At 42.9% G+C, this 139,583-nt stretch overlaps 3 protein-coding genes across 4 annotated transcripts; 2 read left to right on the top strand and 1 right to left on the bottom strand.

The window, feature by feature from the left end:
* Nucleotides 1-15,845: 15,845 nt before the first annotated feature.
* Nucleotides 15,846-18,818, top strand: TCF21 (transcription factor 21). The gene is made up of 2 exons (XM_073335211.1): nucleotides 15,846-16,442; nucleotides 18,353-18,818. The coding sequence occupies exons 1-2, from the start codon at nucleotides 15,993-15,995 to the stop codon at nucleotides 18,440-18,442; spliced, it is 540 nt and encodes a 179-aa protein (XP_073191312.1). The 5' UTR covers nucleotides 15,846-15,992; the 3' UTR covers nucleotides 18,443-18,818.
* Nucleotides 18,819-31,596: 12,778 nt separating this feature from the next.
* TBPL1 (TATA-box binding protein like 1) lies at nucleotides 31,597-54,982 on the top strand. 2 transcript variants are annotated; one of them, XM_073337351.1, is made up of 8 exons: nucleotides 31,597-31,795; nucleotides 34,645-34,752; nucleotides 41,113-41,299; nucleotides 42,714-42,796; nucleotides 48,306-48,369; nucleotides 50,412-50,515; nucleotides 50,616-50,710; nucleotides 54,462-54,982. In XM_073337351.1, the coding sequence occupies exons 3-8, from the start codon at nucleotides 41,165-41,167 to the stop codon at nucleotides 54,539-54,541; spliced, it is 561 nt and encodes a 186-aa protein (XP_073193452.1). In that variant the 5' UTR covers nucleotides 31,597-31,795; nucleotides 34,645-34,752; nucleotides 41,113-41,164; the 3' UTR covers nucleotides 54,542-54,982. The 2 variants fall into 2 exon arrangements, with proteins under 2 accessions (XP_073193452.1, XP_073193451.1); XM_073337350.1 differs by lacking the exon at nucleotides 34,645-34,752.
* A 5,534-nt stretch (nucleotides 54,983-60,516) lies between these two features.
* SLC2A12 (solute carrier family 2 member 12) lies at nucleotides 60,517-103,763 on the bottom strand. The gene is made up of 5 exons (XM_073337352.1): nucleotides 103,496-103,763; nucleotides 93,316-94,653; nucleotides 70,065-70,187; nucleotides 66,325-66,457; nucleotides 60,517-63,149 (listed from the first exon to the last, which is right to left on the bottom strand). The coding sequence occupies exons 1-5, from the start codon at nucleotides 103,620-103,622 to the stop codon at nucleotides 63,050-63,052; spliced, it is 1,821 nt and encodes a 606-aa protein (XP_073193453.1). The 5' UTR covers nucleotides 103,623-103,763; the 3' UTR covers nucleotides 60,517-63,049.
* Between the last annotated feature and the right edge of the window lie 35,820 nt (nucleotides 103,764-139,583).

A 139,583-nucleotide genomic window follows, 5' to 3' on the forward strand; every position in this document is an offset into this window, starting at 1 on the left:
CCCTCTCCCTCCACCTCCTGTCTCCTTCAGCTAACCACATTAACTCCTGTGCCCACACTGAGAAAAGCAGGGTTTGAATCTGCTGCTACTTTCTTAATTCATCACTTATATAAATCTCATTAAAATCTCTAGTTTTGATACCTCCCTCTTATTATCACCTAGCCCACTAGCAGAACATTTGTCTGAGCACTTGGCCACTGCTGGTGTGTTACAGATACTGTACTGAGCCTCTCTTTTTCTAGCACACTCGTTTGTCTGATCTGCCCTCTGCTCACCTCCACTGGATTTCATTAAACAAATAAATAATACTCAATTTGAGTCCAAAAGTGCTGATTCCAGTGAGAAGGAATAAAGATGAAAACTTTGTTAATAAGGATAAATAGAAAGATACTCCAAATGAATAATAGCCCTTCTAGGAATTAGGTTGCCATTTTGTGAGGTTTTTAGCTTTATATGGCCCCATTCTTCTCTCACACACACCAGTATAAACCAGGAGTAGTTGACAGATTTCAGTGGAATAAGTTTGGCATAAAACTGATGCAATTGAGAGAAGAACCAGGATCAGTGATATCTAAAGCAGAGCTGTGCAAAGAACTGATTTCTCAGATTGGGGGCCAAACCGAAAAATCAAAAACCAAATTTAGTTGGGGTCTACCTGAAATGGATGTTCTTGGGCAGGGGGATGTTTGGGTTTTTTTGTGGGGGCGGGGGGCATTGACAAACTGAAAAAGTTGAAAAAAATCATTCCAGGTCAGACAAAATGTTTTGTCTGAGCCAAAATGAAATGTATCGTTTTGCTTTCAATGTGGTTTTTTTTACCATTATAACAAATTAATAAAATTAAAGCGAAATTTGAAACATAAAGGCATTTTGACTTCAATTTGCAAAATATTTCAGTTGACCCAAATCTGCAATATTGAGTGAAAAAAGTTTAGTCTGAAAAACTTCACCCAGCTCTAATCTAAAGTAATATGCCAAGCGGCACATTACTTATGGGCCCCAGCCTACCTCCTTTATTCAGGGTGAGTAATAATTTACCCTTCAAGTAGTCTTGCTCTTACTTGTGGATTAACGTACTAAGTGTGAGTAAGGATAGCAGAATCTGGCCCTAAATGAATCACTTCATCTTACCTTTAATTTAGCAAACCCAGGATTTTAAATGCCGTGCTAATGTTTTCAGAGTCAGTGGGAAAAAAAACAGAATCTTAACGGGAGCTGGAGCTAGTGTGAGCTATGAGAGTGCAACTGCGATGGTCTTTTCACCCTGCTTGGTGGTTGGATGATTTCAGCCTGGGGGTTTTGCATGGCAATCTGTCTTGCTAAATGTCAGGGTAAGATAAACTGTACTCTGTCTCTGATTTCTTCAAGAAAGAAAACAATTGAACGACTGATCATTCATCACTGCACTTCCCCTCCCCCTCCCGAACACCTCCTTGTATCCCAACATGTATTCCAGAGCTGTTTTGCTTTCCTTATCCATTTTTTAAAGTGAAAACAAAGAGTTTAGAGTAGTTTGTGTGTCTTTTACCATTTATCTTTAACAAAAACTGTTGGAGAGAATTAATAATGCATTTTGGTGAGAATAATACTTCATAAAGCACTTTGAGATTCACTAAAGAAGAGCACCAGATAAATAACATTATTATTGTTGTTGTATTTGCCATCTGTACTTACATGTCCACTACATAAAAGTAACATTAATATTAAAGAGCTACATTTGCAAAATCAGCCTCTCAAATTGTGCCCACAGGTATTCACAGCTACATATGAATACCTACATGCACAAATGCAGTTTATGGACATGCAAATTTCAGTTTTTCACATTTAATTGTGAAAAGTTGTGAGTATAATTTTACAGCTCATGTAGGAACCCCTTTGAAAATGTGGACTCATATCAGTTGTTAACATCACTAAGAAAACCACTGGAAGACAGATTAGAAAGCTCAGAAAGGCAGATCTGTTAAGACATGCTGCAGATTGAGAAGAAAAAGATAGGATGGAAGCAAAGAAGGATGAAGAAGAATGGAAGAATGTGGAATTTATGTGGAGAAGAAAGGAAGCGTAGATGGAGCTATCCAAACTAGAAAACAGAAATAACTAGGTTTCCCTTGATGAGTTAAAGTTGTTTATACTTATTCTATTATCACTTCTGCTGTAAAAGCCAATAAAGCTACAGCTGTCATTATATCGAACTCATACTTGTCCTGTGTCTTGATCATTCCTATTTGATTATCTGCAATGGACAAATGTCCTTCTATGATGTACAAAGTACTTCACTTGTGGGGCTGATCCTGCTACTGCAGGTACTGAATGCCTCCTGTGAGATGCTGAGCATGCTCATTTCCCACAGTAGCATTGTACTATAAGAGCTGAAGGTGTGCTGAGGAGCTCAAAGACCAGGCCCACAAGCAAAATCTTTCTGGGTCAGAGTCTCAAAAGAGCTCAGCTCCCCTATGGGAGAGGCTGCATGTTCAAAAGGGCTAGTCATCCAACAGCTCCTGTCGGAGCTGCTGAGCACTGAACTCATTGGAAAGGCGGGGTATTCATTTTCATGTGTGTGTAAAACCCACTGGTGTCGGTGTGTGTGTGTTATGTGTATCCCTCTGGGTTTGTGTGTTACAGTTCTCAAATCCAAGTTCTGGCTCTTTAATGCAAGCTGTAGCAATTCATGCTTTTAGCTCTGTCAGTCTCTGGTTCAATCCCTAATGGGTCAGCCAAATCTGGTGGTGAAAATATGGCCCTTATGATCATCACAATTGTTCGGCTCATGGATTGTTTAAACCAGGATGTCTTAATATGTATTTGGGAATGTAACTGTTCATTATTTTCTTTTTAATATAAGCTGTTGGCCTCAGATGGACCCATTAAATGAAACTTTTTTTAAATGTAAAACAATAAAAAGGTTCCTATTTATTATGCGTGAAACTGATGGGTTTTGAAAACAGACTGAGGCAAACAAGGTTTGATTCTCTGCACACCTCTAGCATGTCATGTGTCAGCATCAACTGTTCGATGTTAAAATACTGTGTAGATGCTTTTAAAAATTGCTCAGAAAATAAATCATTTTGGAGGATAATTGGTTAATAAAGGTAATCTTTAAACAATGAGGGTTGAAATCCTCACCCACTGAAGTCAATGGGAATTTTGCCATTGATTTCAATAGGGCCATCATTTCACCCTGAGCAGATGAATTAGTTATTTATTCAACAGAAGTGGCCTGGAGTAAGACTCTTTATATAAGGGAATTAGGGCTACAAGGGGTGTAAGGAACGTTTATAAATGTCTTTAGATCTCCCAAGGGAATCCTGTGTCATCAATGAGAGAGAATTACAGGAAACTTTGAGCAACACTTTATTTTCTTTTTCTGGAGAGCTTGGGGACTTTTGAGTAATTTAGGCTAAGGTCACTTGCTACTTGTGCTATAATGTTACCAACAATGGCCTTCTTGGTTTTACTGTTAAATCCTGAGGTCATCACTAAAATGATCAAAGTTAGCATTTTTCTTCCTACAGAATCTGTTTTTCCACCTTGATGGGATACCCGTGCTATTATCAAAAATAATATAAATTGACAAATCAAAATGTCTTAAAGACAGTAAAGCATCCTGCTTGTGAGCAAGACACATGGGTATAAAAATGCACCATCTTAATTGGGGTTTCAAGAAATAAGATGAGAACAAAGATTCAAAACTTTCATTATATTTCTATTGTTCTGACATTAATCATTACCTTCCAATTATCTATCAGTCTATTTATCCTAGGCATTGATACGGTCCCTGTTGCTATAGGGACTGAGCTCCAAACAATAGGCCTGTGATGTAGAGAAATACTATTATCCTTGTTTTACAGAGGGGGAACTGAGGCACTGAGACACTTGCCCAAGGTCAGAGCAAGGAATTGTATGTGGATATCCAAAATTCCAGGCTAGCACCTTAACCACTGGGCTATTCTTCCTCATTTGCCTTAGCCTACTTTGTACTATATTATCTTCACACTGTAGACTTTATAGACTAGAATGTGTAACTTTTACTCATGGGGAGGGTCCCTTACATACATGAATAGTCCCATTGTCTTCAGTGACTTAAGGGACCGCACTTGGCTAGTACCCAAAAAGGGGCACCAATCACCTCAAAAGGACAAGGAGAGGTACAGAAAAGACTGTGTGATCCCTCCCACATGACAGCCAGAAGAGGAAGAAAGCAGAAGAAGGGAGAACACACTGCATGCTGCTGAGGGAGCGGGGGAGGTATACTAGGGAGATCTGGGGAGCTTTGCCTGGGGTATTTCCACACCAGTTCTTATATAGGCTGATACCTTAAAGGTAGACTATGGCTGTAGGGTTGGAATTTTCAAAGGGGCCTCTCCTGGGGTCTGCTATTTACTCTTTGGCAGCACCTCCTCATGGCTCATCTGGGGAATTAACTCATCACTGTCCACACCCCATCCTGTAGTTACTCGGATCGTTACCTCAGTCACCTGCTCTGCAGCTCCTATCTTTCTATCTTCCTATCTCCCCAGAGTTGCAGCACCTCACCTTTGTAGCTTAGCCCTCCAGCCAAGTCACAGTCACCCTCCCCTTCCAGGATCCCATCAGACTCTCTCAGGCAGTCTCCCTGCCACTACACTGACTGTGCCACTCCCACAGCAGCTGGTAGGAGAACCTGGGCCCAGTCTCTACTCCAGGTTCCAGTTCAGGGACCCTCAAACCAGTAGTTCAGGTCTATATGGTTTCAGACTTTACTGCTTCAGACTTTACTGGGCCAAAAGAAATCTGATGAGGTTCAATAAGGATAAGTGCAGGGTCCTGCACTTAGGATGGAAGAATCCAATGCACCGCTACAGATTAGGGACCGAATGGCTAGGCAGCAGTTCTGCGGAAAAGGACCTAGGGGTGACAGTGGACGAGAAGCTGGATATGAGTCAGCAGTGTGCCCTTGTTGCCAAGAAGGCCAATGGCATTTTGGGATGTGTAAGTAGGGGCATAGCGAGCAGATCGAGGGACGTGATCGTTCCCCTCTATTCGACATTGGTGAGGCCTCATCTGGAGTACTGTGTCCAGTTTTGGGCCCCACACTACAAGAAGGATGTGGATAAATTGGAGAGAGTCCAGCGAAGGGCAACAAAATGATTAGGGGTCTAGAACACATGACTTATGAGGAGAGGCTGAGGGAGCTGGGATTGTTTAGCCTGCAGAAGAGAAGAATGAGGGGGGATTTGATAGCTGCTTTCAACTACCTGAAAGGGGGTTCCAAAGAGGATGGCTCTAGACTGTTCTCAATGGTAGCAGATGACAGAACGAGGAGTAATGGTCTCAAGTTGCAGTGGGGGAGGTTTAGATTGGATATTAGGAAAAACTTTTTCACTAAGAGGGTGGTGAAACACTGGAATGCGTTACCTAGGGAGGTGGTAGAATCTCCTTCCTTAGAGGTTTTTAAGGTCAGGCTTGACAAAGCCCTGGCTGGGATGATTTAACTGGGAATTGGTCCTGCTTCGAGCAGGGGGTTGGACTAGATGACCTTCTGGTGTCCCTTCCAACCCTGATATTCTATGATTCTATGATTCTATGCTCCTTCCCTGGACTGCTTCCTATGTTCCTATTATAGGCTCCCCCTTGTAACAGGACGTGTGACTGGAGGTTTCCTCACTACTCTGTTGCCAGCTCCCGACTTTATAGAAGCCCTGCCTGTTTCTGCCCACATGAGCTTCATCCCCAATTAAGCCTCATTGCATCCTAGTTCCCCTCCAGGTGCAGCTTATGGCTAATTGGCCTCTCTTTCCTCCAAGGCTAGTTTGGGTCAAACACCCCATCACAGGGCCTAGGAGATTAAGATGTCCAATGGAAGTCCAAAGAAATTGATCGCTTAACTCCCTTTGAAAATCCTGTCCTAGAAGGGTAGCTGTACAGTACCACGTAAGTCTTGGTGTTACCTGTACAAATCTGAAGTATGAATTCACTTACAGTGGTGAATAGAAAGGGCTTGGATGCAGAGCTACATGTTTGTTAATTTTATGTTCACCTTCCGACTTTGGGGTGAATCTCTGCAATAGGGTTTGTCAACAGTGTGGGTGTGTTGTTGTCACAGTTTCAAGGTAACTGCACCTTTGTCTCCCTCTTCATGGTCCACTCTAGGAGTGCCTAGTCAGGTCTCAAGTCTCTAGCCATCCCCTGTCTTTGGGCAGGGACCCTTATCCCACTCCCTTCTGACCAGAGGGCTTAAGGGTGGTCGGCTCCCAACTTTACACTATGATCTCCAGCAAGCCAGTCTGCCTAAAGGTGAGCACCTGTGTGTTGCTTTCTCTCCAAGGGCAATGAACTGTGTACTGCCAGCAGTTTCCATTTACCACACAGTTCTTTCTGAGCAAGCACATTTATTCTTAAGGTATGAGCATTACAGAGAAAACATATAAAACCAATAAAAGTTCCTATATGCATACTAAAAGCTCACCAGATGTCACCCATCAGTCTTATGGCCCTAGTAGGCCATGTGGCCCTAGTAGGCCAGTCTTTCTAACCCTTCTGCAAGAATTGGGCCCCCTTTGGATAGAAGATCCTGTCCAATTGCTGGACCAGAAAGGAGGACCTGAGGCAGTTTAACTGCAGCTTTTTTATGCCAAATGCCGTTTCTTTGTCCGTTGGTCTCCAAAAATCCCAGTTTGAACAAGTCTATGCAAGCCCTCTTGGGGGTGCTACCTCTCTGAATGAACTCACACAGAAAAATTATAAAAGACAAAAACACCATAACACCCATGGGTGAACACTTTTCACCTCTCAGTCCTCGTCCTCAAATAAAACCTGTACAACGCCTTCAAAAGATGAGTCTGGGAGTTTAAATTCGTTACTTTACTAGACACTAAAAATCATGTTCTTAATAAAGACACTGGATTTTTGGCTTATTACAACAATCCGTAACCCTCTAGCCTCACTTTTTTGTCCTAAGCCTTTTAACAGGCAACTTCACTTACGATATGTGTGAACTATTTATGCTAAACAACCTGTTCCACCTTGTATTTAGCAGTGACACTCTGAATACCTTTCCCAGACCTGGAGAAAAGCTCTGTGTCGCTCAAAAGCTTGTCTCTTTCATCAACAGAAGTTGATCCAATGAAAGATATTACCTCACCCACCTTGTCTCTTTACAACCTATATGATTCACCTTAATCATCTCCCACTATATTTGGTTCCTGAAGGAGTTGTGGTAACCCTTCCAATGGAGTTGCATACAATCTCTGCCCCACAGAGATATATGAACTTAATGCAATATGGTCCCCAAAGATATTGCATGGGATTGCAATATGTGCCACAATGATCACATTTATCTCTTTGTTCAGTTCAACAACAGTTGGATCAGGATTTTCCCCCTAACAAACCATGATGTACATTTGCAGCATAGTACAATTTGCCTCAATGTCATATGATTTCAAGCTTTACCAAAATGGCCCTTGATTATGGGCGCTATTCCATATCCTATCTAAATTCTCCTCATAAATTACAATCAAAGAAGTTCAGATGTAAATGTAAGATTTACCATTAGCTTGTCTTAGAGATGACAGAACAAATTAAAATACGTTAAACCCATATGCATTTATGGGATAAAAATATACAGCAAGAATTAAAACTTTTAAAAGGCATCATTTGAAATACATAAATAAAATGCATCTCAAATAAAATAAAATGCATCTCAACTCATACCACCTTGGGCTGTGATCTCTGCAGATCTTCCCAAGATAAGCAAGTCCAGGTCTGGGACCTAATCCTTCCTCGGGATATGCTAGCAAAGACCACTCTGTTAAACCATATGTCCTGGACAAATTCCTATAGTTTGGGGATAACCTAGGATGAAAGGCAACCTAACTATAAGATAATATTATTTAAGATGCAATGGTGTGCCCCCAAATAATCCCCAGAAGAGTAGGGAAGTATTTCTTCTACTCTACCCAGTGAGAGACTTCTGAGGGAAAAGGATTATTATTTGTAGAAGATAGCAGCCTCAAAGAGTACGACTCACATGAGGAAAGGGCAAGAACAACAGCTGCAGAGGACAATAAATGGAAATTGGTAGCAGGATGCTTGTGAGTATTATTTTCCATACTAGCCACCTAGAAAATAGTTGTAAAAAAATCTGTGGCCCAGCTCTTTTGAAGTGACTAGTGATTTTGCATTCCTCAGTTCTGGGGCACCCAACTTGATACACCTTAAAGGGGCCTGATTTTCAGAAAGGGGGTGCACATTCTGAAAATTAGGCCTCTTTAAGGGGTCTCAAGTTGGACACCTAAAGCAGAGGCATTCAGATCTCTAGTTCATTTGGAAAATCTTGGCTTCGATATCTGTACCATCTGTACCTAGCTATACCTACGGAGTAGTAATACGGGGGAAGAAAGAGATTTCCTTTCCACTCTGTGGTTTTTGTCATCTTTTCCTCTCACTTCTCCTGTAATTTTAGTTCTTCAGTCCTTTCCCAACCATGCTAAATTCCCCTTCAGTGTGCACGTGCGCACACACATAACCCCCCCCCCCCCCACACACACACACGTGTTTCTGGTCTTCTTTTTATTCTCTTCCCCATTTTGTTTTTAAAAACTGTTTTTCTCTAAATTATATACATTGAGTTTTATTATGTGCTTTTGCAACACTGCTTTCTAAAACAACCATGCTTTCTATATGTATTACAGCTCTCCATCTATTAATCGCATCATAAAACCAAAGGGCTGGATTGTGGCAAACAGCCATGACCCCACTTTGGGGGTGTGCCAGGAGCTAGGAGAGTCATTGTTTGTGAGACATGTACAAGGCCTGTCAGAGCTTAAAGGAGTACAGGGTGACTGTGGTCTCTGCACCCCCTAGGAGCTGCATCATTTCTTTCCTCTGTGTACCCCCAGCCCCAGCTCCATTTGTTCTGGCTAATTGTTCCCAGCTCAGAGCCATGCACACACATACACATCTCCAAGAAACTATTGAGTTGAGCAAATCTATATCCCTGCATGCAATCACATATGTGTGTGTATGTATGTGACTAGTTTTCTGGTTTGTTGTAGTACCATTTTCAGCCAAATACTGGCTTTGATGGGCATGGAGCTCCCATTGATTTCAGCCTCTGAAGGCTTAATGTGGCCCCATATCAGGGGCGGAAAAGTGGCACCCCACATGCCCAATGGAACCAATGGAGCCCGTGCAATTTGTGGTCAACTCTGCCTGTAAGAGAGAAATGCAGCCCATGGAGACAATGGGTCCCAGCATGTGATGCTTAATTTGGATGTAGGTGGAGGACATAGAATGACCCACTCTATTAAGGGTGAGGGCAGTAGCTGCTATTTGTTACATTTTATACCACATACCTGTGTCCCTTGACATCTTGGAAAGTTGCCACTGCAGCCCCTATCTTGGCAAAAGATTAATATTCTTGGGGCCTGATTTTAGGAAGTTCAAGTCAATAGGAGCTTCAGATGCTCAACCTCTCTGAAAATCAGCGTTTGTGTGTGTGTGTGTGTCTTGCCAAAGAAACAAAAACCACCTAAATTGTTGTGATTCCTCCTCTCACACGCACCCCAGCAGTGACAACAAGTTCTGGGCATTTGCACCCTGCTTTTCCATTTTTTCAGGAGGCTGAAACCATCTGTCCAAGGTACTAACTATTGGAAGACAAAAGAGGGAAATTATTTCTTATCAACAAACTTCATCGTGTTTTAAAACCACAAAAATGCAAAGAATTAGCCAACTTAGAAACAGTATGAAAAGAGATATTCAAAATAAAAACAGTTATGTCTGCTCTTTAATCCTTCCGTGATAATTTTTCATGAAATATATTGCTTCTTGCATACTTCTCTTTTGAGTATTTGGTAGAGGGACCTGTGACTTATAATGTCAACTATGTGGCAATGTTTCCGAGATGCATCCTATAAGCATTAGATAATATACTGTGTAGCACAGTTGGGCGGATACCACACATCATTGTCTGTGAGTTCTTGCTTGCATTTTAAAATACATGTGCATCAGCCGTGCTCGTACCCTTTTTGTGTTTGGTTTCTACAAACGTTGGAGAGATCAAGTCTTATTTGCATGCATGGTTGTGAAAAGCAAATTGTAAGCGTGTTCATTTGCTCATGGACGACGGCACAAATGGTAACTTATGATGATAAACTTATGTTGGTGATAATATTGGGACTACTTGTTTGTGTGTGCTTATAACTGTAATGTGTCTCTTGAAGGAAAAATGTATCTGTCTTCTGCTGTTATAAATATGCCTCTACATTTTGTGCTGTTCACCAGTAAGGTAATTAATAGATCCCATACAAACTTAACACCTAGCAAGGCAAGAGGATTCCCAGTATTCCTTATCTGAGACCTGCCACAGAGGCAGGAAATGAGTCACACGGGGAGTTGACTGCAGCCTTCATAACTAGGGCCACAAATGCACACACACTTGCTTTGTTTCCAGCTTCTGTCTTGAAAGTTAATATCACCTGAAGTCAACACTGTTCACACTGAGCCAGATTCTGCCGCTCTTATTCATGTAGTATCACTTTGTGGGCAGTTTTGTTGATTTCAATGGGACTGCATAACTAGTAAGATACTACTCCACATGAGTAAGAGTGGCAGAATCTAGACAATTATAGATGATGACCTATAGATAAGGTTGCATGACAGTTACCATTATAAAACCCTGTTTTCAGTTGCTTATAATTTTGGCAAATTTTAACAATTCTGGCTGAAATTTTCCAGGGTGGCTTGAGCTGTTTTTCTTTCTTTTTGTTTGCTTGTTTGTTGTTTTTTAATTCAGCATAAATGGTTCAGCTATTTTATAGGATGAGGTTAGGGAAAAAATATGTTGCATGGTCCATGATAAACAGTTCTTGCAGCCATTTTGTTGAAAAGCCCTACCATCTCCATGCTTTAGAGCAGGAGCTTAAAATTTGGCAGGGGAATCACTCTTGTGTCATGTATGTGCTTTTTGCACCAATTCTCCAGGGCATCATTCGGCTGCCTTAAAAACAAGAGCATCCTTTTTCTTCCTGCAGTTTCCTGTCTCATTCACTAGACACCTTCCAACTTCTACAGCAAATGTGGCAGAGTCCTACGGACAACAGCCTCCTTCACTACACAACTCTGGTTCAGATCCTGTGCACTGAATGAGGCAGGGGTCCTGTAGAAAAAATAGCATGTGACTATGTAATTAAAGACTGTATCATAAGGCGTAAGCACAAAAGGAGTCAAATTAGTGTTGCAAGGACAACCTTAATTCCAGCATTTCGTAACTTTTGATTGATTGACTTTGTAAACCTAATGTTCTTTGAATGTAGCTTTTTGTATGTAATTATTATCATGATGATAGCTATTTAAAATTAGCATTGTACGGGGGGGGGGGGTCATTCTACTCTCTCAGATTTAGCTTTCAGCTGAGACCAAACACACCTGTGTGCTATGTCAGCCCAAAAAGATTTTTTTGTGAAAATTATAAAATGAAAATAGGAACTGCACAAGGTAACTAGAACCGTGGGGTCCTGTCTCACCTGCGCTCTCAATGATTCCCTTCTGAGGCCCAGGCAGTGTTGAGGAGAAAGCTGCCTGATGCACATGCAGAGTGGACAAGAGGCATACGGAGTGGTGGGGAGAAGGAGTACATTGGGATAAGGAACCTAATGGAAGCGGGGAGGCAGCAACTGGAGGCTGATGCGGGGGATAGAGAGAGAGAAACTGGGACTGAGAGCTAGGGCAGAGCGACAGAGGGGCTGGGCAAGAAGATGGGGATAGGAATGGAGGAGACAAAGACTGGGAGCTGAGGGACACTGGATTGGTTGCATAAGGAGACTGGGACTGAGTGGCCAGGAGGGAGATGCTTGGAGTGTCTGGGTAAGGAGACTGGGACAGAGAGCTGGGGAGAGACGAGGGGTGAGAGCAGGGTGAGGAGAAAGGGGAAGCTGGGATTGATTGGACAAGGAGACTGGGAGCCAGGAAGGGAAACAAGGAGGGAAGACTGGGAGTCTGTTGGGGGCAAAGAGCTGAGACTGGGTATTGGGGGCAACTGGGGATGGCTGGACAAGGAGACTGGGACTGAGAACGAACAGGGGTGAACAGAGCTATGGAAAGACAAGGCATATCTGGCAGGGAGCCAGGGTGCAAGGGGAGAACTGTGACTGGCTGGGCAAACAGACTGAAACAAGGAGCTAGGGAAGGTGTGGGGAGAGACTGAGATGGGATGAGGGGCAGTGCAGAATACTTGGACCGGCTGGGCAAAGAGACTGGGATGGGGGTGAGAAGCTGAGGGTGGATGGGGAGCTGAGCCACAGCGGCCCAGATCCTCAAAGGTATTTCGGTATTTTATTTCAATGGAAGTTGGGATCCTATATACCTCTGAGGATCTCGGCCAGAGAGATTAAAGTCAAACGTGACCACTAATTTGGGATGCCCAATCTGAGACTTTTAAGACCTGCTTCTTCACAGTATTTAACTTTCTCTAGCACTTGATACGTGCAAAGCATAGCCCCCACTGACTTCAGTTGCAGCTGCGAGTGTTCAGCTCTTCTGCAAAACAGATCTCAGGGTCTCAAGTTGGGTACCCAGAAAATACGGAACAGACAATTAGTGACCACCTTTGAAAAGTTTGGTCTCATGACTTGCCCAGCGTTCCATGAGAACTCTGTGGCAGAAATAAGGATAGAATACAATTCTGCAGGGCAGCATTCATCTGTCATAAGCCTGAGGACCCCCACCACTACCATCACCACTACCGCCACCGCTCTAATATGTTATGTCAATGAAGTATTGTCTGCTTTTCTAGAGTCTGGCCTTCTGGCTTTGATCAGTTGTAAAACAGCATAATTGCCTAATTCTATTGGATATCCTGTGAAATGTTTGAGATTTGGGAACATATACAAGCTGTAAATTAACTTTTTGTACTTTTCTTTGTCTATTTCTCAATGAAGACTATTACAAAATTGATCACACACACAAAAAAGCATGTATATATATACACTCCATATGTATCTAGATTAAAAATATGATCTAGATTATTCTGATTTTCAGAGTATATGTGCATGTGTATGCACGTATACACACACATCCTCTGTATCTATTTTTATTAAAAAAAAATACAATCTATATTAGTTTGATTTTCAGAAGTGCCGAGGACTCAAAACGCTATTTGAAGTCAATGAAAGCCAAAGATGCACACTGCCTCTAAAATTCAGATGCATACTGTATGTATGTGAAGTTGCATTTTATAATGTATTTATTAGCATGTGTTTTAGATGTTTTCATAAAATCTGAAAATTATTTTTGCTTTCCCATCTAGTCAAGACTTTGAGAAATTTATAGGATGCAGTTAAAAGTCACTTAACTGAAAGCCTATGTAGACATGCTGCTTGATATCCTTTTACTATTTTCTGGGCTTTTTCTTGTGCTTTGCATATTGCACTCTGTGGTCACTTGTGCTCAAAGAAACAAGCACCTTCAACTTGATATTTCTGTCATCCCTGTTCTGGGAAGAATCCTGTTGCTGGTTAATAACATCAATCACTTGGGCCATAAATCTTTGCAGTGGATATGGTCATTTAAATCTCCACCTGCACAAACAACAAGCAGGCACAGAAAATAAGAAAGCTCATAAATCTACATGCTGGTGATTAGTAATTTTTGGATCTTTAACAAGGATGTTATAAAGAAAGAAATCCTAATTCATTAATTAGAGTTATATGCTGACAATTTGTTTAGTTTATAGCACAGAGAAAACACAAACAGGGCACAGTTAACATAACATGACGTTAGAGGTTAGTGAATTCCCAACAGATCCCAGAGCTTGAAGATATGATATCTTAATGTACTTATCCTATTCTGAGGAGGGGGTGTTATCTTGCAGCCAAATGGCAAGGACTAGTTTAAAGTTTAGATCCGCACTTCTTTTTCTGGCTTATACAACTAAGGGAAAACATAAATGGATGAAAAGGTAAGAGATACTTTAATTGCTTATTAAAATCTATATTGAATAATATTTTGTTCATCTATAAAAACTCTCATCTGAAGATCTCATACCACTATACCACCATTTACTAATTTAGCATCACCATATCCCCTAAATATTATGTTGGTTTGGGGGAGGGGGGGGTTAGAAGTGTGGACAAAGAGCCTGATGCAGTGCCCACAAAAGCTAATGGAAGTCTTTCTCTTGGTTTCAAGGAGCTTTCAATCAGGCCTGGAGCAATTAAGTTACACATTGTGATTAAGTCTCCTAAGTAATTGTTTTCCCTGGGGTCCAGATTGTACCTTCCACATACTCACAGAGGGCTCCACCCATATGTGGATCTGCTTCCCTGTAGTCTTGTTCTCTCCTCCCACACATATGTACAACCCAATCTCCAGAGAGATTTATTTTTGGTCCAAGATCTATGGGTGGGGAGGGGACAAGATAGGGAAGAAAATACAACATGCTGCATTTACTTTTCTATGGACCTCCCTCTACACTTGGTTCCAGGGGCAGAGGCATTTAACCATTGACTTCAGTGGAAGCAGAGTTAGGCCAAGGATGGGTACTTTTGAAAACTCTACTATATATATTTCAGAAAAAGCTTTACATGGGTCTTAATAACCTACCAAATTACATTTACACATTATGGGTGGGATTATGAAAACACTCAGTATTGACCTAACTCTGCACTCATTAAAAACAGTGGTAAAATTCCTATTGACTTCAGTGGCAGCAGAATTAGGCCAAAGCTGAGTTCTTTTGAAATTCCTACTCTATGGGCCACCTCATGCTGTATTTACTCAGACAAACCTCCCAGCCGGTCTTTGGTAATGGATCATGCAGTAACCTGAATATAGACAACTAGACATATTTTTAGAATATAAATGAACAAAATAAATATTAACATAAGTACCAAAATCTTTGAAAGAAATATATTTATTTAAACTGATGTTTTATTTAAAGGCAACTTTTTATGCAAACTTTGCAACATTTGGTAAATATTTTTCCTGATTTCATTTCAATTTGTAGGTATATATTTTTATTCTATTTGTTATTAAAAGAAAATAGTCTAACATTAAATTATAATATCACTTTGCACTTATATAAGGCCTTCCATTGGAAGAATTTCTAAGTGCTTTGCAGATACTGATGAAATAAGTTGCACAGCATACCTGAGAATTAGAGAAGAATTAATTATTAATTATATTTGTTATTGTTGTTGTTATTAGTATTACTATTATTGTTGTTGTTATTATTCCCATTTTACAGATGGGTAAACTCAAACAGAGAAATGAAGGTGCTTAGCCAAAGGTCACACAGGAAGCCTATAACTGAATTCAGATCTCCTGGGTTCAATCTCTGTGCTTTCACTAGGGGACCCAGCTTCTGTGTTTCAGAGTATATCCTAATAGGATGCATTCTCAAACAATCATCCACAAATTTCTTTCAGATGAGTTTACAGAACACAGTTTGGAAGCTATGTGTTAACAATCCATGGCCAAGTCAGCTGCCTGGTAGACCGGCTGGGCACCCTGATCAGGAGGCATTTTAGCTTTCATCAGGAGTCATGGACAAGGATGACACCAGACGCCTGGGTCATCTAGCAGGCAGGAGGGAGGGCCATGCAGAGTTCCAAGGGGCAGAGGAGGGGGGAGTTGCCTTGCTCCAGTTGGGAAGATTTGAATTACAACGTTGAGTTCACTGGAACTCTTCTTTGGTGCCTGTTTTCCCCTCCTGCTCTTGAGCAGAGGTTTGTGAATGTGGTGAGCAGCAACAGGCAGTGGCCGGACAGGGCCCCTCCCCTGGGCTGCAGCCGGATCCGCCTCTCTATTCCCCAGATAAATTACTAGTGTCCTCAACAAATTCCTCAGCTTTTTCTCTCACTCAAACACGGGCAACAAGCGGGGGTGGGGCGGGGATCCTCTCTTGACTGCAAACCTATCACACCCCAGGGCGAGGGGAAGCGTCTTCTCAAGCTGAGCTATTCCCCCAACGCCTGCCCCTGTGGGAGTTTTGATCCCTGTGCATCTCTCAGACCATGTCCACTGGCTCGCTCAGCGATGTGGAAGACCTTCAGGAGGTGGAAATGCTGGAATGCGATGGCCTGAAAATGGATTCTAACAAAGAGTTTGGGACGTCGAACGAGAGCAACGAAGAGGGCTCCAATTGCGAGAACGCGTCCCCCCAAAAGGGGAGAGGCGCCTCAGGCAAGAGGAAAAAGGCTCCCACCAAAAAGAACCCTTTAAATGGAGTGAGCCAGGAGGGGAAGCAAGTCCAGAGAAACGCTGCCAATGCCCGGGAGAGAGCTAGGATGAGGGTACTCAGCAAAGCTTTCTCGAGGCTTAAGACCACTTTGCCCTGGGTACCTCCAGACACCAAGCTTTCCAAACTGGACACCTTGAGGCTGGCATCCAGCTACATTGCTCACCTGAGACAGATCCTGGCCAATGACAAGTACGAAAATGGTTACATTCACCCAGTCAATCTGGTAAGTTCCAGCCTGGGCGCGTTTAATAGTTCATCAATACACTTGATGGCTGAGGTGAAGGGCGGGGGAAATCAACATGTGTTGTACCCTTCAGATAGGACTGCTGGCAGATTTGGGGCGTTGAGATGTTGCGTTTTATTAGAATAAAACAGACGCCTTCCAAGTCACCTCCCTCCCCAAACGCTGTTTGCTGAAACCTTAAAAGATCTTAACGTTATAATGGCACTCCTTTTTCTGTGTTCATCTGCTCAAAAGGGGGTGACAGATCAGAAGCGCTGCAACTGTGCAGATCGATTCAGTAACGTCTTTTACACACACACTGTTGGGAGAGAGACGACATCCCTAAAAAACCTATGTAACAAGTTCATTATACACGCAGTATTTATACACACAGGGTTTCTTGTTCAATTAAGTACTTTAACATTGTTCAGTATATAGGAACAGGTCCGATTTCTTAACGCAGGAGTCAGTCTTCATGTCTTCTTTATTTTCTGGTGTTTATTGATGTAAAATAGCACACACACACACACACACAAACCCCCTTGCTTTTTAAAAACATCACCATAGATCTATTCTTTCAATACCTCAGATTTACTGGTCTCGGGATGTTTCTTTTATAAATGAGAACTTTAGAGTAGGAAAAAAAAAACCCTCTAAATCCTAGGCGAGAGTCTTCTAATTTCACCAAGGATTTAAAAGATGTATTAGGTAATTGTAGCTATTACTGTAGAGTTGGAAGTACAGTAAAGATAAATGAAACACAAGTTCTCCCTCATATATATGTTGATGTAATTCATTCTTGCTGTACTGCCAACCGTATGCATAATAGTAATAATTCAAACCACTGCAAGAACTGAATACATTTTCTAAAATCGGTGGTTAAAACAGATCATTCTTACTCTTCATTTAGCGTTTAAATTTTGATACATGTTTGGACATTGCATGATAAATGAATTTCATAAAACACTGGGGCCGTTCAGTGGGGTGATCTTCTTTTGAGCTGCTTTTCAAACGTTTGGGACTCCGCGGGAAAATAGCCGGCAGTTTGCTATCCAGGAGGTGATTTGATAAGGACTTGAGCTATTTATTTTTAAAATAATTGCATCTTAACTCGTGGGTAGACACAGCAATCTAACAAGCGGGCAGACTGCAGTCTGAGGGCAACCCTTTTGTACTCCTTGCAAAATGTTTTCGGGGGTGCAGCTGTTAGTGCTAAGGCTATTAAAGGAGGCTGCTCTTCCTGCAGCGGTAAAGCGAGGGGAAAATAATAATATAATTTAAATTATGGGTCTAACCCGGCACTCTTTACTTAGCTAAACCTCCCCTTAACCTCAGTGAGACTTTTACCTGAGTAAGAACAGCAGGAGTTGGCCTTCTAATAGTAGAATTACAGTAATCGGTACAGTGTAGAATGCTGAGACTTTTGGTAAGACAGCAAATGGATTTCATTTTAAAAACAAAGGAGCAACATACGAGAGCGGTGCCTTGACATTACCCAGTTTAGGAAGAACGGTGTTGATCTGTCTTTACTCGTACTAATTATGTGCTCATGAAAACGCTATCAGTTATCTAAAAAGCAACAGAGAGCGATTTCTGGGATGGCTAGACCACGATTCATCACTCGGAGGACTATATATAATCACAAGGGAGAGAGACGAATGGCTTTGGGAGGCTAAGCGTTTTTATGTGCGTTGCCCCTGAGTACAATCCAGCGGAGTCATCGCTAGAAATGACTAACCCAGCACCTGGTTGCCTAGCTCAACAGCTTTTTATTGCTGGTAAAAATGTGGAGAGGCTATTCTGCTCGTGTGTTCTGGTGTATCACAGTCGCACTAGACACTTGTAATATCACAGTGATAACCCCATTTTTTTTTATCCCCTTGCCCATCCCATGTCATTTCCTGCTACAGACTTGGCCTTTTATGGTGGCTGGCAAACCAGAGAGTGACCTGAAAGAAGTGGTGAACACAAATCGCCTGTGTGGACCTACAGCATCCTGACCAACCTCAAGCCTAGGAGACCATCTTCAGTCTGTGTGTAAGGCGGGGGAGATGGAGAGGGAAGCTGGAGACACCCCGCTAAGGAACACTTTATAGAGACGAGGAGATTCAGCCTCACTAAAGAGGAGACCAAATGTACATTAGCAAAGACTCCATCCCAAAGATCCCATATATTTAACTTTATTAACGCGTGTACAGTTGGTTGTCCTGCAAAGCAGCCTTGCTGGTTCAAGCGCTAATAGCGAGGAAGATCAAACACAACGTACCAAAATGTGTATCTTTTGTATGATACAATGTGACATATGTAGATTCATAGAATAATTGACTTTGATAGTCACATCTATAAAGTAATTCACGTTAAAGATATATAGATATATTTTCTTCAAACAGGTTTTGCTATATTTCTGTGAATAAATCTTGCTTTCTATAGAAAATAAATACAGAGCGGTCTAATTTTCATTTCAGCGCTGGAGCGTTTTGCGGAATGACACCGCGTTCTCGGTTCTCCTGAAAGCAATCACATTTATGTGGGATGATAGATCCGGGAACAAAACTCTTTGACGCCAGATTATAAGGTGTTTATTTTCCTAATTAAGAAGATTTAGACCCTATCCTTTGGGGGTCGGGGGATGATGGTGTTTGGAGCCTGATTGCCAGTTCGCGCTTCTTTTTTAATATTTTGTGGAGAAAGAGAATTACTTCTGAAGTGTGATAATAACCCCTGGCAGATTGGGGATTCCAGCATTTCTAAAGCAGCCTCCTGCCATTTGAAACTGACCAGCAACAAAGTTCGTAGCCTGCTGATCCACGGGTAGTGCTAGAGTTTTCATAGCACAGCCGTGTTGCGAAGTACACATTAATATCGATTGTCAAGGCTAACTCCTTACTCTAATTTTAAAAAGACTGACTTTTAGTAACTGCGGGGGAGGCGAATCCAAGGCCTGATCAATGCTGGAAGCGGTTTTCCTCCCCTACAATTTAATTTCGGGGGGAAGGGGTGTTACTTAATGAGTTACTTATTGATGAAGTGAAGCTAGAGAAAGGATTCCCCCTGGGCCCAGGTTCGTGGTGCCTAGAATTTTTAATTTAAACATCTTCCTCTCTATTGATCAGATAGTCTGTGGGAGATTAAAGTTGAGATAAACAGAGCGCGCCGGGCTCTTTCCCTGCGCCAGCGGAGTGCACAGGCAGCTGATGCGCCAGATCCCACCGAGCTGTTTAATGTTTCAGGGTTATGACCGCACTGTTTACAAGATGTCTTCGGTTATTTATACTGTTATTATTAGCAGAGGGGCTTTAAATTTCCGCTTCACTTGCTATTTCAATATTTTTTTCAGTTCAATTTGATACCTGGGTATTTTCTTTTTCTTTACGAAAACAGACAACATTGGCTTTCTGGTCGCTGCCTTACACTGTCTCTGTCTCCGCCTGGAAGAGTTTACCAGGAAACGGGAAATGCACAAGAACAAAAATCAAATCAAAACAAAACAACAACCGTTGTAATGCAAGTTAACGGTCTCATGGGAACCTTAAGGGTTTGCTTTGGGGGAGTCAGGGGAAGACAAGACCGCGCAGACAATATAGCTGATTTACACTAGGGGCTAGGTGGTGATCCGATTCGATATCACTGGGAAGACGGCGAGAAAAATCCAGGGCCAGAACTCTCAAAGTTAGTGGTTTAAAATTAGGCACCTACATTCATATTTCTGGCCTGATCTTGCAAGCACGTTTGCACCTGAGTAACTTTGTGCATTCCAAAGCCAGTGAGATCCCTGGGCTGAGTCAAGGTAGGTGCAAAAGTTTTTGTGGGGCCGGGTTCTCAGCTATCTAATGACCTGATTTTCATCTCCAAGCCCACTGAAGTCAATGGGCGCTGCGGATGCTCCGAACCTGAGGGAAACAGACTACTTCTTTCAGTGCCAAACATTAGTTACCTAAGGTTCAATCCTGAACCCTTTAAGTCAACGGCAAAACTCCCCTTGACATCAGACATCTACAGCTGATCATTTTGGTCAAGATAAATAAATCAGATAGTAGCCAATAGAAGTTTTGCTCCAGTGAGGACTGCGAGATTGGGGCCCAGGTATATATTTCTGATTTTGTATCTCCAAAGCCTGCGCACTTTCTTCTTTTTCCAGTGATGTTTTGTTAACGTTTCTTCTCTTTGCTCTAGGCTCCATCACACTGTCATTTCCTCCATTTCATTTCTGACGTCTCCGTGTAAGTCTGATCTACGGTCCTTTATTCAGGCAAAATCCCTCTTGAAGGATCCTGCCCTGTTTTACATAAACAGAGTCCGGACTCAAATAGGAAGGAGTGGTGAGGTCACAGACTCTGTATTATTAGATTAATGCTAATAATAGCTTAGGATAATAGCTTTTTGCAGATCGGTTTCCTGATTTGTCCAGTATATCAGTGTAGTGAGTTACTGATTATATTTTTATTTTACTAACCTCTAATTTAATTTTACATTTAGATTCACAAATTATTTAGTCCCTCAAGTGACCCAAATCCACAAATCCAGATTACAAGAGAACTATGATCTAGTAAATTCATGTAACTAACACTAAACTGATAAACACATTATGGTCCCATAAATACAGCTAAAGAAAATAACTACCTATAACACATGTGTGTGTGTGTGTATAATATATATAAACATGTTTGTGTAGGAGATATATATATATATATATATATATAATCCGTGTGTGTGTGTGTGAATTTGAAGTAATTGTTCTAATACTTTTTAATAATAGTGCTATGTCATTTAACTTTCTTCACATCTTTAACTTAACACTTGGTGAAATTAAAAACCCAGAGACACATCCCTATCTGGGGCAAATTAACATAATCTCCTTGTCTTTAGTGGAGCTATGCCACTTTAAAACACCTGAAGATCTGGTTCTGAATATTTTACTTATTATAGGGTAAATATAAATGGATCAATCCTGAATTTTTTGCACACCTAAAGATGATGGGAACGTTGCCTGAATAAAAATTGCAGGACCAGAGGCATGCTCTTACTTCCACAGAATCAACTGGAGTTTTACCATTCCCTTCAAGAGGAACAGAATCAGGTCCCATGACCTTAAACTAGGTGTACATTATAATAAAGGATCCCTTGAGAGTCACATTTTTATGTTACCTAATGAAACAGAAAAAATAATTGTATTGATACTTAAAATCATTAATTGGGTCAATATTAACTACTGCTTACTAAAGAACTGAAACCAAATGCTGTTCTCTTTTCACACCTTGAAGTCAATGGGAGTTTTGGGGGTACAAAAAATGCAGGATTGGACCCCATATTTCCTACATAAACAGGTTCCATCTTTTCACCACTCCAGTTCTCAACAATGACTAAATTCAGTCAACACTTTCCTGCTCCTTTTTTAATCTGGTGATATTAATAGTTCATTAGAGGCTAGGATTTCATGGGATATTTGCCACTTTAAATGTACAAGAATAGGGTGGTGAAAAAGGAAATCATCTAAAATGGAAATATGAGAAATGTAATTGCAATCATGGATAAAAGCCTGCACTGAAAACAATGTAGAGACAACAGGTTCATAGACACATAGTAGATACAAGGAGACAGATTCTGCCACCTTTACTTGCTTTGGGTAACACCTTATCTGCAAGTAATCCCATTCAAGACTACTTGTGAAGTAAGGTACTTCTCAAAATGAGTAAAGGCACTGGAATGTGGCCCAGTGAGACCAATTGTGCAGCAAACAAAAAAGCAAATGGTTTTACTTAGATTGAAAAAAATGAACCAAATGTTTTTCTTTACATGTATTTAAGAGAGAATGGGTGACATTTTCAAAAACTTCTAAGTGACTTGCAAGTCTGAGTCCCATTTTCAAAAGTGACTCAGGCACTTAGGAGTCTAATTCCCATTAACTCTCACTGAATTGTGGAGTCCTGAGTGCCAAAGTCTCTTCTGAAAATGGGATTTAGGATCCTAAATCTAGTCTTAAACTATTCAACCAGTCCTCACACAGGCTGCAGGGCTTCGTGTTCAGAGTGTATTTGCCAGCAGCAATCCTCATGAAGCAAGGAGGACTGGACAGCAAATGCTTGTCTTCATTTAAGCCTATGCTATCATCTCTGTTACTCTGTATGATGGAACCACCAGCCCATAAAACACCAGTGGTATTGTTGCTAGCATATCAGGGGCAGGGAAGCCACAAAGGGTGGCTGCCTTACTTCTCCTATGGAAAGAAAGACAGATGGCCTATTGCAGCACAGTCGGTTATTCCAGGTTAGAGCCTGAACTAAGTTTTCTTCAGTGGGACACCTGCGGTTCACAGCTGCAGAGCAAGGAGGTAGAAAGGTGTGGGGTTTGAGATGGAAAACATCTCTCCACCCAAGGTCAGTCCATTTTTCCTTCTGCAGTCAGGTGCACTTGGTTGCTGTATAGTGCAATCCACAGATGTGTAATGAACATGGAGTTGTGTTTATTCAGTGTAAACCCATTGACTTGGAAGCACTGCCTTCTTTTGGGAATTGCACAGCAGCCATTGCCGTACATCTCAGGAACAAAGTGGGATAATTTGAACCATTAAACATCACAGAAATTATGTATCTCAATCCTCCAAACCCCTAATACTATTAAAGTATTGTATTTTTCTGCTATAAAAATATTTCCCCTCACCCTCCTGCCCTACCTGATTTCCCTTTCATCATTCAGATCCCTCATGAAAACATACTTCTTCTGTGGAGCCTTTGTACAGTAGTCTAGACTCAATAATCCAGATGTTTATTAAAACATACGCAGCAGTCTTTTAAGACTGTACCCTCAACCTGTGCATCACGTGTGTGAACTTTGCTATCTGTATCTGAATTAGACCGAGAATTGAGGATAGGGACTGTGTTTTTACAGCACTGATAATCAATAACACCAATGAGATCTAAGGACCAGGTTTTTTTCTTTTTGGAATATAGGTATTATGAAGAATATGACAGCAATGGCATTGGTGAAGTCACATGCAAGCACGTTTTCCTAGGCAGTCAGTCACAAGTGTGGGGTCAAAAATGTTCATGCTTCAACCAAATAAAATATTTTGCAGTGTCTGATCATAGTATATTGGTTTCACATGGTTCTTTCCCACAGATGAAAAACCTTAGGTCTGGTCTGCACAGATTTTTTTACTGATTTAGTTATGGCATTCAGAGGTGTGATTTTTCAGTGAAATAGCTCAATCAATGCAACCCCTCTGTGGATGCAGTTATACCCAAATGAAGGTGCCCATACATTTACAAGAGCAAGCTATATCTGCATAACTATGACCACACAAGGGGTGTACCACTTTAACTATACAGGTTTCAAATGGATATAGCTAAAGCAATCCAAAAACTCCTTGCGTCCAAGCCCTTACTGTCAGAACAGTCTTGAAATTAGGCGTTCTTGTGACTTATAGTTTTGTCCTGAAATTTGAACTTCTAAACTTACTAAAGAAACATTAATATGTGTGTGATGTGTGTACAAATAGGCACAGGCATCAACTGAAGAATTTGAAGTATCCCTGGTGAGAAAGACATCTGAAAAATATCCCTCCTGATTCCTTAAAATACGTGAGGTAATTTTCACAGAAAGAGTGACAAAGACAAGCAGATCTATAGGACACTGCACTCTTTGCATAAACCGTAACCAAGTCCATTTCCCAGCTATAAATATGGATTAACTGTTTACTAGATTCATCGGTTCCTAGGCCAGAATGGACCACTCTGATCATCTAAACTGACTTTCTGGATAACACACGCTATAGAAGTCCCCCAAAATAATTCCTAAGGCAAAGTTTTAGAAAAGTCCTTTTTGGGTTATTTAGCTGTTGTTCAGAACAATGTGGGTGAGGTAATATCTTTTATTGGACTAACAGACATTGTTCCAATAAAAAAAATATTACCCCATTCACCTTGTCTCTCTAGAATCCTGGGACCAACATGGTTACAACAACACTGCAAACAACGTCATTCCAGATCAGAGAGGCCAGGAGAGGTAGTAAGTTAGCTCCCAGAAGGAGCCTCTGATTGTGTAGCTACCCAAAGAGGAGTCAAGAGTAAAGGTGAATGAACAGCCACAGAATGATCTCTCTTCCTCCGGCTACTGCTCAGTCCTTCAAAAGGCAGGGGGAGGAACCATCAGCATCTAGATCACAAAAGGGCGGAGTCAGACCACCAAAGAGAAAGGAAACATAGCTGAGTGAGCCTGAGAGCTGCAGCTGCCTTTGTCTACCCCGGGAAGAACATCTGTGAAATTCTGGACTACAGCAGCAAGGAGGAGGAGGAGGCAGAGACAATGCACGTTCCCAGGGATGGAGCACACACACAGAGATAACTGTTCAACTGGACGGCAGCCCAAATCGCTACAGCTATATACCTCTCACCCTTCAAACATATATGAGACAAAAGCCAGTGTATGACAAATGACCAGAATGACTGTGTTACCCCTGGCTTTTGGGTTTGTGCCTATTGTGACATATTTAATCATCAAGGCAATATTTTTCTTCTTTGAAACAATAACAATAATATGCAGTGTCTTTTATACAAACAAAACAAGAGACTGCAGAATAACACCACCACCACTTACATATAGAGCTTTTCACGTTTCTTTTATACTTAATGTTCTCCCAGAGGCAAGAGAAAAGATTAGTTAATAATGCTTCTTGGGTGAAAATTAATGTAGAAATAGAAAAACATAGTCAGCAACCCATCTACACTAGGGCTCCCAACATTGCTAACACTGGTGGAAAGGAACCGGTAATAGCAACTAAAACATTTGTACAATTTCCTTAGTGAGGACAAGGCTTTTGTATTTTCAGAGGAGCACAGCCATTGGGAGTTGAGAGTATTCAGCACCTCTGTGCAAAGAGAATTCAGCACTTTGCAGGATCAGGCCCTGGAGAAACTGATGATAGAAATACAGAATCTGAAACTGAGTGATTCTGAAGAATATAGGAAGAAACTAGAAACAAACAGAAACATAATCATTTCCCCTTTTCTCCATTTTATCCCACACCACAATCCAGCCACTTTATCAGTGGAAAGCAGAAGCCAAATCTGTGACAATTTAATGTGCTCAGCATCTCACAAGAGTTATTCAACACCTCTTATGTTCTAGGCCCTGGTTAATACTCTGTTGCTCTTTTAATTTTATTATTCCTCTCTATATTTCCTTGGTATTGCCAACAGAGTCTTTTTGTGCTAAGGATATGATCTGAATGTTTGATTCAATCCCAGCTGCTGAAATTAGATATAGTTAAGCAGGAAAGATGGTACCATTCTGCCTGCTGTAAAGTTACTAAAGGACAATCTTGTCGGTTGCTCTGTATCTTTTCCTTTTTGGTATAGCACTTCTCTACATTTTTTTTCATGCATAAGGTTGTAAAATAACCTTTTGTTTGCTTGAGTATAAATGGCACTGTTGAGCTGTTTTTACTATTTACACCAGATATATAATCATATGATTGAATATACCGAATGCGAGTTATCATACGGCACATAAAGGCATATCTATCTCAGAAGCATATGAGTATACTGAAGACAAGGGCAGCAGATAAGCCAGAGTGCTTATACTATTTTCTATAGCTATACTCAACAACCAGTGGGTGCCTTCCCTTACAAGCCTCTTCCCATGTGTATCTTTCTCCCTAGTGACTGCTGCCTTCTGAGAGCTCTTCAACGATCCCTGAGACACTCAGTATAAGCTCTCCCTTGATGATGGTCTCCCCAGTAAGACGTTGTTGCCTCCACTTTAAGATTTGGTGCAGGATCTGATTGTCTCTAGATAACTATTATTAAAACAGAGTGCACACTAGCTCTTTCAGTATAGCCTGGGATACTTCATTAATTAGCAAGTCCATTACAAAACAAACAATTACTGGAGGTGCTTAAGGCTCAATTGTAATTATTTTCATTATCATAGCCCCTAGGGGCCAAATTTGAGAACAGGGCCCTATTGTGCTAGGCACTGTACAAACATAATAAGAGACTGCCCCACCCCCCAAAAGCTTACAATCTAATAGACAACGCAAATGTTGGAAGAGGAAACAGAGGCAGAGAGAGTGAAGTGACTTGCTCAAAATCACACAGCTGATCAATGACAGAGGCAGGACTAGAAACCAGGTCTCTCAAGTCGCAATTCAGGGCACTATCCACTGGATCAAAAAGATAGCAATAGCTAGCCCATGCACTAGATCTTCAAAGGAACGTGAGAGGGAGCATACAACCTATAGAGAATTACAGGGAGGCAGGAAAGAATTAGTTGTGTGTTGGAGGAAGAAGCAGCCACAGTCCAATTTAGAATGCTGTAGGGGAGCGCAAGTGATCCAAGGACTTGTAGAGAAGAAACAGGGAAAGATGGCTGTGGGAGAGCATAGGGAAGAGTTTCAAGGTATCTGATTAAACATCTAAACTTTTTACCTAGTTTCTAATAGTGTGCAAGCATTTGCTTACACAACTGCCAAATTTGCATGCAAACTTATCAATCACAGAATTTGTATGCATAATTGTCTGTTTGCACATGCAAATACAATAGTTGTATATGCACCTGCCTGGGCATACTTATGTGGACAAGTAGAGGCCGTGTCTTGAAAATATAGCCCAGTATGAATGAGGAACAAGTGGTAAACAGATAGTTGTAAGTTCAAAATAATATGGGATTAATTTCTTTATAATACAAAAATATGTTTATAACATCAGGGTCATGACTAAGCATCTGTATGGAAGTAACACTAGAAGAAGTGAGGACCTGAAAAAGTAACAGTAGGTTTGTGGAAAATAAATACATTTAGAGAGACACTGTTTGTAACACCAGGCATTTAATAACATGCTAAAAAGCAGGGCATTAAAGCCAAAAGTTTAGCTAAAGTGCACTTTATCTTTTTTTCATAACATGGCTGCCTGGTTACTCACAAATGGACCACAGATCTCCAGAGAAGAACCTCAGCATCCTTTGGGATGGTATATATAGCACCCCAGAGGAACTGCCAAGTTCCACAGGAGGCACCATAGGAATCTGTTTAATGGCTAAGAGATCTTTTGTAACATCTGAGGTGACTTAGCAGACCACAGACAAGGAATTAAAAGTAACATGACACACCCCAGAAAACTGCTAGACATTCCCTGGGGTGTCACTCAATTACAGGATATGAGCGGCTGCTCTAAACTTATAAGAATCCCTCCTTTCAAAGAGTTTCTTCAATTTACTGTGTTTCTTCCATGTATGTTTCTTGCAGTGTGATTGTAGCCATGTTGGTTCCAGGATATTAAAGAGACAAGGCTGGTGAGGTACTATTTTTACTGATTTCAGAGTAACAGCCGTGTTAGTCTGTATTCGCAAAAAGAAAAGGAGTACTTGTGGCACCTTAGAGACTAACCAATTTATTTGAGCATGAGCTTTCGTGAGCTACAGCTCACTTCATCGGATGCATACCGTGGAAACTGCAGCAGACTTTATATACATTCTCTGTCTGTATATAAAGTCTGCTGCAGTTTCCACGGTATGCATCCGATGAAGTGAGCTGTAGCTCACGAAAGCTCATGCTCAAATAAATTGGTTAGTCTCTAAGGTGCCACAAGTACTCCTTTTCTTTTTACTGAACCAACTTCTGTTGGTGAGAGAGACATGCTTTTGAGCTATACCGAGCTCTTCTTCAGTAATGGGAAAGGTACTCTGTCTTTCATCAAAGGCAATTTGTCCAGTAACAGATATCACCTCACCTCCCTCCTTAGGCCCTACACTACCAGCACTCCCACTATCTTCGAGACTCCACTGACTTCCTGAGGAAACTACAATCCATCGGTGATCTTCCTGAAAACACCATCTTAGCCTCTATGGATGAAGAAGCCCTCTACACCAACATTCCACATGAAGATGGACTACAAGCCATCAGGAACAGTACCCCCAATAATGTCCCGGCAAACCTGGTGGCTGAACTTTGTGACTTTGTCCTCACCCATTACTATTTCACAATGTATACCTTCAAATTAGGGGCACCACTTTAGGTAGTTGCATGGCCCCACAGTATGCCAACATCTTTATGGCTGATTTAGAACAGCGCTTCCTCAGCTCTCGTCCCCTAACACCCCTACTCTACTTGAGCTACATTGATGACATCTTCATCATCTGGACCCATGGGAAGGAGGCCCTTGAGGAATTCCACCATGATTTCAATAATTTCCATCCCACCATCAACCTCAGCCTGGACCAGTCCACACAAGAGATCCACTTCCTGGACACTATGGTGCTAATAAGTGATGGTCACATAACCACCACCCTGTACCGGAAACCTACTGACCACTATGCCTACCTACATGCCTCCAGCTTTCATCCAGACCACACCATACGATCCATTGTCTACAGCCAAGCTCTACAATACAACCGCATTTGCTCCAACCCCTCAGATAGAGACAAACACCTACAGGATCTCTATCAAGTGTTCTTACAACTACAATACCCACCTGCTGAAGTGAAGAACCAGATTGACAGAGCCAGAAGAGTACCCAGAAGTCACCTACTACAGGACAGGCTCAACAAAGAAAATAAGAGAATGCCACTAGCCATCACCTTCAGCCCCCATCTAAAACCTCTCCAACGCATCATCAAGGATCTACAACCTATCCTGAAGGAGGACCCATCACTCTCACAGATCTTGGGAGACAGGCCAGTCCTTGCTTACAAACAGCCCCCCAACCTGAAGCAAATACTCACCAGCAACCACACACCACACAACAAAACCACTAACCCAGGAACCTATCCTTGCAACAAAGCCCGTTGCCAACTGTATCCACATATCTATTCAGGGGACACCATCAGAGGGCCTAATCACATCAGCCACGCTATCAGAGGCTTGTACACCTGCACATCTACCAGTGTGATATATGCCATCATGTGCAAGCAATGCCCCTCTGCCATGTACATTGGCCAAACTGGGCAGTCTCTACGTAAAAGAATAAATGGACACAAATCAGACATCAAGAATTATAACATTCAAAAACCAGTTGGAGAACACTTCAATCTCTTTGGTCACTTGATTACAGACCTAAAAGTGGCAATTCTTCAACAAAAAAACTTCAGAAACAGACTCCAACAAGAGACTGCTGAATTGGAATTAATTTGGGAACTGGATACAATTAACTTAGGCTTGAATAAAGACTGGGAGTGCATGTGTCATTACACAAAGTAAAACTATTTCCCTGTGTTTATTCCCCACCCCCCCGCCCACTGTTCCTCACACATTCTTGTCAACTGCTGGAAATGGCCCACCTTGTTTATCACTTCAAAAGGTTCTCTCCCCCAATCCCACCCCCCCCCCCCCCGCTCTCCTGCTGGTAATAGCTCACCTTACCTGATCACTCTTGTTACAGTGTGTACGGTAACACCCCTGCTTTCATGTTCTCTGTGTATATAAATTTCCCCACTGTATTTTCCTCTGCATGCATCCTATGAAGTGAGCTGTAGCTCACAAAAGCTTATGCTCAAATAAATGTGTTAGTCTCTAAGGTGCCACAAGTACTCCTTTTCTTTTCACCTCACCTTATGTAAGTTTCTGTCCCTTTCATGAGCCACAAGGTGGCAGTCCTGTTGCACATAAGTATTAAGACAGGGCATGTAATGTTCCCAATGCTGCAAAAAGTAAAAATTGCTATAAGAAGCACTGCTATTCTTAATATTCTCCTAGAGGCTAGAGAAAATATTTGAAATGGGAAAATCTGCAAAAATTGCTCCTAATCAATTCCTATTTTTGGGGTGAAAATTAATGTGGATGTAGAAAAAGTTGTCCCAATGCTGAAAGAGTTTTTAAAGTAACAATTTTAAATCAGTTTCACTTGTCCTATGCACAATCAGTACTATTTCACTGTAATTTCTTACATAAAAAGTACTAGTTTATAGAACTAAAGCTTCAGAAAACCTTAAATAAGAGCAATACATTGCACTGTATAGTACCTTTCAGACAAGGTTCTCGACTCCGCTATGAAGTAGTATCATCTCCATATTATGAGGAGGTAATTTAAGGTACAGAGAAGCTAAGTGATTTTCTCCAGGGTCACATTTCAAGTCCATATCAGAACCGGGAACAAAATCCAGGAGTCTTGACTCCCAAGTTTTCTAACCACTACACCATAATCACATGTAGCCCCCTGCCAACAGACATTATTGGAATACTCCTATTAATCTAGTTTTTCTGCTATTACATGTTCTTAAATTATATTTTAAAGAGCAATGTATGGGACTGAAACTGTATGTTTTGCGAGACTGAATACTGAATATAGTGCAATCACACTCTTTATGTGCATAGCCACAGGACATTTCTTTCACAACAGTGAAGCCTGTCAGGCTGTAAGCAGTAACATTTTCTGCTAGCTGCAGTCACATGTAGACCTCTTAGAAGTTCCACTTTCCAGATGATTTTCTTGACCAGATAAACTTAAAAACAAACAAAATAAAATATAATCCAGTCTCTTCTTTATCCTCTCTCTCATGTTACTTTGGTGTAAATTTAAACCAGATCTGGAAGTCAGAGACACAGTGTGGGTGAGGTAATATATTTAATTGGACCAACTTCTGGCGAGAGACCAGCTTTTGAACTTGACCTGATGAAGGGCTCTGAGTGGCTCAAAAGCGTGTTTCTCTCACCAACAGAAGTTGGTCCAATAAAAGATATTCCCTCACCCACCTTGTCTCTCTAATATCCTGGGACCAACAACACAGCTCCAACAACGCAGCATACAAATTTGGAAATGACACTGAAGTTAAAAGGGCAGTGGCAAACCCGCTGGACAAAACCACTTTGCAAAATACCTGGAACAAGCAAAGGCAGCAGGTGGCCAGGCTGGGACAGCTACTGCCCGCCAGATTATAACCCGGCTGGGAGGAGCAAACAGCCGCACCCCGAGTGACTTGCGCTGCATTGCCCAAGCATTGCTCTCGCAGGCTGCTGAGCAGTGCATGGAGCCTGGGGGCTCGCACGGGCCGCCACTAGCAACCCAGGGGCAGCTCAGGCTGCAGAAGGGGGTAAAGAGGCTCGAGCCCACCCTGCCCTGAACAGGACGTTCGGCCCCGAACCCCGCAGACGTCCCCACGCGCATTCTGCGCTGAGCTGCTTAGCGTGAGGCGGGGAGGAAGGGAGGTGGAGAGAAAAACCGGAAGCGCGTGCGCAGCGCGGCCCTCGTGGCACTTCCGCCGGCCGTTCTAGCCGGGGCCGTCTCTATGGCCGCCGCGTTTTGCGATGTTTATTGTCGCGGGGACTGGGCCCGGGACCCGGAACAACAAAGAGCGAGAGCGACGGGGCGCGTAGCAACCGGGCCGCGCGCGGCGGAGCCGGGGACACTCAACCGCCGGCCCACGCGGTAACTGCAGCCGCCGCCGCCCACCCGCGGCGCTGGCCGGGGAGGGTCTGGCGCTGCGGGGCCGGGGCGCGGGGGGGCCGGGCAGGCAGGTGTCGCGCGGGGGACGGGGGAGCCCCGCTGCGTCCAGGTCGCTCCGAGACCCCTTCCCCGCCCCGCGGTCTGGGCCCGGTCCCCCGGGAACGAGCGCGGAGCCGCCCGCGGCCTCTGTGTCGCGCGCCCCCCCCCCCAATAAAGGCGCCTCTGGGTGCTGCCCTTTGCGGAGCTGGGGGGCGCGGGGCTCGGGCTTCGCAGCCCTGTGGCGCTCCCACCCCTGCTCTCGCCTAGTGGCTCCTTCCTGGGCGGCGTGGGGCAGAGATCAGAGCAGTGTCTGGGCCCTCCCCTCCCCTCCCCTCCCCCCCACAGCTGGGGTGCTGCGGAAATAACGGTGCGTGCACAAAACGTAGTTCAGGCCCTTGGCCAATCCCCCCGCCCCACCCCGTCCTCTCACTGTCCCTTTCCATGGGAAGGGGAAAGTGAGGAGGAGGAGAACGAGACAAGAGCATCCTCCATGGGAAACACTGTTTCCTGGCAACCAATAGAGGCTCCTCAAGATGGCAAATACTTAACCAACCCTCCCCCCCCCCCCCCCACTTCCCTCAAAGGATGATTTTTGTAAGTTCCTAAAATAACATTTGTAGGTTAGATTAATCCTTGGTGGCGGCATGTTAAAGGAGATATAGAATCTATCCCAGGTGATCAGCCTTGTGAAATGGAAACTGTCACATGATTTAGGCCTAAATGCTTTGTAGTTTAACAAAAAGTTTAAGTAAAAATCTAACGTTCATGTTTCCATGAAAAGATTTTGGCTAAGTTTAGAAAACAAATCATTGCTAAAAAACATTGTTTACTTTTGTCTATTTATGTTGTTCATTTATGTTTTGTACTTCATTCAGTTTGTTCCAAAACAAGAATCTAGTCAGTTTTATTTTTTGGTTCTGATGCAGCAGCATAATCCAACCTAGACATTGCAGCAACTACTGCAAAGGAATGTTTAACACAGCTTTTATAAAGGCTTTTAAAGCTATTTTGTATATATTTAATGAAAATATTTCTATAAATATTAGGCTTTATAAAGCCTCCTTTCCCTTCAAAACCTAGATTGGAGGTCTAAAGTGCCTGACAGTGTCCCTAAGAAAAATATGAATGGAACATGTTAGCAATTTTGTGCTGCTAAGTAAGTGCTCTGTAAAAGGAAAAATTAACCTAGGAGCAAGTGGTCTCGGATACAGTGAGTTTCCTAAACTGTGAACCTGTAGAGAACCACCAGCTCAAAAGAGGAAATACACTGGACCCTCACTAGAACACGAGATTTGGGATTCATGCGCGGTACCGCGTTAATGTGGGGACCATGTTAAAATGAATTGCAATTATAGTAATTAAATTTGGGATCCATGGCTGCGACCACGTTATATGCGAATTCGCGCTATATAGACACGCATTCTAGTGAGGGTCCAGTGTACTTTCTTGACAGTGGATACAAGCAATAATAGTTATATGCAGCAGCACTTAAAGGGCTCAGTAGGAACCAATGCCCCTGTGTGGTAGGTGCTGTACAAACACACAGACTCTGCCCTAAAAGCTTACAATCTATAAAAACCAAAAATCTAAATAAACACAACACACCAAACACAAGGGAGGGAAATGAGATACAGTGCAAACAAAATATTACTTTAGACATTATGGTGGCCATCTTTGATCAGGGGAAAAAATTTTCCTCTGCCCAGTTTGACAGCCATGTCACATGATGGTTATGATATTGAGAGACAAAATATCTATCATCTGGTATCCTAATGTAAGGGTGGGTTCTTTCTTTCTGGTTGACTGACAGTCATCTAATTAGGAAACTAAGAGGAACCACTGCATGACAAGTGTGTGTGTGTGTGTGTGAGAGAGAGAGAGATTGTGATATACAGATTACATACACGTGCACAAAAACATACATCAGACCCAGCAGACAACCAATAAGGTGAAGGGAAAGGTTCAGCCTCCTCTTCTAAAGTCTGTTTTAGTGTTCAAGAAATTGGACTCTTAAATCATTTCCTCACTGAGACAATAGAGGCATTACACAAGTGCTACTGGAACTCCTATGAGTAGGGCCCTACCAAATTCACGGTCCATTTTGGTCAATATAATGGACATAGGATTTTAAAAATCGTAAATTTCATGATTTCAGCTATTTAAATCTGAAATTTCATGGTGTTGTAATTGTAGGGGTCATGACCCAAAAAGGAGTTGTGCAGAGTGTCACAAGGTTATTGTAGGGGGGGTTCCGGTACTGCTACTCTTATTTCTGCGCTGCTGCTGGTGGGGTGCTGCCTTCAGAGCAGTGTGCTTGGCCAACAGCTGTTGCCTTGTGGCCACCCAGCTCTGAAGTCAGCACAGAAGTAAGGGTGGGAAACCAGGACACCCCCTCGCGCCCCCCAAAAATAAACCCAACAACCTTGTAACCTCCCTGTAACTCCCTTTCGGGTCTGGACCACCAATTTGAGAAGCGCTGGTCTCCCCCGTGAAATCTGTATAGTATAGGGTAAAAGCATACAAAAGACCAGATTTCACAGAGGAGACCAGATTTCATGGTCCGATGCATTTTTCATGGCCGTTAATTTGGTAGGGACCTAACTATGAGCTACACAGCATTGGTGAGGGATTGATGTTTCCTAAGATTTGAGAGCTGCAAGCTTACTAGTTGGTTGGGAAGCTCTCTGCCCAGAGTAGCTTCCCAAGTTCCTGCCACAGAGCTAGAGGTTTAGGGAGTTTTTGTGTTTTTTTTTTTTCTTGTGGCAAGCTAACCTTTCCCTTAAATAAAACAGATTATTGTGAAGTCAACATCTGCATCCCCCAAGGCTTACTGAGGCCAGGAATGTTTTCTGCTGAATTCAGACCATCAATTATGTTTTAAGGAACACTTCAGCGTTTAGGTAAAATAATGTCCAAATAGAGCGTAAGTCTTTGTTTACAAAAGAAAGCAAACATAAAGCATTCTATTACAGCTTTATTTCTATCATACAAAATAAGTGGTGTAGTTTTAATCATTTCATCACATGGATGTTGGTACAATAGAATGGCAGTACCACTATTGGCTAACAGCCTATGAAGGCCCTAGTTCTGCAGTCAGAGCTGCATGGGTGAACTCTATAACTACACAGTGGTCTTCCCACGCAGATCCAAAGTGAGACTGAGGCCAAAGTGGTTTGCAGAGCAAGACTAGTATCACCACAAAAGTAAGTGTATGCCATTAAGTCTTTCATTAAAAGACTCTGGTAACACCATAAACCATGAGTAGTTATTCCCTTACATCAGCTGATTCCCTCGCAGTACTTTATAGCATCAAGATTCAGATGCCGAAAGACCTTAAGGCTCGTCATCAGTAAACCTATGACAGTGTCCATGTATTACAGACTGGTTTGAACTTTTATTAATTAGTTGTTTCTAGCGATCTTAAGGTAGTAGCTTTATCTGTTAAAATGACATGTCGGGTTAAGTATTGTTTAAAATGTTTCTGTGCATGTGCAACTAATATTTTAGGTTATTAAAAGTGAAAAACATAATACTGAATTTGCTTCCCCCCAAATAGGCTGTTTACCTTTGGCATTTTTCTAAGCTAGGACAATAAAAAGCACACTAACTAGTGCTTCTCAAGCACTGGCACAATGTTGCAATACTCTTTAAGTTGACAGTATCTTTTTAATACTTTTAGGTCGGAAAGTTCATGAACAGAGCTAATCAACAAAATCTAGTGGAGTCTAATAGGGCAGGTTTAGGAATTTGGCCTGTTATTATAATAATAATAATAAATGCACAATTTATAAAGAACTGGAAACTTTGTTTCCATTCTTGTCCCATTGCTTTACAAGTATAGTTCCTACATCTGGAGTAATAGTAGTGAGCCCTATAAATCTATTGGTTGAGTGATCTCAAAAAGTGCTTTACCAAAGGTACATAAGCACTTTTATCCTCATTTTAAAGACAGAAAAGCTGAGGTACAATGATTAAGTTATTTGCCCAAGGTCATATAGCAAGTCAGTGGCAGAGTTAGGGTTAGATACTAGAGGTGACTCATTGACTTCACTGGGGCCAGGATTTTACCCTATTGTGTCCTGCCCCGTGTCTGTACCATGTTCACTGAACCATGCTGCCTCGCAAAGATGTTATGTATAATTTAAAGAACAGTTATATATAAACTCTGAATATATTTTTGCATCTTTCCTCTTGTGAATATTGTTGATTTGCCCTTTTGTTAAAAAGGAATAACCATGAAGCTGAATCTGTATTTCTATCTTGAGGGATGGTAGCCCACCACACTTCATTTCCCCAGAATCTTTTCTTTGTTCTCAGTATGTTATACTGTACTAAAATGAATGTCTGAAGATTTTGTTTTAGATTTCCTCCTTTATCCAACTTCTTGGACTGTTACTGAGACAAAGACAGTTCTCCCCCTCACCCCCCACCTTTTACACCACAAAAGGGAACTCTCTTGTTTTATTCAATGTTATTAGATCATGTAATGAAAGACCTTATCATTATGCATATGTAACAAAGGGTGAACAAGAACTCCAGCAATGAAATTCCTGACTCTTGTGGCTTCGTATTCTGAAAGAACACTAAAGTAATAATGTTTTGTATTAAATAGCTTGTTCAACATGCTGCTGTTAATGAGGAAACTTAAATCAGTATTATACATCTGAAGTAGTTTACTGTGTAAACACTCAACATTGAAATATTAAATATTCAAGTTTGTTTTTTTCAACCACTGGAAGGTGGTTTTAGTCTTTTACATTGGGCTCAGATATTGCTTGTATAACAAATGTCACTTTTTACCAAGTAACTGTCACAAGCTGTAGACTACAATTATAAAGTTATAGTTAAAATTCATTTTCAAATTTCCAGTTATGTGCTTTGCATCATCTGAACTTTTGGAATATTACTGATGAAAATAGGTGCATTACTATTACAATATAAAACTTCAGCTTGCCAAAATCTGCACGTTTAAATTGTTCTTGATGATATTCTTGTGGATGAAATCACTCTGATTGACTGGGCCCCACAGTATATTAGTATTCTTACTGGTAATTTTCAGCTCCCACATTGAATTTGTGAATTGTTTGTTTTTGTGATCTCTCCACCCTGTACCCACTGTTCTTAACCACTTCTATTGTATAGCTGGCATTTACCTCTAAAAGATGGGTGTTTTGTGATAAAAAGTTGGAGGCATCTCCCAGGAAAGCAGTTACATTATTTAACAGCTGCTGTGGTGTTGTTAAGTAAACATTATACTGTAATAGGCCATCATAAACAGACATGATAGGGCATTAGGAAGCTTAGGGATATGTACAGTTCTCCGTAGAAAAATATTAGTTACCGTTTTTCTTTCTCCTCCACACCCTATATCATTTTCTGTGCTTTCTTGCTATTCTTTTGCCTTTGCTTTGATTCTTTTACTCTCTCTCCCCCCTGCCTCCTTTTTCCTCTGTCTGACAAGCCAAGAGCTATGACATAATGTTTCAGATATGGAGCCAGCTGCAGAGTGAAATAGACGATGATCACACAGCAGCCAGTTCCATATGTAAAAGACATCTGCATTTCAATGTGTCACTACTATATGATGATTGCTACTTCTCTTTTAGAAAAGAAGTACTTGTGGCACCTTAGAGACTAACAAATTTATCTGAGCATAAGCTTTCGTGAGCTACAGCTCACTTCAGGTGCCACAAGTACTCCTTTTCTTTTTGCGGATACAGACTAACACGGCTGCTACTCTGAAACCTGCTTCTCTTGTTATCCAGCTGTAGTCCTCCACTCAAGGTGTGTCTGAGAAGACTATTGGTCAGAAGTTGTGGCAGGGTGCCATGTGATAGGAGGCCAAGAATGCATGGCAAATTAACATTAAAAGTGCTTAGGTGGAAAAGTTGATACTAACAATCTTGGTTTCCCTCTTGCTTATTTCTCATAAATATTTTGACCTTGCCTCTGTATTTCATTTAGCAAGGGAGTATATGTGATGGGCTCCTTTTACATGTGGCAGTTTCTTGTCTCCTGGCCGCCTGCTTTTTTATAACATGAATCAGTGTAGAGAATTTATCTTAAGGCTGACAGCTTTTCTTTCATTATACTCTTTGCTGTTTGTTGTGTTCATTCAGTATGGGGTGTTACTGGATTTTCAGCTAATGGATCAACAGTGTTTTGATGTACTATGGCTAAGGCTTACAAGTCTGTCAAGGAGGTCACGGATTCCGTGATTTTTTCGTTACCTCTGCAACTTCAGGACTTGGGCTATCAGTCCTGGGTGGTGAGGCTCAGTCTGTCATCTCTGTGCTGGGAGGCTCCAGCTTCCATGAATTCTTGTTTATTGCCTGTGACCTGTATGTGACTTTTGCTAAAAATAACCGTGACAAAATCTTAACCTTAACTGTGTCCTCCATCTCTTGAGTTGTGGTCTGCTTTAGCTTTTGAATCTTTCCTTGCCAAATTCTTGCCCATTTTGCTAGCCAGTAATTTTTCAAGGATTTTCCTAACAAGCAGCATTAAAATTTTTACTTTTCTATATTTTCTTGTAAAAAGTTACGAAAATAAATTGTAGTGCTTCGGTGAGACCCTTAGTGTATGTCTACACTGCAGCTGGGAGCATGCTTCCCAGCCTGGATAGACAGAGATGTGCTACCTCCACTCAAGCTAGCACACTGACTAGCAGTGCAGACTTTGTGGCAGTGACTAATCACCCATGCTCAGACACTCCTGATCTCCTGAGTCTGAGTTCAGTGGATAGCATGCTAAAAATAGCAGTGGAGACATCCTTGTGGCACTGGCTAGTCACCTGACCTTGGACCTGGAGGGTTAGGCATGCCTGGGCTCAGGTGGTTAGCTCATGCCACAGTGGCAACCCCGCAATTGTTAGCAGGCTAGCTGAAGTGGAGCTAGCTCTTATCTGTCTACTGAGACTGGAAGGCATGGTCCCAACTCCAGTGCAGATATACCCTTATATATCTCTCTTCTCTTTTCCTTCCCCTACCTCCTCTCTGCTTCAAAAAACAAAACTAAAACCACCCCCACAAAACCAAAGGAGCTGACTTTCCTATCCAATTTTAGGGAGGATGGGTGTCTGCTGGTAAAAATGACAAAAAACATTGACGCTGTTATTGCATAGTTCTATTTGAATTTTAATTGTTAGTGGCAATATTGTGTTGAAATAATTGGTTTTAAAAAAACAAGTCTGCAGTGGGAAGTGAAAGTTCAGTGTATTACTAGTAGAGCACTTGAACTCTGGAATGTTTCAGAGTTGGTCTGATTTTCACAAATGAGAAACTGAACAATCCTTAAGTATGACAGAAGTTGGTCCAATAAAAGATGTTACCTCACTCACTTTATCTAATATGCCAGTATGTGTTATTTGTAGGAGAGAAGAATTCTGAAGTAGTTTCTGACATGAAACAGGAACTACTTTTAACCATCAAATGGTGAAAGTTTCTTTTTTTTAATATTGTAGTCCAGGGGTGGGCAAACTACGGCCTGCGAACCACATCCGGCCCATCCAACCATTTAATGTGGTCCTCAGCTCCCGCCAGGGAGTGGGGTCGGGGGTTTGCCCCACTCCCGCCAGGGAGCAGGGTCGGGGGCTTGCCCTGCTCCACGCGGCTCCCAGGAAGCAGTCAGCATGTCCCCCCTCCGGCTCCTATGAAGTACGCGTAGGTGTGGCCAAGCAGTTCTGCGCTCTGCCCCATCCACAGGTGCCGCCCCCGCAGCTCCCATTGGCCGTGGTTCCTGGCCAATGGGAGCTGCAGGGGTAGCGCCTGCGGATAGGGCAGTGCGCAGAGCCGCCTGGCCATACCTTGGAGCTGGAGCGGGGACATGCTTCTGGGAGCTGCTTGCAGTAAGTGGCTCCTGGAGCCTACACCCCTGAGCCCCTCCCCCCCCCGTGCCCCAATCTCCTGCCACAGCCCTATTTCCCCTCCCGCCCTCCGTACCCCTCAATCCCAGCCCAGAGCCCCCTCTTGTACCCCAGCCCCACCCCAGAGCCCGCACCCCCAGCCAGAGCCTTCACCCACACCCCGGTGCCCCAATAGCTTGCCCCATCCCTGATCCCCCTCCTGCCCTCTGAACCCATTAGTCCCAGCCTGGAGCACCCTCCTGCACCCCAAACCCCTAATCCTGGCTCCACCCTAGCTGGAGCCCTCACACCCCTCCCCTGTACCCCAGACCCGTGCCCCAGCCCTGATCCCCCCCCACCCTCCAAACCCCTTGGGCCCAGCCTGAAGCCTCCTCCTGCACCCCAAACCCCTCATTCCCAGCCCTCCCCAGTCCTCACCCCCCCTCGCCCGCACCCCAACCCGGAGCTCCCTCCCGCACCCTGAAATCCTCATTTCTGGCCCCACTCCAGAGCCCTGACCCCCTCCCGCAACTCTACCCCCAATTTCGTGAGCATTCATGGCCCACCATACAATTTCCATACCCTGATGTGGCCCTCAGGCCAAAAAGTTTGCCCACCCCTGTTGTAGTCCTACATTATACTGAAACACAATGTTAAGAATATAATAGAATGACACAGTGTAACCAAGTGCCTCTCCTCCCAGTTCATTCATAGCATTAACTATATACAGGAAAACTAATTTAAGGATAAAAAATACTTTTCAAAGTCAGTTTATTCTTTTAACGTATTCATGTTTTGTGCATATCTTACAGTTTCACAGGCAATGAGAAGGCTTATAGTTCCAAAGCATAAACTTTGGCAAATATTTGATTCTTATATTTGGAATTAAATTTCATCCATGTAATCATCATTAATCGAAACAGTCGTGAGAAACAAATTTTTCCTTATGTTTAACTTTATCCTGCACTGACTTGAGGAAGGAATTGAGGAAAGGTTATCATTTATAGGTGCTATAAAGCTTTTCCTTTGTTTCATAGAAATACTAATTCATCTTCATATTCAGCTTTTAAAAATATTTTTGTTGAATGAACAGCATAGTATAATTAAGATATCTTATTCCTTTAATTTTTTTCCCAGTTTTTATGTATAATTAGTTCTTTCATGACAATTTCTGATAAGTTGGTTTCATGGTATTGAAACATGAGTGTTAATAAGCAATAGGTTTCCTGTTTTCTGATACACAGGATGCAAAACTGTGTGGTTAACACAGACCATAAATGAGTCAGAATGGCATACAATTTATTCTCCAGTTCCAGATTCTAAAACTGTCTCAATTAAGGAACTAAGGTACATGAAAGGGATAGTTTTAGACAACTGTGTGACACAGTATTTTTAATTGTATTGTTTTCTTTTTCAGAATGTGATCTTCATGGTATGCTGGTGGGGAATCTGAGTTTTCAACCACCCCAATGGATGCAGACAGTGATGTTGCATTGGACATTTTAATCACAAATGTAGTATGTGTTTTTAGAACAAGATGTCATTTAAACTTGAGGAAGATTGCATTAGAGGGAGCAAATGTGATCTACAAGCGTGATGTTGGGGTAAGAAATTTAATGTATCTCAAATGCCAAACTAGACTAACTTTTATACATGTTTATCAAACTAGAGCTCTGTCAATATCCATATGTTGGATGTAGTTGGTAGTGTGAATTCCAAAGTCAATGTAGCAGAACTGTGTTTAGAATGGCTGGATTCTCATCTCTTTGACTTCTTCCAGTTTCTTTCTTGTTCAGGTTTGCCAGGCTTGTATCTGTTCTTGGATACTAAATTTGAGGAGACAAATATTGCAGTACTTTGAAGCCATAAGAAATGTTGTGAAATTAAATTTATGCAGTTTGTTTCTGGTGCACCCTTACCCAATATTAAAGTAAACAGGGAGAAAGTCTTGTTGCCTTCATCTAGTCCAGTGTTTCTCAAACTTTTTGATCCCAGGGACCAGCTTGCTGCCTTTCTGTATTGTGTCAATGAAGTTTCAGGGGACAGGCATGAGTCCATGGACTGGTCAATGAAAAACACTGATCTAGTCCATCTTCCTGTCCATGTAGGGTTAGTTGGGCTGGCCAGAAAAATACCCATTCTGACATGCCAAAAACTTGGCTTGAATCTTATTTATTTATATAGCCCCCTATTGTAGATGTGCACATATCTGTGCAGGAATAAAGTAAGACTCGGATCACTGCCTTGAGAAACTAAATCTGATGTGTGCAGTTAGCTCCAATGTATAGGGGAACACCTTGTTAGAAAGGTATTATACAATCTTGTGTTTATTAATTCTGGCATGGTCAAGCATGAGTGGTAGCAGGGAAGTGCTCAAGTTGTGATCAATGTTGAATGCTAGTCAAAGAACAAGTTTTGAGGTGGGATTTTGAAGCAAGATAGTGAGGTTGCTAGGTATACTGGTGTAGGGAAGCTATTCCAGGTATAGGCGATGGTGTGAAAGTATGGGCAGCTTCACAGGTTAGAGGAGGAGACAAGCACAGTGAGAAATCAAGAGGGAATTAGCAGAGGAAGGATGCTTGGGGAAGCAAAAGAAAATGAGATCTGAAATGTAGACAAAGTGAAGTTGTGTAAAACTTCGCAGATGAGATCAAGGAGTTTGAATTTGTGCAGAAGGAGACAATCAGTGGAAAGAGTCAGAGCAGTGATGTGGTCATAGTGACAGGCAAAGATGATTATAGCACAATGCTACCAGCCTTAAAAAAGTTTATTTAAATAATTTCTGTTCACTTGAGCCACCAGCCAGCCTGTTACTTTAATACTTGCTTATTGGCTAAGATACTTCAGGTTTATTTTGCTCTTCTCAGGAGTTGATATTGATTTAACTTCTGAAGGCAAGGAAGGAACAGTCCTCAAGGCTAAAATAGAATAAAGGAAGTATTTTATTAGTATAACACTTGTTTTTTCAGTATGAAATCACACATACACTAAAACCTGTTTTTCTTCTAATTCTTTCAGAAAGTATTAATGAAACTTAGGAAACCTAGGATTACGGCCACAATTTGGTCCTCAGGAAAAGTTATTTGCACAGGAGCCACAAGGTAAAATCCCTCTTTTGAAGGAGAGGGAAAAAATTGTTCCTGGATGAAACTCTTGTATACGACATTGGAAAATACCACTTATTATCGTGAAATCTATTGCATATATTATTGGCAGCTCTGGTACAACCACCTATTATGAAGGTTGCACGACAGTTCCCATTATAAGAATCTGTTTACAGTTGCTTATAATTTTGCCAAACTTTAACCCTTTGGGTAGAATTTTTTTGTGCTGAATGTCTGCTTCAGGCTGAATTTTTTTGAAAATTTCAACTAAAACAGTTCAACCATTATTTCTGAGAATGACACTAGGGAAAAAATACATTGTTTTACCCACATTTTAAAAAAAAAAAGTCTGGCAACCTTTTCTTTTAAATACTGTAACATCTCCATGCTTTGGAGCAATGACTTGAAATTGGAGTGTGGGGAAGTGGGGTACTTTGTGTCAGGGGAGTATTCTTTACTGTCTCTGTGAAAATCCATCCAAATTTGGTCAAGTTCTAAACCCTGGGGGGGCGGGGGGAATCTCCATTTGCACATTCTCAATAGAGCCTTCTTCAGTTTTAGCAGCTACATTCCCTGAAGAGTTGGTCTTCATTTGGCATACTCCAGCCCAGAACTGAGCAGGACTTTCCCTGCAATTGCTGGGTTGCTGTGGGCTGTGCCAGGTCTGGGTCCTGGCACCTGAACTGGGAGCCTGGCTCTCTTGTGTTTTCCATGACCTCCTGCTGCGTGAAGCAGGTTGCTGCGTGGCTCCAATGCAGAGGGGACAAGGGACTAGATTGGGACAAAGAGCCAGAGGGAGGGAGAGTGAAACTGCAGGCTGGTGGAGGGGAGGGGCGGAATCTGGGTCTTGGGACAGGGAGGACTGAGACTGGCTGAGGAAGGGGTCTGATATGAAGCAGGGTTCTACAGACAACAGTCCCCTTCAATACACAGCCCAGATTTATCCCCAGAGCAGGTCCATGCTGTGAACTGAATGAAGCAAAGGTCCTGTGGAAAACATAATATTGATCCTGTAATTGAAGACTGTAACATAATATAGTGGTTCCCAGACTTTTTACTAAGGCAACCCATCAAATGCATTTTGTCTTTTTGGGGGACCCACCATTACCCCCTCACCTCCCTTTCCCTCCCTTTCTCAGCCCTCCAGCTCCCCTCTCCCTCCAGCCTCCTGCTCAACTCCCCCTCATTTCCTTGCTCTTGCTTTCCCTGCCTTGCCCCATCCTGCAGCCCCAGCTGGTCCCTCTCTCCCTCGGCTGGGCCGTGATCACTGATGATGATGATGGGCGTTCACTCGTTACCGAGTATGATCATCTTCCATGAGAATTATGGATCCTCAGATGACTAATAAGGCCTATCCTTGAATCACAAATTCTATTACAATGGGAGCAGATGTTTTTGGGCTCAGCAGGAGGCTGTTGACCATGACTGGAAGCCAGTTTCTCCTTCCTCCTGCGCCTCTTGTCCTCTTCAGCTTGTTGGCAAGCAAGTTCAAACTGCAGGGGACCAGCATGTAGGACTTCACTCCATTAAGCGATCCTGGACAAGTGTCTCCCAAGTGTCAATGTCAATATTACACTTTTTTAGGTTGTCCTTCAGCAAGTCCTTATAACACTTCTGTTGTCCACCCATGTTATGGTACTCTTCTTTCAGCTGAGAGAACAGGACCTGTTTTGGGAGGCGATGGTCTGGCATCCAGACAGTGTGACCAGGAATTGCTAATGGATGATCATTGCCTCGATACTGGTGGTCTTTGCCTCTTCTAGAACACTAATATTGTTGCTCCTGTCTTCCCATTTGATCTTCAGAATCATACGAAGGCAGCATTGATGGTGCCTCTCAAGGACTTTCAAGTGGTGTCTATAAGTTGTCCAAGTTTCGGACCCATACAACAGTGTTGGTAGAATAACGGCTTGATTAAACAAGAAGCTTGGTGTCTGTTCGAATGTCATGATTTTCAAAACCCCTGTGCCGTAAACAAAAAAAAATCTATGCTGGCACAGCTCAGGTGATGTTGAATTTCTGCATCAATATCTGCCTTTGCTGAAAGATGACTTCCAAGGTAGAGGAAATGATCGATATTCTCCAGTGTCACTCCCTTGATTTTGATAGATGGAGCAGGTAATACCTCATTTGGAGAAGGCTGATAGAGCACTTTAGTCTTCTTGATATTAAGAGTGAAACCAAGACATGAGTAAGCATCGGCAAACACATTCAAGATAGTTTGAAGATCTTTCTCAGAGTGGGCAAAGATTGCATTGTCATCAGCATACTGAAGTTCCACACTGTTTGGAAACCACTCTGTGACTCTTCTAAAATTTCTTCTGATGGGCAGAAGGCAGGTTGCAAGGATCCGCGCCAGAACTTTGCCTGCAATGGCTAGGAGGGAGATACCACGATAATTTCCACAATCCACTTTATCCCCTTTCTTGAAGAGGGTGACAGTCAGGGAATCCCTCATTTCACTGGGTATCTCCTCCTTTATCCAGATTTTAAGGGTAAGCAGGTAAGCTGACAAATTAGCTCTGGTCCACCATCTTTGAAGATTTCAGTGGGGATCCCATCTAGACCTGCTGCCTTGTTGTTCTTCATATGCTTGGTGGCATTGTGTACCTCATAAAAATTGGGAGAGTCTCTGAGCTCATCCCTAAATAGTCATTGAGGGATTTGCTCAAGGACTTCATCTGCAACCATTGAATTACAGTTAAGGAGATCTTCAAAACATTCTTTCCAGTGAGAATTGATGGCTTCGTTGTCCTTCAGAAATGTGGTTCCGTCCTTAGAGTGAAGAGGATTGATACCATGATGAATTGGCCCATAAACAGCGTTGGTGGCACTACAGAAACCACAAGTATTGTGGATGTCCATGAGATGTTGGAGTTCTTGTGCTTTCTCAGTCCACCATTTGTTCTAGAGTTCTCTGGTTTTACGTTGGACTTCCAGTCTCACCTTGGGATGGGCTTCTCTCTTTGTATTACGATTTATGTTGTTCTGCCAAGCATGAAATTTCATTCTCTTCTCATTGATGAGTTGCTCAATTTCAGCATCATTCTCGTCAAACCAGTCCTGATGTTTTCTGGTTTGGTAGCCTATGGTTTCCTCACAGGCATTGATTATTACTGATTTCAACTGGCTCCAATGTTCCTCAGTTTCTTCCGGAAACTCTGATGGGAGCTTTTCTTCTAAGACTGCTTGGAGGTGGTCATGCTTAATAGAGTCCTTCAAATCTTGAACCTTCAGTTTGCACCTGACCTGCTTCTTTTGCAGCCTCCATTTGGGAGCGATCTTAATTTTCATTTTGGATCGAATAAGGCTATGATCAGTCCAACAGTCATCAGCAGTTGTCATTGCTCTTGTGAGAAGTACATCAGGCACGAGCTATGACTTAGTCGAGGAGAGGCCAGAGCTTTGACCGTGGGTGTCTCCAAGGTGTTTTGAACTTTTCCTTGTGTCGGAAAAGAGTGTTCGTAATAATAAGTTCATGTTCAGCACACTTGGTCAAAAGCAGAATTCCATTTGAATTGCTTTTGCCAACTCCTTCTTTCCCGATTGTTCCTTTCCACAGGTCTGAGTCTCGTCCAACACTTGCATTGAAATCCCCCAGAAGGATGATCTGATCTTCTGTAGGGGTCTCCGATAAAATGGTTTCCAACTGAGAATAAAAATCTTCCTTTACATTCTCATTGGCATCCAGTGTTGGTGCATAGGCGCTCACAATAGTTGCCTGTTGATTTTTGGTGAGCCTCAATCGGAGTGTCATAAACCGCTCATTGATGCCAACTGGTATCTCAGAGAGGCACCTTATGAGTTTGCAAAAAGAAAAGGAGTACTTGTGGCACCTTAGAGACTAACCAATTTATTTGAGCATAAGCTTTTGTGATCTACAGCTCACTTCACTGTGGAAAATGCAGAAGATTTTTTTTATACACACAGACCATGAAAAAATGGGTGTTTATCACTACAAAAGGTTTTCTCTCCCCCCACCCCACTCTCCTGCTGGTAATAGCTTATCTAAAGTGATCACTTTCCTTACAATTTGTATGATAATCAAGGTGGGCCATTTCCAGCACAAATCCAGGTTCTCTTCCCCCCGCCCCCAACCCACTCCTTATGACTTTGTTCTTTATAGCAAAGCCCACTTCATGAAATCGGGGTTCATCTATAGATTTTCCCTTCCAGAAGTAGGTGTATCCGCCTTTCTCCTCCCTCACCTGTCCTTCATCAGCTCTTCTAGTTTCGGACAAAGCAGCAATTTTGATGTTAAACCGACTCAATTCATGAGCAATAATGGCTGTACGTCACTCTGGTCGGTCGCTGTTTGAGTTGTCCATCAGGGTACGTATGTTCCAAGTTCCAAAGTTGAAAAGTTCCTTACATTTTCGACCGCTGAAGTGGTGATCCTGCTGGATGCGGCTGTCCAACCAGGAAAAACAGAGGCAAGACTATTTTTAGGGTACCTTTTCTAACCCCCCTTCCCATGTGGGGTGAGCAGAGTGGATCCGAAAAAGGACTGCTCAGTTGTGGGTGCAGCTGCAGAGATGCTCGACCCTCCTCAATCCTTGAGCAGGACAACTGTAACACACACCCACCGCCTGTGTGTCAGTCTGTGACTAGGAACATCCAGATTTCACTGTCCTGTTCCTGTCACCACTCGCAGATCGCCACCGGACTTGTGTGTGCAATATTTTCCCAAAAGCTGGAAGATGCCTGTGCCGGACTTCTTTTAAAATGGGGAGACTGGTGCACAAAAGTCACCACACTGTCCTTGACAGATAGAGGACTTGAAACCAGTGGCATGGACACCATGACAACTGGAGATTCTCTATCTGCTGCAGCCTTCATCCACCTTCACAGCCATTATAACGTTACACAACAGTTTCAACTCTATTGTGCAGTTATCCTCCATCGGCTCTGCTGTTAGGGACTTCTTGGATTACACTTTGTCTGGAACCTCGCCCTTGACAGTTCTGCCATGGGTGACCCTAAGGGAGTACATGACTCCAGGCAGCATCGCTCTCAGGGTCATTGAGACACGCAAGCCTCTCTACCACTATAAGGGTGTTGACTGTACAACCACGCAATCACTACCAGGCTGCTGACTGTCCAATTCTGGCTTCAGCTGCTTCCTCCATGCTGCTGCTGCCCAAATCCCTCTCCCTACACTGCTGCCTTCCAGGGGAAGTGAGATTGCAGGTGGGGAGAGCACCTCTGGGACACAAGTGACCCACCTAGATGCTTTCCAAGACTCACTGGTGGGTCGGGACCTGCTGTTTGGAAAACACTGTCATAATGCATATGCTCAAGGGAGCTGATTTCATACGTACAGGCTATCTTAATGCTGGCACTTCTTCGCTTGACTTTGCATTTTAACGTTTTTTAATATAGTTTTTGTTGTGATTACATATGTAAGTATGTGAACGTGTGTATGTATACATCTTAAAATTTTAGTTTTATTGCAGTAACTATTAGTAAAGCTAGTTGCTTATTATCTCTCTCCTTTAAATTATAGTGAAGAAGAAGCTAAATTTGGTGCCAGACGATTAGCTCGTACTTTGCAGAAACTAGGTTTTCAGGTAATGATCCTTTTGATAATAACCTTCTCTTTTAGGGGTGAACAATAGGATATGTATGTATTTCTATTGATAGGGGATAGCATGTTTGGACCTTTCAGAACAGATAGTCAGCAGAAGAGGTGCTATAACAATTTCATAACCAGCATTTTCTCACTCAAATTCTCATTGTGTAGCAACGCAAGTTATCTTGAGATTGTATTTATTTGGGGCTCCCACTTGGTAGTTCAGCACCAGGCTTCCTTATCAGCTAATGAACAGAAATTTGTTTCAGGAGGCTGGGTAAACTAACCACCTGCATATATATATATATAATATATATGTCCTCCTTATACTCAAAATCTCTAAAAGGATTGCATTGAAGAAAAGTGGAAATTTGCCCCATCCATTTGTAAAATATTCTGAATGGCATAAATATGGTTGTCATATGAACAGACACATTTTCCCAATGGATCTTGTTTTCGGATAGCCATTATGGTGAACAATTCCTAACTGCTACAAGTTTGATTTTTGTTTTTTTAAATTAAACTAAAGCAAGTTGCTATAGTCTAGTTAGCCACTGTGCACTGCGACCAGGATTTACTCCTGAATTAGAACTTAAAAAGTGGAACTCCTCCTTGCCTGAGCTTGAGTCAGTTGCATCTACCATTCAGTTGCAAGGTCTGCTACTGTAAATGACTTAGGCGTGGCTGATAGAACCATTCAGTTTGGTGTTTGTTCCTTGAGCAGAAGGGCATATAATGACATTTTAGAGCTATCATCCAACCAGTTGCTCTAATTTAATTAAATAAACCATACATTTACTATCAGGCAAGTAGCTAGACATCAGAGTGATGATATGAAAGTAAGAATGGCCTACTTTTAAGGTTATTTAGCATATAAAATGACCACCAAATTTTAGAGGTGGGCAACCAGCCCACAGCAACTCTTACTATCCTGAGTGCATTAAATCAAGTGATTTAAAACTAAGTGATGGGGTATTAAGTATTGGATATCATGTAAAAGTGAAAACGATGGAGCAGAATGTTGAATTAAGTCAGATGAAATATATACCCTGGTAAAGCTTTAGTAATGGCTTTATAGGATATAAACTGGTTCATTTAGGTGCAGAAACAGATTAATGTGGCCTAACTTTATTGTAAGAGTGAACGTTATAGGCAGAGCACATGTTGATGTCTAATTAATATTGCACAAGCATTTCCATTCTAAGGGGTCATTTTCATCTGCTTGTAATTTAACTGTTCAAACTGAAATTTGGTAGACTCATTCTCAGGCTGCAAATTTTTTTTTCTTTTCTTTTTTTTAATTAAGTTTGAGCAAAAATGGGTCTTCATTGGCCATGTCTGTGTTAACAGCTTCAGGAAAATCTCCCACCATTGCATTGGCTTTGCTGGTAATTCGCCAGAAGCATTTTACCACCATATTGTAGCATTGTGTGGCTGTGGATAAAAGGCTATTGGAAGCCAGCAGTTTAGCTTTTTGTTTCAAAAAGAGAAAGGAAATGGCTTTCTGTGAACTAGCTACTGGAGAAAAAACAAACAAGCAGTTTTCTCTCATTTTCTTTTTTATTCTTAACTCTGGGAGAAACTGTTAAATAAAATAATGATAAACTGTTAATATGAACTAACTATGTAACACCTTAGTGGGTTCTAGTAACACTACAAACCAAGCTTTCCCCGTGTCATTTATTTTGGTGTTTCATGAATAATTTGGTTTAGTTAATTTTTAACTTAGTCACACATGCTTACTACAGTAATATAGACCATGCATGTTCATTCTAAATGTAATTGAATCTACATGAGAAGGCAATTGTGTGTTTGGTTGGGTTTTTTGCTAGACAAGTTATTGGATTACAAATATAGTTCAGAACTAAGTTAGGTATTTAAAAATTCTACCCTAGTTCTGTTTGGATTCCTATTCTTGTCAGCTTTGTGTTAAACACAGGGTTTTGTTGGTTGAAATAATCAAATTATTGTCAGAAGATATCTTTTTCGTATCAAATATCATAACCTTTCTTATTCTTGTTCTCTTTCTCTCTCCAAAAGGTAATTTTCACAGATTTTAAGGTTGTCAATGTTTTAGCAGTATGCAACATGCCCTTTGAAATCAGATTGCCAGAATTTACGAAGAATAATAGACCTCATGCTAGGTACAGTAGGTCTTAAGAGAATTCTTATCTTTTTCTTCAGTGTATCAGCTTTTTATTAGCAAATATAGAAGTGTCTTTGACAATCTTTTCTGTTTTCTAGTTATGAACCGGAGCTTCATCCTGCAGTGTGCTACAGAATAAAACCTCTCAGAGCTACCTTACAGATTTTTTCAACAGGAAGTATCACAGTAACGGGTACTTTATGATGCCAAAATAAATATTTAACTTACTTTGTTTCATGGGAGTTCAGTTAGACTTTCAAAGCAACAGAGAGACAGGCATGTGAGATTTCATTTGTACTTAATGCTGCCAGATAATTTGTCTTTCAGTGAAAATACCTGAATAACTGTGGGAGAATGCAATACTCCCAGCAGATCAAATACGTTTGTCTTGTACACGTGGATGTAGTCAGTTTCTGGGGAGATGAGGCATATGAGGAAACTGAGCTTATATACCAGAGACTGAGGATATTTGCTTGTTTAAGTACAAATTCTAAAACTTTAACCTTCCTTCTCATTTTTCTTCTGTACAGTCCCATAAACTACTGCTGTTTAAGCAGCAGTTACTATCACAGGCATGCACCTTGAGACTAGAGAGGCACAGCCAGTACAACATGGCAGCATCATCCTTTGACCAACAACTAGGGGGTGTTAGAGATTGCCCTATTTCAGGTTTTGGTCCAAGTCTGGCAAACGCTTGGGTAAACTTCCTCTTGCCCCTTTTGGATGGAAAAATTACACACAACCTTGGCTGGAAACTTAAAATGAAACAAACAATTAAAATAGTTGTGGGGAAATCTCTTCCTAGATGCCAGACATCTAATGGATTTCCTCAGTCATTGGAACTTTTTTGTTGACTTTGGTCCTGAAATTAAAATAAATATATATGTATGTATATGTGTATATATATATTTTCTTGGAGGCTTCGTGCCACCTTTCCCCCTCCCCTTTATTCCTACTTGGCATCCTCTGCCCCGTATCTCAAGAAGGACTTTACCATGTTTCCCAGATATGCACAAACATCAGCTGAGAGCAAATACAACACCTGCTAAAATGGGGAAAAAACATGAATAAAAAAGGATTCAAAAACTGTGGGAAATAGAACTCCGACACACATGATCTGGAATTATCCCATGCTAAATTTCTATTGATTGGAAATGACAGATAAGATATTGGTATCTAAAATCATGCTTAGGGACACTTGTATTTGGGGGGGAGGGATATGGGATCCTTACCAAGACCTAACATTTTATACAATACATTTCTTTTGACTGCAATAATTATAGCTAAAACCCACAAACATCCAAAATGGAAACCTACCCAAAAATGTAAATGTTCCTGCAAGCTAATTTGAACTAGTGACAGCCAAACATAGAAGAAAAATTACTTTTCAAATAAATGAGAAGCTTGAATGTTCCCCAGAAATGCAGCCAACTTATTGAACTGTGATTTAACTATTTATATTTTGTAACTAAAAATCTCTATTAAAATTCAGGAGAAATACTTTTTTTTAAAAAAATGACATGTGTGGGGAGAGTTACAGGCTTGATGAAGAGAGAAAAAGAAATGAGGAAGCTGGTGGCAGTATCATCAACTCCAGCTTTCCTTCCCCTAAAATGCATGTTGGGTTTCCTCAACTTCTCTGTCTCTCGTCTCTCCCTGTGCTAACCTCCACAATCCTCTGTCTTGCTGTGGAGGTTCCCTTCCAGGTCTTCAACTTTGGGAGAATCACTACTATCCTTGCAAGACCCATGTACCTACTCATGCTCTTTCTGCTTTCCCCGGCCTGCTGGATGTTACTGCGCATTGTTCTCTAGAACTTCTTATTTCTGTGGTAGCAGACAAATTGGAGGGAGGTGCACTGCATTCAGTAGTGCCTGCCTGGAAAGCAGAGTATATTGGCTGATAGGCCTCGTATAATCCTCACAAGATTTGAAAATATGAGAAGGATCTTCTTCCTGGTCCATTTTCTTATTTTTGTAAATGTACAAAAAAGCACTAAAATTATGTTTCCTGAAATTTGCATGTAAATAGGATATACAACGATTTGTGATCTCTTTAAAGATCACTACATTAGGAAGAAACTTCGGAAGTCCTCTTCTCATTCCTGGTGAAACCATTAGTTCATTAAGTCTGGTATCCTGTCTCTGACAGTGGTCAATAGCTGGCGCTTTACAAGAAGGCAGAAAACCCTCCCCAAATTCACTCAACCAAACTGGCAATGTTATCCATGAGGCAGAGAGGGACCCCAGCAGTAATCAGTTTATGCCATGAAACATGTGACTTGATTACCCTTGTCCTAGTTTTCATTTATACAAATTTTGTTAATAGTTTTTAAATTATGCAGGCCATTAAAAATCCAGCTGTGATATTTGATACTGACTTTGAGAGGCAGTGAATTATATAAGTTGTCTGAAATATTATTGAACTTATCTTTATTTTGCCTAAAAATACTGGCTGTTTTCATTGGGTGACCCAGAAGGCTTTATGGGCTGCAAAATTTTGAATAAATTAATGAATTCCTTTCTAACTCTTTTCTCTTCTGGGGTACATAATCCTAGTTTTTCCACCTCCACAATCCAAAATATCTTTAGAAAGGGATTTTTAAAGGCATAAAGGGCAGGCGTCATCTTAATTGAGAAAGTCCACAGACACAATCTCAGGTCACAAAAAGTTGGCAGTACTATAAATGGGGGCATGTTAGCATTTGATACAATTTTAGTTGTATTTTCTGCATTTTCTACACTTTTTTAAAATACTGCTGCAAATTAGGCAGACCCTTTTTACTGAGCCTCCAAAATAGTTTTCCTCGGAGGAAATCATAATTTCACACACTATCAGTATGGATGAAAAGTTGACTATTTTGGTCAATACATCACTATACTCCTGTCCAAGATTAATTTTTTTTGTCATTCTGCTCAATCATTTGCAAGCTTCATAGTTTGTTACCCAGTGACTTAGTGCCACCAGCAGACATCACCGACTCTCTCTCCATTTCTGTCTCCAAAGCATCAGTAGATTAGTTTAGATCAGTGGTTCTTAACCTTTACTGCACCCCTTATCAAAAATCAAAATATGTTCTCGCACCCCTTATCAAAAATTGTTGAAGTAGGTCAGTTCTTTAAACCTAGATATATTTTTGTTTGTTTATTATGGTAATTGTTAAAAATGTATAATGTTAATAAATACATAGGTTTGATGAAACAAAGTAGTTGTACTTACGTGCCTGTGCTTAATTTGTGTTTTCGATGATTTACCGTCTAAAAAAATCTGGCATGTCTGGCACCCCCAGAGGGTGTGTGCACCCCACGTTAAGAACCACTGGTTTAGATGATAACCTGAGTATTCTTCCCGTTTGAGGAGATAACCAGATTTTGGGCTAACAGTTGTGTCCTGAGGTTGATGGCAGAGGAATCAAATAAGCCAAACTACAAAGTTACAGACCCATCAAGTTTTTGTTATACTGAACTGTCGAATAACTGAGACAGAGGTTAAAATCCATCACTTACAAATAGTTTCCTTGGTTAGCTCAATGAAATGAGAAATTGAAGTGGCCATCCTTTGATGTGGGTATACAGGTTCTGAGGACAGTAGCAAATCAGAAAGCATATGGTATGCTTTCTAACCCCACTCTTGCTGGGATTCTTCTATTCCAGTATACTAGACAGTATATAATTTCTTATGAAATAAAAGTGACAGATGTGGAGTTATTAATTTCTAATCTAGTCAACAACCAGTTCAAATGTCATTATGGGTTCTAGAAGTTGCATATTATTTTCTTCCTCTAAGTACTTAGTAGCTTTCTTGAATATGAGAAAAGGTGTGTCTACAGTGTAAAGTTGTGCTAGCTGATATATGCTGAATGGTTTTTGAGGTACTGTTACATTCTTGCTTTTTAATGCCCTGACTTTTTCTCCCTCTTCTCTCTATTTTTTAAAATGTCTCAGGGCCAAACGTAAAGGCTGTTGCCAGTGCTGTGGAGCAGATTTACCCATTCGTGTTTGAAAGCAGGAAGGAAATTTTATAATTCACCACTTAATGGTTAGGTTCCCTAACCAAGCACCTTTAAAGACTGCTGCACATTGGACTAAAAGCAAAAAAAGGAAAACTGGACCAACAATAGCTGAGGAAATACAGACTCTTTTACTTGTTCATGGCCACAGTGTAAACTCCAGTCCCTTTGGATTTTATTTTGAACAGTGCTGTATTGTAAAAACGAAAGTTTACAAGATATGAAATTGCTGCTTTTAAAAAGACGTTCTATTTATTTTTGCAGTAATTTCTGTGTATTCATAAGCAAACCTGTCACGATGTGCACTACCTTTCAAACATTTTTTTAGTTTGAGCTTGTGTTTTATTTTGTGAATAGTCTTTTACATTTTTGTATGCTGAATATTGGGCACCAAAGAAGCTGTAAAAGTTATCTTTTTCACTTGATGAATGTGCACAAATAAAAATTTGGAAAATATCTCTCTTAATACCTGTTGTTATATTCCTTTCCCCTTTTTCTATTGCAATTAAAATTGTACAGTTGCAGATTAATTTGGAAACCATGTAAGTGTAGTCTTTTGCTGATACTTTTGTTCCTACTTGTAGTGTGTGTGTGTCTAAAGTAATATGCAGAGGGCTAGACTGAAATCAGTGGTAGTTGCGTACGTGTATCAGAGGGTAGAATTTGGTTTGTTATACTCTTAGTTCTCAACTAAATGCCAGATTTTAACAGTTTTCTTGCTGTTGTGTTGAAGAGAATATGCTTCTAAGCATAATGGCCGATGAGCTTTCATCTTTTGGTGACGGAAAAAGCTTACATTCGAAGAAGCCTCGGTAGAAAAAACAAGGAGCCCTTGTCTACTGGGTGGATGTGAAAAAGGAGCCATCGCATGGGCTTGTTCCTGGTGCCTGACCATGAAGGAAAGATCATCTTCTTGGAGATGAAGCGAAGCAATGTAATTACCATGCTAAGCCAGTCCTAGGCTATTTCTGAAGGACTAACCAAGTCTTGTGTCATATTGGTACTGTATAATAGTATTATCCTGACAAGAACTGCCAACAAGCAACAAAGCTTGGTTCTGGCATGTAATTTCATTGGTATTAATTTTGGACTTGAAAGCCAGTATTAGTCCTCTTAATACATGCACATGTAGAACACAGGAGGGGTGAATACTTAAAGTAAATGAAAATGTTACTTTTAAAAATTACAATAAATATGTATAAATGTATATATGGTCTATTTCCCCCTGTCTGAACCTTCAGAAATTAACACAAAGTGCATATTTGGTGCCACAGGTGGTGTACAACCTTAACTTGAATCATAAAAAAATATATACTGTGAACTTCCATAGGACATGAAATCCGTAAATGTGAAACAAAAATAGAGCACCCTAAGGAAGTCCTAGCTAACGCCCAGCAGCCTACCCTTTATCCTGCATGTGGGGAAGAAATGGAAGGAGTTGGGAACAGCCACTGTGTCTTCATGTGGAAATGGTAGAGTAAGGGAAACAAATAGTAAATATACAGTCAAGGTTGGTAGAGGAAAAGAATATTCAACTGTCAAAAGGCAGAATGAATTACTGGTGGCCAAAACATTAAGTGAAATAATAGTTTTTACAGTTGTATCAAGGAAGGTGTGTGTGAGGATAGAGAGAGCATGTCTGGCCTTCAATAAATGTGGGGAACTAAACTGAGTCTAAAATCACAGAAATGTTTTTTAAAATGTATCTTTAAGCAAATGACAAGAGAAATATGTCTGTACAGATGTTGATTAAAAGGAAGTTAAAGGAATACTTGCTAATACAAATGGGCATGTTTGTATAATATCTTATGATTCTAGAGTGTCCTGAACCACTGGGAGTTATTTGAAAAATCATGGAGAACAATGGCGGTAACAAGATGAGGGAGGAAGGGGGAAGCAAATGTGGTAGCCAATCTTGTTCGTTACTGTTAAGTCAATGTGCCTAATAAAATTATGTATCTGTCTTAAGTATTTATATTGCATTTATCATATTAAGAAATTAAGCAGCTCTGTATCTGTCTAAAGTACTTACCTGGTCCCCAACACCATAGCATTTGAGTGCCTCACAATTCTTATTTATCTTCACAACACCCCTGTGAGCCAGAGAAGTGCTGTTGTCCACATTTTACAAATAAAGGGACTTGTGCATGTAACTGCCTCCTTAGGCACCTAAGTCTAACATTTAAGTGCCACTGACATTCACAAAACCACTGCTGAGCTGCCACCTAACTCTGTAGGGGCTCAAGTCCCCATATATGCCAGCAGGAATGTACAGAGCTGTCTTGCTGCCACACACACACCTCTCCCCACCACCTAATGAGCTGCCGGGAGCAACCACACCTAAGCCTCAGCAGAATTTTCAAATGAGGTTTTTTACCCACATCACCTGTGGGGCCTATCAGGTAGGCGTACTCAGAGCATTACTAGCCCCCACAAAAGAGCTGGGACTGAGCAGGTTGGGAATTTGTGTGTCCCTTCCCAAGTACCCAATAGCCTAGTCATTGGATACTTACCTGGAGTGAGGGGAGACCCAGATTTGAATCCCCACTCTGCCTGATTTGGAGCAAAGACTTGAATCCAGGTCACCCAAATCTTATGTGAGTGCCCAAACTACCAGCTTCTGAGTATATGGGATGGATTTCTCTCAGTCTCTCCTGTTGAAGATTGGTATAAATAGTTAACTATTGGAGAAGGAACTTGAACCCAACTCTCCCACAGCCCATGTGAGTACCCTAACCACTGGGCTATAAAATTAGCCATTTGTGTTTTGTTGCTTCACCAGAAGAGAGTGAGAGATACCCACATCAGAATTCCTCATAATGTGGTCAGCACACTCGCCTGGAATCAGGTAGGCCTGGGTTCAAGTTCCTCCTCTATAGCAGAGCCGGTAAATACTGTAACCACTGGGATATTGGCTATAATGGGGTGAGGAGGCCAAATCCCAAGTGGAAATAGGTTCCTACCTCCAACCTGTCACTCAGGCACTTAAGGCCTACCTCAATCAGAGTTAGTGCTGAGGTACCTTTGTGGCTCAGGGCCCTCAGCTCCACCCCTTTCCTCTGCATTTCAGTGCTGGCTAGGTTAGACATCTTGCTGGATTCTGAGCCTCTCCTTCTTAGGCACTGGACTCTACAATGTATAGGGAGGCTGGATGCCTACCTTGGGGCTGTGAATTCTGTAAGATGGCAGAAGACCTAGGACTTAGGTGTTGGCCCACGTTGTGAATCTACCCTTAAGTGACTTGCCCAGGGTCATACAGAGAAAATGTGGCAGAAGAAGGATATGAACCCAGGACTCCCCTGTCCCAGGCTTTTTCCCTGATCACTGAACCAATAGTTCATTTCTGAAAAATAACTTATAGGGACAATTTTTAACTCTATAATTTCTAAAACAGTTTATGTAAAATGTGTCATTTAAAGAAATGCATGATGGTATAAAGTTTTTAGTGGTGCTAGTTTGGAGGAGCTGCATAATTCACTTTCAGGTTCAGTGTGTGCGAGGAATGCAGCAATTCTGAATTCATGCTGCTTTAGGTAACAGGACAATGAGCAGTAAATATGATGAGTTTCTAAAGAACAAAATCATGGTATAAAATCTGGGTTGTGATCCTTCAGTCCTTAACTGCTGAAGGAGAGTTTGAGGTACACAACTGCAAGAGGTGGCTTTGTTTGCTGCTTTTGTATCCAATCATAAAACAAGTGGGTGCAGTCAGTGAAATATTTCTGGATTTTCATTAAAATTTATTTGAGGAAGAATACTGTCTTGGATATTAGTAGTTACTTGAAGTGAAAGCTGCCTGATGGAGTTTGAATGAAGGATAAAGAAACATAACAATGTACCAAGATGGGAGAAGGCATATGGTGGGCTGCTGTAGTGATCCGTGTTCATTTTATTTAATATCTTTATTAAAAATCTGGAAGAGGGGACAAAATGTGTGATAGTTAAACTTCCTGATAATTGCAAATTAGGAAGTTGTGTTAAGACAGAAATAATACAAAAGGCCCCTGTGATTAGATGTATAGATCCTTATCTTCCCCTCCACTTCCATCCCAAAGGGGACCCTACTTAGGTGGACCATGGAGATGGAAATGCCAGTTCTGTGCCATCATACATCATTCACTGTGATCTTGTGTAAATCCCCCTACTGGAGCTCCAGGGGGATGGGGCTGCATAGAGCTTTGCCCAAAAAAAGGAACACCACAGTCTACATTATCTCATGTTGGAGATGTTGGATGTCCGGTTAGATGGCTGCAGCAAAGTTAATGGTGGCTTGTGCCTGCACCCAGAGTTTTTATTTATTTATTTTGCCAGGTGCCCGGTCAATGGGGAATGTGAGGTGAGAGCTGGAGCACAAACGTGTCCAGTCCTTCATGAGAATGGGTTGGGAGGTAACTGCCATAGGATTTCCTCAGCCAATTGTCTTTTTTTTGTGGGAACACTTGCAGGATATAACACCAATATTCAGTGGCAGACATCTATTTAGAAAATGGTAATACTGCAAAGGACCAAGTGGTTGATAGTGGAAAGTAAATTACATGAGACCTGTAGAAAGAATGTAGTATGGTGCTAATAATAAACCAATACAGCTTCAGACTACCTGCTTAGAGGCATCGTGAAGCTATAGAGGCACAAATCAGGAAGCTGACAGTCTCCTGCCAAATGCTATTGCTAAGAATATACCAACTCTAGAATGCTGCATTCATTCCTGGGCACTTCTTAGTAATGGAAAAAATGTTGACAAATTGGCAGCAAATCATCTATCAAGTAACAAGAATGATTGAAGGACTGAAGTGGATGACTTGGGGGAAAAAATAATTTGTCCAAAGCTGCCTGACTGGAATACAATACTGATAATTCTCTACAAGTGTAACCATGAAAAGGGCTTAGAGGTCTGTCTGGGTAGAGCTCGGTGCAGGATCAGTGTCTGTCAAAGGCTAGCTGGCCCTTTAAGGGGGACAGGGAGTCAGCTCAGCTGCACCTGTGATACAGTAACTATTCTCCTGCTGATCCTGACTGGTGGCTTGATTGCAATTATTGGACAGCTGGGAAAGGAAGGCTGACAGAGAGAGAGACTGGGGGGAACGCACCTAGAAGTTTGAGAGTTCCCTCTCTTTGAACTAAGTCTGATAGAAGTTAGGTAGCAGGATAACTGGGAGAAAGCTGTAGGAGGGAAGTAGCTTCTGTGGTGGGCCTGGAAATAGGAGTTAGAGTCTAAGAGAGGTAGTCTTGGGACTCCATGTTCAGCTAAGGAATGGCGCCTAAGGGTAATTTAAGAGGGATGAAAAATTGAGCCTAAGGTGGATAGAAGCAGTTTAAGTTCATGGTGTTAGTTGGAATTTGTCGGGAATTCTAGAGTAGACACCCTTCCTTGAAAAAAGGGTGAACCTAGAGTGGCCAGGGAACATGGGAAGGTAGAGATGGTCTGAGGCTGTGAGACAAGGAGTGTAAGGATGACAGAGACCAGAGTCAGGGGCTGAAGACCTAATACAAGGTCACGGAATAATTTATTGGTAGGACTTCCTGTTACCCCTGGAAGGGGAGGGACTATAAGTGACCTGGCTAGAGAGCTGAGTCATGAGAAGAAGTAGGGCTGGAGTGGTGTTTGGCAGGGGGTTCCAGGTAATGAGAGCCTGCTACCCAATCCTGAGCCATGAGGAGGGTCTGCTGATTGGGGAGTCACTCTCCTCCAGTTCCAAAAAGATAAAAATGAGAAAAGCAGTTGCACGTGGAAGCCCAGAGAACAGCCTCATATAAAGAATAGAACACTGTTGCATTACATGTGCCCCAAACCTTCTTTTCTAAAAGTACATTTGTGCAAATGTCTAGGAGCAACAGGAATATTCTGTGACTTTGTTTAATGTCACTGTATTTTTTTAACACTGCAGCGTTTGCAGCCCTAACACAATATTTTGCTAATGTCTGAGAAAATGAACCTGTCTCTTTGCTTTTCGGTCTGGTGTGTGTTTAACACACAAACAAAACATAAAACATAACAGCGTAGATTCTTTATTATCCAAGTGGTGAGAAACACAAAATAAACATGGCATAAACAGTACACTATAAACTTTAATATTCTTCTATTTCAATAGTCCAAAGTGGAGAATTTAATACAGGGAAGGAAGGACACTAGTATTTTTAAATGATTAACCGGCCTATACTGCCTTAAGGGAAGGAAAATTCAGGCTGACTTACAGTATGGCCAACCCTAAGAGTTTGAAAATCGTGAGTCTGAACCAAAAATTTCCTGAGACTTTCAAAAGGTGAATAAATTATGGGTTTTGGCCTGCTTTCTGGCTTTTGCACACCCCCTTGCCATCTTCAAAGTGTGTATAACAATGGCAGGTTGGAAATTCAAACTGAAATGCATAGAAAATGTATGTGTGCGCTCACATCCTGCTCTCCTGGATTCCACTCTTCTCTAGCCCCCCCACTTCTTAGCGTCTCACTGCCAAACTCCAGCTGCCCCACAATTCCTCCCCTCTAGGCTCCAACAGCTGCCTTCTGGCTCCAGCCTGCAGGTGAGGCTCCTACCTCTATTAACTCCTCCTTCCTGCACTGTAGTGCTATTGGAGGGAAAGGGGGAGTCTGAGGAACTGCTGCTGAGCTCAATAGAAGGGATGGGTTCACCCTGTTGTGCTGTACCTGCACTGGAGCTCTGCCCCACTCAGAGAGCACAGCAATACCTCTGTTCTCAGCAGTGACTATAGCTCTAGTCAAAAAGGGAAACTGCAGATGACTCAGGCAAAATTCTTGATCTGTCTGATTGATCAGAATGCAGCCCAAAACTGACACGCACGGTAATGTGAATATTGACGACAGCAGTGTCAGGAAAAGATGGCCAGCCATGAGATCTTACCAGTCTCTGGAGCAACGATCTAAGGGATTTGCTGGAAGCTCCAGGGCCTGTGTCCTTTAAAACAAGGAAAGCTCTGGAAAATATCATGGTATTAAAACTCCAGTGTTGGCAGGAGGATGGACTTCAACTGATACTTCCTGTACAAAAAGATTGGGTAGGGTTTTGATGTCAGTTCTCTGAGAGATCAGGCTGTAGCCCTCCACAGCATGTAGGATAAGGTGAAGCTTGATCAGTAGGCTCACGTCCCGAGGTAGCTAAATTCCTAATAGCTGCTAGTAAATTGTATCTTTGACTCTTCTCTAGCTTTTCTATGGGATTTGAACTTTGTATTCAATTCTTTAATATATGCACTTCTTGAATCCTTAATGGAAAGCTTAATTGCCTTAGAACCTATAGCCTGAGTAGGCCTATAGCTTTGGCCAGATGGGTCGGAAAATTACAGTTCCTCTTGTGCAAAAAAATCTGTTTTTTCAACGAGATGAGAGTAGTTAAAGCAGTGCCAGATTTCTTGCCCAAAGTTGCATTAAAATATCAACTGAAGGGATCATTTCTGATTCCTTGACTAAATCCTGGTCATGAGGAGAAGAGATTCCACTGTATGGTTGCAGTGAGCCATCAGGATTTCCCTAAAAAAAAAAGACTTGATACCCATCTGTTTGGGTGACTTATTTGTCTTCTAAGAGCTCACTCTACAAGAACATTCATGACCTTCTAGGCAAAGAGAGTAGAAGTCTCTCCACTTGAGCTGTCCAGGGTAACCACCATGTCCACTCCATTTACTTTTGTTGAGTACTGGAGACTGCATTTGGTGACAGCTACAGCCTGACATTTCTAAGCAGTACAGTCAGTTAATTATGATCACCACTGAATACAGACTGAAATCCTATGTGTCTCAGCATGTAAGAGGGCACTGGAAAATGGCAATTTGTGTTCCGCTGATTTGCTTTTTCCAAGTACTCCTTTAGCAGGTACCAGTCCAGATAGCATCTCAAGTCTAGAAGTTCAACAACATAGCTTTAATTGCTATTGCTGCTGTTTTAAAAGTTAATGAAGCTTATTACTCAGCAAAGCAATGGACCATGAGCCAACTAGTGCCTAATGAAGGGCGAGTGGTGATTGTTTGGGGAAGATCACTTTCATGTTCCTGACTCTGGAATAACTAAAGTAGACAATGAAATCCAATCCAAGTTTCACACAAGACCTTGTGTATGTTGGGGCCAAGAGTGCTGAGAGAGTCATGCAGACTTCTAGCATGGCCAGATGTGAATACAGTAATAAAGCTGCTAACTGCTAACTGCACTGCACAGATTCTTCCTTTTATATATTCCAGTCTAATGTGACCTGTGCTGCAACACAAAGTGATCTGGGTCCCCACAAGTTGAAGAAGTTAGCAATGTGGCTATCCCTATGTTAAATATTGTAATTGTTTTATTTCAATACCCATTCACCTACCATATTTCAGAGCTGGGTTAATTTGGAGGTGAGGAATGTTGGCTTTACTTATTTTAACCCTTTTAATAAACTTTAAACTACAAAAATCTTAAATGTTTTTCTTTCAGTGGCAATATAAAGCTACTAAAGAATGGAATACAGACTAAGTGTTGTGTAGTAGTGTCAATATTGTAGAAACTGTCTTGGTTGCCCTTGGACAAATATCCTTCTCCAGTCTAGTAGAACGGCTCATGATGATCTCTCTTGGGAAGTTCTGTTGGCACTAGTTTCTCTCTACGTTGGCCCATCCAACAAATGGAGCTCTTTGTATACTTCCTGAAAGAGAAGAAACATTTAGCATTCAATCAAATGGTCAAAGTTTGTTCTTCCCTTGTAAATATTTCTACCTCTTTGGCTAGTTCAGTGACACAGAAATAAGTTTTGATTACAGCTGGTCACATAATGCACAATCATTCGCTAGTAATACATTCAACAACTGCTGCAAGGATTTGTTGAGTAGATTTAGTCAATAAACAGTTTTTACAGCTTATCACATAAAACATTATTTGCTGAGTTTCAGAGTAGCAGCCGTGTTAGTCTGTATTTGCAAAAAGAAAAGGAGGACTTGTGGCACCTTAGAGACTAACCAATTTATTTGAGCATAAGCTTTCGTGAGCTACAGCTCACTTCATCGGATGCATGCAGTGGAAAATACAGTGGGGAGATTTATATACACAGAGGACATGACACAATGGGTGTTACCGTACACACACTGTAAGGAGAGTGGTCAGGTAAGGTGAGCTCTTACCAGCAGGAGAGCGGGGGGCAGAGGCTTGAACCTTTTGTAGTGATAATCAAGGTGGGCCTTTTCCAGCAGTTGACAAGAAGTTTGAGGAACAGTGGGGGGTGGGAATAAACATGGGGAAATAGTTTTACTTTGTGTATTTTCCACTGAATGCATCCGATGAAGCGAGCTGTAGCTCACGAAGGCTTATGCTCAAATAAATTGGTTAGTCTCTAAGGTGCCACAAGTCCTCCTTTTCTTATTTGCTGAGTAATGTAGTCAAATGCATTGACTAGACTGTTGGGATATCACTCAGACAGCTTTAGTTTTGACACAGGTTTCCTACAGCTTAATTTCTGTCTGTGTAAGTATTTTAGCTACTTTACTATTTATTCAGAAACATAGACATCTTTGGAGCTTTGAAGAGAAAGACATGGTCCCATGAACTGTGGGAGCATGTTACCCTACTTCTCCACTAGGTGGCAGTTTTGGCTTACCTTTTTTTTTTCTTTTTAAATTGGAATTAGATGGAGAAAGGAAAATACTTTGTTATGCCATGTGTAACAGACACTTGGATGTTGCTAGCTTTGATCTTTGCAATGATTCTTTCTCTTTCTGCAGTTTGTTTAATGATAGAGGAGAATGGTGAGAGCAAAGGAGACTGAGTCCTTAAATCTTGTCCAATAAATATGTATTCCTCAGACTGGTAGTCAGCAACTACCTTATTGTATTCTCAAAGAATTCATTGATTTTTAAGGTCAGAAGGGGTCACTATGATCATCTAGTCTGGCAACAGAATTTCACCTATGAATTCCTACAGTGGAGGGAATTATTCTTTCCTCTATATAAGTGAACATTTTCAAGCCAAATCACTTCTGGTTGAACTACAGAGTATCTTTAGAAAGACATCCATAGAATCATAGAAGATTAGGGTTGAAAGAGAGCTCAGGAGGTCATCTAGTCCAACCCCCTGCTCAAAGCAGGACCACTCCCAACTAAATCATCCCAGCCAGGGCTTTGTCAAGCGGGGCCTTCAAAACCTCTAAGGATGGAGATTCCACCACCTCCCTAGGTAACCCATTCCAGTGCTTCACCACCATCCTAGTGAAATAGTGTTTCCTAATATCCCCCACTGCAATTTGAGATCGTTACTCCTTGTTCTTTCATCTGCCACCAATGAGAACAGCCAAGCTCGTCTTGATTTAAAGACTCCAAGTCATAAAGAATCTCTCTTGATAAGTTTCTCCAATAGCTAATTACCCTCACTGTCAAAAATGTCTTATTTCTTATAAGAATTTTTCTCATTTCAACATCCAGCCAATGGAACTTGTTATATCCTGTCCTTCAAATTAGTAGTACCTAGTGAAGGGGCATAGAGCAGCAACAGAGATGGGATAGCAATAGTCTACTCAAATTCAGATAATGGTTGGTTTGATTAGCCAAAAGAATCCTATGGGACCAGGATTTCACCAATAAAGACAATAGCAAAATTCCCATTGACTTCCATTGGGCCAGGATTTTACCCTATGACATCTGTAACATGACCCCATAAGAATTACAGTGGTCAACTATCTTTTTCTGTGATTTCTCTACCCCTTTTTCCATGATGTTGGACTCCTTTGAAGCTGATCTTCATTAAAGCAGCCAGCTGGTGTAGCTAAAGGCTTCTCACCATCAGCGGAGTGAGGCCCTGAAACAGCCTTCCAACTGGAGTAATGGGACAAACAACTGAACTAGTTTTTAAAATGGAGCTTGATAAATCTGTGAACAGGCTTATATGATTGGATTCCCTATGAAGCCTCTGACCCAGGAGGTCCTTTGCAGTCCTGTGCCCTATGTAGGGTTGCAACCCATCTCGAACATGTCAGGAAAGTCCTGAGTTTTACACCTCAGTCCTGTGTATCCCTGTTTCAGGGGACACACACAAAAATTAGCGCACTGTTAAAAGGCATCAGTTAATTTCTGATCAGTGAAGCTTCTACCTAAAGAATGTGGATACAGCATATAAATACTATAGAACTGTAACTTTGTGCCCCTATGGTTCATTGGGGGTTCATTGTTAATATGGAATCACATAGGACCTTCTCTGCTTATGCATTATGGAAGGAAGCAGATGGAACTCCATCAAATAAAGGATGGTCAGAATGGGCCAGGCAGAAGGCTACATGGGAATGAGGATACTTGCACATTTTCCATCTAACTCCACTACTGCTATGCTGGAGTTTGCACTACACAACTGAGTAGGGACATACACAAGACTTCCTGGTAGGTCTTTTTTGGTGAGATTTCCCCAACAGATCTGCAGACCTGAGCAATTTGGAAGGTTCTTTCAGATCAGAATTTGTGTGTGCTTAAAACTCATCTGAACCTCTGAAGCTTTGAGGTCCTTCCCATCATTAAAGGACAGATTCACTAGTGCACTCTTCCTCTTTTGTTCTGATACAAAGCAGCTGGAGTGTACTGGGAGAACCTGAACTCTAGTTTAGATACTCTTACTGTTTACTTATTCATCACAATGAAGTTCATAGTAGGAGACTGTAAATCCTCTTTTGGGGCCTGGTCCTTCACCATTGAGGGGTTTGCCATTGACTTTAGTGAATGAAGGAACCCTCAAGGAGTTTGATCTTGCAAGCAAACCCAAAGTAACTTTCTATTTATTAATCTGGCAGTAAAAGGCCACAAGTTAATTGGGAGTGTGGTGGGGATGCAAATACACTTGATACTTACTGTTTAGCTAGTTCCATGGATATTTGCTCTAAAGAGGATCCCTTTGTCTCTGGTATAAACACAATGATGAAAGCCAGTGATGCTAGACTCGTTATTGAGTAAATGAAACACACCCATGGCAGACCAATTAGGTCTATAAAAGAAAAAATATGTTTTGTTAGTATTACAAAAGGGTTTTTTAAGGCAGTCCCATTGAAATCAGGGTTGACAGCATTGAGCCCTCGTATCTGTAAGTAATTGTTATGTCACAAGGAAAACTTATATTTTTAATTGTGCCTGGTGCAGGGGTTCTGGAATAATGTGTATAGTGGGGGTGCTGAGAGCCATTGAACCCAACTATAAACCTTGCATATAATGGAAGGAAACCACTTCAAGTCAGGGGATGTGGCAGCATCCCCAGGACCCCTAGTTCTAGCCTTGTGCAAGCAAACTAAGAAATCACAAATAGAATTCAGCAATGCTTGACTACTGGCTTGACTTTTAACTACTATCCCCCGATAGCAGGTCTGGTAACCACTGGTGCTGGTCTGAAAGTTCAGAGGCTCTTTGAAATTCCTCCAACATGTATTTTTGATGTGAACATTTTATGAAGCAAAAAAAACATATTTCACACAGTTGTAGTTGCCAGCTCTAACTAATCCTTTCATGCTGGCAGTTTCCAGTACTTCCACTGCTGACAGTCCACTCTGTGCCAGTAATGGATCTAGGAGTTAACTCCTGTTGGTTCCAGTGAATAACCAGGTTTTGAAAATACATTTGGAACAATGGAGAATACAAGAGATCAGAGTCACAATCTCCTAGCATCTGTCAATTTGTGTCATGAGCTGAAAGTTAAGGCTGAAGCTCTGGGCTGTATTGTACGCTCAGATATGCAAGTACAACTCCTGTTTGATTCAATGGAACCTGACAGGTTTCAGAGCAACAGCCGTGTCAGTCTGTATTCGCAAAAAGAAAAGGAGTACTTGTGGCACCTTAGAGACTAACCAATTTATTTGAGCATGAGCTTTCGTGAGCTATGGCTCACTTCATCGGATGCATACCTTGGAAACTGCAGCAGACTTTATATACACACAGAGATCATGAAACAATACCTCCTCCCACCCCACTGTCCTGCTGGTAATAGCTTATCTAAAGTGATCATCAAGTTGGGCCATTTCCAGCACAAATCCAGGTTTTCTCACCCTCCACCCCCCCACACACAAACTCACTCTCCTGCTGGTAATAGCCCAGGGGCTATTACCAGCAGGAGAGTGAGTTTGTGGGGGGGGGTGTGAGTTTGTGTGTGGGGGGGTGGAGGGTGAGAAAACCTGGATTTGTGCTGGAAATGGCCCAACTTGATGATCACTTTAGATAAGCTATTACCAGCAGGACAGTGGGGTGGGAGGAGGTATTGTTTCATGATCTCTGTGTGTATATAAAGTCTGCTGCAGTTTCCACGGTATGCATCCGATGAAGTGAGCCGTAGCTCACGAAAGCTCATGCTCAAATAAATTGGTTAGTCTCTAAGGTGCCACAAGTACTCCTTTTCTTAATGGAACCTGAATGCACCTTCAGTCTTTTGCCTGAAGACTAACAGCCAAATTTTGCCTGCCTGTGTAAATCCAGACTAACTCCACTTTTGCTAGTCAAATTCTTGTGGATTTACACTCATTTAACTGAACAGAATTTGGCCTGAAATTTCTCTTGAGTTTTAACCAAGGAAAAGCAGACTATTTTTCCTTACCCTGTTTTAAGTCTGGATCGTACCTCTTCTTGATAACCTAATCTCAGCACTCCATCTAACATTACTGAACTCTACCAGACCTGCAGCGAGTTCCAAGATAATCAGCTGAGAGCTGACTCTGCTTCTGCTGAACTCTAGTAGAGCTGGTTGAAACTCTGTTCTGCAGGAAATTCTGACATTTGGAAATTTGTTTTTGTTTGAAATGGTCTAAAACCAAAACATTTCTAAACTTCTGGTGAAATAAAGTTCTGGAAATAAACTGTTTGAGGTTGATCAAATCATTCTTATTTTGTTACATTATAATTTATAAACAGTCTTTTATTTTTCAAAACAAAAAAACATAGCATTTCATTCTGATAAGGTTGAAACAATGTTTCAGCCTTATCAAAACACTTTTTTCCATTTTTTCTCTAAACAGAACTTCATCAAAATTGAAAGTTGGCAGGAATGTGTAAATTTTGGTTAAATGGAAAAACATTTCACTGGAAAATTTTCAACCAGCACTACCCTAGAGTAAAACTTCCATTAACTTCAAAGGAAACAGGACTGAGTCCTAACTGTTATTTGTATAGCTTATTAGTGAAGAGGTCTTTGATAGCCCGAGTAAGAGACCTGTGGCCAGATTCAGAGGTAGTACAAATTAGTCTCTTAATCTGAATCCATTATGCTTCCTCAGGCATATTTACCCCCTACTTACTGGCGTGTGAGCGGAAGGCGTCAGGACTGCAGATGAAGTCTAAACTGATCTAGTGTACTCTCTGTGCGGTCTGGAACACCCACCAGCAAATCACCTCTGAATTTGGCCCTTGCATTTTATTTCTAACATTTAAGAGATTGTTATGTTGTCCATATGGGGAAGATTCATTATGCCTGTGATGCAGAGGTGCATTGGCAGTTCACTACTGCATCAGCAACTCTTGTCAGGCCTGAAAAACTCACTACACCTCACACATTGCTGTCATAGTGTTTATCTGTAAAGAATGTCGTGTGAGATATCAAATGAAAGCTGGTGATACACTGGTCATTAATATCATTGTGAAACATTAACACTGTGTATTAACTGTGTATAGGAGGAATTATGGATACTTACTGATATTAAGCTTTAAAATCTGTAACCAAAGGGTGAAACAGGTTTTCTTCCAGACAAGAGGGAGAACAGTTATCTCCCTCTTTCTGATATAAATTGAGCATTGTGATGCCAGAAACATTGGACAGTTCATTTTGTGTTGGAGGTAAACAGAAGGAGCAAATTAACATGAGGATGAGAAATCAGCATAGGAAGACACTGGAGTCTGATCCCCAGGGGTTCATCCTGACTAGTGAAAAGGACCAACTTTGGGGAATATAAGGAGAAGCAAAAATAAGCTTTGGTTATCCATCACTGAGGGGACAAAGAGGTCAGTGCTCTTTGTAACCATGAATGGTGGATCCATGAATGGTGGGTTGGTGTCACTAAGAAATGGCTGTAGTTGAGAAGTCTGCCTTAGACAAGGATTGAAGTCCATTAAGTTTGTCACTAGAAAGTGTGATAATACTTTTGTTTTATTTGTAACCATTGTCTGTGTATTATCTCTGCTTAGTATCACCTAAATTTCTGTTGTTGGTTAATAAACTTCTCTGTTTCATCGTAAGTACATCGCAGTGCAGTTGTGATAAGTAGAGTGTGAATTCCTGGTTAAATCAAGCCTCTTTAGAGCCAGCGCACTTGGTAATTTCTGTGAGCGTCCAGTGACAGGTTAGATGCTGAAGGGAGATGCTTCTGGAGTGTTCAGGAACTGAAGAGCACCAAGGGTTAACCTGCAAGGCAAAGTTAGGACTGGCAGAGTCCTGAGGGATCTGTGGGGCTGGCTAACCAACTGGAGTGGCAGGAAATTGTCACTCAGTTTAACATCAACAGTTCCCTTTTATGATGAGAGACAGGGCTAACAGGATGACATACAGTGCTAGACACCCTGAGAATGCGTCACAATGCCCGGTAATGGGCATATACACTCAAGAAGAAACAAAGAATTCTTACCAGTTACAGTCAAAAATGTCAAGGAGATGAGGAGATTTATACCCCAGTTCAGGCTAGAGGTTAAAGCCATGGCCCGTCCTCTGATCCCACCAGGGAAAATTTCACTCAGCACTAGCCAGGTCACTGAAAGGAAGGGGAAAAAAGACATTATTCTTGAAAGGACGCCTGGGTGCCTAAAATTAGGGACATAAATCCACAATTAGGCACCTGAATGAGTGACCTGATTTTGTTTTGTGGTGCTGAACACCAGCAGCTCCCACTGGACCAAGGCCTGAACTCCAAGCTGTGTGTGGTACCTTAGCCATGTGACTCACATTCAGTCAATAAAATGCCTGTCAACTGCTGTACTATAGGGTTTTCAGGGACAACCCAACACTAGAACAATGTTTTCCTGCTTCAAGCGTGTGCATAACACTACATGTCTGAAAAGTGTGAGGCAAGGTTTGACAGTGCTATCCCCACACAGCTGAATGTGAAAGAGGGAAATGACTAAACCTCTCTCTCAGAATACAGGTTAACGTATGTGGAGGCAGTGAGACAGAGTACTCATTGGTTTGTGAGCAGCACTGCATGTTATGTTGAATTATGAATACCTGCCAAAAATACAGCAAGTTTGCTATTCCAGCCATATGCTATATATGTAAGTTTTCTTTCCTCTTGAGGTAAAGGTAGATATGATATATATCTAGATATGATATATTTCTATTCTTGTTTTATGAGTGTCTTGCCTTTGTCTTATATATAATATTATATCACTCTAATATCCATGTACACATAAAGCCAAATTCTGACTTCATTTACACACAGTGATTTTAATTGGATTGCACAGGTGGAACTGAAGACAGAGTCCTGATCTTTGACTGTGCTGTGGCTGCTTTATGCTTCATACCACTAGTGCAAAGTGATCCAAAAACTGGTTTAGCCAGACACAAGAGGAGAACCCCAGTGAACCCTAAGCCCACCTGTCCCAAGTAAGACTACTAGGCCTTTCCTGTGCCTTGACAAATCATTGTTGTAATAGCAGATCCTTTAGGTCATTGGCAGCAGAGCATAACTTAGATCAGCCGGAGGATGGTGATAGCTTATGCAGGAGGAGTGGACAACACCAGGAGAGCACACAGGTGGGGCACAGGCATCTAAAGGTTTTTGGTCACAGCCATGACTCTGGACCAGAACTGGGCCCTTAATGATTTTCTTTCTGTAGAACACTAAATGCTTGTTTCCTGTTCACTTACACTAAAATCACTGAAAATTACAATTTTAACATAGAACATTGGCAGTGCTTCCCATTGGGCCGTACGCCACACCAAGTATGACTAAAGGGTTCCTGTTTGGCAGGGGCAGAACTCATTACACCACGGCAGTGACAAAGGTGGGGAAAAGAGAGGCATTTTTGGGAGGAAAATGTGGATAACCTGCACTTTGCTGGCTCCAAGTGGTTGGATTTAGTATCCAGGAGAAGTAGAGAAATATAAGCCACTCCTCTTGTCTTTGTAGTTTAAGGAATAACTCCACTGCCACTCGTGACGTGTTGGTCAGAGCGAGCAGCGTGCTGATCAACAGTTCGGGATCCATTCCTGCAGCTGAAGAGGCAGGGCGCGCAGGACACAAACCGTTGAAAGATGGTGCCAAATGCGGACAGAAGCACAGGGATTGCTGGGATGTGAAGCAATGCATCATGGGGCATTGGGACAGGACACAGGATGCCCCGCAACCCCCCTCTGCCTTCCCACAAGTCTTAGCGGCAGAAGAGAAACAGGTGCTCTGTGGGACAGCTGCCCAGAGCGCACCGCTCCAAATACCGCTGCAAGTGTGAACACGCTATTGCACAGGCAGCTGTCCGTGTGAACACACAACAGCGGTTTCCCTTCAGCGCTCTCTGAGCAGCGCTGTAACTGCTGGCGCTGTAACTCTGCCAGTGTAGACATGCCCTAATATGTTCTGTCCATCTTTTCCCCTAATCTGCATAGTAAATAATGAACGATTCTTGGCTTTTGACACCTCTCTGGAATCGCTATCACCGTTTGTCCTTTTGCCAAGAAGCAGCCGCTGCAGGAGGCACAAAGGGGCTGTATTTTCCTCTTGGGAGACCAGTAACTAGGTGTCAGCTTCTGTTTGTCGTCATAATTAATACTGAGAGCTGTGACTCTAGTCCCCATGCAAAGCTCTGAAAATCTAACCTGCCTATCTCTAAAGCCACTTCTGCAGAGTAACTGACTGCTTCACCTACACTCGCTTCAGCAGGTATGTTCAGCACTATAACAATAAGCCCAAACCTCAACTCTGCATCAGAAAATAATGCCCCTCTCCCACCACGTACAGCATTCCAGCATTGTTTCAAGTGTGCATGATAGTAATAATCGCACAGCATACATCTGGACAGTCCTTGGGTGGTGTGCATTCTGCAGAGAGCACAAAGCTGTGGTTTTTCAACTTAAGTGTGAGCCGAGGAGTAACAGTAAGACTAGGGGGTGCATTGACATTGAAGCTGAAGGTGTAATTTCCAGGTAGGGGAGAGACACATCTGCTAGCTTTGATTGAGCTAACATGCTAAAAATAGCAGTGTAGCTGTGTGGTGCAGGTGAGGAGAGGGGCTAGCTGCCCTGAGTACAGTCCCAGCCAGGATCCTAGGCACTTACTTGGGTGACTAGTCCATCCCATCACCTGTGCTGCCATGGCTCTGCTGCTAGTTTTTGCGCACTAGTGCGATCAAAGGTAGCACATGTACGTTTACCTGTGGTGGGAATTGTGCCTTCAGCTTGACTGTTGATGCAGCCTAAGCGTGAGCCTCTGAGCTGAGGGCTAAGCCCTGTGCCTATTGAAGTCAAAGGGAAAGTCTCTCATGGATTTCAGATGAGCTTTGGGTGAGGCCTAAGTGAAAATATGCCTCAGCCCCTGTGTGTTCTCTCACTTACACTCAAGCGTGGAGTGCAAAACAAAACAAAACAAAACAAAAACAAACCACACCAAACAAAACCACACACCAGGGGCAGGGTGTGGTAAAAATGAGCATATCTGAAGAATTACATGGCTTTAAGTGTGATCCTCAATCTGCAAATGAGGCACATGACTAAGTCCCCTCTCTGACCTCACTCCTGCTAGTACGCAGAGTGGCTGCACGGCCATGCTTTCAACGTGAAATTGGACTTGTGCATTCAGCTCATGTCTTCCCTTCCTGCACCTGTGTTGTGCAGAATCAAGTCCTTGATGGACAGAATTAAAAAGAAGAGTACTTGAAAGAATTCAGGGTTTTAGCAGCATAAATTGCGAGAAGAGATTAGGCGGATTTACAGTTTAGAAATGAAAGAGTAGAGGTATGCAAGACTGAAAGGAATGGAATGGTCTGTTAGCAACAAGAGGTCCAAACTGAAGATAAGAAGGGGATTATCCCATAAGCAATGTCAGCAGAATATCTGTAGGCAAAGGGTGCTTAGAGATGCAACAAACTTTCAAAGTCAAGGAGAGAAATAAGCGAGCAAATAAAACAGCAGGCACGACACTGAAACTGTGCAGAGAAGCAATGAATCAGAGGGTGCAGCTAATGAATGAAGTTTGCTCTGAGGGCAAACTCTCCTTAGGTCTTTCTCCAGCTGGACTCCTGGCTCTAAGCATTTCCAAAGAGTTAGATGATAAAGTACTTTGCAGCGAAGGACATCTCCACATTTTGCTAAACTACCTGGGGCCAGATGCTTCTCTGCTTACTCTCAAAAAATAGTATGCTATTTCACAGGAATTTCCACCGATTTCAATGGGACTTCTTGCAGAGTAAGATACAGGCCTTTGGAGTACATATAATGGGGTCTAGACTGAACATGTAGCTCTGTGACTCTGAGGGTCTGTCTACATGAGGAGTTATACTGGTATTATACCTCTACAGTTATGCCACTTTAGCTCCCTGTGCAGACACTCTTAGCCCTGGTCTACACTAGGACTTTAGGTCGAATTTAGCAGCGTTAAATCGATGTAAACCTGCACCCGTCCACACGATGAAGCCCTTTATTTCGACTTAAAGGGCTCTTAAAATCGATTTCCTTACTCCACCCCTGACAAGTGGATTAGCGCTTAAATCGGCCTTGCCGAGTCGAATTTGGGGTACTGTGGACACAATTCGACGGTATTGGCCTCCGGGAGCTATCCCAGAGTGCTCCATTCTGACCGCTCTGGACAGCACTCTCAACTCAGATGCACTGGCCAGGTAGACAGGAAAAGAACCGCAAACTTTTTAATCTCATTTCCTGTTTGGCCAGCGTGGCAAGCTGCAGGTGACCATGCAGAGCTCATCAGCAGAGGTGACCATGGTGGCATCCCAGAAACGCAAAAGAGCTCCAGCATGGACTGAACGGGAGGTACGGGATCTGATCGCTGTATGGGGAGAGGAATCCGTAATATCAGAACTCCGTTCCAGTTTTCGAAATGCCAAAACCTTTGTGAAAATCTCCCAGGGCATGAAGGACAGAGGCCATAACAGGGACGCGAAGCAGTGCCACGTGAAACTTAAGGAGCTGAGGCAAGCCTACCAGAAAACCAGAGAGGCGAACGGCCGCTCCGGGTCAGAGCCCCAAACATGCCGCTTCTATGATGAGCTGCATGCCATTTTAGGGGGTTCAGCCACCACTACCCCAGCCGTGTTGTTTGACTCCTTCAATGGAGATGGAGGTAACAAAGATGCAGGTTTTGGGGATGAAGAAGATGATGATGATAATGATGAGGTTGTAGATAGCTCACAGCAAGCAAGCGGAGAAACCGGTTTTCCCGACAGCCAGGAACTGTTTCTCACCCTAGACCTGGAGCCAGTACCCCCCGAACCCACCCAAGGCTGCTTCCTGGACCCGGCAGGCGGAGAAGGGACCTCCGGTGAGTGTACCTTTTAAAATACTATACATGGTTTAAAAGCAAGTATGTGAAAGGATTACTTTGCCCTGGCATTCGCGGCTCTCCTGGATGTATTCCCAAAGCCTTTGCAAAAGGTTTCTGGGGAGGGCAGCCTTATTGCATCCTCCATGGTAGGACACTTTACCACTCCAGGCCAGTAACACGTACTCGGGAATCATTGTAGAACAAAGCATTGCAGTGTATGTTTGCTGGCATTCAAACAACATCCGTTCTTTATCTCTCTTGTTATCCTCAGGAGAGTGAGATATCATTCATGGTCACCTGGTTGAAATAGGGTGCTTTTCTTCAGGGGACACTCAGAGGAGCCCGTTCCTGCTGGGCTGTTTACCTGTGGCTGAACAGAAATGTTCCCCGCTGTTAGCCACGGGGAGGAGGGAAGGTTTAGGGGGTAGCCACGCGGTGGGGGGAGGCAAAATGCGACCTTATAACGAAAGCACATGTGCTATGTATGTAATGTTAACAGCAAGGTTTACCCTGAAAGAGTGTAGCCACTGTTTTATAAAATGTGTCTTTTTAAATACCGCTGTCCCTTTTTTTTCTCTCCACCAGCTGCATGTGTTTCAATGATCACAGGATCTTCTCCTTCCCAGAGGCTAGTGAAGATTAGAAAGAAAGAAAAATGCACTCGTGATGAAATGCTCTCTGAGCTCATGCTGTCCTCCCACACTGACAGAGCACAGACGAATGCGTGGAGACAAATAATGTCAGAGTGCAGGAAAGCACAAAATGACCGGGAGGAGAGGTGGCAGGCTGAAGAGAGTAAGTGGCGGGCTGAAGAGAGTAAGTTGTGGGCTGAAGACAGGGCTGAAGCTCAAATGTGGTGGCAGCGTGATGAGAGGAGGCAGGATTCAATACTGAGGCTGCTGCAGGACCAAACCAGTATGCTCCAGTGTATGGTTGAGCTGCAGCAAAGGCAGCTGGAGCACAGAATGCCACTACAGCCCCTGTGTAACCAACCACCCTCCTCCCCAAGTTCCATAGCCTCCACACCCAGACGCCCAAGAACGCGGTGGGGAGGCCACCGGCCAACCAGCCACTCCGCCACAGAGGATTGCCCAAAAAAAAGAAGACTGGCATTCAATAAATTTTAAAGATGTAAACTTTTAAAGTGCTGTGTGGCATTTTCCTTCCCTCCTCCACCACCCCTCCTGGGCTACCTTGGTAGTCATCCCCCTATTTGTGTGATGAATGAATAAAGAATGCATGAATGTGAAGCAACAATGACTTTATTGCCTCTGCAAGCAATGATTAAAGGGAGGACGGGAGGGTGGTTAGCTTGCAGGGAAGTAGAGTGAACCAAGGGGCGGGGGGTTTCATCAAGGAGAAACAAACAGAACTTTCACACCGTAGCCTGGCCAGTCATGAAACTGGTTTTCAAAGCTTCTCTGATGCGTACCGCGCCCTCCTGTGCTCTTCTAACCACTCTGGTGTCTGGCTATGCGTAACCAGCAGCCAGGCGATTTGCCTCAACCTCCCACCCTGCCATAAACGTCTCCCCTTTGCTCTCACAGATATTGTGGAGCACACAGCAAGCAGTAATAACAGTGAGAATATTGGTTTTGCTGAGGTCTAAGCGAGTCAGTAAACTGCGCCAGCGCGCCTTTAAACGTCCAAATGCACATTCTACCACCATTCTGCACTTGCTCAGCCTGTAGTTGAACAGCTCCTGACTACTGTCCAGGCTGCCTGTGTACGGCTTCATGAGCCATGGCATTAAGGGGTAGGCTGGGTCCTCAAGGATAACTATAGGCATTTCAACATCCCCAACAGTTATTTTCTGGTCTGGGAATAAAGTCCCTTCCTGCAGCTTTTGAAACAGACCAGAGTTCCTGAAGATGCGAGCGTCATGTACCTTTCCTGGCCATCCCACGTTGATGTTGGTGAAACGTCCCTTGTGATCCACCAGAGCTTGCAGCACTATTGAAAAGTACCCCTTGCGGTTTATGTACTCGGCGGTTTGGTGCTCCGGTGCCAAGATAGGGATATAGGTTCCGTCTATGGCCCCACCACAGTTAGGGAATCCCATTGCAGCAAAGCTATCCACTATGACCTGCACATTTCCCAGGGTCACTACCCTTGATATTAGCAGATCTTTGATTGCGTGGGCTACTTGCATCACAGCAGCTCCAACAGTAGATTTGCCCACTCCAAATTGATTCCCAACTGACCGGTAGCTGTCTGGCGTTGCAAGCTTCCACAGGGCTATCGCCACTCGCTTCTCAACTGTGAGGGCTGCTCTCATCTTGGTATTCATGCGCTTCAGGGCAGGGGAAAGCAAGTCACAAAGTTCCATGAAAGTGCCCCTACGCATGCGAAAGTTTCGCAGCCACTGGGAATCGTCCCAGACCTGCAACACTATGCGGTCCCACCAGTCTGTGCTTGTTTCCCGAGCCCAGAATCGGCGTTCCACAGCATGAACCTACCCCATTAGCACCATGATGCATGCATTGGCAGGGCCCATGCTTTCAGAGAAATCTGTGTCCATGTCCTGATCACTCATGTGACCGCGCTGACGTCGCCTCCGCGTCCAGTATCGCTTTGCCAGGTTCTGGTACTGCATATACTGCTGGATAATGCGTGTGGTGTTTAATGTGCTCCTAATTGCCAAAGTGAGCTGAGCGGCCTCCATGCTTGCCTTGGTATGGCGTCCGCACAGAAAAAAGGCGCGGAACAATTGTCTGCCGTTGCTCTGACGGAGGGAGGGGCAACTGACGACATGGCTTACAGGGTTGGCTTCAGGGAGCTAAAATCAACAAAGGGGGTGGCTTTACATCAAGGAGTATTTCAGGCAGGACTTCACGGAGGGTTCCAATAAGAAATGGTGCATCTAAGTTATTGTTCTTATTGGAACAATGAGGTTAGTCTGGCCTCTGATTGATACATGGCTAGATTTACCTTGCTGCACCTTCTCTGTGAGTGACTGCAGTGTGACCTAGAGGAATGAGTCCCCTAGATGGGGGAGGGGGGGAAGCAAATGAGTACAAAACAAATCTGGTCTGTTTTCTTGTTTTGATCCACTCCATCTATCTTTCACATCTTTGGCTGGCAGCAGACGGTGCAGAAGGACTGCATGCCATCCACATCTCTTGCCTGCCCAGCAGAAGATGATGCAATAGGACTGCTAGCAATCCGTATCGCCTGCCTGCTCACCATAAGACAGTTCAATAGGACTGACTGCAGGACTAAAGAGAATGACCTGGTCGAGTCACTCCAAATTTAGTCCCTGCGCCCATGTCTGCCCAGGCGCTCCTGGCCGACATGGCCAGGAGCACCTCGGACATGACAAGGACGGCTACCAGTCATACTGTACCATCTGCTGCCAGAAGGCAATGGGTTGCTGCTACTGTGTAGCAATGCCGTACCACGTCTGCCAGCACCCAGGAGACATAGGGTGATGGTTACCTGAGCGGGCTCCATGCTTGCTGTGGTATGGCGTCTGCACAGGTAACTCAGGAAAAAAGGCGCAAAACGATTGTCTGCCCTTGCTTTCACGGAGCGAGGGAGGGAGGAAACGGGGGCCTGACGATATGTACCCAGAACCACCCGCGACAATGTTTTAGCCCCATCAGGCATTGGGATCTCAACCCAGAATTCCAATGGGCAGCAGAGACTGCGGGAACTGTGGGATAGCCACCCACAGTGCAACACTCCGGAAGTAGACTCTAGCCTCGGTACTGTGGAAGCACTCCGCCGAGTTAATGCACTTAATGCACTTAGAGCATTTTCTGTGGGGACACACACACTTGAATATATAAAACCAATTTCTAAAAAAACGACTTCTATAAATTCGACCTGATTTCGTAGTGTAGACATACCCTTATTCTGGAATAAGAGACTTTTCTGGTTTAGTTTATGCTGCTTTCAAACGGTGAGTCACAATTCCTTCCCTGGCTTGCCTTTATTTCCCCCTTGGAACAAATCAGATATTGCCCCATACTGGTAGCACTTTACTTCTACCCATTCCCTCTCCTTCTCCAGTTGCTCCTCCACCATCTAAATGGATGTCGAGAGTGGGGCGGTGGGAGGGGAAAGGAGAAGCATCTGCCCAAGAAGCCTGCTGTCTCCCCACTTCTACAGACCAGTGGTGCTGGTAGCCCATGCAGAGGAACAAAGTGGAACATTTCCCCCCTTATTCTCTTGCATGGATGGGAAACATGACAATCCTGCCATAATTGATTATTTTGTCTAGAACCTTTTTCTTTTTTTTCTTCTTAATTTTTTTTTCCGTGTTGGGATCCAGGAAGTGCTGGTAAAGGACTTCCCCGCAGCCTAAGGGGAGGATCCACAGGTCCAGGATTCCACGTGATTACGGGGGACAACTAAAGATATAACAGGAATGGGAGTGAGGTCACACGGCTAAACGAACCTTTTTCTTCTGAGGCAGATAAAACATACTGTGGAAAATCACTCTTGTAAATTGTGTGGTGAGCTTACCGCCATGTGACCCTCATTTACATCACTCGGTACAGTGTTCTGACACTGACCCCAGAGAATTTGATTATTTGCAAATACTTTAGCAGCAACTCCGGAGAAGGACAATGAAGATTGCTAGAAGTATGCTGAGGCTTACAAACAAACAAGTGCAAAAGCTAGGAATGTTTAAACTTGAAAAAAGGCAGAGTTAGAGGCAGTTGTTTTATTCCAAACCAGAGAAGATCGTTAAGATGCATGAATAATGGGAAGAAATTCTATGGCCTGTCTTGTTCAGGAGGTCAGACTAGATTCTCATTATGGTCTCTCCTGGCCTAAAAATTTGTGTAAATGAACGCAATCCTCCTTTTTGGCTCTATCCCCATACTATGACAAGAGTGGTCACTCAAGATTAATAATCAGTAAATATGGAACAAGTGAAAGGATATATTACTTTGCCTGTAATCAAGTATTAGAATTCACAGCTGTAAAAGAATATCAAGTCAAAAACTGTGTCTAGATTTGAAAAAGGACTGCATTTAATTACCATTGGTAAGACTAGCAAGCTAAGACAAGGGTAATCAAATGTCATGCCTCAGTGTGTATCCCAACTCCTTGGGAGATCAGGAAATAAACATTTTCCTATGTACCTCATTCTACAGTTTTCCAGGTACTTTGATGTTTTGGGTATCTTATTTCTGCTTTCCTCACATGAAATAGCATTAGCTATTGCTGGAAGCAGGATACCAGAATTGATGGACCAATGGTCTGGACTGGTGAGGCAAATTTTAAATTCACTTTTTTTCCCCTTCTGCTATGATAAATTCTGTGGGCCAAATCCTGGAAGTCACATATGGAAGACAATCAGGATTGTGGAAAACAGTGTTCAAGTCCTTAAAATAATTAGTCTGTGTCCAAACCATGAGCATCAATGATATGGAGATAAGCTGAGCAATAATATAAGCATCCTTTGCGGAGCCCTCTTCTGAACTAAAATATGTACTTCTTCCTCATTCCTCCTTCTGTCTGCTCCTCCAATTCATGTTAAAACAGAGCAGTTAAACATCCCCGTTAGAACCCATGACCTCTTTTCTGTGTGCTAGATACTTGATACAAATTGTAGCAACTCTAGTGTCTTTGGGAAGCAATACAATATTCTTTTTTTAATATATTCAGTTATATGTAGAAGAAAAAGAATATTCATGAATGTGGATTGCTTCCTGATAAAATTTCCCTATAAAATTCCCTATAAAATCCCCTATAATATTCATGAATGTGGATTGCTTCCGGATAAAATTTCCCTATAAAATTCCCTATAATATTCATGAATGTGGATTGCTTCCCTATAAAAGGTGATTACTGTTACGTAAGAGCCAGTCTGTTCTATAGGAACATAAAAATTGCCATCCTGCATCAGGACTCAGCTTCACTTACACCAATATCCTGTCTGCAAACATGGCCAGTACCAGATGCTTCAAAGGAAAGTGTAAGAACCCTCGCAGTAGACAGATATGGGGCAATTTGCCTCGCACATCAGGTTTCATCCTAATCTCTAATAGAGATTGATTTAAACCCTGAAGGATGAGGTAAAGGTTCTCTTTGTAACCTTACTACACAATCTGTTTCCTTTTTGTTCTTGCCCATGTTGGCATTCATGCTGCTCCATCAACAAACAGCCCACTTGGCAGGCAAGCACACAAGAATGAAAAAATAAGCTTCAATGGAAAATTGCTTAGAGTAAGTCACATACTGTAGCTTAAGAAATGCCTTTCTTATTAAAATGGGGAATATGTATTCCTACTTGTGAGTGTTTGTTCTGAATATTGAATCTAAGATAATCCTTGGAGGCATTTGCACAGGAATGGCCATGGAAGCCAGAGGCTCTAATTCATAAACAAGTTATGCACAAACTACTCAGGATTATTGCATATTTCACTCCAGAAAAGTATGGAGACAAAAAAAATACACAACTTGGGTGGCTGAATGTACCTGCTTTTCTAGTACAGAAGACAGGGTACATTCTACTTCTGAGGGGACCGCAGAACAGAAATGACTGCTGATTGAGACCCAGGAACAGGGACAATTCTAGTTTTATGCTTTCAAACAGAAAGTGTATTCTTTTAACAGGAAAAAGTATGAATGTTTTTGATGTTTCCTTCCTATGAAGTGAGGTTGTTCAGGGCATATCTGTTCTTGATTGTCTTCTGAGCATCTCCCTTTGAGGTTTGATCCTAAAAGTCCCACTGAAGGCAAAATTCTGTGCATGGAAAGTTTGTAGAGTTGGGCCTGATATGGGCAATACTGCACATGCCTTTTTATTTTTTCAGAAAAGCCCATGTATATATTCCCCATAGCAAACAGTCACATTGAATGAGTTAGATCTTTCTCACAGTTGCACTGCTGTAAATCCAGACCTACCTTATGAGTCAGTTACTTTGGAGCCTAAAGCCCCAATCCGGCAGACAACTCTATTTGTGCTGGCTTCAGTGGAACTACTCTCATGCTTTAAATTTAAGCCCTCGCATGTTTGCAGGATCAAGGCCTCATACAGCAAAATGCAGCAGCAGGATTGAGCTAACTTCATATGCCATTAAAATGCTCTTGGCATTTGTTTCCTTGAAAAACATGACCCCTTGAACTCTCTACTTTGGATAAGCTATAAACTTGTGACTTTTTAAAAAACATACTTTTTTGGCATCAAGCACTTTCTCACCTTATAATACTTGATATACTGTGTTTATCTTTGCTGGTGAAATCTAGTAATGTGTTTGCATTTAGCATCCTATTGAATTAAAATTGCTCTGGGCTTTTGTACTAAGCCTGCACAAGATCACGGAAGCTCTGAAATATCATCTTCCCAAGTGTAGAAACTGGACTGTGTTGAATTTGACACACTTTTAAAAAACTTTTTCACAGAATGACCACATACAGATGTGCTCCAGTGAATGTCAAGTGAAATTAATGTAAACCCTTTACTATGATAATCAAAGGCCACTATTTACTGCATATTTGAATGTAACATTTGACCTACATTACATGAAGGGCAAATGTTAAATTCAAACATACAATAACTAATAGCAGCCTTTTGATAGCAGATAAAAGGTTCTATATTTTTATTTGTGTGCTGCCTGGCAAAGGAAAATGTCACCATCACATAAAAATAAAATGTTGGAATGAATTGTTATTACAATAATATATATATGAATGAGATGGTCTGCATGCATTTGTAAAATTCATTCGACATGAGTTTGGGTCAGTGGCATTACTGTTGCTGCTACTAAATAAGATTCAGCATATATGTAGTGCTTTGCCTCTTCAAAACACTTTGCACATGTTAGCTAACCAGATCCTACTCCTCTCAGCCCCTGCGTGCACCTCCTGCACAGCTCCCTTACATGCAACCTCCCACTTTGCACAGTGGAACTACACGGGTTCTGCTCCTAAGTAGAGCTCTATGGCCTAGCAATATGGAACTGGATTTGCACCTACCAGAGGCCCTGCTTATGCAAGATACTTAAGCACATGCCTAACTTTAAGCAGAAGTAGTTTCACTGAAGTCAATGGGATTACGCAAAGCTTAAAGTTACTTACGTACTGTGCTGAACTGGGGTCAGAATACCTAACATTATAGCATCAAGTTTTAATCCATTGTACTGAAGGTCTTTTATAGATATAGGCAGCTAGCCTCAGTCCTCGTCAATTTTCTTCTCACAAAGCCAAATTCTGCCCTTTGTTACATGTGTGTACTCCATTGACTTCAGTGGGGTTACAGGGAGAGCAGAATCGGGTTTATGCTCTCAACATGCAACTCATTTGTTTGGAGGTAGCTAAAGGCTTAATCCTTTAGGGCGTTGAGCACTTCAATCTGATCTAGCAAAGCACTTCTTCCAGGTTTAAGTTTAAGCACTTGAGTGGGCCCTTTGAAGTCACTGGGAGGGACTACTCCTGTGCTAAAAGCTGGGCACCTGCTTAAGTGATTTGCTGAATTGGGCCAGACTACTCAGCACCTTGCAGAATTGAATCCTAATTGAACAAAGGGAAAACTCTGGAATCTCAGCATTTTTTAAAAAATGATTTCTATGAAATTTTTCAGTACTCTTATGCACAGATTAAGTAAATCTCTTTCTTGCTATAAAATAAACAATACTTAGTTATTCCACCACATTGGCTCAGATTAATCTATTTTAAGGGCAGTTTAGAAAACTCACACTGCTCTGTGATGTTTATAATTCAGCTTCAGACTACCTAAGCATAATTCAAACTAGCTGGCACTTTACTTGCATCAAGTATTCTATGAAATTCAAACTGAATGCTGGCAGATGGATGGTGTTCAATCCAGAGCAAGGGTTTTCTCTTGTGTTTTGGCACCCACGCTCACTACACTGCAGCCTATCAGCCTGTGGACATTATATGAAATGAAGATTTAGTTGGGGAGTTGTCCTGCTTTGAGCAGGGGGTTGGACTAGACGACCTCCTGAGGTCCCTGATATTCTGTGATTCCATTGAATGCATCTGATGAAGTGAGCTGTCGCTCACGAAAGCTTATGCTCAAATAAATTTGTTAGTCTCTAAGGTGCCACACGTCCTCCTTTTCTTTTTGTGATTCTATGAAGACTACATGTGGTGTTATTTGAATAGCACGTGAACAATGAATTGGATAAGTTCTATCTGCATCAAATCCAAAACAACATCAGTGTAGTAGAGCAGAGCAAACTCTCAAATGACTCTGCTGTACATATTGGCTATGCTATGAACCTCAAAATAAAAAGATGAATTAGTTGTTTTCTAGGAAAAATAACCCTAAAATATGCCACTTTTTAATTTTGTTTGAACATGAGGGTTTCTATCATGTAAACCAGCAGTTCTCAAACTGTAGGTCGGGACCCGAAAGTGGGTCGGGATCCCATTTTAATGGGGTCGCCAGGGCTGGCTTAGACTTGCTGGGGTCTGGGGCCGAAGCCCAAGCCCCACTGCCCAGAGCTGAAGGTGAAACCCAAGGGCTTCAGCCCTGGGTGGCGGGGCTCAGGTTACAGACCCCCTGCCTGGGGCTGAAGCCCTTGGGCTTTGCCCCCCTCCCCTCCAGGGCAGTGGGGCTTGGGTGGGCTCAGGCTTCGGTCCCCCCTCCTGGGGTCATGTAGTAATTTTTGTTGTCAGAAGGGGGTCGCAGTGCAAATGAAGTTTGAGAACCCTTGCTGTAAACCGATTAAACACATGTTTTCCAGGTTTGAGCATTCTGGCTCTAATCCAGCAAACCACTTAAGCACATGATTAACTTTAAGCGCTTTGCTCTTTTTTAAGTCATGTAAACGCTGGACATTTTATTTATATGAACTGTAAGGCAAGATCATGAAGAGTCTGTAAAACTTATGAACTCATAAATACAATGCTTCAAACAAATGTACAAGGGAACATTGTAGCATGACTGATTAACATTAAATGTATGTGCACTATAAACAAACATAGTAAATTGATGTCTTATAAAAGCTTGAAATGTTACTTTGTCTAGTGTCAGAGATATTGATGAGAGCTGTAGCACACACAACTTCTACCAGTGTCTTCCAATCTATTGTAAGGCCATGTGGCTTATGCTATTTTGTAGCTGAATAATATCCAACTAAAACAACTGCTGAGAGTAATGGGTTATGTTTAGAGATGGGCAAAATTTTAAGGCTGAAACTTTTTTCACTGAAAAATGCACACTGGGGTTGTCTGAAACATTTTGTAAATTAATGTCAAATTTGCAGAATCGTTTCGGTCAGGAAAAAACCCCTGAAAAAATCAAAACATTTCATTTTGACATTCTTAAAAAATGTTTCAATTTTTTTACTCAAAATGACTTGTTTTGAATGTTGTTTTATTTTTAAAAGCATTAATGGAACATTTCATTTGATCCAGACAAACATTTTTCAACTTTGCACAGCTCTAATGATGTTGCAAGTGACACTGCATCCTCACTCACTTATTTTCATTACCAGATTTTCCAATTTCTTGAAGGAGACGCGATGTCCCCATTTAAAATTTGATCAAAGTTGGGTTCTGCAGCAATATGTTAGGGGTGGAGGGAAATAGTGTCTTGATCATAAATATGGGCATAGTGTATCATTCTTGTCATCACATCAGTGGGTTGATCAAAGCCAGAAGTGAAGCTGGCTATTTTGTTCTGTTTTAAATTTGCATCAAGTGTTTGAAGGGAATATGCTAAAGAAATGTACAAAACAAGACACTTAGCATCTTCAAACCATGTAACAAGTAAATCTAATGATTACAGATGTGCAAAATGCAGTGGGCCAATATTATCCCTGATGTAACTCCAATGACTTCAGTGGAATTACTGCAAGGATCATGGTTTCAGTTTGCAAGGGCACGTCAGTATAGATAGATACTTGTTTTTTTTGGAAGTTAATTATTCTAAACCACATGAAAACACATGAGGTGTGTGTCCCCACTGAAGAGGACTACCACAAAATAGTAAAAAGCTGGATGGGGATTCGTCCCCTTCATTTCCTTCAGTGGTTAATATTTCACTGCTTTGACTAGATTTCTACATACACACATACTGCCTCCTGCATCTTGCCTTAAGTCTTTGGATTTACATAAGCTCAAAAACTCCCAGCAAAACTCATCCAAAACTGACATTTCCAGATTAAGCATAAATTATCTAGGTTTCACCCAGAATTTCAACCCATTCTTGGTGAGTTTGGCAAAACTGCCCAAAGTTGGGTTTGTAGCAAAACCTGATGCTAGCCATGTTTCATCCTGCTTTATTAGAAGTTTCACAGGCTTCTAGTAAACATTGGTCCTACATAGAGTATGTCTTCAGCTGAGAGTTAGGCTCTCACTGGGTTGTCCCTAATGTGGCTCCCATCCACGCACAAACCCTCTCATCAGAACTTAGTGGTGCTTTACATCCAGGCTACTGGCCTCTCCTGAGATATACGCTAAAACCCAAGTGGTTCTTACACTCAAACTAGTAACCCCCTTTCCCTTTGTGCCACGGATGTGGGCTAAATCATTGGAGTGCTGTTAATCCTTCAATGCTTTTCCACTGTTCCCTCTGTCTGCCCAGAAGGACAGACATGTTGTCCTACAATTCACTAAGATAGATACAGAGAGTGGCTCAGTTTACTGCAGAATAAAGGTCCATGAGATTCATAGATTGATAGATTCATAGATATTTAGGTCAGAAGGGACCATTATGATCATCTAGTCTGACCTCCTGCACAACGCAAGCCACAGAATTTCACCCACCACTCCTACAAAAAAAACCTCACACCTATATCTGTGCTATTGAAGTCCTCAATTCGTAGTTTAAAGACGTCAAGGAGCAGAGAATCCTCCAGCAAGTGACCCGTGCCCCATGCTACAGAGGAAGGCGAAAAACCTCCAGGGCCTCTTCCAATCTGCCCTGGAGGAAAATTCTTTCCCGACCCCAAATATGGCGATCAGCTAAACCCTGAGCATATGGGCAAGATTCATCATCCAGATACTATGGAAAATTCTTTCCTGGGTAACTCGGATCTCACCCCATCTAATATGCCCCTAGAAGTCCTAGCAATACACATGGGTGAATGCAACACCAGTGTGAGGAGACGGGGTATGTCCAAATTGCAGCTGGAAGCTGTATTTTCCAGTTTGAGGAGACATATCACACTAGCTCTGATCGAGAGAGCACACTAACAATATAAGTATAGCTGTGGCAGTGGGAGGGGATAGCCACCCCCAGTACACACACATCCAAAATGCTAAGTAGATATTTGGCTAGCAGCAGCAGCAGAGGGAGGGGAGAGCCACCCAGGTATGTAGCTAGCATCTAGCACAGGTATGCAGCTATGAGACCCTCTCATCCCTTATGTTGGTCTCACTGTGCTTTTAATTTTAGCATGCTAGCTCATGAGAGCTAGCTCAGGCATGTCTCCTCAAGCTGTGAATTACGTCCCAGCTCGAAGTGTAGATGAAACCTCAGTAACTCAGGTATGGCTTTGCAGTGTGGCTGCTCAGACTTGAACTAAAGTAACCCTGGTGCTGACCACCCAGTTAGCTCTGCAGTGATGATATTAGTGAGCAAAAATCTTCTGTTCAATGCAAATTAATTTGAAAGGGCACTTAATGCAGTCCAAATAGAATCATTTTTATCTTACTGGGCCCATTGCCCAGCCACAGTAGCTAGGTTGGGTGCTCGGGAGATGGGTGGGCGTGAGTATAGGAATCCTCTCTCCCTACAGATCAGCTGTGGTCTTGCTCCATGACCGCTATTGCAACACTGAGGCTGTACTGACCTCCACATACTTCTTCCATGACGGGGTGGGGACAGAAAAGAGGAGGGTCCACGTAACTGCCTAGGCCCTCCCCTGTCCCCTATACCATACTCACAAACACTTTCTGCATGATAGGATGCAAAGGCCACTGTGAAATTGATCTCAACACTGCCCTTCCCCCGGTGCAGTGATTGCATTGCCATGACCTCTCCACAGACACAGAGGCATGAGTAGATCCCATTTGCTTAGCTATGCAACATCTTCTGACTCTAGAAGTTAAGGGGGAAAAGTGATGAACTGAATAATCAATATGTAATTCTGTTCTATTTTCCCAAAGCTGAATAATGAATGGCTGATGTTAACAGAATGTCCATTTATTTCTTGGTGAAAATGTCAACTTGTGAACATTAGGCTTTATTAATTTTTTTAAAAGCCCACCCCCGAGAACAAAAACTTAAAGTTGGCTTTGCCTCTACAATTTAAACTGCTTACTGGGAAATTCATTTTCCTCTGAAGCCCTGTAAAGGACGTACAATTCCACTCTCAGGATAAGGCTCCCAGATATCAATTCCCACGCTGTAACTAATGATAACAAATACAAATATAGGGCCTGATCCTGCAAATGCCTACTTTGTAATAGATCTTCAATGGGAATAATCAAGGTAGTCAGCAGTACTTATCATAGTCAGTGTGTGCAAGATCAGGCCTCTGTAGTGTGTGTAGAGACAGAGACAGAGGTGAGATTTTATTGAGAATGATATTTGGGAACAAAGGACCAAGTTCTCAGCTGGTGTAAATTAGTGCATCTCCATTGAAGTCAAGGAAGCTGCACTAATTTATACCAGTGGAGGATTAGGCCCCAAGTGTATTGCTCAACAGCCTAAAAGCCTCTAATCTGCAAAGAGAACAGGCTAAGATTTTACATTAGAAAGAGGAGTCATTTTGCGAAAGTATTTAAAGAACATGCTGTGGGGGTGGTACACACACGCACACACACATGCATACACATATATATATATATAACCAAAATGCAGAAAATTATTTATGCTCCCCTTCAATAAAAGCATTCCTCACCATAGAATAAGTGCCAAATGATGTTCCTAAAAGCAGAAAAAGTCCCTCCACCTATACCTTTTGGGAGAAGTGATCTGCATCTGGTGTTTCTATAACAGAAGTCAGTGTTGTCAGTTTCACAGCTTTACAAGCTGTGGGAAATGTGTAGATCTCATCTGGACAATTACTCTTCCCCGCAATTTCAGAATCACATGCAGAATTTCCTTTATTTGTGTTAGTTTTGCCATTGCCCCAAACTCTATCAGCTCTGTTCAAACTGTGAATTGCTCTTATGTCCATGGGTTTAATTTCACTTGTTGGAATAAATTCAGACCTTGCCATACATTCTGTGCGTTGTCCATTTTAGCGAGAGGCCATCAGGAACTGGTTATGGCTCCTGATAATCTGCCCTGGCCTTGGCCCTGCTTCAGGTTTGAGCTGGTTGAAGGCTGCTCTAACTTACGCCAGCTAGGTACGGTCGTCTACAGATCACGCACCACTTGGCTATAACTGCATTTCATGCTATGGCTATTCTCTCACTCTCCCCAAGCCTGAGACAACCCCTGGGCTGGATGATGTGGGGTGGAATGCATAGGAGCTGGCTCTGCCAGCTCTTTTGTTTGTTTCTTTGTGAATTCCAGATGCTGGGAATATCCCCAGCAGGGGATTTACTGGACTTTTCCATTCTCTTTGCACAGCGTTAGCTTCAGTCCTAAGTGGCACAAAGGGAGCAGATTGGGACAAAGAATCTGATCCTTTGTAAATGGGTGCCATTCCATTACTGTTAGTGTGGAACTGTACACACTTATATCAGGTCTGAAAGTGCCTGCATTGTTTGGGGAGGGAAACACCAGGCTGATGTTGCATGTTTTTTGTTTTAGACGTGTTTTTAACCAACAGGATTATCACACTCAAATTCATGGGTCTCATTTAGGAAAATAATCTCATCATTAGGAATTTCCATTGCCTCAGTCTTACAACTTAATGGTGACCAATGGTGGAGTTTACTTTTATTTACAACACAGAACTTTTTATTTCTGTCCCCAAATGGTTATCACATCATAGATATGACTTACTTTCTATTATTCCAATTAATTTTCTTCCTTTAGTATGCGGCCATGAGCAGATACCCTCTACAGAAGACGTTTGTTTCCTAGTCTATATTAAATACATTTTCACTATTGCATCCAGCTTTCAATATAGGCAATGTATCTGTGATCCATCTACGTACAGCATTAAACTCAACATCCCACTTCTGTTCTGTGTTCTGTTTTAAGGATAGTGTCATCTGTAGGCTCAAATTTCTCAAGTCCTAAGTGTATGGCAAGTTCTTATGCCTGAACAGAAGTCCTGAGGGCCCACATCTCTTTGCAAACACTCACTGAAATCAAACAAGCTTCTACCTCACTCACCTTGCCTTTGCAGCTTCATGTTCACTATGGATTGATAATTATCTGCTGTGCAAGTATTTCTGTTTCCTGATGAAGGGGACTCCTCCCCATTTGACCTTTTTGAAATGCCAGATGTTGATGACAGAAGATAAAGAAGCCAAAGGTGTGTCAAGTATGTCTAACATCTGCACTTTAGTTAATAGGAGCTGATGGTGCTTATGTGAGAAGTGTCAGCGAGACAATGTGTGCTGTCCTGCAGTGTGGTGCAACACTGATTTATTATGCTTGTAATATACCCTAATCATTGTCTGAAACCGAGTGTAAGCGAAAAGCTGGATCGCACTTCATCAAACTTAATGCAAAACAGAGAAATAAAGCTGCCCCTCTTATCTTGCATAAGGGCTTGTTTATATAAATATACAATATATTGGAATTAAACTAGGACTAGACAGCTGCTCTCTTGTCTACAACTCTTTTATAATGCAAAAAGGCTTTAATCTATCTGTTTTCATTATGGTTGTGCCTGAGTGCTTTCATAAGCAATAATAGACAGTAATATTTAGCAAATCAGTTCATTAGAAAATCTAATTGCTTCTAGTAATTTGGTAAAAAGAAGAAACCACTGAGGTACAAAAATAAAACAAAAAATGGCTACCAAGAAAGGCAATAATAACTGGACCTCACACTAGAGCCAAAAGTCTTTGCACAGTAGGAAAAAAGGAAGATGAAAGAGCTGGATTGGAATGATGGATTCACATGTACTCTCCATAAGGATTTGAACTACACATACTCTAAATATCATATGTTTTCTAAATAGACAAAAGGCTATTGTGGCCAGCTTTGCCCGGCTGGGTGAGGTGGTGGGTGCAAGAAACCTTCTGCCCCTTTCAAGGGTAGGCACAATTCCATCTGCCTGGAGGTGCTCATTACTCAAGAAAGAATACAGATGCCAAGTGAGGTCAGCCCCAGCTCTCCTTCTTCATATCAACCAACAGAGCAAGCCAGACACTGAAGGGAAGTTGCATGCTGCACTCACTGAAAGGGTAGTGAAACCTCCACTACAGTCTGCACCATCTGGGGCCCCATGCAGATTGTCTGGCTTTGTCAGTCAGAATGTTCTGGAACTTATACTGTGGCATGGCCCCTCCCTTTCCCACATGGGACATGGTTTAAAAGTAACAATTTGGTAGACAGTGTAACAGGTTGAGGGGATGAGTAATCCAAACATTTTAAATGGGCCATTTTATATAATTGAGGGATTGGTTTTTTAAAAAAAGCTAACACTAAGAAAAATTAATTTAACAGACGAAATCTACACATTTGAAATATCTTTAAAGTGTTTGAGCTGCAAGCAGAAGAAGCCAGGAGTTACATATGAAATTCAATCCTTATCCTGCCTTTCAGCCATGGCACATATAATTACAATATATAAAACCCTCCATTATTTATAGACTCCAGCAATTCCTTGGTTCAGTTAATCTGAGCTTTCTGTATTTAATCAGTTTTAGCTGAGCATTGGACACTGAGTTACTACACTGCATAGATACACCACCATATTTTGATTCACTTCATATACAGTGTACATCGCAAACATGCCTTTGTTCAAACCTATCTACTTTAAAGTCCCTAGAACTCAAGCGTCTGTGGAAAGCAACTTGATTGCATCCCCAATGCTGGAATAAGTTGCCCCTTCCAATAAAATAGATGTCCACATTTTGTTTCATTTGAAGAAACTTTTAATTCCTTGTTTTAAGAAAACTTGTTAATGGAAAAGGAATTGAAATTGTGATGCTTCCCTACTGGTTGCTATTCTAGGATTAGTTTGTGCTCTCTGTTACACTGGTGTAAATCTGAAGTAACTCTTTTTAGTGATGTTACTCAGGATTTATACCCATGTAACTGAGAACAGAATCTAGTCCTTAGACTGGTTATAAAGTACTGAAGTATGCTGGAGTAACTGTTAAACTGCTATCCTTTCAGTGTCTCTTGGCAATGAATATTTATCTCAGGCAGCTATCCTAGTGAGCTATTTATCCTAAATAAATAACTGTTGTTGGGTTTTGTCTTCACATTTTTGCCTTTTCTATGACAGTAGGGTTGTTATGCTCCTGGTAAACTCTTTGTCGTAATTAACTTCAAGGAGTACAGTATGTTTCCAAGCCAAGTTTGTGTCAGGGCACACAGGCACACAAAGTCTGTTAATAAATAATAGGCTTTGTGCATGCACATTTTACAATCTGGTTTAATAAAAGATCAACCCTATGTGAAAAAGAAGGAAAAGAGTAGTTTTAGTCACTGGGAATGGGAATGGCAGGAAAGTTGTCTTCTGTCATTAGTGAGGACCCTACAGTGGTGTTTCTTCTAAAAGCACACTTTGGTTTAAATGGATATTTTATAGATTGAACAATTCTTAACTTTTTGTTGTTTATTCTGTTCAGGATAGGAAGTGTATGGGCCAAGAGAGTTTACTTAGTAGGATTAAATGTTTTCCATTTCCTAGCAGTAGGTTGGGTTACATGGTCAGCGTGGCTACATGCTCCAGAACCTCAGCTGGAGTCAATCGGTGTAGCTCCTGTTGATTTGGGAAGGCTATGCTCATTTGAAGCACCTAGCAATATGTTTTTAACTTGGGTTTATGAGCCATCACAGTATAGCTTATGTATTATCATTTACATGGTAAGAAAAGAAAAGAAAAGAAAAGAAAAGAAAAGAAAAGAAAAGAAAAGAAAAGAAAAGGGGTGGAGTGTGGGGGAATTAAAAATGGTTCTAGACACAGTTAATGTGATACAGAGTTTTTCACTTACAGGTCGCTGATTCAAATCAACACCAGTTGGCAGTGACTGAGGGTGAAATCCTGGCTTTGCCATTGATTTCAATGGGGTGAGGATTTCACCCTGAAAGTTACCATCACTTGGATATTCTACAGACTTATATTAAAATTTCTCAACCTACTTTGTAGTGGTAACATGCCCTCATCACCATTAGTGTTTCTAGAGGCGATCTTAGCAGAGAGGTCAAAGACTGACTGGGCAATGGAGACTAAATTGCTCTCTCGCCCGCCTTGGTTGGTGTCTCCAGAGTCTGTTGGCAGAGCAGCATGGTGGAAACACATACTGCTGCTTAGTGTGATGTTTGTTCTGTGGATTGAGAACTTCAGTTTCCAGTGATGTCAACATGGGCATCTAAAACCAGTGCTTAATTTACTTTTAAATAAATCATTAAAAGGAATAAAAAATATGAAACACTTACTTGGTCCAAGACCTACGGAAAAAGCAGCAACATAAACAAGCAAGCTGGCCAAAGACAGCCATTTCAGAGCAACTGGAACTTCTACAGTGTCTATTACTACGTGGGATCCTCTTTGGCTTGCTGCAGAGGTCTTTCCTCCTGCCAAGGCTGTGCTGTTCTGCTCCTCTGTCTTAGCAGTTTCAAATTTTCTCAGCGTGGTTAGCGATGTTCTGCCTTGGGAAGGCATACCAGCAAACTGCTCCCTGAGACTCTCGTTGCTGGCACTCACGTTTCCTGGTCCATGAAAAATGGAATCTTCCAGGAACTGGTTTCTACAGATATTAGTGAAATTCATGTGTATATTAAGATTTACCAATCCCATAGTGACCAGTGACACTGCCATAATAGAAGAACCAATACACAGAAAGGTTTTGCTTCCAACTTGATCCACAAAAACAGTGGCTGGGATTGTACTAACCACTTTAACCACTCCAACTCCAGTCGAGGCCAAGCTAGCTGCTTCATTGCTCTGGAACCCAACTGACTTTAAAACAGTGGATGCATAAAATAAAATGTTAGGCTGCCCTGTTGTTTGCACAAAAAACACTAGCGTGAGGCCTATTAGCATTCGGGCTCTCATGTTGTCTTTTGAACGGAACAGGTCCAAGAAACTGTACTGATGTTCATCTTTCAAAGAAGACTTGATCACAGTGAGTTCTTCAGCAGTATTTGAAGTTGCCCTGAGCCTTCCCAGTACCTTGCTAGCAGCTTCATCGTTACCTTTCATAACAAGAAACCGAGGACTCGGTGGAAGGAAATACATGGCAGTAGCTTGTAAGGCACCTATTGGTATCACAAGGCCAAACATATACTTCCAGCCATGGGAAACATTGGTGAATACATAATTTGAAATGTAGGCAAAAAGAATGCCAATCACAATCATAAGTTCATTTAATGATACAAGCAGACCTCTTCTATGCTGTGGGGCTATCTCAGCGATATATACACACGTTGCAATTGAGGATAATGATATTGAAATACCAATAGCAATCCGTCCTACAATTAGTATGCCATATGATGAACTGATTATCAAGATCAGGCTTCCCAGTACAAGTAAACAAGATGCTATAATAATCGCAATTCTCCTTCCAAATCGGTCTATTAGGAATCCACCCGTAAGTGATGCTAGTAAGGCCCCAATGAGGAGGGAGCTTACGACTATTTCCTGTTGTTTGCAAGAAAGTGCTAGTATACTGCTTAGCTGAAGAAGAGCCCCAGAGATGAGTCCCAGTTCATAACCCATTAGGAATCCACTGATGGCAGCAATGGTAGATGATAGAAAAGTAAATGTTCCACATCCTGGAATTACAGAAGGAAACCAAAATGAGCTCTGTACCATTCTAATCATCAATAATAAAGTTATTTTATAAACCTGTCCTCAAAATCTTATTCTGAGGTCTCAGTTTGGGGGGAAACGATAGGATCAAATGAAGAAAACCCAACAACATTGATCATATCAAGTGACATTGCTGAAAGCAGGAAAAAATACATCATGTAATGCACTTAGTTTTTCCCCTTTATTTTTAGTATCTCTTAAGCACCTGATCCCAAACCCATTGAAAGACTCCCATTCAGTTATAGAGTTTAATGCCAGGAGGGAGCACCAAATCATCTAGTTTGACCTCCTGTATATCACAGGCCACCAACGTTACCCAGCACCTGCACATTAAACCCAACAACTGAGGCCAGGTCTATACTACAGATCTATATTGGTATAACTACGTTGCTCAAGGATGTGAAAAATTCACACCCCTGAGTGAAGTAGTTATACCAACTTAACCCCCTATGTAGACAGCACTGTGTTGGTGGGGAAGTTCTCCTGTCGACATAGCTGCCGCCTCTCAGGGAGGTGGATTAACTATGTCACTGGGAGACGCTCTCCTGTTGGCATAGTAGCGTCTTCGCTAAAGTGCTGCGGTGGTGTGGCTGTGCTGCTGTAGTGCTGTACGTGAAGACAAGCTCTGCAATTAGACCAAAGTATTACGGCCCACAGGAGACTAGACTATTATGTGCCACAGACAGAGAATAGGAGGGACCAAGGTGCACCCCTGCCTGGGGAATGAGTAAGTGAGATATAGGCAGATAATCCTGGCCAGTGACCCACACCCACACAGTTCAGGAGAAGGGGGGGAAAAAACAAGGTCACTGCCACTTGCTGACTCCACATATGGTGATCAGTTAGACCCTGAGCATGTGAGCATAAACCAACCAGCCAAGCACTTGAGAGAGAAAATGTTTGGCGCCACCTCAGAGCCCTGGTGCTCTCTGTCCAGTGTTCCATCTCCAGCCGGGGCCATCCCTGATGCTTCAGAAGAAGAGAAAAATAAATTGGTGCTGGGGGAAATCCCTTCCAATCCTAACCCCTGCAAGTAGTAAGCTGAAGCCCTGACACATGAACTTTTAGAAACGTAAGATGTAAACAAGAAGTGGGCCAACCGCAGGGCTGTTGAGAACTGTCCCCTATCATCATTTTTTTCCTGTTAAATTTCCAACATTTTTCCTGAGTTTAATTTAGTCGCCATGAAAGGCATCAGACTGACAGCCCTAGAACCCTTATCCACACAGTTGGTATATTATAGACAAGAATAGTTTATGCTTCCTAACCAAAGTGCTTCAGTCCCACCTTGGAGGGACTAACTGTAGCTCACGAAAGCTTATGCTCAAATAAATTTGTTAGTCTCTAAGGTGCCACAAGTCCTCCTTTTCTTTTTGCGAATACAGACTAACACGGCTGTTATTCTGAAACATGTGAGAATATAGTTTATCCTGGACTCCCATTAAATCCTTGGCCTTGCTGAGAATGCAAGGTGTTCCTTTGTGATGTGGACACTTATCCACTGGAAACCAGACTAAGATTTCCCACCCAGTTTTGCTGCTCCAGATAGATAGATTGGATATTTCAGATAAGCCAAATTTTGGGGTGCATACCTCTGAACACTTTGCGATTCACTCATCATTAATCCTTGAGTTCTTTTTAACAAAAAGATCAGCTATTTCACATCAGAAACAGCACAAGGCGTAAGCAGACTAAGCATTTGCTTAGAGCCCCGAGCAGCTCAAGGGTGCTCCCTATTAATTATTAGTATGTGTTGTGTGTGGGGAGGTCTCTAAAAATATTCCTGTTTAGGGCCCCCAATGGGCTAGCATTGCCTCTGTTTCACATAGTTTCTGATGGCTGCATCACTGGGAATAAAAACCAGATGGTGCTAGAATAGACAAAATGGAGAACATGTGCCATTGTATCTCCACTTTAAAATAAACTCTGTTTTATACAACTGAGATTCATTGTTTATTTCTACAAGAAAGATGTAACTAATCATATTCTGCTTGTTGTGAAGCCTTTGCACCCTAGCTTTTGGTGGATAATTCTAGTTTATTATTGTTGGGTTAATTCTTCCACTCAGCATAGTTGTTGTTTTTTCTCAGCATGATATTGGCTGCCACACAATTAGAGCCCAAGTGAATTGACTGCTGATATTCCAGTTAGTTGCAGAGAGCTCATGGACCAGTGGGAAGTGGCTTCTGCAACATAGCACAGACAGTATTTCAACTAATTCTTTTGGGGCAGCTTTGGACGACTAGTTCAGTCAACTTGGCCTGAGAGTGGTGTATGGTAGAAAGATACCTAGCCCATCGGAAAGTAATGGATAGTTCTGTATTTAATGGATAGCTCTGTATTTATTTTCAATTGCTGTGATCTCCTTTGCACTGTACCCAATACTTTTTTCTCCATTTAGGCCTACAGTATCCAAGAACAATAGGTTTATTGGCAGCACTGATTTGTGCAAAGTTACACTGTGGGTCAGATCTTCAGGGGACGTAAATTGGCTTCAACTGAGCTACCCCAATTTACACCTGCTACAAATCTGGCTCCTGGTATACATATGTGATGCAGGTGTTAACCTCATTGCAGAAATTAACCTTCTCCCACCTTTGATCTTCTGCTTTTAATACATTAGTAGTGCTGGGGGAAAAAATCCTCCAGTTAGGTCCTGGTGGAGGAATTCAGTGGGGCAGGAATAAGACATTACTTATGCCCCCGGGGTAAATAGTATGGTTATTTTAAAATAAATTATTTTTGATTTAAAAAAGTATGCCAGTTTGGTGTGGCCCTCAGACAGCTTGGAACTTGCCAGCGTGGGACTCAAGGCCACAAAGGTTGTGCACCACTGATACATGCCAATGTTTAATAAGAATAGGATGATTATTGTATTGGTAATTTTAAATGTTAGCTTTGTTTTTTCACTCCTAGTTTGAGAACCTCCTCTAAGGCCTGAGGCTCATGTTATTAGACCTACTCAGTTTTACAAACTTGCAGCAACTAGTGTTATGCCGTTGATCTACAGCTCTCACCTCCTCTCTCTTCCCCAAAGCAGGTTTTGGAACAGCGAGTTATACCAGTCGAGCAGGTTTTTAATTTTTAGGGAAGACTCTGATTCCCATTTGTTGTCTGACAGTGACCCGCACCCACCACAGTTCTGCAGATGAGCCTATCATCTGTCAATCCTAACATCCTTTTGAAATGAATTGTGCTGCCTTTTCAAAGTTGGCCCTTGAATGTACAGCACCTCCTGGCATGAAAAGGGCAAATAGAACATTCTACAATCTCAGTAGCAAACTCTCTCAGCAGTTCTACGTGAATCACATTGAATCAGCAGTCATTGCTTTTCCCTGGAGCCTATACATATTTTTCTTATTACTGGGCCAAATCTTAATGTCCCTTACCATACTCAGTCCTTACTTGGGCATAATTTCCAATGGGTTAAATCCTGAGAGCTTTATTCAGCTTCCACTCAGGCCAAGTCTACACGACAGAGTTATATCGGTATAACTGTGAAAAATTCACACCCCTGAACGACTGAGTTATACTGACCTAACCCCCGGTGTAGACAATGCTCTGTTGATGGGAGAGCTTCTTCTGTTGACATAGCTACTGCCTCTCATGGAGGTGGATTAAGTATGCTGACGGGGGAAGCTCTCCTGTCGGCGTAGTAATGTCTTCACCTGCGCTACAGTTGTGCAGCTGTAGCACTGTATGTGAAGACAAACTCCAAGTCTTTCCCTGACAAAATTCCCATTGACTTCAATGTGACTTTTGCTTTAGCACTTCCAATAGTTTTACAGACACTCCTTTTAAATGAAAAGAAAAGGAGTACTTGTGTCACCTTAGAGACTAACCAATTTAGCACTTCCAATAGTTTTACAGACACTCCTTTTAAATGAAAAGAAAAGGAGTACTTGTGGCACCTTAGAGACTAACCAATTTATTTGAGCATAAGCTTTCGTGAGCTACACTTTCCACTTCTTCGGATGCATACTGTGGAAAGTGTAGAAGATCTTTTTATACACACAAAGCATGAAAAAATACCTCCTCCCACCCCACTCTCCTGCTGGTAATAGCTTATCTAAAGTGATCACTCTCCTTACAATGTGTATGATAATCAAGGTGGGCCATTTCCAGCACAAATCCAGGTTTTCTCCCACACACACACACAAACCCACTCTCCTGCTGGTAATAGCTTATCTAAAGTGACCACTCTCCTTACAATGTGTATGATAATCAAGGTGGGCCATTTCCAGCACAAATCCAGAGTTTAACAAGAACGTCTGAGGGGGGGAGGGTTAGGAAAAAACAAGGGGAAATAGGTTACCTTGCATAATGACTTAGCCACTCTCAGTCTCTATTCAAGCCTAAGTTAATTGTATCCAATTTGCAAATGAATTTCAATTCAACAGTCTCTCGCTGGAGTCTGGATTTGAAGTTTTTTTGTTGTAATATCGCAACTTTCATGTCTGTAATCGCGTGACCAGAGAGATTGAAGTGTTCTCTGACTGGTTTATGAATGTTATAATTCTTGACATCTGATTTGTGTCCATTTATTCTTTTATGTAGAGACTGTCCAGTTTGACCAATGTACATGGCAGAGGGGCATTGCTGGCACATGATGGCATATATCACATTGGTGGATGTGCAGGTGAACGAGCCTCTGATAGTGTGGCTGATGTTATTAGGCCCTGTGATGGTGTCCCCTGAATAGATATGTGGGCACAGTTGGCAATGGGCTTTGTTGCAAGGATAGGTTCCTGGGTTAGTGGTTCTGTTGTGTGGTATGTGGTTGTTGGTGAGTATTTGCTTCAGGTTGGGGGGCTGTCTGTAGGCAAGGATTGGCCTGTCTCCCAAGATTTGTGAGAGTGTTGGGTCATCCTTCAGGATAGGTTGTAGATCCTTAATAATGCGTTGGAGGGGTTTTAGTTGGGGGCTGAAGGTGATGGCTAGTGGCGTTCTGTTATCTTCTTTGTAGAACAAAGTGGCTGGGAGTGGCTAAGTCATTATGCAAGGTAACCTATTTCCCCTTGTTTTTTCCTACCCCCTCCCTCCCCAGACATTCTTGTTAAACCCTGGATTTGTGCTGGAAATGGCCCACCTTGATTATCATACACATTGTAAGGAGAGTGGTCACTTTAGATAAGCTATTACCAGCAGGAGAGTGGGGTGGGGGGAGGTATTTTTTCCTGCTTTTTGTGTATAAAAAGATCTTCTACACTGTCCACAGTTTGCATCCGATGAAGTGAGCTGTAGCTCATGAAAGCTTATGCTCAAATAAATTGGTTAGTTTCTAAGGTGCCACAAGTACTCCTTTTCTTTTTACGAATACAGACTAACATGGCTGTTACTCTGAATCCTTTTAAATGCAGGCTTTTTGTGATATTTCTGGGTGGAGAGGGGTTTAGACATTCCCTTTAAAAATGCTTCTTTAAAAATATATATATATTTCTTTTGTTTTTGTGAGAACCCTAAAATATATATAGCAATTCACAGTCATGTGCTGCTAATATATATATTTTAATGGGAGGCTTCCATAAAAAATTCCAGATAAACCCCATGGCCAATGGGTGTGTGACTAAAAATAAAAAGGATTGAGAAAGCTATTCATTTATTTTTCCATTTCAATAAAAATGCGTTCTAACAACCAAGGAAGAAGGCAGCACTGCCTGGCAAACAAACTTATCTTTAAGAGCATTTGCTAAAAGGTTTATGGTTTGTTCCTGAAAAACAGACTGAGGATAGTAACAGTATAGCCTAGAGTTCAGCATGTGTAATTTGAAATTAGGGGTGGAGATGGGGAGATGAAAATGTTATGGAGGGAGTGAATCCTTCCCCATTATTTTTTTAACCTGTCATTTGGTGCAATCTGAGCCATTTCAAAGGTAACTGTATATTATGAGATGCACGGGTAAGTCATTTCTGGCAGGGGAGATTTACAAGCTTTCAGAGAAGGGGTGATTCCATCAGAGGCAAATAAAACCATCCTTATCTGCCCTTCAATTTGTAGCAAGCTCCTGACTATGGAAATTTCTAACTCTGTCCAGCACATCACAGCAGCTTCACAGATGAGATTATTCCAGGCATGGAGATTCCTTTTGTGCACAAATGTTTCCACATTGTTTTTTAATTATTCCACAAAGCACATTTCAGTTTCTCTGTCTCCATAATGACACAATTTTTTTAAAAGAATTGTAAATAAAATTATTTTGTTGTTATAATTTATTATTTGTAGTACACTAATGCCCACAATGCAGACAGAAGGAAATTGCTGCCCAAACAGGTATGTTGGTTATGGGATGTGGAGTCTTTCATCTCTGTGCCCTTGCTACAAATCCAGCCCACTGTCAGAGTGTCTGGAAATAGATGAATTTTTTTCAATCCCTCACCTTCCTGAACTGCCTCAAGGGTAATTTGGAATGAGAAAGTCTCCATTTCCGGGAAAGAAGTAAACAGTTTTCGGGAAGGTTATAATTTTTTATATTTTTAAATGTTTGCTATTTGCAACTATCTAGAGATTTGGAAAGTTGGGTACAGTTCTATCAAAAATAGATTAATGGTAAATAGGTCAGGCAGTCAAAAGTGCATGATGAAAGGAGTTCATCACATAGATATGACTACCAAACAATGGGATTCCCCCTCTCCAATGGGACAAGGCATTTGTTTGTAGCCTTGGTAGATCATGAGATATCAAACCTTAGAACTGCAACATTTGTATGGAAAATTGATTTTCCCCAGGTTATCTCTTTCCTCTCCCTCTCAGAGCTGGACAGTTAGACTGGATAGTATAAGGAGAGCCCGGTTTTACAGGTGGAAGGATATGGGAAAAAAGAATTAACAAAAGTTTTTAAAATGCTCAAATATGTTTCTAAAATAGTGTTTCTCTAAAACATGTCGCATATGCAGAATACATTGTGTATACATTGTGGTGTGGTTTGTTGGCGCTTGTTGGGAACGGCTGCATAATTCATTCTTGGGTCTGGCTTTTGTAAGCAAGTTGGCATCCCAATCTCATGCAATAAAACCTTTATACCATCATGTAGTCAGTCTACCTCTCTAAAACTGAGTGTGAAAAAGATACATGTCATTGACCTGTTCTGATGTTCAAGGCTTCTTTAGACCCAGCATGAGGCCAAAGGGTAGGCATGAAATATCTTTGTTTTCTCTTGTTGAATTGCCAGTTCCTAAATTTACTTGATTTAGGCCCCAGCCTTATAACTGGATTCAAGAGGGTTAACAATTGCTGAATTGGGACCTGAGTCATGTAGCAAGCTTAATGTGAATCTCATTTCTTTCCTTGTCAGATAACATTTTATTTGCACCCCATATAATAATATTCACTTTTACTATCCAAAATTTTGACTAGATGGTGTAGCAAGTTCAGAAGCACTGTTCATTTTGGGAGCTTCATTTTAAACTTCGGGTATTTGCAGCACCCATTGCCATGTATCTAAGTAATTCAGTTCCTGCTGATGGCACTATCCACCACACAGTGTGAGAACACAATAGAATTCATATACAGAACAATATTTGTTATTTACACAGGGGGAAAAGTTTTACTTTCCCATGGAAGTTAAAACAGTTCAGAAGGATATGGGTCCTTTAAACTGGAGATTACTTTCAGGCCAGCTGGTGGAATACATATTTCATATATTCATAATTCTCCCGCCCTTTAACAATATTTTTAAAAAATCTTGCTGAAAACACAGTACTTTAAAACTGAAATCTGTACAATTGTTATGTCCCTGAAAAAGAAAACAAAAACAAAAAAGAAAACCCAACCCAGTTCACGCTTCGTGGCTGCGTAAGTGCAAAAGACTGAGGTGTTGGAAAATATGGGGTACTGGGTACATTGTAACCTGATGACTATGTTGCATAAATAATGCACAGATTGTAAAAACAATAGTTCAGTAATGTGTCCGCAAACTGAATGGTTTTTTGTTCATTAACCTTAGCTTCCCTGCGATCCCAGATATCAGTGGATATTGCTGGCCTTATCAATAACTTTTTATTACACGCCAACAATATCATTTGTGCCAATAGTATCTTAACATATTTGGGTTAGTTAGTTCATTGCAATTCATTTATTTCTAAGCGAACATTAACTCAGGCATAGCCCTCTCTGGTTTTCAGCAATATTTTCCTTCTTCTGCCTCAGTTGTAAATCATGGTAACAGAATGTAACGATTTTGTGTCCCCTCCTTCTGATCTCAGTAAAAGAATCTCTAGATGTACAAAATGTGTTACACCAGAGATTGGGAGAAAATGACAGTTAAAACAGCAAAGTGCAGATGGATAAAAGTTGTTCTATGCTTGCAAATATTTTTTTCAGTAGTAATTTCATATTGGATTCCTAGTCTGCAGACCCAAAGTCAAACTGCTATAAGCAGGTGCAACTCCCAATGGAGTCCATGAGCTCCAGTGATTTCAAAGGGAGGGTTGAATTTGGTCCTTTGTGTGCATGGGTCGCAATAGAATAGCCATTGTGGGCATCAGTGGCTCTTTTGATCTTTCAGGTGACTAATCTGCAAAAGGAGAAGTATTTACACATTAGAGGGTGCATACATGAGCTGTAGGATCAAGGCCTTCAGGGGGAAGTATTTCAATCACCCTCATTGAAAGGGAAAGGTGACACTTTGTTTTTTGCTCACATTTTCCCTCTCTTGCAATGCCAGGAATTAGGGGGCAGACGAAAGGTGTTAATTTAGACTCTCCTGGCTTTTGCCAGGCTATTTTCTTCCAAACCCGAACATTAGTTACACATATTTGCTCTATTGTCATTCAGTCACAGCTGGCATTCAAACTGTGCCACATTACCTGTCTGAGTGGGAAGCTTGTGTAGGTTGGTGTTGCTGCTGCGGCTGCCTCTGTTATCGTCACTCTCCCCTGTTCTCATTTTCCTGCCCTGCTGGTTGAGGTCCTCCACATTCTGCACAGGGACCATTGCCCTTTAACAGCTCTATTCCACACTTCAGGGTAGAAACACTTCACAGGGCAATTGTCCGTCCCATGCTGCCAACAAACACACAGGTTATTTTCCTCATGGCAGCGTGATGCAGAAGCTTACAGAGTGTATGGCACAGAGTGATTTGTGAACAACTTTGTTTCTATTTCAGAAGGCTTTGCCCTTTCTAGTGACACAGGCTGTTGCTATTCTTGGTAGCCTATCACAGGCAAGTGGGAGGGCCATCTTGCAGAAGTATTGGTTTTGCCTTTAAACAAACAGTTGAAGCCATTAGGCATTCACACAGAGCTCAAGGCACATTCTTTAGCCATTAGCTTAAAGGATCTCTCTTGTGTTAATGTACCTTTAAAAAAAATAAAAACAGAGAAGGAACATGAAGGGAGATTTAAACTATTTGCTGCGTCAGCTAAAGTTAGGGTACTGAATACACACAGATGGTGTCAATTAATTCTTTTGAACGATGAACAAGTTATTGAGATAAATTCTACAGAGCAAAGCAGTGTCAGTCTTTCAGCCTCTGAGTCCAGTGCCCAGTAGTAGTGATGGTATATTTTTAGTCATTTCTACCATGCCGGAGTTGTGCATGGCACTTTACAGATGAATAAAAAGACAAGAGCCTGCCACATGAGTTTAGAGTCAAAGGGCCCAATCCTGGGCACTGCTAAGTACCCACAATTCCCACTAACTACAACCGAAGAAAGGGGCAATAATAAACAAAGGGGGGGGGGAAGCAAGACAAGGGTTACAACAGTGAAAGATGAACTATGTACATAGGGCTAGATAGTGCAACCCTTACTCGAGCATCAGTGAGGCGAGCTGCTCATGTAGGCATGCACCAAGTGAGCCGCTAGGGTGGTGTAGACTTTTAATTTTGTTTCTTTTTTGTTTTGTTTGTTTTTGTTGCAGTTAATGCATTAACACGTGGGGACAGAACGGGAGTGAAGGCGAGGGCAGAGGTGGAAGGCTGGTAACTCTTGCCCTAGTAGCATTTTCAGGAAGGAGCATTCCTAAACGTTTTTCACCTTAATTAAAACAGTCACCAAACATCCCTTATCAGTCTTTGCTTGACAAGGACATTCTACAGAAGAGAAAATAAATGTCTTTTCTGAGAGGTGGGTCACAGGAAAGTCTAGAGGCAGGAACATTTGGATTCCAAAATAACAAAGATTCTTGCTGTGGCCTTATTTATTTATTTATTTTTGACGGTACATTTGGCATTGTGTTACAAGAGTCAGACTAATCCTTCTCCTACTGGTAAATTTTTTTTTTAGAAAGAAAATCAAATAAGAGCATATCAAGGAGTCAGCAGCCGTTGGATGCTGTCAGAGTCTGTCAAAAAAAAAAAAATACTCACTACTGCCAGTGAGATATGTTTACATATGGTACATTTAAAAAAGAAAAAAAAAAATTTCATATTTATTTTGAATTTTTGATAAAAACAGGACGCTGTTTCCATGGGGGGGAGCTGTAATTTTGTTTTGAAAAATCTGTTTTAATTATGAAAATTAACAATTTTATCTATGGCGAGATTTCCCTGTGACAATCTGACGGCCTGCCCTGCTCCTTGAGCGATTCTCAAATAGCTCCCTCCCTGAACATGACTCTTAGACAAAACTCTTAGACTCTTTTTTCAGTTAGACCTCTAAACAGACCCTTGTTTCTTCTAGTGTCCAAAATCCCTAGCCCCTCTCTCTTTAATGAACTTGGGATGCCTGAGGGCATTATCCTATGTGGCATATTGGCTGCAAACAAGTCCCTCGTCCTGGATGCTTGTCTTTGGGAGCACGTGTGCGGCTCAATTTCCCTCTCTTGACTGCTAGTTTGTGGGGTAGCCAGATTCTTTGTTTGACCCACTGTAATGTTTCAAACCCTGAGGTGATATATACCATAATACATTGCGTACCCAAGAGTATATGAGATTTCAGTTTAGTGGCAGCTGGGGCCCCACAGAAAAGTTATCAGAGGACCTTGGGGCCCTCACTGGTGTCTAGCAAAGGTAAGGGTTGTGTTTGTGAGGAGGACCTAGTAGAAAATCATAAAGGTAGAATAATAACCATGGTGGATTTCCACTGTCTCATTCTCCTTTGGTGGTGGGGCTAATCAAAACTTTGTCAAACCTTAAAATTTGGGTTCATGGAGTGAGTGATGGATCAGATCTGAAAATATGGCCCATCAGTAAGTAATTATATATGTCAAAGATCACACTGATTTTGTTTCTGTGGGTTATCATTATGTTTGCCTTCCAACTAAGAAGAGGCTGTTTTGCTGGAAACAGAGACAGCCCCTGAGGAGTTAGAAGGATGGGCTGAGAAAACAGAGGAGGCAGCACTGAAAGTACTATAATTAGGTTTATCTCCTCCCTCCTCACAAATGTCAAGAATTTTTAGAGCTTCTACCCTTCCTCCCCCCTCAAGGTGACACTGCAAATCTTCATAAAATATTTACCCCCTGCTTTGAGCCCATTCAGATTCAGCAGTCTGTGCAGGTATTATTTACTTTTTGTTTATTTTTTACAAGAGTTGGAGAGAGACCCTATGACTGTATCCCTTTTCCATTCTTCACTTCCTTTCCACACATAACTCTCCAGTTAGAGTGCTAAAGAGAGGCATATTTATTGGTGAGCCAGGAGTGGCGAGGGGCTGCAGGAGGGGCAGGGGCTCTGGCAATATGCAGCCCTCATGTGACAGCACAAAGCCTGCCTTGAGCCACTGCCACAGTGTCTGCTGCTTACGAAGCTTGGTGTGTGTCGGCAATGGGGTGGGTTCTGGGGGTCCACGGGCAGGGGTGATGGCTGTGCCACCTCGACACTCTGGGGTCAGTGGTGCTGGCTGGGGACTGCCTTCAACGGAGCATAGGTTTACCAGTTTAATAATACTGCGTAGGGCCCCATAAATCCTAAGGACGGCCCTGCCTCAGAGGGCTGGCTGGTCATATAGTGTTGGCTCCCCCACCTTATTTCCAGTGGAGAAAAACAGGACATATGTGAGGAAGAAGACAAAATGAAGAGCAAAAGCAGACAGTGCATTTAACTCTTTTCTAAAAGATCCAAGCACCATATTAAAGGCAACTAAAATACATTAAGTACTTTCCTTATATTACTTTCCCATGTATGCAACTAATGTAACTGCCACATTAATGTTATACAATCACAAACTGAAGGGGAGATGTCTGTACTATTGTGAATGGAGTGAGGACAGTCCACAAAATCATCTTGAATAAGAGAGCCGGTCTTTATTTGGGAGCCCTTATCGTAAAGGCTGCATCCTGGACATGACTGATTGGGTCCCAGTCTGCAGAAAGATATAGTGCAGCAGTTCCCAACACCCAGAGGGTTTGCAAACAGATGATAAGGGGTTGCAAATCCAATCACTCTGTCCTTCTCAGGTTGCTCCATGGGAAGGGTCTCCTGGTGAGAACCGGCTAAGGAAGGGGCATTCTGGTATGGAAAAGGTAACAGAGCAGGATCCCAATATGGAAATGATTAAGAACGACTGAGATGGACTAACAAGTTAACCAGGCACCATGCAATATAATTAGAAGTGCCTGTCTCACAATGCTGCAGCTTCGGAGCAAACAGGATGTCATGCTGTTCAGAAAAAAGGAGGAGGACTGAAGGGATTGCAGTTAATAAAGCAAAAAGGTGAAGGTGAAAATGTAAGCCAGTAGCGCTCACAGGAAGCATTCGTTTCACTGGTGCCCAGATGGCATCAAAGTCATCAGCTGGGCTATTTTCTTATATCTGCTTTCAGAAATGAATCTTTTGGCTGACTGAACAGCTTATAATTAGAAAAATAATCACAGTAGAAACTGAAGAATTACTTTTAATTCTAAACTGCTGAATAAGGGGAATCTGCAGGCTTTGGGCCAATGTTTCTAGCAGATCCCACCCTATGCAAATGTACCCAGTCCCAGCTCCTCTCTTGTCTACATTTCCAAAAGTCCTATTTTGTGGGATTGGAAACAGGGGGAGAATGCACTCCCTTAGAAACACCTCTTTGACTTTTCGAATTTGTTCCCTTCACATATTTTTAAAAGAGGGGGGGAAGAGTGCACCCATCTTATCTCCTTGGGCCTTCATATCTAGCGAGTCACAGAGGTGAGGCAGTGGAGCACAGTTGCTCAATTTCTTCCAAAATCTGGAAGTAAAATTTGGCAACAAATCCTTAAGAAAATATGCTTGCCGGTCCAGTTCTCTATGGGATTCCTACCTCCTTGAGTGTCAAGCTTTTTCTCTCAAAAGCAAAGGTCCACCTCCTGGGAATAAGGTCAGTCAGACAGGCATGCCTGGATCCTGGGAAGGGGAGTAGGAGGAAGGGAAATAACAATTCAGAGAGAGAGAAAAAGAAACAACAGAGAAAAGGAAGAAACGGAGCAAGACAAACCAAGACAAACATGCAAATACTCCAGAAAAAGAACAGTATAAAAAAGCACAACCAGCCTCATCTCTCCCCCTGGCCATTAAAAGATGAGCTGAGGCATTGATGCCCACTCAGCAGTGGAGTTGGGCAAAGTTCCAAGTTGAAAGACATAAAAAGAGACCGAAAAATATCCCAAGAAAAATAATTAATCCATCCTTGAGAAAGTATGGCTGTAAAAAAGAACATGCACTTATTATTATTTATTAGTTAATATGATGTAATTCAACATAGTCATCCACCCCGCCCCCAAAAAAGCTTTTTACAAACCTATGTTAAGCTTCATGGAACCAATGTGAGCGAGGTAAGTCTCATTTTCCCCACTTTGCAGGTGGGGAAACTGAGGCACAGATGTTATGTGATTTGCCTTAAGAACAGCCATGCAGAGACTCTGTGGTAGAACTGGGAAGAGAACCCAAGTGTCCTCACGTTGAGTTCTGTGCTTTATTTAAAGGCAGTTTGCTCTCTCTCTCTCTCTCTGTCTCAGAGGGGCTATTAAGTTATATGTACTTATTTAATTCAATTATATATATTTTAAAAAACCCATAACAAAGCCTTTCTGAAAAGTCCTTGACATCTGTTAAGCAAACAAATAACCAACTCAACCCAGAAGCTAACACCATGCTGCAACAATTTCCCTTCCTTCTCCATTAGCAAAACACCTACTGACTTCCTACTGCACCTTCTGTTCTCACAGCATTAGAAGTGCCTTGAATGTGGGCTGGGGCTGGGCCAGTAGCATAAAGACTGAAGTACTGGCAAAAAAATCAAACTTACGGGAAAAACTACAAGGAAGCAAAATGCAATGAAAGAGGCAGACCTAGCAATTTGAGCTTGGAAAAAGAAAATAAAAGCTGAGGTTTACTTCAAGTTTTACCTTCTGTGGCAGTGCAGCCTTTCTTTCAAATAAAAGGAAAGTGTATCCTTGAAAGTCACATATAATATTTGCTGAGTCAGGTGCCTGTGGTCATCAGCCCTTACTGCTCCTTTCTCTTCATATCAGCCATCTTTAGGAGCTCTCCCTTTTTGTTCACATTAAAGAATAACACATAGAAACAGCAGTTGCACACATGTAGTCTTGAAAAAAAATCAAGGTGAATTCAGGCTGAGTGGACCTCAAAAAGTTTAGTTTAGATACTTATCCAAATCTTATCTGAGACAAATTGCCTCAACATGCCTTAAAAACAGGTTTTTTGGTGGTGAAATTTGCTTTACTGGGGCTGTAAAGCAATTTTAAAAATTAATTGTGATTAATCGCACTATTAAACAATAATAGAATACCATTTATTTAAATATTTTTGGATGTTTTCAATATTTTCAAATATATTGATTTCAATTACAACACAGAATACCAAGTTTACAGTGCTCACTATATACTTATTTTTTATTACAAGTATTTGCACTGTAAAAAAAGAAAAGAAATAGAATTTTGCAATTCACCTAAGTACTGTCGTGCAATCTCTTTATCATGAAAGTTGAACTTACAAATGTAGAATTATGTATAAAAAAACCTGAATTCAAAAATAAAACAATGTAAAATTTTATAGCCTGCAATTCCACTCAGTCCTACTTCTTGTTCAGCCAATCACTCAGACAAACAAGTTTGTTTTCATTTGCAGGAGATAATGCTGCCCGCTTCTTGTTTACAGTGTCACCAGAAAGTGAGAACAGGTGTTCTCACCCCACTGTTGTAGTCGGCATCGCAATATATTTATGCGCCAGATGTGCTAAAAGATTCATATCTCCCTTCATGCTTCAACCACCATTCCAGGGAACATGCGTCCATGCTGGTGATGGGTTCTGCTCGATAACAATCCAAAGCCGTGCGCACCAACGCATGGTCATTTTCATCATCTGAGTCAGATGCCACTAGCAGAGGCTGATTTTCTTTTTTTGTGGTTTGGGTTCTGTAGTTTCCGCATCGGAGTGTTGCTCTTTTAAAACTTCTGAAAGCATGCTCCCAATCTCGTCCTACTCAGATTTTGGAAGGCACTTCAGATTCTTAAAGCTTGGGTCCAGTGCTGTAGCTATCTTTAGAAATCTCACATTGGTACCTTCTTTGCGTTTTGTGAAATCTGCAGTGAAAGTGTTCTTAAAATGAACATGTGCTGGGTCATCATCCGAGATTGCTATAACATGAAATATATGGCAAAATGCAGGTAAAACAGAGGAGGGGACATACACTTCTCCCCCAAGGAGTTCAGTCACAAATTTAATTAACATTTTTTTTTTTAATGAGAGTCATCAGCATGGAAGCATGTCCTCTGGAATGGTAGCTGAAATATGAAGGCGCATATGAATGTTTACCATATCTGGCACGTAAATACCTTGCAATGCCAGCTACAAAAGTGCCTGTTCTCACTTTCTGGTGACACTGTAAATAAGAAGAGGGCAGCATTATCTCCCATAAATGTAAACAAACTTGTTTGTCTTAGCAATTGGCTGAACGAGAAATAGAACTGAGTGGACTTGTAGGCTCTGAAGTTTTACATTGTTTTGTTTTTGAGTGCAGTGATGTAACATAAAAATATACATTTGTAAATTGCACTTTCAGTACTTATATGAGGTGAATCGAAAAATACTATTTCTTTTGTTTATCATTATTATTTATAATAAAAAATAATATACACTTTTATTTCAATTACAACACAGAATACAACCTACATGAAAATGTACAAAAACATTCAAAATATTTAATACATTTCAGTTGGTATTCTATTGTTTAACAGTGTGATTAATTGTGATTCATTTTTTTAATCGTGATTCATTTTTTTTGAGTTAATCACATGAGTTAACTGATTAATTGACAGCCCTACTTTTTGCCATCAAATTGGAAATATCTTTGGCTTAATTTTTCTCTGACCTATGTAGTATATATGCAGTATTCCCATTGTAGTTAACGGAGAAAAACTGTTGTAAAACTGTAAAAAATGACTATTCGTGGCCAATATCTTATTTCCAACATATTTGTGGCCAATATGTTACTTCCAACAGTAGGTGAACGAAGGACTTATTTTATCCAACCACTTTAGTGCAGATTGGCACTATAAGCTTAGCTCACAGAAGTATGCATTTTACATATATTTTTGGGAAGGGGCAGAGGGCACAATGGAGTTAATTACATTTGGAATTTTAACAACTTTGATTATGCTGAATATTAGTTAAGGCCCAGTCCTGCAATTTGGTTTGCATTGGTGCTGTAATCTGCCCATGTGCTGTTAGTTGCACTATATGGGCTTTAAATCAGTGAGTTTATAATGACACCCACATGCTGAAAATGAGGCCTCTTTAAGGTGTCTCAAGTAGGGCACCCAAAAATGGAATCTCCCCAAAAGACTACTCACTTGGAAATTTACCTCAAGGTTTTTGTAATTCATAACATGTAAATATGTTTCTTCTGTATATGGTCCTCATGTGATGCATCACTGAAAATTCTCACTGCCCTTCCTTATCAAGAGAAATGTAAATTACTAATATGTATTTTGTTTGCCCAATAACATTTATGCCCTTCCACCATTTGTTCATCAGACACAAAATATTCATGTTTTTAATTTCCATAATGTATTTTTATTGAATATCTAAAGCACACAAAAAAAAAGGTAAATGTCAGAAAGTGGTATTTCAAGTTATGGCAATTTTATTGACCATAGTTTGCAATTTAAAAGAAATTCTACATGCAATGAGTAATACTGAATGACTGGAACCAGATTTCCAAAGTTCAGCAAAGTTTTCAAAAAGTTATAGGCTAAAAGGGAATGTTATGTTCCATACACCTCCTGTCTCAAATGTACGGGTTGTTCTACAATGTGTATAAATGTACAAACACAGTGCACAATAATGTTAAGTAAGGGATGTATGTTTAAAATAGTCTGGTTTTGTGAATACTTCTTTGAGATTGTTAACTAATAGCTAAAGATGAGGGAACTTCAACAGAGTTTGAAATTCATGCTCAGCACTTGCCATCTGCATTTCAGTCCCCATTAAGGTCTCAAATTGGGCACCTAAAAATCAAGTCACCCCAATTCACTAGTCACTTTTGAACATTTATATCTGTAATTCTTAACAAGAGTTATCAAAACTCTGAGGGTATGTCTACACTACGAAATTAGGTCGAATTTATAGAAGTCGGTTTTTTAGAAATCGGTTTTATATATTCGAGTGTGTGTGTCCCCACAGAAAATGCTCTAAGTGCATTAAGTGCATTAACTCAGCGGAGCGCTTCCACAGTACCGAGGCAAGCGTCGACTTCCGGAGCGTTGCACTGTAGGTAGCTATCCCACAGTTCCCGCAGTCTCCGCTGCCCATTGGAATTCTGGGTTGAGATCCCAATGCCTGATGGGGCTAAAACATTGTTGCGGGTGGTTCTGGGTACATATCGTCAGGCCCCCGTTCCCTCCCTCCCCCCGTGAAAGCAAGGGCAGACAATCATTTCGCGCCTTTTTTCCTGAGTTACCTGTGCAGACGCCATACCACGGCAAGCATGGAGCCCGCTCAGGTAACCGTCACCCTATGTCTCCTGGGTGCTGGCAGACGCGGTACGGCATTGCTACACAGTAGCAGCAACCCCTTGCCTTGTGGCAGCAGACGGTACAGTACGACTGGTAGCCGTCATCGTCATGTCTGAGGTGCTCCTGGTCGCTTCTGTGAGGTCGATCAGGAGCGCCCGGTCAGACATGGGTGCAGGGACTAAATTTGGAGTGACTTGAGCAGGTCATTCTCTTTAGTCCTGCAGTCAGTCCTATTGAACCGTCTTATGGTGAGCGGGCAGGCGATACAGACTGCTAGCAGTCGTACTGTACCATCTTCTGCCGAGCAGCCATGAGATGTGGATGGCATGCAGTCCTTCTGCACCGTCTGCTGCCAGCCAAAGATGTAAAAGATAGATGGAGTGGATCAAAACAAGAAATAGACCAGATTTGTTTTATACTCATTTGCTTCCCCCCCTCCCCTGTCTAGGGGACTCATTCTTCTAGATCACACTGCAGTCACTTACAGAGAAGGTGCAGCGAGGTAAATCTAGCCATGTATCAATCAGAGGCCAGGCTAACCTTCTTGTTCCAATAAGGACAATAACTTAGGTGCACCATTTCTTATTGGAACCCTCCGTGAAGTCCTGCCTGAAATACTCCTTGATGTAAAGCCACCCCCTTTGTTGATTTTAGCTCCCTGAAGCCAACCCTGTAAGCGCCCCTCCCAGCGTCAGAGTAATGGCAAACAATCGGGCATCTGAGAGTGCTGTCCAGAGCACTCACAATGGAGCACTCTGATGGGGCTAAAACATTGTCGCGGGTGGTTCTGGGTACGTGTCGTCAGGCCCCCGTTCCCTCCCTCCCTCCGTGAAAGCAAGGGCAGACAATCATTTCGCGCCTTTTTTCATGAGTTACCTGTGCAGACACCATACCACGGCAAGCATGGAGCCAGCTCAGGTAACCGTCACCCTATGTCTCCTGGGTGCTGGCAGACGCGGTACGGCTTTGCTGCACAGTAGCAGCAACCCATTGCCTTCTGGCAGCAGACGGTGCAATACGATTGGTAGTCGTCCTCGTCGTGTCCGAGGTGCTCCTGGCCACGTCGGCTGGGAGCGCCTGGGCAGACATGGGCGCAGGGACTAAATTTGGAGTGACTTGACCAGGTCATTCTCTTTAGTCCTGCAGTCCTATTGAACCGTCTTATGGTGAGCGGGCAGGCGATACGGACTGCTAGCAGTCGTACTGTACCATCTTCTGCCAGGCAGGCAAGAGATGAGGATTGCTAGCAGTCGTATTGTACCATCTTATGCCAGGCAGGCAAGAGATGAAGATGGCTAGCAGTCGTACTGTACCATCTTCTGCCAAGCAGCCATGAGATGTGGATGGCATGCAGTCCTTCTGCACCGTCTGCTGCCAGCCAAAGATGTAAAAGATAGATGGAGTGGGTCAGAACAAGAAATAGACCAGATTTGTTTTGTACTCATTTGCCTCCTCCCCTGTCTAGATCACACTGCAGTCACTCACAGAGAAGGTGCAGCGAGGTAAATCTAGCCCTGGATCAATCAGAGGCCAGGCTAACCTCCTTGTTCCAATAACAACGATAACTTAGGTGCACCATTTCTTATTGGAACCCTCCGTGCAGTCCTGCCTGAAATACTCCTTGATGTACAGGCACACCCTTTGTTGATTTTAGCTCCCTGAAGCCAACCCTGTAAGCCGTGTCGTCAGTCGCCCCTCCCTCTGTCAGAGCAACGGCAGACAATCGTTCTGCGCCTTTTTTCTGTGCGGACGCCATACCAAGGCAAGCATGGAGGCCGCTGAGCTCATTTTGGCAATTAGGAGCACATTAACCACCACACGCATTATCCAGCAGTATATGCAGCACCAGAACATGGCAACGCGATACCGGGCGAGGAGGCGACGTCAGCGCGGTCCCGTGAGTGATCAGGACATGGACACAGATTTCTCTGAAAGCATGGGCCCTGACAATGCATGCATCATGGTGCTAATGGGGCAGGTTCATGCTGTGGAACGCCGATTCTGGGCTCGGGAAACAAGCACAGACTGGTGGGACCGCATAGTGTTGCAGGTCTGGGACGATTCCCAGTGGCTGCGAAACTTTCGCATGCGTAGGGGCACTTTCATGGAACTTTGTGACTTGCTTTCCCCTGCCCTGAAGCGCATGAATACCAAGATGAGAGCGGCCCTCACAGTTGAGAAGCGAGTGGCGATAGCCCTGTGGAAGCTTGCAACGCCAGACAGCGACCGGTCAGTTGGGAATCAATTTGGAGTGGGCAAATCTACTGTGGGGGCTGCTGTTATGCAAGTAGCTCACGCAATCAAAGATCTGCTGATATCAAGGGTAGTGACCCTGGGAAATGTGCAGGTCATAGTGGATGGCTTTGCTGCAATGGGATTCCCTAACTGTGGTGGGGCTATAGACGGAACCCATATCCCTATCTTGGCACCGGAGCACCAAGCCGCCGAGTACATAAACCGCAAGGGGTACTTTTCGATAGTGCTGCAAGCTCTGGTGGATCACAAGGGACGTTTCACCAACATCAATGTGGGATGGCCGGGAAAGGTGCATGATGCTCGCATCTTCAGGAACTCTGGTCTGTTTCAAAAGCTGCAGGAAGGGACTTTATTCCCAGACCAGAAAATAACTGTTGGGGATGTTGAAATGCCTATATGTATCCTTGGGGACCCAGCCTACCCCTTAATGCCATGGCTCATGAAGCCGTACACAGGCAGCCTGGACAGTAGTCAGGAGCTGTTCAACTACAGGCTGAGCAAGTGCAGAATGGTGGTAGAATGTGCATTTGGACGTTTAAAGGCGCGCTGGCGCAGTTTACTGACTCGCTTAGACCTCAGCGAACCAATATTCCCACTGTTATTACTGCTTGCTGTGTGCTCCACAATATCTGTGAGAGTAAGGGGGAGACGTTTATGGCGGGGTGGGAGGCTGAGGCAAATTGCCTAGCTGCTGGTTACGCGCAGCCAGACACCAGGGCGGTTAGAAGAGCACATGAGGGCGCGGTACACATCAGAGAAGCTTTGAAAACCAGTTTCATGACTGGCCAGGCTACGGTGTGAAAGTTCTGTTTGTTTCTCCTTGATGAAACCCCCCGCCCCTTGGTTCACTCTACTTCCCTATAAGCTAACCACCCTCCCCTCCTCCCTTTAATCATTGCTTGCAGAGGCAATAAAGTCATTGCTGCTTCACAGTCATGCATTCGTTATTCATTCATCACACAAATAGGGAGATGACTACCAAGGTATCCCAGGAGGGGTGGTGGAGGAGGGAAGGAAAATGCCACACAGCACTTTAAGCACAGCACTTTAAAAGTTTACAACTTTAAAATTTATTGAATGACAGCCTTCTTTTTTTGGGGCAATCCTCTGTGGTGGAGTGGCTGGTTGGCCGGAGGCCCCCCCACCGCGTTCTTGGGCGTCTGGGTGTGGAGGCTATAGAACTTGGGGAGGAGGGCGGTTGGTTACAGAGGGGCAGCAGTGGCAGTCTGTACTCCAGCTGCCTTTGCTGCAGCTCAACCATACACTGGAGCATACTGGTTTGGTCCTGCAGCAGCCTCAGCATTGAATCCTGCCTCCTCTCATAACGCTGCCGCCACATTTGAGCTTCAGCCCTGTCTTCAGCCCGCCACTTACTCTCTTCAGCCCGCCACTTACTCTCTTCAGCCCTCCACCTCTCCTCCCGGTCATTTTGTGCTTTCCTGCACTCTGACATTATTTGCCTCCACGCATTCGTCTGTGCTCTGTCAGTGTGGGAGGACAGCATGAGCTCGGAGAACATTTCATCGCGAGTGCGTTTTTTTTTCTTTCTAAGCTTCACTAGCCTCTGGGAAGGAGAAGATCCCGTGATCATTGAAACACATGCAGCTGGTGGAGAAAAAAAAAGGGACAGCGGTATTTAAAAAGACACATTTTATAAAACAGTCGCTACACTCTTTCAGGGTAAACCTTGCTGTTAACATTACATACATAGCACATGTGCTTTCGTTACAAGGTCGCATTTTGCCTCCTCCCACCGCGTGACTACCCCCTCAACCTTCCCCCCTCCCTGTGGCTAACAGCGGGGAACATTTCTGTTTAGCCACAGGCAAACAGCCCAGCAGGAATGGGCTCCTCTGAGTGTCCCCTGAAGAAAAGCACTCTATTTCAACCAGGTGACCATGAATTATATCTCACTCTCCTGAGGATAACAAGAGAGATAAAGAACGGATTTTGGTTGAATGCCAGCAAACATACACTGCAATGCTTTGTTCTACAGTGATTCCTGAGTATGTGTTACTGGCCTGGAGTGGTAAAGTGTCCTACCATGAAGGACGAAATAAGGCTGCCCTCCCCAGAAACCTTTTGCAAAGGCTTTAGGACTACATCTAGGAGAACCGCAAATGCCAGGGCAAAGTAATCCTTTCACATGCTTGCTTTTAAACCATGTATAGCATTTTAAAAGATACACTCACCAGAGGTCCCTTCTCCGCCTGCTGGGTCCAGGAGGCAGCCTTGGGTGGGTTCGGGGGGTACTGGCTCCAGGTCTAGGGTGAGAAACAGTTCCTGGCTGTCGGGAAAACCGGTTTCTCCGCTTGCTTGCTGTGAGCTATCTACAACCTCCTCCTCATCATCATCTTCTTCGTCCCCAAAACCTACTTCCGTATTGCCTCCATCTCCATTGAAGGAGTCAAACAACACGGCTGGGGTAGTGGTGGCTGAACCCCCTAAAATGGCATGCAGCTCATCATAGAAGCGGCATGTTTGGGGCTCTGACCCAGAGCGGCTGTTCACCTCTCTGGTTTTCTGGTAGGCTTGCCTCAGCTCCTTCAGTTTCACGTGGCACTGCTTCGGGTCCCTGTTATGGCCTCTGTCCTTCATGCCCTGGGAGATTTTCACAAAGGTTTTGGCATTTCAAAAACTGGAACGGAGTTCTGATAGCACGGATTCCTCTCCCCAAACAGCGATCAGATCCCGTACCTCCCGTTCGGTCCATGCTGGAGCTCTTTTGCGATTCTGGGACTCCATCATGGTCACCTGTGCTGATGAGCTCTGCATGGTCACCTGCAGCTTGCCACGCTGGCCAAACAGGAAATGAGATTCAAAAGTTCGCGGTTCTTTTCCTGTCTACCTGGCCAGTGCATCTGAGTTGAGAGTGCTGTCCAGAGCGGTCAGAATGGAGCACTCTGGGATAGCTCCCGGAGGCCAATACCATCGAATTGTGTCCACAGTACCCCAAATTCGAGCCGGCAACGTCGATTTAAGCGCTAATCCACTTGTCAGGGGTGGAGTAAGGAAATCGATTTTAAGAGCCCTTTAAGTCGAAATAAAGGGCTTCACTGTGTGGACGGGTGCAGGTTTAAATCGATTTAACGCTGCTAAATTCGACCTAAAGTCCTAGTGTAGACCAGGGCTGAGAAGGGCACAGAAGGGACAGAACTCAGAGAGAAAAGAAGGAGCAAGAGTCTTGCACAGCAAAAGTGCCAGCATGTCATCCTGACTTTTTCTTGGAAAGAAAAACAAACAGTTTTTTCCTAATCTAATCTATTATGCCAACACGTTGCTATTAAACTAATGACTATTAGTACCAAAGTTATTAGAATATGAGCCCTGCTGGGTGAAGGGGAGCATCCAGGTGTGTTAGGACCACAGGCATCTTCATGCGAATAATACCTAGCTTCTATTCATCCATAGATCTCAAAGTGCTTTATAAAGGAGTTAACTATCATTATCCCCATTTTATGGTGGCACAACTGAGGCACAGCGAGGTGACATGACTTATCCAAGATGATCTAGCAGGCCAGTGACAATGTTTAGAACAGAACCAAGGTCTTCTAAGTCCTAGTCCAGTGTTCTAGGCACTGTCTCTGTATTTATGTTTTGAAATAGAGATGAGCGAAATGCTGCGCTGGCAGTATTTTGACAAAGGGCTCCCACAAAATATTACCTCCTCCATAGGCACCAACTTCTCCTGGCGCCGGTGGGTGCTCGAACCCCCCCCGCCCTCGGCCTGCCCCTGTGCCCCAACTCCACCCCTGCCCTTCCCCCATTCCAACCCCTTCCTCAAAGTCCCTGCCCCAACTCTGTCCCCTCCCTGCCCCTATTGGATTCCTTCCCCGAATCTCCGCCCTGGCCCCGCCTCTTCCCCGCCTCCTTTCCTGAGCGCACCACGTTCCCACTCCTCCCCCTCCCTCCCGCAGCTTGTTACTCCACGAAACAGCTGTTTTGCGGTGGCAAGCGCTGGGAGAAGTGGGGACGTGGCGTACTTAGGGGAGGAGGCGGAGGTGACGTGAGCTGGGGCATGGTGGGGAGCTTGGCTGCTGGTGGGTACAGTGCACCCACCAATTTTTCCCCGTGGGTACTCCAGCCCCGGAGCACCCACGGAGTCTGCGCCTATGACCTCCTCAGACTATGGTAAGACCCATGAGCCAGGCGTAAAGCAGCGAGGGACTGCGGAAACTATTCATTTGTTTTCTAGTTTAAACCAAAAAAAGCTCCCTCTTATAACTATAAAGAGTAAGGGGATGCTATTTTGGCAGACAAACTTGTATTAAGTGTAATTCTCTGGAAATGTTTAGACTTTGTTCCTCAAAAATTATGTTGAGTGTATTGATAGTATCTACTTGTGTTGTTTGAAACAAGTTTTGTGCATGTGCTTGTAGGGGTGAGGGTGTGAGGGCAGAGGGGAGGGAGTACCTTGTAAAGGGAGCTGGGGTGGAGTATCATCCTTGAAAACACTTTTCCTGAAAATACCTGACATTTGATATAGTCTGCTATATTCCTCAGACCAAAATTGTCTCTTCAGAAGTTTTTTCTTTTAATAAACCCTGGGGCTACATCATCTTTGGCAGAGATGGTTAGCAATGTGCAGGGAGGGAATGAACTCCCATGAGGGAAAAGGAAATTACCCCAACCCTCCCTTTAGTTTAACAATATGATTTTAACAAGGGGCTCCTGTGAGCCATTGAGAAGCCCTGCCTACATACAGTTAGATGGAGGAACCAGTTTGAATAAAATAAAACTCAGATTGTTTTGAAGTTGCAAAATTCTGATAACTTTTTTATTATTAGTCTGCAGTTCAAAACCACAAGCAAAGTGGATTCTTCACTGGATATATCATCCAACATATGCCTCCAGTCCCTTCCCTCTCTCCTGTTCACTTGAAATCGGCCACTTTGCTGTTGTACTCTGCCTACAGCTCCCCACCTCAAATCTGTCATTGAGTCTTTCTGACCCCAATTCCTCTGCCACCACCCCTATGCCTACACACTCATTGGATCTTGTTTGTAAATCTGTATTTCATTAGGTTGGCCTACAACTCTGACACCTCTAAAATTATCAATATTCCACTTCCTGAGTGAAAAACACTCTAAGCTTAACTGTGGCTTTGCCACAAGCCCCGAGCAAGGGACAATGCATTGTTGTGCTGCCCTTTTGGAGCAGACCAGGAGGCAGATTGTAACAGAATTTCCCCATTGCTCCAAGGAAGAGGTGCCCTGTGCCAGTGTAACACTGACAGACCCTGGTCGTCGGCAGGCGGGATCGAACTTCTGCTCCTGTCAGTGGGTGCTCGACCCCCCGCACCTTCCCCGGCTCCACCCCAACTCCACCCTTTCCATGAGACCCCACCCCGTACCCATTCCAACTCCTTCCCCAAAGTCCCTGCACCAACTCTGCCCTCTCCGTGCCCCTATTCAGACTCCTTCCCCAAATTCCAGCCCCGCCTCCTCTCCTGAGTGTGCCACATTCCCATTCCTCCCTCCCCCGCCCTCCCAGAGCGGCCAAACAGCTGTTTGGTGGCGGCTGGGTGGGAAGCGCTGAAAGGTAGGCGGAGGAGCAGGGAGGTGGGGGGGGGGCAGGGGAGCTTGGCTGCTGGTGGGTGCACCCACTAATTTTTCCCCATGGGTGCTCCAGCACTGGAGCACCCAAGGAGTCGGCGCCTATGCAGCTTACTTTCCTTGGCATATCTGGGAGGAGTTGTTTGGAGGAATGAAGACTCCATCCACTTCCCTTCTTCGCCTGCCACCTACCAGGAAGGGCCTGCCTTGGCTCTGTACAGCCTCCTCTCTTCCTCAACTGTGGTACGGGTAGCTGGTGCAAGGGAGTATATGATGTCTTATATCCCATTATTCCCTTGCACTGCTACAAACTCTGATTTGGCATTGTATAAATGCAGATAGCTAGATATAACAAATATTCTAGTTAATGTGGTGCAAACAAAGCTTTATAGTTCCAATAATGCATCTGTTCTGGATGAGATAGATTGGTGCAAAGTGTGGATGAGAAAATACTTCGTAATTGCTACTAAAAGTTGGCTGTGAAAACTCTTCCTGCCACGAATACAATGCATACAAAAAACATTCTTGCCTATGACTGGAACTATGAATTTATTTTTTCACTGTCCTTAGCTGCAGTTGCCTTCATAGGATATGGGGGACAGCAGGCCCATTCTCCTTATCTAGTATCTTCAGCGGATATCTCACTCTTTGCCTGAATGTGATATATATAAACCAGAATAGTATCAGATGAAGAATCCATTGTAGCTACTCTGAATATAATCAAAAGGTATTTTTTAATTTTAGATTTGGGACATTAGGTTTTAAAGTTAGCAAAGCAGTGCATTTAGGGATCTCTTCTATTGTTCCACACCCTTTGTTATTGTGGGAGGGCGAGGTCAAATCAATGTCTTTGACAGTTCTGTCAGATCTGAAATCGGCTCAAGTTGTGGTTGTTCTCATCTCTTCCAGGAGTGAGTTCCAGCTGTGTGCCAGACACTGAGAAAACATCCTCTCTTCTGGGAGGTGATCTTTATTGTTCAGTCGGTCCCCTTGGCAAAGGTATCTATAGTGCCCACTACCTTAAGACAGAGCAGGAAAAAGGAAACAAATAGCTTTTAGGTATGAATTGAATCACTTGATGGTAATGCAGAGACCTCTCAATGAGCTTTGTACCTACATTTTGTATGTTTTGATAACATGCTGAGTCTTTCAGAGGCTGTGATTCTTTACAGCTCCGTCCTGTGGTCCTACTGGGAAATACCATCAGCTGCCTTTAGGATCAGAATGCTTTGTGGAATTTTTTCACTTGCAAGATCTTTCCCTGTGCTCAGATACTATGATGAGATTTGTTTTGTAAATAATACATGTAGCATGAATAATAACAGTTATAGAGTGAGAAAGAGAATCAGAGTTTGGAGAACACAGAACCTCACAGAATCAGATTTATACCTATACTCTTCAGTTATTTAGAGCCCCAAGCTATTTAGAGTTCCTATTGTAAATGCCAATAGGAAAAGTCAGTTAACGTTTTAAGGTGCTCTGACGCATACCAAACTGAGCAAACATTCAGGCATATTTAATGAGAGACATTTTTGTTTCTGTGGACTATTGACTTGAAATGGGAGCTGCTTTGAAGGGGAAAATGTAAGATATAATTTTTTCTTCCACTGGGTGTCACCAACACTATAATTTTACAAACAGACTATGGGAACTGCTAGCACAGAATATCTCAATAACATTTCAGTCAATGAATGGACACGTTACTTAGGGTTTGCCTACATGGGGAAATTGACCAGCAATAGCTACTCCAGAATAGCCACAATAGCTATTGTGGAATAGCTGCCTGGTTTGGAGACCCTATTACAGAATAAAAGTGTTATTATTCTGCAATAAAATCTATAAATTATTTCCTGTCAAAAATTATTCTGGAATAACTAATTTATACCAGACTAGCTATAGCAGAATAGTTACTCTGGAACACCTGTACCAGTTAATTTCCCCTGTTTACACAAGACCTAATGTGCCTTCTTCTTCTTCTGGTTTTTCATATCAGTACAATTAACAGTTGGAAATAATTCAAAAAGAAGAACATTCCCTAAAAAAGAGAGTAACTGCTAAAATGAGTATTTGTAGTTAGAGTTTCTGTTCTGCCTCTCCTATGGCCAGTGTCGGGTTTACAATGGCACCAGTGGTGTCATGGAGCGGGGGCCATGCTCAGAAGGGGCCCCAGCCTCCTCTGCTTGCACTATGCCCTGAGACCCCACCAGCCCGCTGGCTCCCCCCTACCCCAACCCCGCCCACCACTTGCTCCTCTCGGCATGCCCCCCCTTGTGCATGCCCCTGGCTCCCAGTCAGCATGACAAGGTCTGTACTGAAAGGAGAAGAAATGATTTTATGGCCCTGCCTTTACCTCCCTATGCATTACCTGAAGCCCTCTAAAGGGGCTGAGGTCATGTGGCAGACTCGAGGGCCAATATATAGGTTCAACTGCTGGAGAGTTTTGTCTCGGTGAATACCCAAACTTCAGACTTTAGCACGCTTTCCCAGCCAGGGGCTCAGTCTCCCACACGCATCCTGCGGGTCATGACATAACAGCGTCTAACCACAGCCAGTGGAGTCAGCGGTGTGTGACACGGGAATTTACCTGCCCTGACGTGAGCGGGCCAGGAAACAAAGGGAATCTCTGCCGCATGGCTGTGTGCTGCTCAGTTGGCGCTGGAGGCAGGCGTGGCTGCCAGGCTTTGTGCGGCTCCACGTGGGGCATGTTATGTAAATTATTTAATGGGATAATTTGCATATTTGTAAACATATTCCCAACCTTCCTCCCAACAGCCTCCCCTTTCCTGACCCCAGCCCACTGCAGACCCCACCCTATTCTCTCCCTGCTCCGCTGCCCCCTGCAGGCCCCTGGCCTTTCCCACCCTACCAGCTGCCGCCACCACGACCTCCTCCCTGATGCACCAGCTGGCTGTGCCCACGCAAGGGGAGCAGTGAGAGGAGAGGCAGAGAGGCCACCTGCCTCCCTCAGGCCAAGTGCCACAGCAGCCCCCAGTGGCTAGGGGGTGAACTGCAGCTTTTGCTGGCCACGCAGCTGGATGCGCGAGGGTCCCCCTAGGCTGTGGGGACGTGTGATGGGGCAGGCTGCCAAAAGCCTGGACTGTGGTGGCAGCCCTGGGTAAAGACAATGTTAATAAAAATGTAACAAAGGAAACTGCCTCCATTTCTCAGCCTAGACAGGAGCCTGGCAGGGAACTGCAGGAGGTGACTGCAGAGTGTCCAGATGTTCCTGGAAGCAAGTGGTATTGCAGAGAGTCAAAGCCTACATTTGGCTACCTGGGGTCACGCGATAAAGGGATTAAGCTTTGTAACCATGACTCAAGTCAGGTGACTGGGCTGGAAAATAAAGCAAGGCCAGCATTCCTGTCTACTACACCAGTGGTTTTCAACCTGTTGTCTGCAGACTATGTCTAAGATTTCCAAAGGGGTCCAGTGAGATGAAAACAAGTTAGCACTTACATACACTTACATAATGCCTTGAATCTTCAAAGCACTAGGCAAGCATTAGTTAATCTGGAAAGGGCAGGTGCTGAGGGTCAGCTAATGTTGCTTCTAGCAGCAATAACATCTACAAGGAAATCTCCATGGTTACAAAAGCACCACGCTGTAGAGTACAGATGCCTCCTGGTACTTCCCTCGACTCCTACACATGCTATATCTGCCCTCTACTTCCCAAAGTCCTAAATTCATGAAGGAGCGTGGAGAGGCTTCTGTAGGATCCTGGGATGGGAGGGATGTGCAGAGGAGCTGCTGCTTCCCCAACTTCTGGCTACACATCCCTCTGACATTAGATTTTGTTCCCATCAACCTATATGAAAGGAGTACCATTGGTGCTAAGTGGTGTATCTGACTTAATCTGAAAGGACAGAGAGTAATAGCAGGGTTTAGGATTCAGGATTTCCCATCTCCTGTGCTCAGAACACACCACCATGCCCATCCTTAAAAGAAGAATTAGTACTTCTGTCTTTTGGTTTGTGCTCAAGCCAAAACTGGCAAGGAAGAGCTTCTTCACTCAGATTAATTGGAATATACAACAGGCTACTCTGTCATGGCCTGGACGCACAAAGTAGAAAAAGGCAAAGAGGGATACAGTATACTTAGAATCAGAAAATAGAGTAGAATACATCTGCTAACTATCACGATACACTTGCTGGGAGGTTAAACATGAACTAAATAGATATTTGGGGGGGGCGGGTTCTGTCTACAGATTATGTTGCATTGTAATTAGACTTTTAAAATTAACCTGCTTTAAAGAGTTGTCCCATAGTGCATCTATTACTTTGAAGAGTCCAGTAAAGTATATTTTTAATTAAACAAATGCTCTTTACACTAATTTCTGATGGAGAATTTCTAATATTAAAAATGTATAATCCTGATTTCGGAATCTTTTAGACAGCAGATACTACATTTAAAAGGAACAGGGGCAAAGGAAAGCTTTTAGTTTTAAGCAATTAACTAGCTTTTGTAATGATTCTTTTAATTTGAGTGGTAGAGCTAGTCTGTACTCTCTTTTCAGATTGTGGATTTCTTTAATAAACTAGAAAGAAAGCTCTCTGGAGGGAATGAAGCTTCCTGGAAATACCACATTTACATTCACAAATTAATATCCTTGTTATATCCTGACAGTGTCATCAGTTTAGTCTTTATCTGTAGGGTCAAAGTAATTATTTTGTTTAACTCCTCACCTTATTTAGGATCATTGCAAAAGACTATGGATTTACTGAGAATGTAAGCAGAAAATTTAAACCTGTAAAGATAGACATTCTGAATTTAGGAAGGATAATGGAAAGCCTTGTTCTTAGAACTAAAATTTAGGACAGAGAGCATAATGGAAACAGATTAGTGCCAAGCAATTTGCTTCTACAGCAGGACTTGTCAATTTGCCATTTATAAATAGGAGGGCCAAATTTTTGTCTTAGGTACTTATGTAAACTGGTATTATTATAATTTACACTGATATAAATAAGAGCAGAATTTGACCGTAGGTTTTTATTCTGTTCTTTCTAAAAACCAGAAGGGTCAAGGAGTCTGATTTAAATGAAATTTATTTTCTTTCAACTGAACAGCAAACAAAAATGATTTAAAATGGTTATTTAGAAACTCCAGAAATAGCACAGAGCTTGGTAGGCTTTTCAGCAAATTTCATGCATGGATAGAAAGTTGCATGTATGGGAAAACCTTTCCATAGACAGGAAGTATGAGATTTGTACCAGAAATATTGACATTATACCAACCTGTGGTGGAAATGGTGACCACTTTAATAACATCAGAGACAGAAACACATTAAGACATATAGAACAGATATATAGTTAAATCTGCACCCCTATTGGTATGGAGTACCGTTATATTAAAAGGATGCTGTTTGTCATGTTAGAAATCATGGGCCACATCCTTGGGTCCTGCCAAGCTATTCTCAGTGCTGTACTGAGCAGGAAGGTAGTTGGGAGGGAAAAAGTAGTTAAAAGCCCTATTTTGTGGGCTTAAATTGGCTTTAAGTGGCACATTAACCTGGTGCTGATCTCTGCATATGGGTGAAAATCACCCACACTGAATGAATAATACCTGCACCCTAAATGATTCTGCATGAAGTTCCCGTGTTCCTACCTGTGAATAATAACTGTGCACCAATTACATTCTGCCTGGAAGATACACAAGTGTGTAGGGAGGTGAAGAGGCACCTTTCCCCCAGAAATCTCATTCAAAAGTACACAGAATTGAGGGCCACATTCTGCTTTCAGTCATACCCGTCTAAATATGCAGTAACCCCATCACAGTCAATACAGGCAGTCTGTATTTATTTTTTATGTGTTAAATGCTGCCAATGTGCAGTCTTTATCCCATTCTCGGGCCTCAGTGTCATAGTGAATTATACCCAGGTAAGCAGTTATTGCTGTGTGGAATCACACAGATTTCATATAGACTATGGGTAAAATTTTCAAAAGCACCTAAGTGACTTAGGATCATAAGTCCCACTGAAAATCTCCTAAGTCATTTACATGTACTTTTAAAATTTTAACCCTGTATGCCAGGATGGAAGCATAAAAGACAGACACATAGAAGAGAGAATGAAATGGGAAATCAGAAGAACAAGTAATTTAGGCCCAGATCCAGCAAAGCACATAAGCATGGTCTTAACTTTAAACACATAGTTACTCCCGTGACTTCAACTTGACTATCCACATGCTTATAATAAAGCCTATACTTAAGTGCTTTGCTGGATCAGGGCCTTAGAAGGGTTTTGTTAGTTTGCTTGATTTGCTATTATTGTTAACTCACTACCTGTGTAACTGAAAGCAAAATTTGTCCATAATCCCATGCTAGTGTTATGCAGTCATTAGGATCAAATGGTAAATCCCAAAAGCTGTTATTAGTTAGAAGCCTGCAGTTTGCATAAATATGTATATCTTATACTCTAACTGCTAGATCTGTTTAATTTAGCTGTATACACAAGGGAGGAGATAGTTCCTACAGAAGTCCATCTATTGTAGATTAAGGATAGCACAATATATGGTAGAAAAAAATATAAGGTATAGGATTTCATTGCTGCAGTTAAAATGCCATTACCGAATCTGTATAGACCTGGTGACCATAAGTGCACAGAATCAATGGGCAGGCACCTAAATAAGATGTGGACATTGGAATTATGTTTTTAGCATTATCACCTTAGCTGCATTACAATTATAATTTATAACTGAGTGACAGATAAAATAGAGAGAGGTATAATAGGTCTCATTTTTATTCCGTTACTGTAGATAAATGTTAGATATTAAACTATAAGCAATATATATTACAAGCACATTGTAATGGCCTGGGTACTGCAGGTACCCATATGACTAATACTGCATGCAGAAACATCATACATCACCTGTGAGCAATCTGCCATGCCTGTGTGGACAAAGAAAATTGGGTTCCTGAACCCTGATACAGGAAATGGGTTTATTTATCATTTAAAATCATTTAAAATCAAAAAATCCCTGATGAGCTATAAATCCTTTTTACTTTGCTGCTTGAAGAATAAGTGTAGGACTATACTATATTAAAAAGATGTCTTTGCTGCACTAGACAAAAGGCGTTTCCAAACATATGGGCATTGAATAGAGGCTGTTCACATATCCACAAATGGGAAGACTATCCCCCTTTCTGGTGACCACATATACCCTGTTGGCTTTGGAGGTAGTTAGTATTGGACTTAGTATTGATGGACAAACATTCAGAAGTTTGGGTCAAAAATGCAAAAAAGGGAAAGCTACGGTCTAAAATTTATTCTCATGAGTCACCAATAAATCCTGACCATAAACTGACTCAGCAGATTTGGGTAGTCAGGAGCTTTGTTAAACTCTCTGCAAAATTCTTGCATTTTGGTATTCAAATGCACTCATTCTCCTTTGACTTTCCTTAAAATTCTTACAGTGTTGAAGAGCGCTGTCTTCCAGAGGACACGGATCATGATGTCTTGCATTCCTAATGTATTCTTGAGCTGGTCGTTCATACGCTCAGGGATCACTCCAATAATCACCAGGGGTTGTCTTTGTTCTAGTTTTCTATGTCATTTCACTTCATGCCAGAGTGAAGTTCTGTAACAGACTTTCAAGAGGAACAGTGAGGGCAAAAAGCTGAACTGATGATAAATTTATGGAGGGGATGGTATGAGGAGACTGCCTACAATGGCATGCAGCCAATCTGCAATTGCTAGCAGTAAATATCTCCAACAGCTGGTGATGGGACATTAGATGGGGAGAGCTCTGAGTTACTACAGAGAATTCTTTCCCAAGTGTTCGGCTGGTGGGTCTTGCCCACATACTCAGAGTCTAACTGATCTCCTTATTTGGAGTCAGGAAGGAATTTCCCCCCAGGTCAGATTGGCAGAGACCCTGGGTGTTTACTATACACTGCCTTCATGTGGCAACCATTCTTCATAGAGTTTTGAAATGCCCTCTAGAAAAACATGACAATACCTTGTTATTCTTAAAGGCACAATAAACTTGTAATCCATGATATTTCATTTGCATGATTCATTGGAAAAACATGTTGACACTATGGTTATTATTGATATAGTTTTCAGGATATTAGGCCATATCCTCAGCTGGTATATAGTGGCTTAGGGATTTACACCAGCTGAGGAGCTGGCCCTTTGTTCCAAAGTCAAGATCCTCTCACAAAAGGTTGTATAGCCTTTCTCTTTGTCTCTCTCTAGAGATTGTGAGCGGTAATTGGCTATGCTAATATAAAATCAGCCTCTCAAATGAGCATATCCATAATGATTCCTGGCTCAGGAGCAGTCTGTGAATCGTTTGGTACAGGAGAGGCACTGGGCCAAGAAGTCTTTTGTTCAAGTTTTTTCCTTGTTAACTTCTGCAACAAAAGTAGTTTTTTCCAATGTCATCCCCCACCCCCCATTTCCTCCCCACGAGATGCTAGTGTCCGCTCTCTCCCATCATGGGAAGGTCATTTGTGATGTTATGATGATTCCGTTAGGCTGCTTGAACCCAGATATGAGGCCTGTTAAGATTGTTCTGGCACCGGGTTTATTTGCTTGTAAATTACCCCAAACAGCCCTTGAACCTGGCTTTAAACCACCACATAGATAGAGCAGCTAATATAGTGTTTGCTACTTCTGCAATGTTTCCTGGGTGGTGACCCTGGTCATTTGAGGAGTTCGTGCCCATGCACTGCTGGTTTAGGGGTCCCTGGGAAGAATGTGGGAGAGGACCCCAGGATAGTCAAGGGATATCAAGGGACCAACAGGAGAGAAAGCCTGCATCTCCCCTCCTTGCTGTATGTAGTCTGCTGTTGTCCAGGTAGCAGCCCCCTCCCAGAGGAACCCTCTGTTGTGACCCCAGAAGCAAGTCCTGGATGTTGAGAAGCACCTCCCTGCAGAGGAAGCAGAGACAGGTTCTAGACATGGGGGTGAAGGACAGACCAACAATACGGATTTATGCGGGACTATTTCTAAAAGGGCTAAGACTTCATAGGCCCCTAAGCTTCTGACAGTGGCTGAGTATGGAGCTGTGTGCCCTAAGGAGGAAGATAGTCTTGCGTTGGGTGGTAACTCCATGCCTGAAGCACCCAGTGGGGTACTCTCTTCCCCTGGCATGGAGATTCCTCATGATGCCATGATGATGCTGGGTCCCAGCCTGGGGCTGCACTGCCTACCACTGTTGGGAACAGCTACTCCCACTGAATCTCTCTCCTTTGTGAATGATGAGAAAGTTACAGTGGTAGCTCAATGGCTCTTCTGTGTTAGTGGAGTCTAAGGGAGGTGAAGAGAACAATGATGATCTCTTTGACTCCTCACTGGTTCCTGATGTCCCAGCCAGTCAGATATCTAGGAAGGGTGGGTATAGTGTGAAGGAGATTAGTAATAGCACTAAAGGGAAGCAGGGAGTTGAGACTGAGGCCTATTTCCCTGATTTACAATGCTTTGTTCACTCAACTGCCCTTGTTTTAAGAGAGACCTAGGTTGATCATAGGAAACATTTCCTTCTCAAAAAGTTGTTGAGCAAGATGAGGAAGTGTGTGGGGTCATTCAAGATAAAAAGTCCACCCCATGGCTCGCTTTCTTCAAAGTACTTTCATTGTCTCTCTCTGCTGCTTGGTTCTTTCCTTCTAGTCTCTGTGCTGCTGCCAACTTTGGTCCCCTAAATATTAATGGATGCAGGATGGTCATAGAAGGGCACAACTCTGAATTTCTCAGACCAAAATGGACTGATGTTGTCCTTTTGCAAGTAATACACTCAGACCCTGATTATCAGGGGAACTGGTTGAAGGAATGGGAAGGGGGAACTTTCTTGAGCCCTGGCTCCAATGTCACTGCTGGGGTAGATGTTCTCTTTCCCCAGAGTACAGGGGAGGAGATCCTTTCTGTGAAAGAGATCGTGCAGGTCTAGCTCCTCCAGGTGGAGACACATATTGGCACTATTGTTTTAAAACTTTTTACTGTGTATACCCCTACCCTGGGGTGATATCATGTCTCCTGCAGACACTTGCCCAGGCCATGCTTGGCTGTGACCATGATTCTATTATTGTTCTGGGAGAGGATTTCAATTGCTCTGAAGGTTATGTTTTAGACAGGAACCATGAGGAGCCAAACAGTTAGTCAGGGAACTGTATTGTCTGTTGCAGACCTATGGGCTAGTAGATGTTTGGAGGTTCTCCCACCCACTGTTAGGCAGTACTCTTGGCTGAAGGCTACTCCCAACCAGATCTCAGGGGCTAGACAGGATCACTTTTATACCATGAAGGCCAGTGTAAATATGTTTGTTCGGTTTTCCACGACCCCCACTCATTTGTCTGATCATCATTATGTCTCTGTCAGTGTGTGTCTCCCTCTTCCTTCCTGTGCTTCCCACTGGCACTTTCATACCAAATTATTACAGGACTTGAATTTCACCCAGATGGTTGCTGTGTTTTGGGAGTGTTGGCAACAGCACAAGGCCCTTTATAAATTCCTGAGACAGTGGTGGGATGTGGGAAAGGTCCAGATCCAACTGTTCTGCCAACAGCATACCCAGGCTGCCACATGGCCCTTGTATCAGGCCATGAGCACGCTGGAACAAGCCATCTTCGGGCTTCATGGCACCTTGATGGAAACCCAGTGCAGCTTCATGAAACCTTAACTGAGAAGTACTAACTCCTGAGGTGCTTGTTGGAAGAGAAGTTGCAAGGAGCCCTGGTTCAGACCCATTTTACTCAGCTCCATGAAATTGAAGTTCCCACAAGATTCTTTTGCAGATTGGAGTTTTTTTGCCTGTGGCTACTGGATGGTCATCTGATGTCTGACCCTGCTGAGATCCAGAAAACAACTGTTTCTTTTACAGTATTCTGTAGCACTGGCAATGGAGGAGCCGTACCAGAGATTACCCCATCTGACTGGACACCCCAATGTTACTGCAGGAACTGTCCCCCATCTGAGGAACAGTGGTGTCTGGACACCCCATTGTTACTGCAGAAACTCTCCATTGTAGTCCAACTTTCTATAGGCAAGGCCCCAGGTGTTGATGGGCTGCCATCTGAATTTTACAAGCATTTTTGCATCTTATTGGTCCTGACTTTTTTCTAGTGCTGCTGGAGTGTAACTGGAAGAAAGAGTTGCACCTTAGTTGTTGCAGGGTAGTGATCACTCTGCTGCACAAAAAAGGGGACCTCTGTGACTTACGGAACAGGTGACCTATTTCTCTTCTCTGTTCTGATCATAAGATTTTATCCAGAGCCTTAGCCAACCAGCTGAAGGACAGTCTGGACTCTTTGATACCCCCTGATAAAACACATTGTATTCCTAACTGCTGTATTTTGGATAATTTGCTTTTAATTTGTGGTGTTTTTGCTGTTAGCAAACTTTGTAATCTGGATGTAGGGCTTGTTTCAATGGACCAGGAAAAGGCCTTTCATAGAGTTAACCATAGTTATCTTTTAAAAATGTTAGACGCTTTTGAGGTTGGGCCAGTGTTCTCTTCTGATATTTCTTTATGGTACCATAACATTTTTAGTGTCCTAAAGATTAATGTGGATCTTAGCCACTGCTTCCCAGTTCACAGAGGCAACAATCAGAGATGTCCTCTGTCTAGGATGCTGTATGTCTTAGTTTGAAGCCATTCCTGCACCTCCTCAGAAGCCGTCTGACTGGCCTTTCTGTGCCAGGGGTGTTGGATGCTTTCCTGGTTCATCTGTCAGCCCATGCGGATAATATCTCAGTTTTCATCATGCCTGAGACTGACGTGCAGGCACTTTGTGCCTGTTTACAAGTGTATGAACAGGGTCTTCTGTCTGCATTAACTGGGAGTGATAGGGTGTACTCCCCACACTGGCCCTGAAAGTGGGTTGAATTAGACCAGGTGGGCTCGATCAGCCAATGAAGCTGCGAAGAGGGAGATATAGGCTGTGTGGAGGGTACTAATTAGAAGGAAGTTCACCTGTGAGGGACAAGCAGGGCATCTATAAAGCCAGGAGGCTGGCAGCAGGGTGGGATGCTGAAGGGAGGAAACCTGCAGTTTCTCTCCTTGAGGTAAGGGAGAAGAAAGGAGGAGAGGAACCCCCTGGAAAAGGGTTGACTGAGTAGGCCTAAGAGAGAGGGCCTGACTAGGGAAGCTGGAAAATGAAATGCTTGCAGAAGCAAGGTAGGAAGTGGTCCAGGAGTGAGGGTGGTAAGGTTGGAGTAGCTGCAGACCTTAACTGGGCACTACAGGACCTTGGGCTGGAGCCCAGAGTAGAGCGTGGGCCTGGGCTCCCCTACCATGCACTGCAGAGTGGTGTTTGCATAGGGTAGTGAATGGGAAGTCTGCCTGAGTCGCTGCACGAGTGATGTAGTGAAGGCATAGGGTGACCAGGTGTCTGGTTTTCGACAGGAACAACCGATCGAAAAGGGACCCTGGCGACTCTGGTCAGTACCGCAGACCGGGCTGTTCAAATGCCAGTCAGCGGAATTGCGGCACTAAGGCAGGCTAATCCTTACCTGTCCTGGCTTTGTGCTGCACCTTGGAAGAGGCCAGCAGGTCTGGCTCCTGGCTCCTAGCCAGGAACTGTGGCCAATGGGAGCTGCAGCAGCTGCAGCTGCAGAGCCCCCTGCCGCACCTCCACCTAGGTGAGGATCTGCTGGCTGCTTCTGGGGCTCAGCGCAGTCTGTGGTTCCAGGACAGGCAGGAAGCCTGCCTTATCCCCCTCACTGTGCTGCTGACCGGGAGCTGCTGGAGGTAATCCCCTGCCCCAACCCTGAGCCCCAATCCCCTGCCCCAGCCCTAAGCCCCCCCAACCCAGAGCCCCCTCCTGTACCCCAAACCCCTCATCCCTGACCCCACCCAAGAGCCCATGCCCCCCATACCCCAACACTCTGCCTCAACCTGCAGCCCCCTCCTGCACCCCCTCCTGGAGCCCTCACCCCCTCCCACACCGCAACCCCCTGCCCCAGCCTGGATCCCCCTCCTGCACCCTGAACCCCTCATTTATAGCCCCATCCCAGAGCCCACACCCCCAGCGAGAGCCCTCACCCCCTCCTGCACCCCAACCCCCTATCCCAACTCAGTGAAAGTGAGTGAGGGTGGGGAAGAGTGAGCCACTGAGGGAAGGGGAATGTAGTGAGCAAGGGGCAGGACCTAGGGAAGGGCCAGGACTATGGTGTTCAGTTTTGTGGGATTAGAAAGTTGGCAACCCTAGCAAGGCAGTGGGCATGAGGACTGCCTGACACTGCCTGTGGAGAGAGACTTTGAAAAGCTCCCCCAGAAGGGGGATCACAGTGTGACCTGGCTGGAGGGCTGAGCCCTGAAGCAGCCATACTGCAGCTCTGTGAGCTGGAGGAGAGCTGTGACGGTGGAAGAGAAGAAAGGGGTGCTAAACTGGGCAGAGGTAATCCCCAGAATAGCCAGAAAGAGGTGCCACCCAGCAGTGAATAGAGGAGCCCGTGACACTCAAGTAAGAGGAATTTTATCTTACTGGGCTCTTGTTAGCACAGTGGTCCCCCTTTGTTGCCCCAACAATTGCAGTGGGACACCTCTGGGATTAAGGTGTTAAGGGTCTTTTTCGGATCTGAACAATACATGCTGAGGAACTGGGAGGGGGCTGAGGAGAAGGTGCAAGGCCATCTGCAGAAATGGCACTGGCTCCTTCCTGGACACTCTTTTCAGGGGCAGGTTTTGATTGCCAACAATCTTGTTGTCTCAACATTGTGGCACCAGCTAGTGTGGCTGCACCCTGCCTTGGGCCTTTCAGTGGCATATTAACCATTTTTTTTCTAATCATTACCACTGGTTGTGCCCTCTTTGCTGCTCCTGCCATTAGATGAAGGGGTACAGCGACTCATTGATTTAGTCAGCAGCATGGCAGCCTTTTGCCTCCAGTCCATGCACCTGTTGCTGTACTCTTATACTCTGGCTCCCTGCAGGCCTGGCAGTCCCTTGCTTTTTCTCTCCTCCATTGCACTGGTGGAATGGGCTTTAATGCTCACCTATTTTTGTTGGAACCTGGTTGATTAGTGTCTAGATTTGCCTTCATTCTATAATGGCCCTTTTAACACCTGATGACTTCTGCAGAGTGTGCGACCGGACCAGGCATTTTCCAGTTTATGACTCTTGGAAGAGCTGCTGTTTTTTAACCCACTTTTTCCTGATGAAGTACTTTCCTCCAGGAGCCCATTTTCTGCCTTTACTCAGGCTGTGTTGACCAAGCTGAACCACTTGATTGTTCCTAGTTGGTTAACCGAGAAGTCAGGACAGCTCTTGCTGTTTAGACCAGAATCTGGCCTGTGTGTTTTTTGGATAAGGTCCTCTCTAAATACCAGGTGGTGCTTCCTCTGCAGGCTGCTCAGTATTTGTGGGAAGTTTTTTCCGGGATAGTTCTTCCAGGGGAGAATCCTGTGTCCTCCCCTTCTGTTGATGAGATCCTTGAGCAACCAGGCAGATTGTTGTCCTGGAAGGGTTTGGTGAATGTTCCATTTGCAACCATGACCAAGAAGGAGCTCTGTGGCATGTGTGTCAAGCTGCAGTATTATGCCACCCTCTCTGATCTCCCTGATACAGCCTGGAGGATGCCCCTGTCCCTGGTTGACTCTATATCCCCAGCTTGGAGGACATTGTAAAAACTACCTCTTTTTAAGTGCTCCAGTATCTTGCAGTGGAGGGTCCCACACAGTATAGTAGCAATCAAGCATTTTGTGCACCATATTACCCCTAAGATATCTGCACAGTGCCCCTTATGTTTGGCTTCAGACACCGTGTTCAATTTTATCCTACATTGCCCTCCTTTGATTCCTCTTTGTGTTTTTTTGCAGCAGCTTTTCTGAGGGTTAGAACTGGTTTTCTCCAAGCCGCTCTTTGTTCTTGGAGTGAGATACAGTGCTCACATTCAGCCATTTTCATGCCTACCTAACTTTTTGCTGAGTCATGCAAAACTAGCTGTTTTGAAATCTCTCCAGAACCTAATGGCCAGGGTAGAGCGGTATGATGTGCTGGGGCTGTTCTGTGCACTGATTGTGGTCTGGCTGCAGATTGATTACACCTTGTATAAATTGACTTGTAACCTGGACACTTTTCAGCTGACTTTGTGTGTTAACAATATTTTGAGTGAACTTGGTGACGATGCTCTAGTGATTCTTGTATAATGTTCACTTAATAAGAGTTTTGCTTTATTTTATTGATATATTTTGTGTGTATATTGTAATTTTATAAAATCTGAAATACTTTTGAATGAAAGTTTATGCAAATAAAGGTGTTTTTGTCATCTCTCTCTCCCTCGCTCTCTCATTCTCTTTTCCCCCTCTCTTAAATATTAATTGAAAATAAACATGTCTCTAAAATAAAGGATTTTTTTCTTTTAAAATCAGTTTTTAAATCTATTTGTTTCCACACATTTTAATTATCTTTCTATACCCTGGTCTACACTAGGACTTTAGGTCGAATTTAGCAGCGTTAAATCGATTTAAACCTGCACCCATCCACACAATGAAGCCCTTTATTTCGACTTAAAGGGCTCTTAAAATCGATTTCCTTACTCCACCCCTGACAAGTGGATTAGCACTTAAATCGACGTTGCCGGCTCGAATTTGGGGTACTGTGGACACAATTCGATGGTATTGGCCTCCGGGAGCTATCCCAGAGTGCTCCATTCTAACCGCTCTGGACAGCACTCTCAACTCAGATGCACTGGCCAGGTAGACAGGAAAAGAACCGCGAACTTTTGAATCTCATTTCCTGTTTGGCCAGCATGGCAAGCTGCAGGTGACCATGCAGAGCTCATCAGCACAGGTGACCATGATGGAGTCCCAGAATCGCAAAAGAGCTCCAGCATGGACCAAACGGGAGGTACGGGATCTGATCGCTGTTTGGGGAGAGGAATCCGTGCTATCAGAACTCCGTTCCAGTTTTCGAAATGCCAAAACCTTTGTGAAAATCTCCCAGGGCATGAAGGACAGAGGCCATAACAGGGACCCGAAGCAATGCTGCGTGAAACTGAAGGAGCTGAGGCAAGCCTACCAGAAAACCAGAGAGGCGAACAGCCGCTCTGGGTCAGAGCCCCAAACATGCCGCTTCTATGATGAGCTGCATGCCATTTTAGGGGGTTCAGCCACCACTACCCCAGCCGTGTTGTTTGACTCCTTCAATGGAGATGGAGGCAATACGGAAGTAGGTTTTGGGGACGAAGAAGATGATAGCTCACAGCAAGCAAGTGGAAAAACCGGTTTTCCCGACAGCCAGGAACTGTTTCTCACCCTAGACCTGGAGCCTGTACCCCCCGAACCCACCCAAGGCTGCCTCCTGGACCCAGCAGGCGGAGAAGGGACCTCTGGTGAGTGTACCTTTTAAAATGCTATACATGGTTTAAAAGCAAGCATGTGAAAGGATTACTTTGCCCTGGCATTTGCGGTTCTCCTAGATGTAGTCCTAAAGCCTTTGCAAAAGGTTTCTGGGGAGGGCAGCCTTATTTCGTCCTTCATGGTAGGACACTTTACCACTCCAGGCCAGTAACACGTACTCGGGAATCACTGTAGAACAAAGCATTGCAGTGTATGTTTGCTGGCATTCAACCAAAATCCGTTCTTTATCTCTCTGTGTTATCCTCAGGAGAGTGAGATATAATTCATGGTCACCTGGTTGAAATAGAGTGCTTTTCTTCAGGGGACACTCAAAGGAGCCCATTCCTGCTGGGCTGTTTGCCTGTGGCTAAACAGAAATGTTCCCCGCTGTTAGCCACAGGGAGGGGGGAAGGTTGAGGGGGTAGTCACGCGGTGGGAGGAGGCAAAATGCGACCTTGTAACGAAAGCACATGTGCTATGTATGTAATGTTAACAGCAAGGTTTACCCTGAAAGAGTGTAGCGACTGTTTTATAAAATGTGTCTTTTTAAATACCGCTGTCCCTTTTTTTTTCTCCACCAGCTGCATGTGTTTCAATGATCACAGGATCTTCTCCTTCCCAGAGGCTAGTGAAGCTTAGAAGAAAAAAAAACGCACTCGCGATGAAATGTTCTCCGAGCTCATGCTGTCCTCCCACACTGACAGAGCACAGACGAATGCGTGGAGGCAAATAATGTCAGAGTGCAGGAAAGCACAAAATGACCGGGAGGAGAGGTGGCGGGCTGAAGAGAGTAAGTGGCGGGCTGAAGAGAGTAAGTGGTGGGCTGAAGACAGGGCTGAAGCTCAAATGTGGCGGCAGCGTGATGAGAGGAGGCAGGATTCAATGCTGAGGCTGCTGCAGGACCAAACCAGTATGCTCCAGTGTATGGTTGAGCTGCAGCAAAGGCAGCTGGAGCACAGACTGCCACTGCTGCCCCTCTGTAACCAACCGCCCTCCTCCCCAAGTTCCATAGCATCCACACCCAGACGCCCAAGAACGCGGTGGGGGGGCCTCCGGCCAACCAGCCACTCCACCACAGAGGATTGCCCCAAAAAAAGAAGGCTGTCATTCAATAAATTTTAAAGTTGTCAATTTTTAAAGTGCTGTGCTTAAAGTGCTGTGTGGCATTTTCCTTCCCTCCTCCACCACCCCTCCTGGGATACCTTGGTAGTCATCTCCCTATTTGTGTGATGACTGAATAACGAATGCATGACTGTGAAGCAGCAATGACTTTATTGCCTCTGCAAGCAATGATTAAAGGGAGGAGGGGAGGGTGGTTAGCTTACAGGGAAGTAGAGTGAACCAAGGGGCGGGGGGTTTCATCAAGGAGAAACAAACAGAACTTTCACACCGTAGCCTGGCCAGTCATGAAACTGGTTTTCAAAGCTTCTCTGGTGCGTACCGTGCCCTCCTGTGCTCTTCTAACCGCCCTGGTGTCTGGCTGCGCGTAACCAGCAGCTAGGCGATTTGCCTCAGCCTCCCACCCCGCCATAAACGTCTCCCCCTTACTCTCACAGATATTGTGGAGCACACAGCAAGCAGTAATAACAATGGGAATATTGGTTTCGCTGAGGTCTAAGCGAGTCAGTAAACTGCGCCAGCGCGCCTTTAAACGTCCAAATGCACATTCTACCACCATTCTGCACTTGCTCAGCCTGTAGTTGAACAGCTCCTGACTACTGTCCAGGCTGCCTGTGTACGGCTTCATGAGCCATGGCATTAAGGGGTAGGCTGGGTCCCCCAAGGATACATATAGGCATTTCAACATCCCCAACAGTTATTTTCTGGTCTGGGAATAAAGTCCCTTCCTGCAGCTTTTGAAACAGACCAGAGTTCCTGAAGATGCGAGCATCATGCACCTTTCCCGGCCATCCCACATTGATGTTGGTGAAACGTCCCTTGTGATCCACCAGAGCTTGCAGCACTATCGAAAAGTACCCCTTGCGGTTTATGTACTCGGCGGCTTGGTGCTCCGGTGCCAAGATAGGGATATGGGTTCCGTCTATAGCCCCACCACAGTTAGGGAATCCCATTGCAGCAAAGCCATCCACTATGACCTGCACATTTCCCAGGGTCACTACTCTTGATATCAGCAGATCTTTGATTGCGTGAGCTTCTTGCATAACAGCAGCCCCCACAGTAGATTTGCCCACTCCAAATTGATTCCCAACTGACTGGTAGCTGTCTGGCGTTGCAAGCTTCCACAGGGCTATCGCCACTCGCTTCTCAACTGTGAGGGCCGCTCTCATCTTGGTATTCATGCGCTTCAGGGCAGGGGAAAGCAAGTCACAAAGTTCCATGAAAGTGCCCCTACGCATGCGAAAGTTTCGCAGCCACTGGGAATCGTCCCAGACCTGCAACACTATGCGGTCCCACCAGTCTGTGCTTGTTTCCCGAGCCCAGAATCGGCGTTCCACAGCATGAACCTGCCCCATTAGCACCATGATGCATGCATTGTCAGGGCCCATGCTTTCAGAGAAATCTGTGTCCATGTCCTGATCACTCACGGGACCGCGCTGACGTCGCCTCCTCGCCCGGTATCGCGTTGCCATGTTCTGGTGCTGCATATACTGCTGGATAATGCGTGTGGTGGTTAATGTGCTCCTAATTGCCAAAATGAGCTCAGCGGCCTCCATGCTTGCCTTGGTATGGCGTCCGCACAGAAAAAAGGCGCGGAACGATTGTCTGCCGTTGCTCTGACGGAGGGAGGGGCGACTGACGACACGGCTTACAGGGTTGGCTTCAGGGAGCTAAAATCAACAAAGGGTGTGCCTGTACATCAAGGAGTATTTCAGGCAGGACTGCACGGAGGGTTCCAATAAGAAATGGTGCACCTAAGTTATCGTTGTTATTGGAACAAGGAGGTTAGCCTGGCCTCTGATTGATCCAGGGCT

Source organism: Lepidochelys kempii, chromosome 3 (genome assembly GCF_965140265.1).
Source record: "Lepidochelys kempii isolate rLepKem1 chromosome 3, rLepKem1.hap2, whole genome shotgun sequence".
NCBI classification, from domain to species: domain Eukaryota; kingdom Metazoa; phylum Chordata; order Testudines; family Cheloniidae; genus Lepidochelys; species Lepidochelys kempii.

What these genes read in the sequence shown, in the direction of transcription:
- TCF21 (XM_073335211.1), top strand. Translation starts at nt 15,993, where the DNA reads ATGTCCACTGGCTCGCTCAGCGATGTGGAAGACCTTCAGGAGGTGGAA. An exon ending in ACATTCACCCAGTCAATCTG is followed by an intron (nt 16,443 to 18,352) that starts GTAAGTTCCAGC and finishes TTCCTGCTACAG; the next exon opens with ACTTGGCCTTTTATGGTGGC.
- SLC2A12 (XM_073337352.1), bottom strand. Translation starts at nt 103,622, where the DNA reads ATGGTCCCTGTGCAGAATGTGGAGGACCTCAACCAGCAGGGCAGGAAA. An exon ending in GACATTTTTGACTGTAACTG is followed by an intron (nt 66,458 to 70,064) that starts GTAAGAATTCTT and finishes TTTCTTTTATAG; the next exon opens with ACCTAATTGGTCTGCCATGG. An exon ending in TCCATGGAACTAGCTAAACA is followed by an intron (nt 63,150 to 66,324) that starts GTAAGTATCAAG and finishes CTTCTCTTTCAG; the next exon opens with GAAGTATACAAAGAGCTCCA.
- TBPL1 (XM_073337351.1), top strand. Translation starts at nt 41,165, where the DNA reads ATGGATGCAGACAGTGATGTTGCATTGGACATTTTAATCACAAATGTA. An exon ending in TGCAGAAACTAGGTTTTCAG is followed by an intron (nt 48,370 to 50,411) that starts GTAATGATCCTT and finishes TCTCTCCAAAAG; the next exon opens with GTAATTTTCACAGATTTTAA. An exon ending in AGGAAGTATCACAGTAACGG is followed by an intron (nt 50,711 to 54,461) that starts GTACTTTATGAT and finishes AAAATGTCTCAG; the next exon opens with GGCCAAACGTAAAGGCTGTT.